The sequence below is a fragment of the Delphinapterus leucas genome, chromosome 9 (genome assembly GCF_059928025.1).
Source record: "Delphinapterus leucas isolate spDelLeu-1000000601 "Yukka" chromosome 9, BTC_Dleu_Yukka2, whole genome shotgun sequence".
Classification (NCBI taxonomy): Eukaryota; Metazoa; Chordata; class Mammalia; order Artiodactyla; family Monodontidae; genus Delphinapterus; species Delphinapterus leucas.
In genome coordinates, this window is record NC_143137.1 from 82,943,534 (window position 1) to 83,087,712 (window position 144,179).

The 144,179-nt window shown below is 38.1% G+C and overlaps 1 protein-coding gene across 2 annotated transcripts; it reads right to left on the reverse strand.

Moving 5' to 3' along the window:
• Positions 1 to 29,878: 29,878 nt before the first annotated feature.
• On the reverse strand, positions 29,879 to 118,752 carry GNAI1 (G protein subunit alpha i1). 2 transcript variants are annotated; one of them, XM_022554340.3, is made up of 9 exons: positions 118,641 to 118,752; positions 118,099 to 118,267; positions 65,247 to 65,289; positions 65,011 to 65,152; positions 55,506 to 55,663; positions 51,900 to 52,028; positions 45,440 to 45,569; positions 44,245 to 44,398; positions 29,879 to 31,967 (listed from the first exon to the last, which is right to left on the reverse strand). In XM_022554340.3, the coding sequence occupies exons 2-9, from the start codon at positions 118,214 to 118,216 to the stop codon at positions 31,777 to 31,779; spliced, it is 1,065 nt and encodes a 354-aa protein (XP_022410048.1). In that variant the 5' UTR covers positions 118,217 to 118,267; positions 118,641 to 118,752; the 3' UTR covers positions 29,879 to 31,776. The 2 variants fall into 2 exon arrangements, with proteins under 2 accessions (XP_022410048.1, XP_022410047.1); XM_022554339.3 differs by lacking the exon at positions 118,641 to 118,752 and adding an exon at positions 118,362 to 118,530.
• Between the last annotated feature and the right edge of the window lie 25,427 nt (positions 118,753 to 144,179).

Consider the following 144,179-nt stretch of genomic DNA (forward strand, 5'->3'; position numbering starts at 1 on the left):
GTCTTCTTCGGAGAAATGTCTATTTAGGTCTTGTGCCCATTTTTCGATTGGGTTGTTTGTTTTTTTAATATTGAGCTGCATGAGCTGCTTGTGAATTTTGGAGATTAATCCTTTGTCAGTTGCTTCATTTGCAAATATTTTCTCCCATTCTGAAGGTTGTCTTTTTGTCTTGTTTTTGGTTTCATTTGCTGTGCAAAAGCTTTGAAGTTTCATTAGGTCCTATTTGTTTACTTTTGTTTTTATTTCCATTACTTTAGGAGGTGGATCAAAAAAGATCTTGCTGTGATTTATGTCAAAGAGTTATTCTTCCTATGTTTTCTCTAAGAGTTTTATAGTGTCTGGTCTTACATTTAGGTCTCTAATCCATTTTGAGTTTGTTTTTGTGTATGGTGTTAGGGAGTGTTCTAATTTCATTCTTTTACATGTAGCTGTACAGTCTTCGCAGCACCACTTATTGAAGAGAGTGTCTTTTCTCCATTGTATATCCTTGCCTCGTTTGTCATTGGTTAGTTGACCATAGGTGCGTGGATTTACCCCTGGGCTTTCTATCTTGTTCCACTGATCTATATTTCTGTTCTTGTGCCAGTACCATATCGTCTTGATTACTGTAGCTTTGTAGCAGAGTCTGAAGTCAGGGAGTCTGATTCCTCCAGCTCCGTTTCATTCCCTCAAGACTGCTTTGGCTATTCGGGGTCTTTTGTGTCTCCATACAAATTTTAATATTTTTTGTTCTAGTTCTGTAAAAAATGCCATTGGTAATTTGAAATGGATTGCATTGAATCTGTAGATTGCTTTGGGTAGTATAGTCATTTTCACAGTGTTGATTCTTCCAATCCAAGAACATGGTGTATCTCTCCATTTGTTGGTATCACCTTTAATTTCTTTCATCAGTGTCTTATAGTATTCTGCATACAGGTCTTTTGTCTCCCTAGGTAGGTTTATTCCTAGGTATTTTATTCTTTTTGTTGCAGTGGTAAATGGGAGTGTTTCCTTTATTTCTCTTTCAGATTTTTCATCATTAGTGTATAGGGATGCAAGAGATTTCTGTGCATTAATTTTGTATCCTGAAACTTTACCGAATTCATTGATTAGCTCTAGTAGTTTTCAGGTGGCATCTTTAGGATTCTCTATGTATAGTATCATGTCATCTGCAAACAGTGACACTTTTACTTCTTCTTTTTCAATTTGTATTCCTTTTATTTCTTTTTCTTCTCTGATTGCCATGGCTAGGTCTTCCAAAACTATGTTTAATAAACGTGGTTTGAGTGGACATCCTTGTCTTGTTCCTGATCATAGAGGAAATGCTTTCAGGTTTTCACCATTGAGAATGATATTTGCTGTGGGTTTGTCATATATGGCCTTTCTTATGTTGAGGTAGGTTCCCTCTATGCCCACTTTCTGGAGAGTTTTTATCATAAATGGATGTTGAATTTTGTCAAAAGCTTTTTCTGCATCTATTGAGATGATTGTGTAGTTTTTCTTCTTCCATTTGTAATATGCTGTATCACATTGACTGATTTGGGTATATTGAAGAATCCTTGCATCCGTGGGATAAATCCCAGTTGATCATGCTGTATCATCCTTTTAATGTGTTGTTGGATTCTGTTTGCTAGTATTTTGTTAAGGATTTTTACATCTATATTCATCAGTGATATTGGTCTTTAATTTTCTTTTTTTGTAGTATCTTTGTCTGGTTTAGGTATCAGGGTGATGGTGGCCTCATAGAGTGAATTTGGGAGTGTTCCTTCCTCTGCAATTTTTTGGAAGAGTTTGAAAATGATGGGTATTAGCTCTTCTCTAAATTTTTGATAGAATTCACCTGCAAAGCCATCTGGTCCTCAACTTTTTTTATTGGAAGATTTTTAATCACAGTTTCAATTTCATTACGTGTGATTGGTCTGTTCATATTTTCTATTTCTTCATGGTTCAGTCTTGGAAGCTTATACGTTTGTAAGAATTTCTCCATTTCTTCCAGGTTGTCCATTTTACTGGCATAGAGTTGCTTGTAGTAATCTTTTCTGATCCTTTGTATTTCTGCAGTGTCTGTTGTAACTTCTCCTTTTTCATTTCTAGTTTTATGGATTTGAGTCCTCTCCCTCTTTTTCGTGATGAGTCTGGCTAATGGTTTATCAATTTTGTTTGTCTTCTCAAAAAACCAGCTTTGAGTTTTATTGATCTTTGCTATTGTTTTCTTTGTTTCTATTTCATTTATTTCTGCTCTGATCTTTATGATTTCTTTCCTTCTGCTAACTTTGGGTTTTGTTTGTTTTTCTTTCTCTAGTGCCTTTAGATGTAAGGTTAGATTGTTTATTTGAGATTTTTCTTGTTTCTTGAGGTAGGCTTGTATAGCTTTAAAGTTCCCTCTTAGAACTGCTTTTGCTGCATCCCATAAGTTTTGGATCATCGTGGTTTCATTGTCATTTGTCTCTAGGTATTCTTTGATTTCCTCTTTGGTTTCTTCAGTGATCTCTAGGTTATTCAGTAACGTATTGTTTAGCCTCCATGTGTTGGTGGTGTTTTCTACATTTTTTTCCCTGTAATTGATTTCTAATCTCATAGCGTTGTGGTCAAAAAAGATGCTTGATATGATTTCAATTTTCTTAAATTTACTGAAGCTTGATTTGTGACCCAAATGTGATCTGTCCTGGAGAATGTTCCATGTGCACTTGAGAAGAAAGTGTAATCTCCTGTTTTTGGATGGGATGTCCTATAAATATCAGTTAAGTCTGTCCGGTCTGTTGTGTCTTTTAAAGCTTGTCTTTCCCTATTAATTTTCTGTCTGGATGATCTGTCCATTGGTGTAAGTGAGGTGTTAAATTTCCTCACTATTATTGTGTTACTGTCAATTTCCTCTTTTATAGCTCTTAGTCGTTGCCTTATGTATTGAGGTGCTCCTATGTTGGGTGCATAAATATTTACTATTGTTATATCTTCTTCTTGGATTGATCCCTTGATCATTATGTAGTGTCCTTCTATGTCTCTTTTAATGGTCTTTATTTTAAAGTCTATTTTGTCTGATATGAGAATTACTGCTCCAACTTTCTTTTGATTTCCATTTGCATGGAATATCTTTTTCCACCCTCTTACTTTCAGTCTTTATGTGTTCCTAGGTCTGAAGTGGGTCTCTTGTAGACAGCATATATACATGTCCTGTTTTTGTATCCATTCAGCCAGTCTATGTCTTTTGTTTGGAGCATTTAATCCATCTACATTTAATGTAATTATCGATATATATGTTCCTATTACCATTTTCTTAATTGTTTTAGGTTTGTTAGGTCTTCTTCTCTTGTGTTTCCTGCCTAGAAAAGTTCCTTTAGCGTTTGTTGTAAGGCTGGTTTTGTGGTGCTGAATTCTCTTAACTTTTGCTTATCTGTTAAGGTTTTAATTTCTCCATCGAATGTGAATGAGATCCTTGCTGGGTAGAGTAATCTTGGTTGTAGGTTTTTCCCTTTCATCTCTTTAAATATGTCTTGACACTCCCTTCTGTCTTGCAGAGTTTCTGCTGAAGGATCAGCCGTTAACCTTATGGGGATTTCCTTGTATATTATTTGTTGCTTTTCCCTTGCTGCTTTCAATATTTTTCCTTTGTATTTAATTTTTGATAGTTTGATTAATATGTGTCTTGATGTGTTTCTCTTTGGATTTATCCTGTATGGGAGTCTGCTTCCTGGACTTGATTGACTGTTTCCTTTCACATGTTAGGGAAATTTTCAACTATAGTCTCTTCAAATATTTTCTCAGACCCTTTCTTTTTCTCTTCTTCTTCTGCTACCTCTATAATTTGAATGTTGGTGCGTTTAATATTGTCCCAGAGGTCTCTGAGACTGTCCTCAATTCTCTTCATTCTGTTTCCTTTATTCTGCTCCCTGGCAGTTATGTCCACCCTTTTATCTTCCAGCTCACTTATCTGTTCTTCTGCCTCAGTTATTCTGTTATTCATTTCTTCTAGAGTATTTTTAATTTCATTTATTGTATTGTTCATCACTGTTGTTTCCTCTTTAGTTCTTTTATATCCTTGTTAAATGTTTCTTGTATTTTCTCCATTCTGTTTCCAAGATTTTGGATCATCTTTACTATCATTACTCTGAATTCTTTTTCAGGTAGATTACCTATTTCATCTTCATTTTTATGGTCTTATAGCTTTTTACCTTGCTCCTTCGTCTGTAAGTAATTTTTTTGTCATTTCATTTTTTTTGTTTTGTTTTGTTTGGTGGGTGGTGCTATATTCTTGTCTCACTGGTTGTTTGGCCTGATACGTCCAGCACTGGAGTTTGCAGGCAGTTGGATAGAGCTGGGTCTTGGTGCTCAGATGAGGACCTCCAGTAGGCCTCATTCCTACTGATATTCCCTCGCATCTGAGGTTCTCTGTTAGTCCAGCAGTTTGGACTCAGAGCTCCCACCACAGGAGCTCGGGCCCAACCTCCAGCCTGGGAACCAAGTTCCCGCAAGCTCCTTGGCATGGAAAAAAAAAAATGAAGAAAGAAAGAAAGAAAAGGAGCAGTACAATATAAAAGAACAGGAAACAAAATAAAATTAGAAAGATAAAAAATATATTAGGGGGCTTCCCTGGTGGCACAGTGGTTGAGAGTCTGCCTGTTAGTGCAGGGTACATGGGTTTGAGCCTTGGTCTGGGAGGATCCCACATGCCGCGGAGCAACTAGGCCCGTGCGCCACAACTACTGAGCCTGCACATCTGGAGCCTGTGCTCTGCAACAAGAGAGGCCACGACGGTGAGAGGCCCGCACACCGCGATGAAGAGTGGCCCCCACTTGCCACAACTAGAGAAAGCCCTCACACAGAAATGAAGACGCAGCACAGCAAAAATAAATTAATTAATTAATAAACTCCTACCCCCAACATCTTCTTTAAAAGAAAAAAAAAAAAATATATATATATATATATATTAGGAAAAATAAAACTATAATTGAAACAACTGAAACAAGGTAAAATAAAACCACAGCAGAAAAAGGGGGAGGGGGGGAGGTGGGGAACAAGCCAAAAGGAGAGATCACTAACAAAGTATAAAATAAAATTAGAAAAATAAAAGTTTTTTCAGGAAAAATAAAAATATAAAAGAATCAACAACAGTGAATCAACAAGGTAAAACAGAGCCCTAATCTATAAGAGGAAAAAAGAAAAAAAAAAAAAAAAAGAAAACCTTGGCTCTGGGGGCCAAGTTTAGGCAGGGGATGGAACTTAGGCAGGGGCAGGTTTTAGGGTAGGGCCGGACCTACGTGGGTTGATGTTTGAGTGTGGGGCAGGGCCTCTGCTTAGGACCTGCGCAGAAGGGGAAAGGAGGGCCTCTGGAGTGTGGGGTTCTGGAGTTTGCAGGTAGGGCCCTGAGTGAGGGTGTGTGGGTGGGGTTTAGGCCCAGCTCGTTAGAGGGGATCTCAGAAGGGGTCTCTGAGTGTAGAGGTAGGGCCCTGGGTGCGGGTGTAGGGGCGGAGCTTGGGCTCTGCCCAGCAGGAGGGTGGCTCCGAGGATAGAGGATTAGGCCTGGGAGCCCAACAGGCTCCCTGGTGCCTAAGTGGACAGGGAAAGCGCTGGCCCCGTTCCCTTCCATTCCTTTGTACCCCTCTCTCTTTGTCTCCTCCAGGGTCTCCCCCATCGCCGCTGGACCTCTAATCATGGGTGTGTCCCACTGGGTGTAGGAACTCCTTCCCTCCCCCAGCCACCCCTCAGTGGTGCTGGTCCCAGAGGTCCGGCCTTTACTTTTGCTCCCCCTTCCCTCCCACTCCCTCAGGACCCGCTGGCTGGAGGGGGCCTAGGTGGGCAGAGTGTCAGGCCTGGGGTCTCAACAGGTTCCTGGGGTCCAAGTGGACAGGGAAAACCTGGCCATACTCCCTTTTGATCCTCTGCCCTCCCAGTGGTTCCCCAGTATCCCCCTTCGGGCATGGGATCCCTTCCCCTCCCCCTGCTGCCCTTCAGGGGTGCCAGTCCCGTCCCACCTCCACTTCTCCCGCTTCACTTCCCCCATGCCCCACATCCTACCCAGTTGCTGGGGGTTCCTCCCGTCCCCTCAGGTGTCCGTGGTCCCCCACCAGTGCCTGGTAGGTGCCCTAGTTGTGAGGAGAGGCGAATTCCACATCCTCCTAGTAGGCCATCTTGACTCCACCCCCTCCCCCTTAATATCTCGTAAGGTTTTGAGAAGACCAAACTGACAAGACAAGGTGAAATTTTGGACAAGGTTGTAAGAAATAAGGCTAGCTAATTACAAAAAGGCTGGGTTAGGGTGCAGCTTGTCAGAGAAGTTTAAATTGGGTTTAGTATGAAATAGGAGGTAAGAGGAGGGGTTTTATATCACTAGTGATATGAATTTACCATCACCTGTTTGACTTGCTTGCAATCTAAGTAAAATCACACTTCTTATTTTCCAGTTAGTTGTTTGAGTTCTCAAGCTTCCTTATATAGAATAAGGTCCTCTGTTTCTTTTTTTAAGATGTCCCCCTACATTCCTGCCCCACCCCTCACTGAATTTTCTAAGAACCAAGGGGCTTACCCAATACAAGTGAGATTAGTTCTGTTTCCAGACACCAGAGAGGAAGAGAGGATGGTACAGTCAGATTAACCCACATCCACCATTGGTTTGCTCATGGGCGTTTCACAGAGTCAGATGATCTTTCTCCCCTCCTGCAGGGGTGCCCTTGTCACTTCTGATAACTGATCAGGATAGAGTTGTGACCATCTTTCAGCTTCAAGGATACATATCTTAGATAAATATTTTCTCAGACATTGTTTCCTAAAACAGGACACCATACCACAGTGGCTGGGTCTGAACTCATGCTGACTCACAAGGGAGCAAGACCGCAGAGATGTTCTTAGAGGGTGAACTCAAAATTCCACAGGCTCTGCCTCCTGGCAGCTGATCATGGAGTAAACTTTGCTGCCCTGCTGCAAATTGGCTTCAAGTTTAACAATACCAAGTGCTCTTGAGGATGTGAGTAATCTGTAAGCTTTAGAGAATGCTGGTAGGAGTACAAATTGCTTACACACTCACCTTGAAAAACAATTTCACATCTAGTAAAGTTCAAGATGTGAATTTGCTTGTACTCACTAATTCCACTTCCTAAATATATGCCCAAGAAGAGCATGTTCATGGCGGTATTGGCAGAAGAAGGGGAAATGGTCGAAATGTCCTGCAATGGAGAATGACTATATAAATTTTGATACAGTCATGCAATGGATTAAAATTCAGCAGTGAAAATAAATGACAAAGAGCTACACATGCCAGCATGGATAAATCTCACAAGCAGTGTTGAACAACAACAAAGGCAAGTCATAGAAGAACACATGGAGTTTGAGGCCATATACATCATTTCAAAAATGTGAAAAACTGAACAATATATGGCTAAAGGATATGTACATGTGTGGTAAATTAATAAACACAAGGGAATAATAAACACAGACTTCAGGGTCCTAGTTAGCACTTGAGAGGATGGAGAGAACTGTGATCAGAGACAGGCATATGGGAGGCTCCAAAGATATTGTTAACTTTATGTAATGTAGAGAAAAAAGTGTTTGTTTTATTCTTCTTTAAACCAAACATAGGCATTTTATGTTTTGCCCACACCCATCTACAAACACATATAATTTCATAATTAAAAAATTTTCAAAAAATCATTTAAGTAGGGAGATGAAGAACTTTTTGCATAAGGATCTCAGGGGCTTTCTGAGAGAGGAAAGACCAAAATATCACCTCCTCCCTAAATGTTCTCTACAAACAACCACAGATATTTGTAACTGTGTCATCAGATGCTCGGAGAACTTCCTCACGTGAAAGGCTTCCTGTGGATGACGGGACCCCCACATCTTCCCACAGTTTTATCTTCAAGTGTCTCCTCTCCAGGCAACCATGCCTCTTGTTTACCTCTTCCAACTTCTTTTTTCCTTCTCTCTTCCTTTCTTCACCTACTTCCCTGATTTTTTTTAACTTTATTCTCTACTTGCGAAATCTTAAAGCTCAAAGTAATAAAGAAAGATTAGGTAGGAAGAAGAGAAAAAGAGAAAGAAGTACTTCCAAAGAAGTTCTAAATATACTCATTGTGTCCCTGTAGGTATTTGAGGGGGGTGGAGCTTCCCTTATTAAGTATAGCAGATATTATAAAAAATGTGTTGTTTTCTTTTTTTTTTTTTAACATCTTTATTGGAGTATAATTGCTTTACAATGGTGTGTTAGTTTCTGCTTCACAACAAAAATGTGTTGTTTTCTAGCAGGACATATCAGAGTCTTTGAAAATCTAAGAGGAAGATTATAGTATGTTTATTTCCAAATTTGTTTGACAAAACATTTCCCTGTTTTTCACATGCCTATCTTGGATAATACTGTGTTCAGTGGGAAAATTATGGGAAATATGGAGTTTGAATTATGACAAAGAATGTTCTCACAGAAAAAGAGGAGTTAAACATACTTTTTCAACATTACCTATTGGTCACAAAATACTTTAATTGGATTCTCCTACTTTCTACAATGGATTCTTTGTTGATATGGATAATACAAATTCTTGATGGTAAATATTACAGTTTAGTGAGTACTTTCTCAACATAATCACCTTTTAAAAAATTTTATATCATGCTTTCTCCCCCACTACTGAATGAGTCCCCACTCTATATTAGAATCTTAGTGCTAGGGACATAATAGTAAACTATAGACATAATTACTGATCTCATGGAATTTACATGTAAGAAAAAAATTGTTAGAAATTAATCACCCCTCTATTAAATGCACTTAATATAATAGTAAAATAAGGAACAAAATTTTTAAAGGCAACTTGAGTGTAATTTTTTGTCCCAAGTATATTTTTTCCAAATTATTACAACTCTATGCAGGTAAAAGCCTGAATTAGTTACCTGGGTGTTCATTACATATTTGAATTCCCCATAGTAAAAAATATTGCATAGGGAAGGAAAAGTCATCATAAGATGAAAATTTCATTTAGAGCTTTTGATTCACTCTGAGCTCAAACACCCCTCTTCTGTTAATAGCACTACATTGATCCCCCATGACAGCAATGTCTTTACCCATCCAAGATTTTAATTTTGTATTTGTGTTTTATGACCTGATGTTCTATGCAAATACCATTCAAGCTATGAAATAAAATTACCAATGTCATTGAGACTCTAAGATTTAATGCGATTGATGAAAATAATGTTGGAAAAATACTATAGAGAAATCCCATAAAGAAAATCTGTCAGAGTAAGAATTGTTAGCAAATAAAGGGAAATATTTATAAGAATAACAAAATAGATTATTCAGGGGTGAATTATTAAGACAGTTGCTGGAGAAATTTGGTATGCTCTCAAATATGTTTTTAGAAAGGATTCTTTAAGATCATTCCACAAAAACCAAATATAAAGGCAGTTATACTCTTACACATTTTTTTGTAAAATTCTATACCGAAAGAGTCAACTCTTTTGCTTTACTCTTTGTTCAACAAATTAGAGCACAATTGAAATGTAATCTAAATTTTGTTAAACATGTGTATTTTTAGAGTTTTCCACTTCATCTGTCAAGAAAACATCCAGTCAACCTTGTTTATCACTATTTATTATGGGTTTCCCCCCTATCTTAAAGGTATTCATTTTAAAAGTCACATTGAAGTTTGGAGCCCTGTTTTCTCAGTAAATGAGTTCCTTATTCTGGTGTTGGAAATTGTAGTTAGCTGACTTAGCCATGTGCCTGAGATTGTTAAAATATTGAATCTTTCATCTTTAATAGGACAATATTTGGTTCCAAGTGCTATGCTTTTGACACCAGAGCAATGAAAACAGCAAGTCTCTATAGGCTGAATATTGGCTCCCCAAAGATGTCTATGTTCTAATCCTTGGAACCTGTGGGTATGTTATTTTACATGATAAAAAGAACTTTGCAGATGTAATTACATTAAGGATCTTAAAATGCAGGAGAGGATCCTGTATTATCCAGGTGGGGCCCCATGTAATCACAAAGGTCCTTAGGAGAGGGAGGCAGGAGGGTCAGAACATTTATAGAAAATGTAAGGGTGGAAGCTGAGTTCAGAGAGAAGAGATTAGGCTTCAGGTGTTGAAGGTGGAGGAAGGGGCCACGGGGCAAGGGATGCAGGCAATCTCTAGAAGCTGGAAAAGGCAAAGAAACAGAGCCGGGAGCCTCCTGATGACGCAGGCCTGTGGACCCATTTTAGACTTCTGACCTCCTGAATTGTAGGAGAGATTATCTGCATTGCTTTAAGGCACTAATTTGGTGGTCATTTGCTACAGCAGCAAGAGGAAACCGATACAGTCTCATCTGAAATTTTCATGCTTTCTGCAAACTTCACCTTCCCCTGCCCGTTTCCCTTTTAGGGGAAGTTTGGCAAGGAACAGAGAAATGGCTTTCCTTTTCTAACCATTCCTTTTATGGGTCAGTTCGAAAGTCTTTTCCTCCTTGAGGCCTTAAATCTATCCCCTGGCCTCTCCTATCAGGTTGCTTTTATTTACAGTGACCATAGGTCAATTCTGAAGGTGCAATGGGATGAAATTAATAATTATGCTACAACAGGGACAAACTGGAACAGTGCTGGGACATATGGTCGCCCTATGTATATTTCCACTGCAGTACTCATTTTGTCTCGTATTTAAATTACCAGTAAATTCTTGGCTTTCTTCACATCTCCTTCCTCCTTCTGCCAGAGGTAAGAGAAGTTTTACTCCTCACCTGTATTCTCCATAACATATCCATCATCATTATTGCCTGCATCATCATCGCCATCATCACCATCACTATCATGGTCGTTATAGTAGTTGAATCTTCCATCATACTTACTATATCTCCTGTACATAGTCACATTACGTGTAATAACTCAGTTAATCCTTGCAACAACTATAGAAGGATGGCACTATGTTATCCTCATTTTAGAAGGAAATTGTTTGAGGCTTGGAGAGGCTCACATGCTCAGGGTCACACAATAGGAGGTGGCAGGACCAGGATTCAGTTGCAGACAGTTTGGTTTCTTTATCACTATTGCCCCCAAATAGGACTTCTCATAGAGAAGGTGTAAATAGTCATTTGAAAAGTAAGGGACACGTAGATTCACATGCTTATACCCCTAATTCTGAATTTTAATAGAAAAAAGCATTTAGGAAATAAACAGTAATTTCAGTATAATAATTTGTGTTCTATCTATTGCAAATATTAAAAAACAAAACAGGTATGCACACAAAATGTTGCCCCTGGTCTTCTAATAAATTATTAGAATTGATTTGGGGAAGTGAGAGTTATTGGAAGGAACATACACACTTTTGTTTATTTTCCAGTTTTGTTGAGTTATATATAATTGACATACAGTACTATGTTTAAGGCATATGGCATAATGATTTGACTTACATATATCGTGAAATGATCACTACAATAAGTTTAGTTAACATCCATCATCTCATACTGAAAGAAAAAGAAAAAGGGTTTTTTGCTTGTGATGAGAACTCTTGGGATCTACTCTCTTAATAACTATCAAATATACCACACAGCAGGGTTTACTATAGTCATCACGTTGTACATTACATCCTCAGTATTCATTCATCTTATAACTGGTAATTTATACCTTTTGATCACCTCTATCCAATTCCCCCACCCTGCTCCCCCCACTTCTGGTTACCACAAATCTCATCTCTTTTTCTGAGTTTGGTTAGGGTTTGGTGGCAGGGGGTGGGGGTAGTGTTGGTTTGTTTTTAGATTCTCCAAATAAGTGAGATAATACAGATTTTGTCTTTCTCTGCTTAACTTATTTCATTTACCACAGTTAACGTCAAAGGTCTCAAGTGGCAGGATTGCCTTCTTTTTATGGCTGAATAATATTCTATTTTGTGTGTTTACATATCACATTTTCTTTATCCATTTATCCATCAATGGACACTTAGGTTGCTTTCTTCCAAACTATTGTAAATAACGCTTGCTATGAACTTGGAAGTGCAGATATCTCTTCCACATAGTGTTTTCATTTCCTTCAAATATATTCCTAGAAGTAGAATTGCTGGATCATATGGTAGTTAAAGTTTTAATTTTTTGAGGAAACTCCATACTGTTTTCCATAGTGGCTGTACCAATTTACAATCCTACCAGCAGTGCACAAGGACTACTTTTTCTCCACATCCCCTCCAGTATTTATCTCTTGTCTTTTGGATGATAGCCATTCTAACAGGCCTTAGGTGTTATCTCATTGTGGTTTTTGATTTTCATTTCCCTGATGGTTAGTGATGTTGAGCACCTTTTCATGTACCTGTTGGTCATTCGTACATCTTCTTTGGAAAAATGTCTATTCAGTTCTTTGTCCATTTTTATATTGCATTGTTTTATTTGCTATTCAGTCATATGAGTTCTTCATATATTTTTGTTGTTAGTCTCTTATCTGTTATATGGTTTACGAATATTTTTCCCATTCTGTACATTGTCTTTTCATTTTGCTCATTGCTTCTTTTGCTGTGCAGAAGCTTTTTAGTTTGTTACAGTCCTCCTTGTTTACTTTTGATTCTGTTGCTATGCTTAGGTGTCGTATCCAAAAATAATCATTGCTAAGACTGATGCCGTCTTGCCTATGTTTTCTTCTAGGGCCTTTATGCTTTCCAGTCTTCATTTAAGTCTTTAATTCATTTTGAGTTGATTTTTGTTAGTGGTGTAAGATAGGTGATCATTTCATTCTTTTACATACAAATATCCAATTTTCCCAGCTCTGTTTATTGAAGAGACTGTCTTTTCTCTGTGGAGTTTTCTTGGCTCCCTTGTCAAATATTAGTTGACTGTATATATATGGGTTTATTCTATTCCATTGATGTGTGTGTCTGTTTTTATGCCAGTACTGTATTTTGATTACTATAGCTTTATAATATAGCTTGAAACCAGGAAGTGTGACGTCCCCCACTCTGTTCTTCTTTCTCAAGATTGCTTTGGCTATTTGGGTTTTGTGGTTCCATATAAATTTTAGGATTGTTTTTTATACTTCTGTTTAAAAAAATGCTACTGGAGTCTTGATAGGAATTACATTGAATCTATAGATGGCTTTGAGTAGTATGAACATTTTACCAATATTAATTCTTCTCTTCAATGAAAACAGAGTAACTTTCTATTTATTTGTGTCTTCAATTTCTTTCATCAATATCTTGTAGTTTTCAGTGTAGAGATCTTTTACCTCCTTGGTTAAATTTACTCCTAAGTATTGATATTTTATTGATTTATGCTACTGTAAATGTGATCATTTTCTTTATTTCTTAGATAATTCATTGTTACTGTGTATAAATACTACTAGTTTTTGTATGTTTATTTTGTATTCTGCAACTTCACTGAATTTGTTGATTAGATCTAACGGGGTTTTTTGGTGCTGACTTTAGGATTTTCCGTATATCAAATCATGTCATCTGCAAATAGAGACAATTTTACTGCCTACTTTGCAATTCTGATGCTTTTTCTTCCTTTCTTCCTTCCTCTTTTTCTTCCTTTCTCCCTCCCTCTCTCTCTCTACCTCTCTTCCTTCCCTTCCCCCCCCCCTTTTTCTTTCTCTTGCTTAATTGCTTCGGCCAGGTCTTTTACTACTACACTGAATAGGAGTGGTAGAAGCACACACCTTTGTCTTGTTCCTGATCTTAGAAGAAAACTTCTCAGACTTTCACCGTTGAGTATGATGTTAGCTGTGGGTGTGTCATATATTCCTTCTATACCTAATTTGTCAAGAGTTTTTGTCATGAATGGATATTGATTTTTTTCAAAGCTTTTTCTTTATTAAGATGATCATATATTATTTTTCTTTGATTCTATTAAGGTGATGTATCACATTTATTGATTTGTGTATGTTGAACTGTCCTTGCATCTCAGGGGTAAATCCCACTTGATCATGGTAAATGATCCTTTAAATGTGCTGCTGCATTCAGTTTGCTAGTATTTTATTGAGGATTTTTGCATATGTATTCATCAGTGATACTAGCTTGTAATTTTCTTTTCTTGAGAGTCCTTTTCTGGCTTTGGTAACATGGTAATGCTTGCCTCCTAAAATGAGTTTAGGAGTACTTCCTCCTGTCTGATTTTTCGGAAGAGTTTGAGAAGAATTGGCATTAATTCTTCTTTAAATGTTTGGTGAAATTCAACAATGAAGTCTTCTAGTCCTGGGCTTTTCTTCACTGAGGGATGTTTGATTACTGATTCAATCTCCTCAATAGTAATTGGCCTGTTTGTATTTTCTGTGTCTTCCTGATTCAGTCTTGCATTTTATATTTTGAAGAAGTGTCCATTTCTTCTAGGTTGTCCAGTTTGTTGGCATTTAGTTGTTCATAGTAGCCTCTTATGATCCTTTGTATTTCTGTGATATCAGTTGTAATGTCTCCTTTTTCTTTATCATTTTGTTGATTTGGGTCCATTTTTTCTTGGTTAGTCTAGCTAAAGGTTTGTTGATTTCATTCATCTTTTCAGAGAACCAACTCTTAGTTATGTTAATCTTTTACATTGTTTTCCTGTTCTTGGTTTCACTTATTTCTGCCCAAATTTATCATTTTCTTCCTTCTGCTAACTTTGGCTCAGTTGTTGTTGTTTTTTTCCCCTAGTTCCTTGAGACATAGAGTTAGGTTATTTGAGATCTTTTTTTTAATGTAAGTGTTTATTGCTATGAGCTTCCATCTTAGAACTGCTTTTTCTGCATCCCATAAGTTTTGGTATGTGTGTTTTCAATTTCATTTGTCTCAAGATACTTTTCAGTTTCCTCTTTAATTTCTTCTTTGATTCATTGGTTGTTCAGGAGAGTGTTATTTAATTTCCATGTATTTGTGAGTTTTCTAGTTTTCCTCCTGTTAATGACCTCTAGTTTCATACCATGGTAGTTAGAGAAGTTACGTTGTATGATTTCAGTCTTCTTGAATTTACTAAGACTTGTTTTGTGGCCTAGCATTATGGTCTGTCATATAGAATGTCTCATGTGTGCTTATGAAGAATGCGTGTTCTGCCATTGTTGAATAGAATGTTTTGTATGTCTGCCAGATCCATTTTGTATAGAGTGCTATTCAAATCTATTTCCTTGTTGATTTTCTGTCTGGATAATCTATTCATTGCTGAGAGTTGGGTATCAAAGTCCCCAACTATTACTGTATTGGTGTTTAGTTCTCTTTTCAACTCTGTTAGTTTTTGCTTTTTATAATTAGGCACTCTGATGTTGGGTACATAAATATTTACAATTGTTAAATCTTCTTGAGGGATTGTCCCCTTTATCATTATGTAATGATCTTCTTTGTTTCTTTTTACCAGTTTCAGTTTAAAGTCTATTTTGTCTGATGTAAGTGTAGCAATGCCTGCTTTGGGGGCTGGGGTTACCATTTGCTTGAAATATCTTTCTTCATCCCTTCACTCTCAGTCTATGTGTGTCTTTAAGGCTAAAGTGACTCTTTTGTAGGCAGCATATCATTGGATCTTGTTTTTTATCCATTCAAACATTCTAAGTCTTTGGAGAATTTAATCTATTTACATTTAAAGTAATTATTAATAGGTAAGGACTTACTATTGCCATTTTGTTAATTTTTTTCTGACTGTTTTATAGATCCATTTTTCTTTTTTCTTATCCTGCTGCCTTTTTTTGTATTTCATGTCTTTTAGTATCAGTATGCTTTGCCTACTTTATCATGTTCTCTTGTGTAATTACTACAGGTTTTCCCTGTGGTTACCATGGAGCTTATATAAATATTTCAAAATTATAACACCCTATTTTAAACGATAACAACCTAACTTTGATAGCATTCCTAAACTTTACATTTTTACTTCTCCTCACACTCACATTTTAGGTTATTGATGTTATAGTTTACATATTTTAATATTGTATATCCAATAACAGATTATTATAGTTATGGTTACTTTGCCACATTTGTTTCTTAACTTTTAGAATTGTAAGTGAATTATCACCACCACTACCATATTACATATTTCTTCTGAGTGGTCAAGTCTGCTTTTGAAGCTCTCTATTCAGTTCTTCAGGTCAGTCATTTTATTTTTCAGCTCTAGGCATTTGTTTAACTTCTTTTGTTCATGTATTATTTTCTGAAATTTGTTTAGTTGTCTGTGTGTTCTTATAGTTCACTAAACTTCTTTAAGAGAATTATTCTGAATTTTTCGTGTGACAGTTCCTAGATCTCCATTTCTTGAGCGTCACTTATTGGAGCTTTGTTAGTTTCCTTTGGTGCTGTCATGTTTACCTGATTTTTTGTGATTCTTGATTTCTTTCATTGGTATCAGCACATCTGAGTAAGTGGTCTCTCCTTTCAGACTTTACAGCTTCACTTTGGCAGATAGTTCTTCACCAGTCAGCTCAGTTTGAGCTTCTAAATGTGTCCACTTGTAACATCCTTGGGCAGATGGAGCTTGCTATCAGGGTCTGTTTTCGGGTGAGGCCACTGCCCAAGCTATGAGGTTGGGGAGGGTGTGTTGTTGGCTGAGAAGAGCTGGTCCCACGACTGTGACTGCTTTCTTGGTTCCCTGCCCAAGCAAGTCTGAAGGATGGGTTCTGCAGTTGCGTGGGTCCTCTGGTCAGGCATACTAGATGGTTGGGACAGAGTCCTATACTCAGTAGTAGGTGGGTCTATGAATTAGCTTCCCTGCCCTGGTAGGAGAGCGGAAGGGGCCCCAGGGCCTGCATGGCTCATTGTTTAGGGACCTAAATCAAGCAAGACTATGCCCTGAGTTCCCTAGCTAGACGAGAACACCAGTTTTGCTCTGCAAAGGGAGAAAGCCCTGGGCTGGACACTCTGTTCAGGTGCCACTGTAAGCAGGGATGTTGGATGGGCTGTGCAGCTTCCCATGTGCTCTAGTTAAGCCTGATCAGATGAGCTGAAAGCTATCTTCAGCAAGGGGTGGAGCCATGAATTAGTTTCCCTTCCCAGGTAGAGTGGGAAAATTGGCTCCAAGATTGGAAAGGCTTTCTGTTTGTGGTCTTGACTCAAGCTCACCCATGCACCAAGTTTTCTGCCTGAAACAGGCCACTGACTTGGCTTTGCAAACAATCAGCTCTGCCTGACAGACTCTCTGCTCACGTGTTGCTGGGCTGTGAAAATTTCCAGTTGCTACAACCAGGCTTTCTAGTCAGGCAGGGTTGGGAACTATACTTAGCAGTGCACTGGGCTACGACTCAGACCCTCACTTCCCCACCCCCAGCCTGGGTAGGGGCAGACCAGGCTCCAGAGCCAGCAAGGTCCTTATCTGAGTACCTGAATCAGGCAGACCTGCATCCCACCAAGTTCCCTGGTCTGACTGCACCACCATCTTGGTTCTGCAGATGAGCAAGGCTGCTGGTTGGGTCAGTCAGTCTGTCAAGATCCGAGTACTGGTTTGTTGCAAACCCCTCCTCCCTTCTCCATCACAGTCACATTCTAAGTGGTCAAGCCCGGAAGATCCACCAGTTAATTTCCAGGGGGCGAGACTGGAGTTGGGGCTCCCAAGAAATAACCCACAGTGCTGGTGGATGTCCACCCACCCTGGGCTCTCTTTTCCCACTGCAGGAACTGTAGGCTCAGGGGTGCTGGGCGGCCTAGGGGAGGGGCAATGCGGTCAGCATGTAGCGGCTCCTCTTACTCTTCGAATGCAGTCTGTCCTGGTCTCTGTGTTGCAAGGGTGTGCTTCAGTCTCACCCCTGTGTTCTAGGGTTTTCTCAGTGGTGTCTTGTCCATGAATAGTTGTCAGTTGTTTTTCTCATGAGAGGGAGCAAAATCAGGAAGGACATATGTTGCCATCTTGGTGACATCATTCCTGCATTTTTAAGTTGCTTTTTGATTAGCAATTAACCATAGTGTCTCTAAGTGGAGCTGGTTTAACAGGTCAAATGCTTTCCAGCTGTCCTTGACAATAACTAAACAGAAAGGACATTTTTGACAAAGGTTCAAGGAAAAGAGGTAACATGTAATTAGAAAATATGGTACTTTTATATGGCTTATTAGATGAACTCTTGCCAAATTTGCGGCAAGTCATGTTGAGAAAGAGCTGTGGCCTGGAACTGCCAGCCAAATGTGTGACGTCTTCTACTGCTTAGTAAACAGAATAACCATTGATTTTGATTATCCACACACTAATGCCAACAAAAATCACAGGCCTAAAAAATAAAGTTGGACTCTTAAGAAATTAGGTAGAGGAATGATGCTGCTTTTTTCCTATGGAAAATAATGGTTCCAATGTGAACAATGATGTATTTAAGTAAAGGTAAATGCAGTCTACTCATTTACTGATACGGAGGGTAGAAACAGACTTACCAGAATGAAGATAGGACTTGTGTATGAGCATGATTTGATTTCCTAAAGATGGATTCTTTCAAACATTAGATTGTTTGATATAAAAAATGAATATAAATTTACTTGAATATTAATGCCTTTAATGGATACATAATCATTTAATTAAATGATAATTAAGTGGCTATAAAACCTATTCTTTTTCTTCCTATAATTGTTAGAGCAACTTAAATCAGCTTTAATCATTTAGGCTATTCCAAACTTTAAAAAACCCCAAACTAAACATTTCTAAAATGTGTCTTGATAATTTCAACTATTTACCAATGAAATTATTCACATATCCCAGTATAGTTTTATTTGGTACATGTTGTACTGAGTAGAAAACATTATATTTCTCATGGAATTATTTATGTATGTATACTCTCATTAGAAGTATGGCTAAAATATGCATATATGTAAAATAATCTTTCTCAGATTGATACTGTTCAATTAATGAACTCAAATCCTGAGGGAAGTTTGAGAATCTAGAAAGCTTCAATTATACAGAGAAACAGATGTGATTTTATGGAAACTTAGAAGAGATGTGATTTTATTGCTGTCTTCTGTCTTGATGAGAAATACAAAGCATGCATCTAAGACCTTGGAATATTTGGTGTCCTATCTTGATTTAAGCCCTGCAGAATATCAGATTCCTGTCCTCCTCCACACCTCCAGGGAGCTACTCTTTCTGAAAAAAGTTCAGAAGCTTTTTTAATGCATGACTGTACTCAGCCCAGTCCTGTGGGAGGTGTGGAGGAAGAAAGGAATTTGGCTGGGGGAGTTGAAAAATATTAAAAAACAAAACACAACACAGTAACAACATTAAAAAGAACACTAATATTGTGATTTGGCTTAAGAATGCTAAAGAGATGGGTTTGTAAACCAGGATTTAGTAATTTTCCAGTGCCCTGATGCATCTACTCCTATTCCACTTATTGGAACTAAAAATAAAGATACAGCTATTTGAAAAACTCAGTTTTAGTTTTAGAGTATGGATTTAAAATGTGTATTGCTCTCTTTTATTACAGCTGACATATTTGAAGTGAGAATGAGATAGCCAACCCCCTTCCCCTGAAGGTAAAAGCCATATTACACCAAACCAAACCATAGCATTTTATAACTGGAGTAGTCTTCAAGTCTTAGCTTTTTATCCATGGTATCTGCTTCTCTTAAACTTGGGAACTGTTCCATGGAATGCAAATAGAGTTGTTGTGGAAGAAAAACATCAGTGTTTCACTTCCAAGTAGAAAGATAATGCAAGATGCTTGAGTATTTTATATATTCCATGAGGCACATTAACCAAGTAAGGAGGAACAGGTGGAATTTTAAAGATATATTTAATTTAACTCGGTATATCCAAAATATTAATTTAACATGTACATTCTTTGTTCGCATAAATCTTGGAATTCCTGTGTGCCTTTGCCCTCATGCCACACCTCAGTTTGGACCAGCTACATTTCAAGTGCCCTGGAGTCACATATGGATGGTGACTGCTGTGTTAGCACAGCTCTAGGTTTGTAAATCAGCGGGTTAGTACACACAGGGGCTTCTTTACTGAAGGACTTTTCATGGCCATTGACACGCTAATGTACACCAGGCACACTTCACATCTGCTTAGGCAACACTATTTGGGACACACTGCACAACACCCTGCGGCACTCTTAGGGAAAAAAACCTCTTGATGCGACTGGATTCTGAAGCCATGGCTAACAAATGACTTTCAGCCCTGGATTTTACTCCCACTCTGCCATTTGCCAGGGATTCAGCCTTACACCAGATACTTAGCCTTTCTTAATTTGTCTCCTTATCTGAAAAATGGAACTTTGACCAATGACATTGCAGGACTTCTCTGATGACTAAATGGGAGCATTCGTAAAGCACCGTGAGAAGTCCTGGGACACAGCAGATACCAAGGAAATGTATTACGTATGCATTTTCTATGTATAGTTATGATATTAGAAGGGACAGGTTATGTGTAATATATTAGAAACTTATGTATAAGCTTATCGTGTTGAAGGAATCCTTATTATATTAGTAAAACTTTTCAAGGGACTCAATTTAGAACTATGTTGGGGTTTTTTCCTATATAAATAAATAAATAAATAAATATATATATTTAAGCTGAAGTACAGTTGATTTACAATGTTGTGTCAGTTTCAGGTGTACAGCAGAGTTATTCAGTTACACACACACACACACACACACACGTATATATGTATATCTATCCATCCATCCAACTATCTATATTCTTTTTCGGATTCTTTTCCATTACAGGTTATTACAAGATATTGAATATAGTTCCTTCTCTACTATACATAAAATAGACAAAGAACTTTGTTGTTTCAAATCTGCACTTAGAAGCCTTAGGTGTAAGAGATCAGAGGTGGGGTCTCAGAGAGAAGAAAGGACACTTTATATTGGTTCCATGCTTTCCCCTCTACCTTTGTCCAGAAGAACTCTTTAATCATTAGATGTTAGATGAGTTTCCTTTTGACAAAAAATATACACAGTTAAAACTAATTGGTAATCTAAAATAATAGGGAATTTAAGAATGGAGTAAAATATATTCCCAAGCCTGCAAAAAAGTTCCATTAATTAGAGGTTAACTGCCTTGTGAAGTAGATTGCTATGAGAAATGGTCACTTATATTAACAGGTTACTTATGTTTGTGAAAAAGGGAAACACGTTATATTCTAGTGGAATGCTGCATGATGAGCACCACAAATTAGATAAAAGAATTTGCTGCTGGGATGGTCCACATTCCACAAGCTACAGAATCAACAATTCAGTACTATCGGGTTGGCCAAAAAGTGCCTTCGGTTTTTAAGTAAAAATAAAAGACAGTTTTCATTTTCATCAAGAACTTTATTGAACAATGTATTCACCCTTTTGTTCCACTACCTTCTGCCATTTTACAGGCAACTTCATAATTCCATCTTCCCAAAACTTTTTATCTTTTTGAGCAAAGAACTGTTCCAGTTGCCTTTTACAGCCTTTTACAGTCTTGCAGGGAATGGAAATTTTTTCCATTAAGAGAATTTTGTAAAGACCGAAATAAATGGAAATCCAAAGGTGCAATGTCTGGTGAATATGGCGGATGAATCAGAACTTAGGGAGGAGCTCATAATAGAGGACTCCCTTCTAATCCCACCATATACACATTACCTTCTTTGGATGGAGACTGGCCTTGGGTGCTGTTGGTGGCGGTTCATTTCACTTGCCCCATGATCTCTTCTGTTCCGCATTATTGTACAGTATCCCCTTTTCATTTCCTGTCACAATTTGTTTTAAAAATGGAATGTTTTCATTACATTTAAGTAGAGAATCGCATATGGAAATATGGTCAAGAAGGTGTTTTTGCTTAACTTATGTGGAACCCAAATATCAAAGCGATGAATATAACCAAGCTGGTGCAAATGATTTTCAACACTTGATTTGGGTACTTTGAGTATGTCGGCTATCTCCCGTGTGGTATCATGCTGATTGTTCTCAGTTAATGTCTCAGTTTGATCACTATCAACTTCAACTGGTCTACCTGACCGTGGAGCATCTTCCAGCAAGAAATCTCCAGCACATAACTTCACAAACCACTTTTGACATGTTCGATCAGTCACAGCACCTTCTCCATACACTGCACAAATCTTTTTTTGCATTTTGGTTGCATTCTTTTACATTTCTTGAAATAATAAAGCATAATATGCCGAAAGTGTTGCTTTTTTTCTTCCATCTTCAGTATTAAAATGGCTACACAAAAATTCACCAATTTTAATGTGTGTTTTTACATGCACGCTGATATGACAGCTGTCGCATACAGTCTAACAAAATTGTTTCGAATGAAGCTAAAGACAACTAAGTGCTACTAGAGCCATCTTACGGAAAAAAACAAATGAACCTTTTTGGCCAACCCAATATTTTTTTTCCTTGAATGAGTACATTTTTATTCACAGACAAATAGAATTTTAAAGGTGGAAGGACATCAGGCGTTTATTCCTTATTCTACTTATTTTTATTTAGATATAATTGACATTGTTTTCCACAGTGGCTGCACTTATTTACATTTCTACCAACAGTGCACAAGGATTCCCTGTTCTCCACGTCCTTACCAATGCTTGTTATTTCTTGTCTTTTTTATAATACCCATTCAACAGGTATGAGGTGATAGCTCATTCTGGTTTTGACTTGAATTTCCCTGATGATTAATGACTTTGAGCACCTTTTCATGGACGTGTTGTCCATCTATATGTTTTCTTTTGAAAAATGTCTACTCAGATCCTCTGCCCATTTTTAAATCAGATTGTGTGTATTTTTTGCTGAATTGTAATGAGTTCTTTATATATTTGGTCTTTATGTATTTGGATATTATCACCTTATCAGATACATGGCTTACAAAATTTTCTCCCATTCTGTAGGTTGCCTTTCCAGTTTGTTTATGGTTTCCTTTGCCATGCAGAATCTTTTTTAGTTTGATGTAGTCCCACTTGTCTATTTTTGTTTTGTTGCCTTTGCTTTTGGTGTCAATTCTAAAATATCACCACCAAGACAGCTGTCACGTAGCTTACTGCATATGTTTTTTTCTAAGAGTTTTATGGTTTCAGTCTTACGTTCAAGTCTTTAATCTATTTGTAGTTAATTCTTTTGTATGGTGTAAGGTAGTGGTCTAGTTTCATTCTTTTGCATGTGGCTGTTCAGTTTTCCCAACACCATTAATTGAACAGTCTGTCCTTTTGTCACTATATATTCTGGGATCCTCTGTCATAAATTAATCGATATGTAGATTTATTTCTGGACTCTCTATTTTTCCTCAGATCTATGTGTCTGCTTTTAATGCCAATATCATACTTTTTGATTACTATAGCTTTGTACTATAGTTTGAAATCAGGGAGTGTGCCTCCAGGTTTGTTCTTGCTCAAGATAGCTTTAGCTGTCTGAGGTCTTTTGTGGTTCCATACAAAATTTAGGATTGTTTGTTCTATTTCTGTGAAAGACGCCATTGGAATTTTGATAGGGATTGTATTGAATCTTTAGATTGTGTTGTATGGATACTTGAACAATATTAAGTCTTCCAATCCATGAGCATGGAATATCTTTCCATTTATTTGTGTCTTCTTCAATTTGTTTTATCAGTGTCTTATAGTTTTTAGTGTACACCTTTTTGGTTAAATTTATTCCTAGGTATTTTATTCTTTTTTGTTAATTTCTCTTTCTGATTGTTTGTTATTAGTGATAGAAAGGCAACAGATTTTTGTTGACATTTATATTGACTTTATATCCTGCAACTTTACTAAATTTGCTTATTCTAATAGGCAGCAGCTTTTAAAATATGAAAATATATATAGTCCTGTGGGACTACAAGCATAAATCCTACTGGCCATCAGAGCCGGGTGATCTGAAGCCATCTTCTGGAAAGCAGTTGCAAAAATTGGGGCATGAGATGAGTGTGCAAGCCCCTTTCCAGGAGACACTGGCAACCTGGAGTGAGGCAGAGGGAAGCACACAGATGGTGTCTGCTTGGCCTCCCTCCCCTACACTTCAGTAGACCTGTAGATATATGCGAAGTCAGAAGCCCGCCCCATAGGTTGCAGCTTCAGGACAAGCAAATAGGCCTCTTTCCCATAAAGACTGGGGGTGTGTTTCAATCTGCTGTCTGCACTGTTCCCTGGTGGTGGTAACCAGCTAAGAACTCTCTCTCCATTTGTTACAGTCCCATGAAACCCATGGATGAAAGCCCCATTTGCTACCAGAGACAGGCAGTCAAGGGGCATCCCCTGGTTGACAGACAGAAAAACTGGGCCACCAGACGTGTGTACAAGCTCCCCTCTGGCAGGTACTGTCACTCAGGAGCTCAGCAGAGGGAGAGTGAAAAGAGAGTGCCAGCCTTCTGAAGTGTCTGGAGAGGATTAGAGTTGGCCCTTAGATGTGTGTTTAATAAGCAGCCTGCCCCTCAGGCTGCAGCTATGAAGATGAGCTAATGTAGCACTTTCACAGAAAGACAGGGCACAGAAGTCTCTGGTCTCTTGCTGGGCCCTGGGGATGGTAGCCCGTTAAGAACTCTTTCTCTGTTTGTGACAGTCTCTTGGGAATGGTGAGTGTAAGCCCCACTGGCCACCAGAGCCAGGCATTCTAGAGGTGTCCCCTGGGCAGCAGCTGCAAAAATTGGGGTACCAGATGAGGGTGAAGTTTCCTTTCCAGGAGATAACATGTGACCTGGAACAAGGCAGACGGAGCCCACTGTCCTCTGTCCCTGGAGAGTATTTCAATAGGTCCCTAGATGTGTGTTACGTTAGATGCCTGTCTCTCAGGTCCATGCTTTAAGATAAGCATAAAAGCCTCTTTCACAGAAAGTTTGGGTGCTTTTCAGTCGGCTGCCCCTGTGGATGGGCCGTGGCATTGGTGCGTCTGTGCTCCATCCCTCTGAGAAGTGTTTCTGTTTGCTATAATCTTGTGGGTCTCATGGACGTGAGCCCACTAGCTTCAAATCTAGATGTTTTGGGTGCTCATCTCTGAGGTGCAGGCCTTAAGCGTTGGGGTGCCCAATGTGGGGTTCAAACCCGTTGCTCGTCAGGGAGAAGCCTGGGGTTTTGAGTTCTGTTCTGATGGTGGGTTGCCATGCCGTGGCTGGGTTTTATGAGAAGATTGTGTCTCAGTTTCCCTTACCTGGTTCGATGTGGTTTTTTTTCTCATTTGCCCAGTGTGTAGGAGTTGCTCAGCTAGTTTTTCGGTTTTTTTCCAGAAGAAATTTTTCCACATGGAGCTGTAAATTCAGTGTGTCCATGTGAGGCGGCAAGTTCAGGATCTTCCTATACTACCCTCTTGAACCAGAACCCAGGATTATTTCATTCAATGAAAATTAAAGACAGAATTGTTTAGAAGCAGCTTTGACTTCACTCAGTTTTGATTTTCAAAAGTAAGGAAAAGGATCAAAGTTGAAATTACTGTGATATTTTCACAGAAAATAAAATTCAAGAGGGCATGACAGAAAATTCCAGGTAATATCCAGTCTTCATAGTGGCTTATTTGTAAGACTAGCTTTACAATGAAATTGTACAAATATGTCAATTTAGTAAAAATTAACTGCAAAATCGTACACCTGTGTTGGAAAAGGAATTTCTTTGGTTTGGATTCTTAGGTTCTCAAGAGTTCTACTCCATGTACTTACTTTCAGGTGAGGCACTATGCAATTCAGAAGGATGTGGTACCTTCTTTTGCTAAAAATGGCACTACCGCCTGCTGAAATAATAGTTAAAATCTGCTTTGACTGATCGTCTATGCATCGTTTGCTAAATACTAGCATCTCATTTTTAATCAGTTACAGTGCATTCTTAATTTGAACAACTAACCCTTGGCAATGTTTCCATTCAGTTCGTTGGTATGGAGACCCAGGAAGATGGCCAGTGAATCAAAGAAGTTGAAAATATTTGACCTTATATATGGTGCTCAAGATTTATAACACGGTAGGCCTGTCCCAGTTCAGGCCTCCTCAGCCCTGGCCTGCTAGATTGCAGCAGATTCCTGCCTGTGCATATTTGGGTGTTTCTGGACTTGATGAAATGTGTTTCATAACTTTTAAAGTAACTAAAAAATCCAAGTAAATAATAGAACACATCACAACAGACACCAAAGCAAGCAGTTATTGGTTAAGGGGAAAATGCCTAGGAAACAGGCCAATGGAGTTGTAAAACATAAAAGTTTTGATATAAATGCCATTTTAATTATTAAGATGGGGGTTTTCAGAAGCAAGAGAAAATTTCCCAAATCAACTTTAAAATAACATAAATCTCGCATATTTTTGGTTACGTTAAATAACATCATAATAAATAACGCAAATAATAAAAAAAAATAAAGATAACAGAAGTGTCCTGAAGTTAAGGAGATGCATTTTTTTTCTTCTCACATTTTTCCGATATCATTACCAATGTGAGACACTCTGAAGTTTTAACTATAAAGATGAATTATGATAGTTATCTTGTTTGGAGACATTTCATTCAAAGCTCATATCAACAGCTGCTGGTTAAGCACTGATTGTGACTTTAAAGGCACCCCCAAATTAAATAGTTTTTATAGTCAAATAGCAATAATACTTCCTGAGTGTTTACCACATGCCAGGCTCACTTCCAAGTACTGAACATGCATGTGAACTTAATTTTAATGGTCTGATTATTTAATCTCTATTTTTTCAGATGATAAAAAGGAAGCCAAGAAAAATTAAATAACTTGCCCAGGTTTACCCAATTAATAAGAGATAGAGCCAGGGTTTGAACTCAGACTGAATGCCAGGGCCTAGGCCACCCCCACTACTTTCAACTTCTCTCTAAAATAACACATTAAGCAATGACAGTGCTAACATCTGTAATATAGATTATTAAACTCCTTTACACAAGGCACCATGGGTGGTTCTGTAGACAATAAGTGATGTAAAAATGCCCATCACTGTTTGTCCCCTTAAGTGCCTTCAAATCTAATGGGTGTTGATAACATAAATAGCTTTGATACAAGATATAATAAGTATCATATATATTGTTTGACGTTTTTATGTATTTTTATTGATTATATAACATTATATTAGTTCATGTGTACAACATAATGATTTGCTATTTGTATATATGGCAGAATGGTCACAATAAGTCTAGTTAACATCCATTACCATATAGTTACATATTATTTTTCTTGTGATGGATGAGAACTTTTAAAATTTACTCTTAGCAACTCCCAAATATGCTACCCAGTGTTATTAACTATAGTCACCATACTGACTATAGTTATTAACTATAGTCACCCATGACTTATTTCATAGCTGGAATTTTGTAGTTTTGACTTTCTTCACCCATTTTGCCCACCCACACACCGCCTCTGGCAACCACCAATCTGTTCTCTGCATCCATGAGCTGAATTTTTTTTTTTTTTATTCATATACAGGTGGTATCACACGATATTTTTCTTCCTCTGTTTCACCTAGCATAATGTCCTCTTCAAGGTCCATCCGTGTTGCCGAAAATGGCAAGATTTCATTTTGTTTTATGGCTGATATTCCTCTGTATATGTGTGTATCATGTTTTCTTTATCCATTCATCCATGGATAGACACTTAGGTTGTCTCTCTGTCTTGGTTATTGTAAATAATGCGGCCATGAACATGAGGGTTCATGTCTTCTTAAGTCAGTGTTTTTACTTTCTTTGGATAAATACCCAGAAGTACAATTTCTGAATCATATGGTAGTTCTATTTTTAATATTTTGGAGAACCTTCATCCTGTTTTCCATAGTGACTGCCCCAATTTACATTCTCACCAATAGGGCACAAGGGTTCCTGTTTCTCCACATCCTTCCCAACACTTGTTACTGGTCTTTTGAGAATAGCCATTCTAACAGGTGTGAGGTGATAGCTCACTCTGGTTTTAGTTTGCAGTTCCCTGATACTTAGTGATGTTGGGCAATTTATTATGAACGTCTTGGCCGTCTTTATGTCTTTTATGGAAAAAATAACTTCATATTCTCAGGCCATTTTGTAATCAGGTTTTTTTGCTATTGAGTTGTATATTTTGGATATTAACTAACCCCACATAAGATACATGATTTGCAGTTTTTTTCTCCCATTCCCCAGGCTGCTTTTTCAGTTTGTTGATGGATTCCTTTGCTGTGCAGAAGCAGCTTCTCAGTTTGATGAGGTCCCACTTATTTTTGCTTTTATTGCCTTTGGTTTTGGTGTCAAATCTAAAAAATTATCACCAAGACCAATGTCAAGGAGCTTACTGCCTATGTTTTCTTCTAGGAGTTTTATGGTTTCAGGTCTTACATTCAAGCCCCTAATCCATTTTGGGTTTTATTTTTGTGTGTGGTGTAAGATAATGATCCAGTTTCATTCTTTTGCATGTGCTGTCCAGTTCTCCCAACACCATTTATTGAAGTGACTGTCCTTTCCCCATTGTGTATTCTTGGCTCCTTTGCCATAAATTAATTGACCACATATGCCCGGGTTTATCTTTGGGCTCTCTATTCTGTTTCTCAGATCTATGTGTATGTTTTTATGCCAGAAGAACACTGCTTTACTCTAGTTTTCTAATATAGTTTCAAATTATGGAGAATGATGTGTACAGCTTTGTTCTATCTTAAGTATTTTTATTCTAAAAATATTATGATTCAGATAAACTCAGAAGGCGAGAGTGGGAATGGTTAAGACTACTTAGCCATTTTCTGGAAATAAGGTAGCATTATTTGGAGTTCTCTGATAGGCATAAAGTCAGAAGTCATAGGTTTGAAACCTTCATCTTGCTCGTTAATTAACCCCTCTGAGCCTTTTTTGATATATCTCACAGTTACTGTTGGCATTCAGTAAGAACATATGCATTTTATAGTATGGATTTTGGGGGGGAAAAGATTGAAACTGAATGAATGAGATGAAGCATGAAAGTATTTTTAAGAAGGGTACTGAAATAGATGGAAGGGGATTTTAGAAACCAGAAGAGCTTTAGGAACTTTGGGAATGGGAACTAGGACTGTGTGATTGGTTCAGCTGGGGTGCTCGCCCAGTGATTCCCCAGTCCAGGGAGGTAAGCACTGTGATTGGCAGCCCTATCAGAACCATGCCCTTCCCAGGAGGGCGGGCTGAAGAACAGATGCCAGTTGATCTAAAAAAGAGACCACAGGGCTTCCCTGGTGGCGCAGTGGTTGAGAGTCCGCCTGCCGATGCAGGGGACACGGGTTCGTGCCCCGGTCCGGGAAGATCCCACATGCCGCGGAGTGGCTGGGCCCGTGAGCCATGGCCGCTGAGCCTGCGCGTCCGGAGCCTGTGCTCCGCAATGGGAGAGGCCACAACAGTGAGAGGCCCGTGTACCTCAAAAAAAATAAAAATAAAAAAATAAAAAAGAGACCACAAACAAAAGTGCTAAGAAGTAAAAATAACAACATTAACAGACCTGAATGAACATTTCCCATGTTCCAGGTATTGTTCTGAGCATATTTCAGGTAGTATGTAGTACAATACTTGAAGGAAAACCCAGGCTATGCACAAAGTATTATTAGAATGTGAGGGAGAGAGAGGGGACGTAGTGAAGTGGGCTCAGATGATGAAGAGCCTGGAATGGAAGGCCAAGTTAGATTTCACTTTATTGACAAGTCAGAGCCAATGCACAGAAAACGCAGCCAGAGTTCTAGATTAGGATAAGTAACCTGGATTGAAGAAGGGAGAAACTGGAAGTGGGGAATGTAATAAGACATTTTAAGTGGAAGTTAAGCAAAGACCTGAATTCAGTAGGTGGTAGTGGGAATGGAAAAGAGAAAACAAACAAAAAACACATGTGAGGCACTGGGAAAGTAGGCTTGTGAGCAAATGGTGACTTATACGGCTGAAAAATTCCCCACTGAGGGATTAAATGAATGACAAAGTGCATGACAAAGTCAGAGGGTGAGAACTTGTTGACAGGGAAAGTGATGAATTTGGTTTGCACATACTGAATTGGAGCAGGCAGTCACTTCTCAGAAGGGGATATCAAGCAGGCAATTCCAAATGTGGCACCACATCTCATGAGGAAACTTGGGGCAGGGAAAACTCAAGCTTCTGGAGTAGATGAAGTTGCAGAAGGACAACACAGAGAAAGAAGAAATGAACACACAACAGGCTGATACTTAAATGGTAATGCAAAACATGTATTAGCCAACAGGTTTGTAAAATTTTAAAAATTCAAATTTATTAGGTTTTATTAGTAACACAATTACACAGACTAAAGTTCAGGAATTCATCAATTATGGTCACCAATATGTGCTTCCTGTGGCGTTTTAAACTTATTTCTCATGATTCAAATTGATTTACAGGATAGTTGAACTTCATACATAGCTTCATAATATGAATACAACAGGTCTTCCATCCATAAAATTAATGAAAACATATCTTTCATCAAAGGCACATAAAGAATCTAAACTAACACATTTGAAGAATTTTGTTAAGAAATTTTTGAATTTCTCTACATTACAAAGAAGAAAAACAAATCCCCAAAATGAAACGGTTATACACACACGCGCGCGCACACACACACACACACACACAAACCACAAAGAGACTTCAACAGAATGACAGCACACAACTAAATTTAGAAACTACTTACCCATGAAGCTTACTGAAAGACTAACTTTTTCAAGATGAGTAAAAAAGAGAAGTAGGGTATGGAATGCTATTCACTTTGCTGAAACAAGGTCATAGAGACACACCATGAATAATTAAAAATGACTATCAAAATTCAGTATCTAGCAGAAATGTAACACTTACTTGAGGATACACACAATCACTGACTTAATTAAATCCTGCTACTCATTTTCTAAGTGTAATTGCCCATTTCATTCTCAGAAATAATAGCACAGTTTAAAAAGAAATAATACAAACTCAGGCAAGTGGAGGCAATTTGAATAATCTAAGGGAAAAAAGTAATTTTAACATAGCGTGATAATTAAATTTGAAACTAGTTACTTACATATATGAATTTAAAGCTTGCATTTTATCATCAGCAGAATATTCAAAGATCTTTCCTGTTATCTTCTAAACAAGGAGCTATCATGTATAGTAGGTACAAGGGATTTCCCAAAGGAAATACGCAAATGAATGTCTCAAAATTCATTATGCTAACTTATTTTTTACCCACAAAAATGCTCTCACACCCACCTAAACTTAGTTATAAATAAAAATGTAGTTATTTAAAGTGTATAAAAATCTGGCATCACCTTTAAGGCAATGCATGAATACCATCCAAATATTAAAATTCAAAGTGAAAACAAACCAACCGAATAAAAATTAAGAATTTATAATAAGTCTGTAAGTATATCCTCAAAAATCTGAAATTTGTTTTCAAACCAAATCTAATGTAGAATCAGATTAGCATGCATTCTTAAAAGAAAAACTGAAATGCATACAATGTTTAACTGATCCAAAGGCAGGTATACTCCTCCACTTCAAGAACGTTTCAATGAAACACATTAAATTTAAAGAACAAATCATGTTATTAAAATAGTCTGTGCAATGTTTGTACAAATAACATTTTTATGATTACAAGTATACATATAATCAAGACAAGGGCTGCAATGTGTCCTAATATTAATGACTGTACTTAAACATTTACAGGATATGAACATAAATAAAGCTGTTTAAAACTGGCAAACATAATGGTCTTTCAGTACAAAGTACTTAATATTTCTGTTATTTCCCAAGCCATCACGCTAAAATCGTAAGTTGCCACTCTTAATACCTAAAAGTAATGTGGAAAACTAAAGTCATAAATACATGTATACATACATTTGCATATTTACACTTACACAGAAGTCATCAGTACACTAGAGTCCAGCTTTAACACTGCCCTTAGTTTCACACTGCAGGACCACCTCTCACATTTAAGAAAGGACCTTCCATTACTTCCAGTTAAAAAAAAAAAACCAACAAAAAACCAATTTTGGTCAGGTCCCAGATGCATTTCCCATATACTACATTCTGTGTTGCTGCAAGACTCTAGTGTAGAGAGATCCACAAATAAGTACTCATTTGGTTTGAAAATGCATTTTACCATTTACTGCAAAACTCAGAAGAGACCACAATCTTTTAGATTATTTTTTATGATGACATCTGTTACAGCATCAAAGACAAACTGCACATTCTTGGTATCTGTGGCACATGTGAAGTGGGTGTATATTTCCTTCGTGTCCTTTCTTTTATTGAGGTCTTCAAACTGACATTGAATATATGCAGCTGCCTCTTCATATGTGTTTGAGCCTGATATGGGAAAAGGAAAGAAACATAAGGCGAAGTTAAAATGAGTATACCACTAAGCAACATGGACCTTAAAATACTGAAATCAGTTTCTTATGTGTAAAATATGTGGACTCTATAATCGTCTTTGCCCTTCGAGACTAAGATAAACTATTTCTTCTAAGTGAAACATACCCAATGTTAATCACCCTGTAATGACTATAAGTTACCCTTAAAAACAAAAAAGCACGGTATTCCACGTTCCCCATGATCTCTGTTCCTGCCTCAATCTCCAACTGTCAGAGTCCCTTTTTTTCTAACCCCTTATACTCTACATCCTAACATGGTGGCAGCACACTATTTCACTTGTAAGCCTAGTGGCTGGATCAAGAAATGTTGGCCGATGCTGATTGGTACTTTTTATTCCCCTTCCTATGTATACATTAATTAGCATTTCTCAATTTGTGTATTCAAAAACTGTACAAGGGTCTACAATGTGGTTTATGCCTATGAGGTTACAAAAAGGTGAATGACACACTTCTGCTTTCAGGTGACTGAAGACTCCCGAGTACAACACTTTGATACTTGGCAGTATCTAAAGATAATCACACATACTCTGTGACCCAAGAGTTCAGTTTTCCAGGTGTGTCCTTGACAGAACTATATAGATATGTTCACTAGAAGACACATAAAGACTGTTAACAGCAGAACTTCTACTTTAGGAAACAACCCAAAAGTTCATTAACTGCAGACGGGCTACTAAATCCTGGTATATATTCACACAATGAGCTGCCATAGAGAAATGAGAATAAAAGAACTACTGCTGCACACAATACTATAGATGAGCTTCATAAACATACTGTTGAACAAATGAAGGCAGACACAAAACAGTATATACTGTAAACAACTAATGTTTAGAAAACAGGTTTGGAAACAATCAAAATTAATCGATGAAGACAGAAGTCATAATAGTGGTTAACTCTTTGTGTGAGTAGGTGGGTGGATGGAAGTTGATCAGTTAAGACTGGGGAGGGGCATGACAGGGTTTCTGGGGACCTGGAAATGTTCTATTTCTTGACCTGAATGGTGCATATTATCAGTGTTTTCACTTTTTAAAATTCAGTAAGTTTCACATTTGTGCTAAGTATGTGAGTATCTATATACTTTATCTATATAGTTCATATATGTATACATATGATACTTCAATAAAATGTTCCTTTGAAAAAAACTGTTAATTCTGTCTCTTGCAGTAACAACACAAAATTATATGCCTGGACTTCAAGGTCCTCTGTTACCCAGCCTGCTTGGTAAAGCCATTCTAAGACCCTCTGTTCCACATCTGAGGCTCTCTCCATGTCAGGAGGAAACCTGTATTCAAAGTACCACCTGTGTTACTGCAGTGCTTTCCCTCCCCTGCACTTCACCAGCTGTTTTCATAGCTTGGCTACTCCAAGTAATGCTGCAATGAACAGAGACGTGCATGTATCTTTTCCAGAAAGTGTTTTCATTTTCTTCAAATAAATACCCAGAAGTGGAATGGCTGAATCATATGGTAGTTCTATTTTTAATTTATTGAGGAATCTCCATATTGTTTTCCATAATGGCTGCACCAATTTACATTCCCAGCAATAGGGTACAAGGGTTCCTGTTTTTCTACGTCTTTACCAACGTCTGGCATTTCTTTTCTTTATGATAACGGCCATTCTAATGGGTGTGAGGTGGTAGCTCATTGTGGTTTTGATTTGCGTTTCCCTGATTGTTAGTGATGTTGAGCACCTTTTCACGGACATGTCGGCCACTGGTATGTCTTCTTTGGAAAAATGTCTATTCAGATCCTCTGCCCATTTTAATAGTGAAATTGTGTTTTTGTTACTGACTTGTATGGGTTCTTTATACAGCTGGCCCTCTGCATCTGTGGGTTTATAACCAGCAAATATGGAGGACCAACTGTCCTATGCCATTTTATGTAAGGGACTTGAGCATCCATAGATTTTGGTATCTATGGCAGGTCCTGAAACCAATCTCCCAAGGATACTGAGGGATGACTGTACATTTTGGATATGAACCCCTTATCAGATAAATGTTTTGCAAATATTTTCTCCCATTCCTTAGGCTGCATTTTTATTTTGTTGATGGTTTCCTTTGCTGTGCAGAAGCTTTTTAGTTTGATGATATCACCCAACTTGTTTATTTTTGCTTTTGTTGCCTTTGCTTTTGGTGTCAAACTTAAAAAAAAAAAATCACGACTGTCAAGCTTACTGCCTGTGTTTTCTTCTAGGAGTTTTATGGTTTCAGGTCTTACGTTCAAGGGTTTGAGGTCTCACGTTCGAGTCTTTAATCTGTTTGGGTTTATTTTTGTGTATGGTGGAGAAAGCAGTCCAGTTTCATTCTTTAGCATGTGGCTGTCCAGTTTTCCTGACACCATTTAATGAAGAGACTTCTTTCCCCGTTGTATATTCTTGGGTCATCTGTCATAAATTACTTGATCATGTATACATGGGTTTACTTCTGGGCTCTCTATTCTGTTCCTCAGATATATGTGTCTGTTTTTTATGCCAGTACCACACTGTTTTCATTACTGTAGCTGTGTAATATAGTTGGAAATTAGGGTGCACAGTGCCTCCAGCTTTGTTCTTCTTTCTCAAGATTGCTTTAGCTTTTGGAGTCTTTTGTGATTCAGAATTTTAGGACTATTCTCTTTCTGTGAAAAATGCCATTAGAATTTTGAAAGGGATTGCACTGACACTGTTAGACAACTTTAGGTAGTACGGACCTTTTTAACAATATTAATATTCCTCCAATCCATGGGCATGGAATATCTTTCCATTTATGTGTATCTTCTTCAATTTCTTTCATCTATGTTTTAGTTTTCAGTGTACAGGCCTCTCCTCTCCTTGGTTAAATTTATTCCTAGAAATTTTCTTCTTTTAATGCAACTGTAAATCTGACTGTTTCAGTTTTTCTTATAGTTCATTACTAGTGTTACAGATTTTTGTATCATGCAACTTTACTAAATTCACTGATTATGCGTTTTAAGTTTTTTTGTGAATCTGAGATTTTCTATGTATAATACCATGTCTTGTGCAAATAGTGGCAGTTTTACTTCTTGCTTTCTGATTTGGATGCCTTTTCTTTTTCTTGCTTAAACTGCAGTGATAGGACTTGTAAATACTATGTTGAATGAAAGTGGTGAGACTGGGAAACCTTGTCTTATTCCCGATCTTAGAGGAAAAGCTTTCAACTTTTTACTGTTGAGTATGATATCAGCTATAGGCCTTTATTATATTGAGGTACATTCCCTCTGTACCCATTTTGTTGAGTTTTTATCCTAAATGGATGTTGAATTTTGTCAAATGCTTTTTTTTTTTGCATCTGTTGAGATGATCTTGTGATTTTTATCCTTCATTTTGTTTTGCAGACAGTGAACTATATGCTTGCATCCTCGGAGTAAATCTCACATAGTTGTGGTGTAATGATCCTTTTAATTTATTGCTGAATTCAGTTTGCTAACATTTTGTTGAAGATTTTTGCATTTATGTTTATCAGGGATATTGGCCTGTAATTTTCTTTTCTTGTGGCATACTTGCCTGGTTTTGGTAACAGGGTAATAATGGTGGCCTGGTAAAATGAGTTATGGAAAAGGAGAGAATGCTTCCAATTTTGGAAGAGTTTAAGAAGGACTGCTAACAATTAATTCTTTTGTGTTTAGCAGAATTCACCAGTAAAGTCATCTGGTCATGAACTTTGTTTATTGGGAGGTTTCTGATTACTGATTCAATCTCCTTACTAACATAGGCTGTTCAGATTTTCTATTTCTTCATGATTCAAACTTGGTAGGTTGTATGTTGGTTTCTATGAATTTTTCCAAGTTGTCAAAATAAGTTTAAATTTTATCTCTTAAGTTGCTAGCAGACAACCATATACTCTACAAATCAAATTTTAACTTATTAAATCATAATAAGGTTGGTACTCTGAAATTCTAAAGCAATAAACAATGTCTTCTTGATTCACAGAAGCTAATACAACCTCTAAATTAAAAACATGTTTTGAGAAAACAGCTTGCCCTGAGTGCATGGCTCAATTTGCTGTATCTATTGTGGGCAGCTGGTTAGATTACTGAATCCCTAGAACTACAAGATACATTCCTCAACTTGATTTTAAGTTTTGGAAAAGAATGACTAGGGGGAAGGTGACAGATATTTTCTAACGTGATAGAACTGTCTTGAATAAAGGTTAAGTACAGATGATAATCTGGTTCAATACTGGAGAATTGGGTGCCTGGTGATATAATTCAAAGGGAGATAAAGGAGATTTGAATAAAAAAAAATAACATGAATTCAGTTGGAGTCTCAGGTGCTAAAAAACATGGACAGATTCAACAAGCAGTTGGAAATGCAAGCCTGAGTCTCAACAGAGAAATTAGAGTTGACAACTGAATTTATCATGCTGAGAATAAATATGACTATGAAAGAATGGAGTGCTAGAAGATTATAAGACTACAGACGGAATCTGGTGAAATGCCAAAATGTAAATAGATAAAAAGAGAAGACAGGAGCAGAGAGAGGTAGGGGATAAATCAAGTGAGTAGCTTGGAGGCTACAATGGGTTCTCCTATAGCAAACATAGCCACAGGGATTAAGAGTTGAGGGTGCAACAAGAGGTGACAGCATCAATACTTAGCGTGTGCAATGAAGTTTTTAATTATAGTCTTAACACTGGGACTATGAAAGAATTATGTAATACTCTCCTTGCTCACAGAGCCTGAGATCAGTGATTCTTATTAACTCGACAACATACGAGAAACATTTTGAACACAATGCATACCTGACAAAAAAAGAGCTAACAACTATCTTCTTGGCTGCTCTAAAAATCCCTGCAAGTATGTAATATGTGAGGATTGATTGGGGTCCTCTGATAATATTAGCACAAAAGGGCTACTTCACAATAGAAAATGACAAACATGAACCGAAAGACAGAGGAAAGTAAAGGCCAAACGGAGCCACCTTGATTCTGGGTAACTTCAATCTTGCAATTAGAACTATAAATAATTTTATTCCTATAAAGCACTAAAAATGTTTCTGAATAAGGTGACTTAGGACACTGACTTTCAAAAAGAAAACAAAACTAAGTTAATTCTGTGCAATTATTTCAAAGTGTAACTTTGCGATACATAGAAAGGGCTGTAGTAATGAGAGGAGGATCATACTGATGGGAGACCCTCCTGCTTTGCCTCCATTGAAAATATATAATTAAATGTATTCTGGTTGTTAATGTCCTGGATGCAGGAGTGCAACAGACTTGGGTCTGGATTTGGACTCTATTGCTTCATTAAATCACAGTGCTCTCACCTACATAAGTGGGATGTGAAAGCACTGATATCATATCGTTGTTTTAACACTGCTTGTGAAAAGGCAGTACAATTTACTGAACACAAAATTGACAAATTTTGTTTATAATGAAACAAATTCCTGACACTTGGGCAGCAGTGGGGGAAGCCAGATTCCGTGACAGCAACAGCAGGGATCATGGCAAGAATCACGGCTTGAAGGCTGCCCCGGGTGGTCTCATCTTCCTGCAGCTTGTAGACCCTCAGGCTTAGTGGAGCTGTTAACAGAGGCAGCGGTCACCCGGAGCAGCAAGAGTAGCACCAGCAAGCTCCTTCCCCTGGAACTACACTCAGCATTGCAGCATCAAGATGCCATTTGTCTCCGTGTGGCTGACAGGGACTTGGTGCCTGGGCCTGGAGGCAGGCCTGGGCCGCTGAGGTGGGAGAGCCGAGTTCAGGACATTGGACCACAGAGACCTCCTGGCCCCATGTAATATATCAATCAGTGAGAGGTCTCCCAAAGATCTCCGTCTCAATGCTAAGACCCACATCCACCCAACAGCCAGCAAGCCAGAGATCTCCATCTCAACTCCACCCAAAGGCCAGCAAGTTCCAGTGCTGGATGACCCATGCCAATCAGCTAGCAAGACAGGAACACCACCCCACCCGTTAGCAGACAGGCTGCCTGAAATCTACTGAGTTCACAGATACCCAAAAACACACCACCGTGCGCCGCCCCTCCCACCAGAACACAGGCACGAGTCCCCTCCACCAGGAAGCCTACACGACCCACTGAACCAACCTCACCCAGTGGGGGCAGACACCAAAAACAACGGGAACTACGAACCTGCAGCCTGCGAAAAGGAGACCCCAAACACGGTCAGTTAAACAAAATGAGAAGACAGAGAAACACACAGCAGATGAAGCAGCAAGGTAAAAACCCACCAGACTAAACAAATGAAGAGGAAACAGGCAGTCTACCTGAAAAAGAATTCAGAGTAATGATAGGAAAGATGATCCAAAATCTTGGAAATAGAATGGAGAAAATACAAGAAACATTTAACAAGGATCTAGAGGAACTAAAGAGCGCACAAACAGTGATGAACAACACAATTACTGAAATTAAAAATACTCCAGAAGGAATCGATAGCAGAATAATTGAGGCAGAAGAACAGATAAGTGACCTGGAAGATAACATAGTGGAAATAACTATTGCAGAGCAGAATGAATGAAGAGAATTGAGGACAATCTCAGAGACGTCTGGGACAACATTAAACACACCAACATTCGAATTACAGGGGTCCCAGAAGAAGAGAAAAAGAAAGGGTCTGAGAAAATATTTGAAGAGATGATAGTTGAAAACTTCCCTAACGTGGGAAAGGAAATAGTCAATCAAGTCCAGGAAGCACACAGAGTCCCATACAGGATAAATCCAAGCAGAAATATGCCGAGACACATGTTAATCAAACTGTCAAAAATTAAATACAAAGAAAACATATTAAAAGCAGCAAGGGAAAAACAACAAGTAACACACAAGGGAATCCCCATAAGGTTAACAGCTGATCTTTCAGCAGAAACTCTGCAAGCCAGAAGGGAGTGGCAAGACATATTGAAAGGGATGAAAGGGAAAAACCTACAACCAAGATTACTCTAGCCAGCAAGGATCTCATTCAGAGAAATTAAAACCTTTACAGACAAGCAAAAGCTAAGAGAATTCAGCACAACCAAACCAGCTTTAAAACAAATGCTAAAGGAACTTCTCTAGGCAGGAAACACGAGGAAAACATCTACGATAACAAACCCAAAACAAATAGGAACATACATGTCAATAATTACCTTAAGTGTAAGCAGATTAAATGCTCCAACCAAAAGGCACAGACTGGCTGAATGGATACAAAAACAAGACCCGTATATATGTTGTCTACAAGAGACCCACTTCAGACCCAGGGATACATACAGACTGAAAAAGATATTCCACGCAAATGGGAATCAAAAGAAAGCTGGAGTAGCAATTCTCATATCAGACAAAATAGACTTTAAAATAAAGACTATTACAAGAGACAAAGAAGGACACTACATAATGATCAAGGGATCAATCCAAGAAGAAGATACAACAATGGTAAATATTTATGCACCCAACACAGAAGAGCACCTTAATACAAAAGGCAAATGCTAACAGCCATAAAAGGGGAAATCGACAGTAACACGTTCATAGTAGGGGACCTTAAGACCCCACTTTCACCAATGGACAGATCATCCAAAATGAAAATGAATAAGGAAACACAAGCTTTAAATGGTCCATTAAACAAGAGGGACTTAATTGATATTTCTAGGACATTCCATCCAGAAACAACAGAATACATTTTCTTCTCAAGTGCTCATGGAACATTCTCCAGGATAGATCATATCCTGGGTCACAAATCAAGCCTTGGTAAATTTAAGAAAATTGAAATCGTATCAAGTATCTTTTCCAACCACAATGCTATGAGACTAGATATCAATTACAGGAAAAAATCGGTAAAAAATACAAATACATGGAGGCTAAACAGTACAATACTAAATAACCAAGAGATCACTGAAATCAAAAAACACCTAGAGGGCTTCCCTGGTGGCGCAGTGGTTGGGAGTCTGCCTGCCAATGCAGGGGACACAGGTTCGTGCCCTGGTCTGGGAGGATCCCACATGCTGCGGAGCGGCTGGGCCCGTGAGCCATGGCCGCTGAGCCTGCACGTCCGGAGCCTGTGCTCCGCAACAGGAGGGGCCGCAGCAGTGAGAGGCCCGCGTACTGCAAAAAAAGAAAAACCTAGAAACAAATGGCAATGAAAACACGATGACCCAAAACCTATGGGATGCAGCAAAAGCAGTTCTAAGAGAGAAGTTTATAGCAATACAATCCTACCTCAAGAAACAATAAACATCTCAAATAAACAACCTAACCTTATACCTAAGGCAATTAGAGAAAGAAGAGCAAAACACCCCCAAAGTTAGCAGAAGGAAAGAAATAATAAAGATCAGATTTAAATGAAAAAGAAATGAAACAGAAAGATCAATAAAACTAAAAGCTGGTTCTTTGAGAAGAAAAACAAAATTGATAGACCATTAGCCAGACTCATCAAGAAAAAAAAGAAGACTCAAATCAACAGAATTAGAAATGAAAAAGGAGAAGTAACAACTGACACTGCAGAAATACAAAGGATCATGAGAGATTACTACAAGCAACTCTATGCCAATAAAAGAGACAACCTAGAAGAAATGGACACATTCTTAGAAGAGCACAACCTTCTGAGACAACCAGAAAGAAACAGAAAATAAAAACAGACCAATCACAAGCACTGAAATTGAAACTGTGATTAAAAATCTTCCAACAAACAAAAGCCCAGGATCAGATGGCTTCACAGGCAAATTCTATCAAACATTTAGAGAAGAGCTAACACCTATCCTCTCAAACTCTTCCAAAATATAGCAAAGGGAGGAACACTCCCAAACTCATTCTATGAGGCCACCATCACCCTGATACCAAAACCAGACAAAGGTGTCATGAAAAAAGAAAACTAGAGGCCAATATCAGTGATGAACATAGATGCAAAAATCCTCAACGAAATACTAGCAAACAGAATCCAGCAGCACATTAAAAGGATCATACACCATGATCAAGTGGGATTTATCCCAGAGATGCAAGGATTCTTCAATATACGCAAGTCAATCAATGTGATACACCATATTAACAAATTGAAGGAGAAAAACCATATGTATCATCTCAATAGATGCAGAAAAAGCTTGTGAAAAAATTCAACACAAATTTATGATAAAAACTCTCCAGAAAGTAGGCATAGTGGGAACCTACCTCAACATAATAAAAGCCATATATGACAAACCCACAGCCAACATCGTTCTCAATGGTGAAAAACTGAAACCATTTCCTCTAAGATCAGGAAAAAGACAAGGTTGTCCACTCTCACCACTATTATTCAACCTAGTTTTGGAAGTTTTAGCTGCAGCAATCAGAAAAGAAAAAGAAATAAAAGGAATCCAGATCAGAAAAGAAGTTAAACTGTCACTGTTTGCAGATGACATGACACTATACATAGAGAATCCTAAAAATGCTACCAGAAAACTACTAGAGCTAATCAATGTATTTCGTAAAGTACCAGGATACAAAATTAATGCACAGAAATCTCTTGCATTCCTATACACTCATGATGAAAAATGTGAAAGAGAAATTAAGGAAACACTCCCATTTACCATTGCAACAAAAAGAATAAAATACCTAGGAATAAACCTACCTAAGGAGACAAAAGACCTGTATGCAGAAAATTGTAAGACACTGATGAAAGAAATTAAAGATGATACGAACAGACGGAGAGCTATGAGAGATATACCACGTTCTTGGATTGCAAGAATCAACACTGTGAAAATGACTACGCTACCCACGGCAATCTACAGATTCAGTACAATCCCTATCAAACTACCAACGGCATTTTTCACAGAAGTAGAACAAAAAATTTCACAATTTGTATGGAAACACAAAAGATCCAGAGAAACCCCTTACCTAAATGTAAGGCTAGACACTATAAAACTCTTAGAGGAAAGCACAGGCAGAACACTCTATTTATGCTATAAATCACAGCAAGATCCTTTTTGACCCACCTCCTAGAGTACTGGAAATAAAAATAAAAATAAACAAATGGGACCTAATGAAACTTAAAAGCTTTTGCACAGCAAAGGAAACCATAAACAAGATGAAAAGACAACCCTCAGAATGGGAGAAAATATTTGCAAATGAAGCAACTCACAAAGGATTAATCTCTAAAATTTACAAGCAGCTCAGTATCAGAAAAACAAACAACCCAATCCAAAAATGGGCAGAAGACCTAAACAGACATTTCTCCAAAGAAGACATACAGATTGCCAACAAACACATGAAAGGGTGCTCAACATCATTAATCATTAGAGAAACGCAAATCGAAACTACAAGGAGGTATCACCTCACACCAGTCAGAATGGCCATCATCAAAAAATCTACAAACAATAAATGCTGGAGAGGGTGTGGAGAAAAGGGAACCCTCTTGCACTGTTGGTGGGAATGTAAGTTGGTGCAGCCACTATGGAGAACAGTATGGAGGTTCCTTAAAGAACTAAAAATAGGACTACCATACGATCCAGCAATCCCACTACCCAGCATATACCCTGAGAAAACCATAATTCAAAAAGAGTCATGTACCACAATGTTCACTGTGGCTCTACTTACAATAGCCAAGACATGGAAGCAACCTAAGTGTCCATCAACAGATGAATGGATAAAGAAGATGTGGCACATATATATATATATATATATATATATGGCACATATATATATATATATATATATATATATATATACACACACAATGGAATATTACTCAGCCATAAAAAGAAATGAAACTGAGTTGTCTGTAATGAGGTGGATGGACCTATAGTCTGTCATACAGAGTGAAGTAAGTCAGAAAGTGAAATACAAATATTGTATGCTAACACATATGTATGGAATCTAAAAAACTAAACAAAAAAAAGTGGTTTTGAAGAACCTGGGAACAGGACAGGAATAAAGATGCAGCTGTAGAAAATGGACTTGAGGACACAGGGAGGGGGAGGGGTAAGTTGGGACGAAGTGAGAGAGTGGCATGGACATATATACACTACCAAATGTAAAATAGCTAGCTAGTGGGAAGCAGCCGCATAGCACAGGGAGATCAGCTCGGTGCTTTGTGACCACCTAGAGGAGTGGGATAGGGAGGGTGGGAGGGAGACGCAAGAGGGAGGGGATATGGGGATAGATGTATACGTATAGCTGATTCACTTTGTTATACAGCAGCAACTAACAGCATTGTAAAGCAATTATACTCCAATAAGGATGTTAAAAAAATAATGCAATAAATGTAATATTTCACTTTCACATTTTTCAACCAAAAAAATTCTTGAGACCTTTTTTTTTTAACAATGAGGATGGAGTGAGGGTAACTTGTATCAATTAGCTAAATTAACCAAGCTTCATAATGTTTAGATTTAGAGATGAGATAAACTATTGGTAGTCAAACATTTTTTTTAGGCATCGAACTTTCTTCATTAAAATAAAATAAAGCCTTATTCAGAAACCCAATATGCAAAACAGATGAAAGCTAAATTACTCTGCCTTAGGGAGGGAGAAGTTGAGTGTGGAGGGGGGCAGGGGGCGGGGGGTATCACTGTTCCTTGCACCCACTTTCAATAGCAGCCAGGGAAATGTTCCAAGGAACTAAACTTAACCAATGTTTTAGCCCAACTTCTGATTTCACAGATGGGGTAGTGAGACCCCATTAACTGCCTTGTTCAAGATCAAAGAGCTAATTATGGAAAAGCCAGGACTGCATCTCAGGTCTCCTTTTCTCACTGCAGACCATTTTACACAGTAGTAAAATTAAAGTACCACTAACAGTCTCATTACCAAAGCCTGGATTTCTTGTGAAACCTTTCCTGACTCCCCTGAGGAGTTAGCTAACTCACAGACTCCTTTCTAATTTTTTCCCCCTTCCAATTACTATCCATGTTCCTTTGTACTCGTGTGCTGCACTGCTACTGGGTATCTGTTTGTTTAGGAGTACCTCTGTCTTTGACATTAAGTCAGTGACCAGAGACACATTTTATTTATTGTGCATCACACAATACCTGACATAAGATCTGTTAACTGGATGAACCAATCAATACCGTAAGTTTATGAAGACTTGGAGTCATCATAGAAAATTATCTAAAAACTTTTCCCTAAAATGAATGTTATTTCCAATCATCTCACCCACAACTCAAGGAACTACTTGTGCTTGAATGCAGTTTGATAAATAATTTCTCTTAAAGGTTAAGAATTACTAAGCCAAAAGATTCAAATCAACAACTGAAATCTTGCCTTAGGGGAACGTTCACTTAGAAATATACGAGCTGACAAGTTATCTACAGAAAGTAAAATACCTGCATATTCTGGATAGCATATAGTGAGAGGGCTCTTTTTGATTTTTTCTTCGAAGAGATCCTTCTTGTTTAGAAAAAGTATAATAGATGTATCTGTAAACCATTTGTTGTTACATATGCTGTCGAACAACTTCATGCTTTCATGCATTCGGTTCTGTAATAGAATACAGCCAGTTTGTCATAATGGCAAGGATTTTAAGAAATATTACTTTTAAAAAATGAGCGTGGAAAAAAAAAAGTATGGTAATACAATAGAACTTAGCTGAAAAATAGGTAACATCCCACAAAAACATATTTTTGCCATTTAAGAACAAGCACACACTTTGATTTTAGGGAAGATGAGTGTCTACATCACTCATCACTTTTTTGTATTCAACCAGTACTTGCTGAGCGCCGGCAGCGTGTCACTGTGCTGCAGGACCCTGCGATCTAGAAATGCAAAGTGCAAACGTTTCAAAGGAGACCTCATTATTACAGAGTGAATTGAAGTTTCCATTAAAAGTAGAGTTTTTTAAAGATTAATAAAGTAAACTGAAAAAGCTGAAACACAATTAGCCCAGTACCCTAAATATAATGGTATATTAGGGAAGGAAACCTCCAATTCCTGTTTCCTGCCCTTCCAGTATCTGTGGTTTCAAAAAGGGCACTAATATATTTTATAGTGCCAGAATGACAGAAATGAACATGTGCACTACACCTACTGCATGATAATTGTATATAACTTATTTTAATAAAAGAAACTGACACATAGCTTTTTTCTAATTAAAAATATTTTCCCCAGATTAATGGTACACTGAAACACATCTGAAAATTACATGACAGTAGCAAAGTATAACAGAGATCAAGGATTACTGAGCTGGCAGAAGTAATAAGTTAAGAAAAATAAGCCTTGGACTATAATGGAACTAACTTTATTTTCATTTAGTATGTGGATACCAGATCTCATAAATGCCTAGTTAAGCAACTAGGGTTGAGGTGAGATTAACTTTTTGTGTCTTCCCTTTTTCCAGGATCCATCTGTTCTTTGTATTCTAAAAGGGAAATATACTAAACAAAAGTTAGAGAAAACAGCCTGAACTTTCAATTAATTTAGGCATTAGTAAGAAATCTTCAAGAATTTTTCACAGAAAAATTCTTGGCAACATCTCCAGCCCTTCATATGCCATGCTCAATCTTTAAAAGTGGTTCTACTTGCCATTTCTTCATCTTCAGCTAGAACCAGGTCATAGTCACTCAGTGCCACACAGAAGATGATGGCGGTCACTCCTTCAAAGCAATGAATCCACTTCTTCCTCTCAGATCTCTGTCCTCCCACATCAAACATTCTGTAAGAGGAAAAATAATGAGTTTGACATCACGCTGAATGTTCAGAGGCTCTGAGGAGTTCTATAAAAATCAACAAAAAAGCTCCAAATCGCATAGGGAATGTGGGATGGAAAGAAAGGAGAAAAGGATTTTATGGGAGGAATATAATGTCACAAATTGATTTTCACAAAGGAAAAAAAGTCTGCTGGTTTTTAAACCATTTTGTTTTTATCTCACAGTAAAACAAAACAAAAAACCCAAAATACCCTAAAAAAAATAACACATTCATTAACATATGAGAACACTTTAGAACAGAAGATGAAAACAAATACAAAAGAAGGGGCAGCACTGTAAGAATGCAGAGATAATAGAATATATTCAATTTGCTAAAGTCACAGAACATTAGAGGCAGAGAACATGGGCCCCTCATCCAACTACAAAATGTTTTCTCTCAGAAGCAATACAGCAGATGTAAAGGAGAAACCATCCCAGGTAAGAAAAGCTGGGCAAGCAAGTCATATTTAAACAGGGGCAAACAAGCTGCCTAAATTAAAAAGTAAAACCATGGTATAGAAAAAAAAAAAAATGAGATGAGATAAATGGATGGCCTACTGAATAGTCTGAAAATTAGGACTGAAAAAAACTCAATTTTTACATGATACACAACAGTAGACCATTGTAGGTTACTGTACAGGGTAGTAACACAAACAGTATAAAAACAATAATCTTCCTCCTTTCCTTGTTAAGAGTTTAAGTTAAGCACAAGTTGGAATTCACATAGATTACGTTATGCAACCTAGAAATAACCACTTACATAATGGAAACACTATGCAAACTGGTACATTTTTAAAGGCTCCATTTATCTAGATACTGCACTAATTAAAATAGTCCCTATTTAATTCTCAGGCAAAAAGAATTTTCCCTGTAGAATAGTTCTGGCCTATAAACCAAATCTGAGTACATAAGATCTGTACTCATTACAAAAGTAACTAGTATTGTTACTTTTATCATCATTTAAGTGACATTCTTTCTATTAGTTTAGCTAGTAAATTGTTCATTAAGTTTAAGTATGCTATATAACAAAATGATTCTACTACACACCAAAATGGGTAAGATATAAAAAGGACAGCTGGTAGTAAAGATCAAACAAGAACAAAAGAAATTAAAATGATTACCCATTTGTTAAATTGCCAAGGAACACAATTTGAAGACAACTTTACCAAAAAGATAATACATTTTAGCTAACTTCTCTGATCAAATGTCACATATTTCCTGACCACTCCATGTAAAATAACAACAAAACCCACCCTGTCCCACATTATCCCTCTGTTGATGGCTGGTTTTATGTGTCAGTTTGGCTAGGCTATCATACGCAGCTATTTAATCAACCACTAATCTGGGTGCTGCGGTGAAGATATTTTCTGGTTATGGTTAACATCTATAGTCAGTCGATTCTCAGTAAAGGAGATTATCCTTGATAATGTGGGCAGCCCTCATGCAATGAGCTGAAAGGCCTTCAGAGCAAAAACTGAAGTTCCCCAGAAGAAAAAAAAATTCCGCCTCAATACTGTAACATCAGTTTCTACCTGAGCCTGCTGTCCTGCACTACAAACTTCCAATTCGCTGGCACCTACAGTCACGTTAAGCCAGTTCCTTGAAATACACAGAACCTACTGGTTCTGCTGCTTGCAAGAACCCTGACTGACACAAATTTTAGTAGCCAGAGTGGGGTAATACTGTAAAACTAATTCCCAAAACTGTGCAAGTGGCTTTGGAAATGGGTAATAGGGAAAGGCTGGAAGAATTTTGAGTTACTTGACAGAAAAAGCCCAGAATGCCTTGAAAGATAGTTGGTTAGAAATAAGGATATTAAAGGTGATTCTGATGAGACTTCGATGGAAGTAAAGAGGATGGTAGAAAAGCTTCTATCTTAGAGAATTAATATATATCATCATGAACACAATGTTGAAAGATATATGAATGTTAAAGATGTTTTTGTTGAGGTCTCAGAAGGAAATGAGAAGTATATTATTGGACACTGCAGAAAAGGTAATCCTTGTTTTAAAGTGGCAAAAACTTGGCTTAACTATTCTAGTGCTGGGTGTAAGGTAGGACTTGTAAGAGATGAACCTGGATATTTAGATTTAGCTGAGAAAATTTTCAAGCAAAGAATGCAAGGTACAACCTTGGTTCTCCTTGCTGCTAAAGTAAAATGCAAGATGAAGGAGAGAAACTGAGGAGTGAACTAGTAAGCAAAGAAGAACCAGACCCAAACAGGGAAGAAGGCCAAGGACTGGAGTGATATGACCATAAGGCAGGGAACACCAAGGACTGCTGACAACCACCAGAAGCTAAGAAGAGGCAAGGGAGGATTCTTTCTTCGAGCCTTCAGAAGGGGCACAGTCCTGCTGACAAACTGATTTTAAACTTCTAGCTTCAACTATCAAAGAATAAATTTCCATTGTTATATGCCACTAGTTTGTGGTAATTTGTTACAGCAGCTTTAGGAAACTAGTATATCCCCGCCATCTTGCTTTATTTCTCTTTGTAGCAATTATCACCCCCCGAATCCTAAATAGTTATTTCATCTCCTCTCCTCCCCCATCCCTAAAACAACATAAAGGCAAAGACTTTGTTTTGGCCATGTTATATCCCATCCACTGGACAAACACACGCACTTCATAAACATTTGTTGAATGAAAGAATGAACAGTGTCTACAGAATATTTTAAAACACTTTCAATCAATAACTTTCAAAACACTTTCAATCAACTATTTTTTACCAATGGCATTTTTCACAGAACTAGACCAAAAAACTTTAAAATTTATCTGGAAACATGAAAGACCCCGAATTGCCAAAAACATCTTGAGAAAGAAAAACAGAGCTGGAGGAATCAGGCTCCCTGACTTCAGACTATACTACAAAGCTACAGTAATCAAAACAGTATGGTACTGGCACAAAAACAGAACTATAGATCAATGGACTAGGATAGAAAGCCCAGAGATAAACCCACACACCTTTGGTCAATTAATCTATGACAAGGGAGGTAAGAATGTACAATGGAGAAAAGACAGTCTCTTCAATAAGTGAGCCTGCGAAAACTGGACAGCTACATGTAAAAGAATGAAATTACAACATTGTCTAACACCATACACAAAAATAAATGGATCAATAATAGGTTAGTTTTACCATGTTGAAGATCTAGACCTTCCAGTTATGCTGTGGGAATGTTAAATATAAAAGCACTTTAACTTGATAATCAAGTAATATGAATACAGAAGAAATCTTCAATTTATTTAATGTAGAAATGAATGAGGGTCATTCATATACTGGTCATAAAGAACGTTTAATCTAAGCCACTGCTTCTCAAACTTTAGTGTGCATTAGAATCACCAGGTGGGTAAGTTGATGCTGCTGATCTGGGGACCACACTTCGAGAATCACTGGCCTGATTCATAAGTCAAGGAGCAAAAATGACTAAGAACTAATATGACAAAGGATCAGACTGTGCACAGAGCATTTTCATTATTTCACAAATACAGGAGAATTATCTTCAAATTCTGAACTTCTATTTCTTTAACCCAAAACAAAGCAAGATTATAGTATGTTCTCCTTCATATGAAAAGATGAGACTTTTGACTAGTATCAAATAGGGAGTGAAATTGCATTTTCTTAGGTTTCTCTTTTTAGAGGGAGCAAGGGGAGGGAGGGAAGATGGAAGGGGATATATTGGCTATCCTGAGCTATGCTGTCTTACCCTCAGACTGTCATCTAATTCCACTGTGACCAAGGCTGAGACAATTCTACTTGACCATATATAAATACCAACCCCATAAATGACATTCCACCCCAAAACCAACTGCACATTACATTACTAAAGAAAAGGAATAGAAACATGTTATGATGGTTTTCTAATAGAAGGGATGCTTTAATTCTATATTCAGCAAAAATATAACAAGATAAAACTGTTAATCCTTTAAAGCAAAATAATCCTCATAGACACTTTCCATAAATGCCTAGTCACAGAGGTGATAATATATATTGTTAAGTTATAATGCCTTATTGCCTCAATTTGAATTTGTTAATTCCCATACCACAAAATAAGTGAAACTGAAATTTTATATCAGCAGTTAAAAATCAGACAATGAATTTATACCACAAAACACACAAAATGATAAGCACACTTGAGTTTCCAGTAGAATTATTCTAAGTATATTTTTGCCCTCATTCTTCTGAGGCTCACTTAATATATAAAAAGCAAAGTTGGAACCATATGTTAGCAATGATAGTAATTTAACAGAATTCAAATCCAAAATAAGACAAAGTTTATTTGAAGTTCCTGACAGACCTATGTTTATCTGTAAGTCAGCAAGTGAAAACAGTAACTAAAAACATCCTGTGAAATTTTACCTCACCCAAGGAGACTAAATAGAGCAAGGTAAGTGGACTTCCTGGAAGGATCACGATGACAGACAACTCCTGATGTTGAAATGGCAACTTTGAGAAACCTAGGCTGGAAGTGAAGTGTATGGTCTGGAAGCGAATGTTTAGGGCGCATCTACTGAAGAACGAAACTGAATTTTGCACAGTTAGATTGCCCAAAGCACCAAATAATTGATGTGACACTTACCTTTGCCGTTTCCCATCATTTACAGAGCTCACACCTCTATGTTTCCTTTTATAGACAGTAACCATTTTATGTATAAACCTCTGACAATGAGCAAGATTGGAACAGTCTGTTAAGAATCTTAAACAAGTTTGCCCTTACCTAACCAGGGGCCTATGTCCAGAATCCTTACTTGCTAACCCTAACCCCATGCATTTTCTCCTGAAACTTCATGGTTAGAATAAAGTCATCATCTGAACGTAACAATTTAAATTTGCTATAGAATATGGTCTTAAAGCAAGGTAAATAAAAACCAAAAAAAATCAGAATTTAAGGTGTACTAGGATTAAAAAAAGACCCAATAAAGCTTAAAATCTAATAGTGAATTTCCTTATAATTAAAATCACTTTATAATTTTTAAATACATCTGGCAACAGTTATCAAGTAAGACTAATCAGATTATTTAAAATAATACTATTTTAATATTCCTCAGTTTGGTTATTTAATATTCTCCAAATAGTAAGCAAACTATAAGATTTCAATAAGAGATCATACCAGCAGGGAAAGGAAAAAAAAAAGCCCACAGCAAAAAAGAAAAAAAAAAAAAAAAAGAAAACAGAAAAAAATTAAAAGCAAATGCAAAACAGTATCATGTTACAGTACCAAAAGTTACATGGTCAGATAAACTAATTATGATCGATCTCTGTTTAAGAAAGCAGGGCAATGTTTGTTTTTTTGGAGGGAAGCTGCCAGGGAAAACTGAAATTAAATTTTAGTTTTCTGGAAAACTTAATTACATTAATCACTGAATGTGGGATAATGTGATAAATGATAGTAACAAATGTATTATATTTAAAATACTTATGGAGAGAATCAGAGGTATAGTTGCATATATTTAGCTGTGCTCCCCACAACTTGTAATATTGAGCTTCTTTACGAGGTGAGCTGATGAATATCTGTTTTCAATCTTTCACTAGGAGCCTTTCTTTAAGATGGTTTCAGAAATTCTGCTTTACTATCATACTGTTTCAGAGCACTGGAGTTAACAAGCAAAATTCAGCAGTTTTTCTCATACTTTGAAAACTGTTACTTATTGGAAAAAGAAAAACATAGTTCTGTAAATCTGAATGCAATGTTTAAATGAACTTCCCTCAGCCCAGTTCATTACACAATGAGCGGACTAGACAAAATGAACTCCAGATTCCCTTTCATTCTAAAGGCTACCACTTAGTGCTTCTCTGTTCAGACTTCAGTTAAGTTATAGTACACTGTAAATTAAATGAACATTTTTCATCATGAAATAGTACAAACATGAGTTTGCATAAATAAAAATCTTCGTGAAAATTTTTAAAAAGGTAACTTTTAAAAATATTTCCATAAATAAGCATATATTCTATCAGTGAAACCTAAAACTGGATGGCAACACTTTCCCAAAATATAAAATATTAGAGCAGTACTTTCTTTTAAAAATAAAAGCCAAAAACTATTTTTATTTAAGTCACTGTGAAAAATATAGGCAAAAGGAATTTGCATGGCTATTTTTTCTTAAATAAAAATATAAATATTCCTCCTGAATGTTTCTTGACCTCTTTCAGCCCAAAATTCTTTTGTCCAATCAGGTGTGAAACATTTTTTGTAATTTCAAACTCTGAACATTTTAAAACTTTTATTAGTATACCTTTTTTTCCTTAAACAATGTGTTCTGTATCTAAATTCATAAATCATATGTTTTGAAGATACTCACTTAAAATGAAGATCTTTGAAAGTAAAATGGGTCTCAACAATTCCTGTAGTTTTCACTCGGGTTCTGAGAACATCTTGTTGAGTTGGGATATAATTTGGTTGTGCAATTCTGTCCAAGTCATTCAAATAGCTGAAAAAATAAACAACAATATGCTAATAGCTAACACTGTCAATAAAGATCATCTAAACCAAAGAGTAAAACATTCTGATGCATGCAATACCCCAGGTTACTGAAGTTTTTATATTTCTGTGGAATGATGTAATTTTAAGTCTATATCTTACACAACTCTCACAGAAATGAAAATTTTTATACTTCTCCAGCCACAAAGTTCCTTAAATATTTCAGTAATTCTCCTTGTTGGAAAAGAAAACAAAGTAATAACTTTATGAATATCCAAACTCATGGCACACCATGAATTTGTCCCTTAAAACTCTTTATTACACTTCTTTGATGTAGCACTGTGTTTATGTTCCAGACATTATTCGTTTGTTGAGAAATTAGAAAGCCTTCCTAAGTAGTGAGGAAACCTCTGGCCAAAGGCTGAATTCAATATTGTTCCTTTTCAACCAACCTTAAGTAACATACAGGAAAACATGACACATGCTCCTTCCTATACTCTACATTTTACTGCCTCTACGAATCAGTATTCATATTTTACTTCTCATTGATTTCGGTCACTCATTCAACACTTTCTGCCAATGATGCAAAATACGTTGTGCTATAAAAATGTAGTGGTGTCGTACCATGCAATTCTTTCATTTTGTGTCCACTTATGTAGTAGAATCAATAATGTTACAGTCCAGGTATGGAGAGATTAAGGTGAACCTGAGTGGTTCAAGAGGGCTTCATGGATAGTGAAGGGCATAAATAGAAATCTGACAGATGCAACGGATAAAAGGGAATGTCATTCACATCAGGAAAAGCAGTAGAACAGTGTGGAGGTAGGAAGAGTCACGTCTTGTATCTCAGAAAGTAAGTCCACTAGTAAGTAGGCTATGCATGGAATTAATCCTAAGGTCAGTTGAATGTGGGGAGCATCACTGGAGTGTTTTCTAATATATTCTAGAGTGGAAGAGTCCAAGATAATTTAGACGATACTCTAGGTTTATTATAGAGAGGCACCAACTTTTGCAACTTTAATTGATGTTATCCTCTGAAACTGTTCCTTAGCCATTTAGAATGGGGTCTTACAAACAAAAGGAGCTCAATAAATATTTTATTTCTGGAGATGGGGTTGGAAGGCTATCCTGTGAATTAGTAATCAAAATGTTTTAGACAGTTAAGTCTATGTATGTGATGCTGATACCAGAATACATGGATATGATAGCTTGAGTTATCTGTATTATATTTACTGAATTTAAAATAATCAATGTATTACTGCATTGGTGATAATCCCCTAGTACTTCATCTGTGTTTTTAGTTCCATATATATAACATTCACCTTATTGTAAGAAAACCTGACTTAAAAAACAAACAAACAGGCCATGGCTAGATTTTACTAATTGTCCCTTTGAAATAGTGAGCTATTCTTATTTAAAATTTACTGATTACTTCTATGTACATTTCTTTGCTTAAAACTGCTATAGTTCTATTAGCCTCTAAAAATAATGCACATTTATATTTCAACAAGACAAAAAAGAAAAACAGGCATTGTGAAAAACTCCAATTGTTTTAAAAGATCACAAATTTAAAATGTAAATTGGTGGTTAGATGGTCATAATGGGCAGCTTGGCAGCATCCCCTATCTCCGGTCAAGAATTCAGAAATCAAGATAGCTTGTAACTACCACAGGGAAAAAAGATTTTTATGATTTCCTTCATTCTTGAAAAATGGCTCCATTATTGCCATCTTAAGATCAGAACGACCAGTAATGAAGTAACGGGGAGCCAAAGTGACACGTTTCTTTCAGAGCGTGTCCAAGCACTGTGCACAGGAAAAAGGGTCTTGGTAAATATACTGAGGGGGGTCCAGAAAGATAGGGGGAAAGGAACTTCAATCTATTGTCCCTAAGAAGCACCCCTTAATTATTCAAATAGTTCCCCTTGCTGGGCTCAGCTCAGAGAAACCTTCTCACCGTGAGTGACTTCCACTTAGATCTTTCTGCAGGTTCTGGTGGTGCCAAAGCAAGTATGGTGCACTAAGAGCTGTGTCCTTGCCCTAAGAATTTTTTTCTAATTTTCTCTTCTAGCTTCTGTAAAGTTTGGTTTACTAATATAAGGGCATATTGCATGATGACCATGTATCAGGCAATGGAGATACAACACTGGGAAAAAACAGACCTTACTGAATTTACAGTGCAGTGGCAAAGATAAAAAAAGAATCAAACAGTCTCAATATAAGTCAAATCACCTCAAAATAAATGTAAATCTGTGAGTAGTATGGAAAAAAATACATCACATCACGAATACCTAACAGGGAGTCAAAGGCCTACGCATTGAGTCGAAGAGTATTTCCTTGTAGAAGTGAGGACACCAGTTGGAGAGATGGGCTACACAGCGATAAGAAGATGTTACATACACATATATAAACTATGTATGTAATAATTTGTATGTTTATACACTAGTAAAACACTAAAAATACATATTGAGAAATATAGCATTATAAAAACTGTGACGGGTTACACAGTAATTTGTATTACTTATTCATTCACACTAAATCATTTACCTAACACTGAGTACTCTGACGTGCAATACATGACATGCTATACGATAATACGGTCCTCAGGAGCCATAACCCGTTGGTTTTCCACTGTGGCAAACTAGGTGTATTTACCTGGACCTTCTAATACCTGTCATCTTCTATTTAATCCTCACTTGTGTTCCTAAGAGCCAACAGCTCTGTCAAGAAAACTGAGTAAGTTTGGAAAGTAAAATGAGTGCAAGGCACATGTTTCTAGTCATATCATCTTTGACATTTCTGAGTGTGTGCGCCAAGTAACGGAAACAAATCCTTGATTTTTTTTTTTTTTTTTAATTCTACGTGGATCATCAAACAGAAAGCTCCCTGATTAGGTTTTATCAAAACTTCCTTTATAGACTTTTCTGGAGCCACCACCTGGAAAATCAGGGCAGGTTTTTCTTCTAAAAAACTAGACTTAGATATCTGTAAACAATGTCCAATGCAACAGGGCACATACAGTTGACAACTTTCAATTAAATCATTTACCTGAGTACTCTGTGTCACTGAGTACTCTGTGTCTGTCACTGGACAAGTAACTTCTCAGGCACTTAGTAAACAAAAAGCACACAAATCAGTTACCCTCCCCTTTGGCTAGCCCCAGGTAAACTAGAGATACACCCAAATTCAGAGTGAATTTTGGCAAGTTCCAATTACTTTCTTGGAAATATACTGGAAACAGCTCCATTCTGCATGTTTCAATTAGTTACATGAGTCCCTTGAGACAACTTTTGAACACAAGGGAAATATGAGCCTTGCTACCTACAAACACACACAAAAAAGACAGAAGTTTTGAAATACTGTCATCCTAAATATCCTGAGTTGTATAAGAATGTGTCAGCCAACTCTGCATTAAAAGTGACCTGGAGGTATACCTGACTTCCAAGTAATTATTCATGATAGTGTAGTTCTGAAGTTATGATTACTTACTATGCTGCAGAATCATTAAGCTGGTACTCTCGGGACCTGTTGAAGCAGGCTTGTACACCACTGTCTTTCCACAATCTCTTTATAACTCCAGCAAGTTCTGCAGTCATAAAACCTTCCTCAGCAGCGCCAGCAAGCACAAAGAGTTGGCGGGCATCGTCCTGAAGATTCAAAGTCCATTTTTATTTAAAAAGTAAAAAGGCAGACACTACAGATAAAGTATATTATAGATGACAAAAAGTGCAATAGTGAATTTCCTTTATGCCTTTTATTGGTGTCATAACTTGGATTTCTCTAAAAGAACCACTTAAAAAATTGGCTTAATCAAAAAAGCATAATCTTAAATCATGAGTCCAATTTTTGTGATATTAGTAACAGCTATCAAGGCACTAAGGAGCTGAAAGAATGACGACACTTGCAGCTCATGAGAGAATATATTAACCAACTACCCCCTGACAGTCTGTTGTAGCCTTCTGAGAAAACAGAAGAATGTATGCTTTGCCTCTCCCTTACCAAAATGTTTCTAATCTAAAAAACACATTAACACCATTAGAGGTTATTTTTAGAATCTAATTAAATGTTAGCTTTGTGATATACTTCACAGATGCAAAATAAGTTCAGAGAAGGGAGAAATCAATGTGGGATAAAGCAAGAACAGTTCCACAGAATGGTGTGAGATTTTTCAGAAGACCTTAAAGTACGTATACCTTAAAATCAATGGGCCAGGAGATGGGGATAGCTGTTTACTAATCCAGGCAAGGAAACAAAATAAACACAGCTTTGGAGTAGAAATACTCATGACACATATAGAAGAGAGCATGCAAAGTTTTTAAATGAAGGAATACTACACATAAATTTAATTAAATTTTGCTTAAGTTTTGAGGCTACAATATTTAGTTATTCTGATCCATAGTTAATCAAGCCCACTAGGTCAGTGTTGTCCAAAAGAGATATGAGCCACTGACGCAATTCTAAATTTTCTAATAGCACATTTTAAAAAGTGTAAAAAAAAAAAAAAGTAAAATTAACTGTAACAATATATTTTATTTAACCTGCATATAAAATATCATTTCAAAATGTAATCAATATAAACTTGAGATATTTCATATTACTATAGGTATTTAGTCTTTGAAATGTGGTGTTTCTTTTATACGGACAATGCATCTCAATTCGACACATTTCAAATACTCAGTAGCCACATATAGGTAGTAGCTACAGTGCTCTATAACACAACTCTGGTCTTCAGGTAACAACACAGTTAATACCAAAGTAAGGGATATGTGAAGTTACCATCTTCACAAAGATTCTTTCTGGCCTGAGATATGCAGCTTTATGTTAACTGGATACAGTCCGTAATTTTTCTCTAGGGGCATTTTTTCCAATGTGGTGTAGTAGCTCTTTATAAAGTGATGGCACACATTATGATAAGGCATACAGAAGGGAAGCATTTGGTGACATAGGCTAGCAGAGGGTACTACCTGACAATATAAATTCATTTACTGCCAGTTTGTGAAACATTTTCTTTTCAGATGGAACCCATCGTGAGAAATAATTAAGTCACTCAGCATGGGAACGTTATTATTCAAGCATATGTTTCCCTTTTTAGTAAATCACAAGAGAAATGCATGCAAGCAAGTAACACTTGTACCATGTCCTTAATAAACCCCAACAAAACACAATTTCAAGTCATTTTTAGCACCATTTACCGAATTCCAGTAAACAGTTATTCAATTTTCCAAATAATGACTTATATGAGAAATTTCTAAATTTGGTTATTTTTATTTTTAAGTGACATCAAACATACTTTTCTCCAACCATTTTAGAAAAGTGCTTTTCACTTAAGAGAGCTTTAAAATGAGCTTTCATTATGATATATTTATTCAATCTCCGTAAAATGTGTTGACAGAAACGACTAATGCCCTCTGATATGTGTCATAAGATCACGTTCTCTTCAAACTTTCCAGGAAAGAAGCCTGAAGAAGAGACCTGGGAAACTGTAGAAGCTCTATTTATAAACTGCGGCATTCAAAAATGTCTCCTCTTCACAAAATGTAAAGAAGTCTCTTTTCCTTAAAAAACGAACTGGAATACTCATCTCCATGTCATTAGCAGGACATTCAGATGTCTGCAGATGAGCTTTAAGTAATAAATTTAAGCAGGAAGGTACTTTAGAAATTATTCTACCTAATTTTTTGTTTTGTTTAAAAAGAACCTAAGACATAGAGAGATTGTGCAATTTATTTAAAGTTCCACAGGTAATTAGTCACCGAATGCCACATATTAGTCAACAATTACTCAGCAGCCACTGCCTAAGACAAATAAATTTGACAACTGCAGAATGATGACAATAATCCTATCTTGTCATGGACTGAAGTCTTTTCAAGATTCATTTAAAATGTTACTTAAGAACATTTAAGAAAGAAAGACAAACTTGAGTGTACTAAAACAGTATGACATAGTGTCGAAAAAGGGTAGGGATTACTAAAGGGCTATAGGTAAGTAAAGCAGTTTACAGGAACTCTTTTTGTAGTGTTAAAAAGAAATTTATTTGCCAGGCAATTATTTGCAAGTAGCAAGGAAAAAAATCCTCGGATGTAGCCGAGTTAGTATGTTTTCAAATGACTAAGAACTAAATGAAAATAAGACGGTTTAAAGAATGTAAATTCTAGTTCATATAACTGCATGTTTGGGGAACTCAGAAAGGAGATACAAAATGCTATCCTGTCAAGAGACACATAATAGCCTCTTCTCACACAGTGATGGTCAGGGAGCACCTGTTAGTTAGTGACAACACATTTTATTTGAAGCCGTCACCTATTTTGTGAGAATTATGGGGAAGAGAGGACTTTGAGGGACCATGATGGCTGTCTTCTGATATATCAGGAATCATCAAAGGTAAGAAAGAACTGACTTTGTGCTTAGGCACAGAACAGAAAAAGAATTCTGAGGGCAAAAGATATCAGATTTCAATTCAATAAGAACACTTTTTCACAACCAAAGCTATCCAAAAACATAAAAAAAGGAGGGAGAGTGAGAGACTGAAATTGTTAAGCAAAGGCTAGATGAGTGTTTCAATAGAAAACATCAGAAAGCCCTTCTACAATAGAGTCTAAGTAATATGATAAAGGAGTGTCAAAAAAAAATAGTGCACCTTTGGATTTTTGACCACAGGGATAATGTATTGACGTCACGATTGATACAGGTACAGAAATCCTTTGTTTCAATGGTTTAGGATAATTATTTCATTAATAACATTAGGCAACAATACCGAACACCACATACAATGAGAATTACTGTCATATTTAATCTACCACATTTCTAGAGCTGTAATACAATCACTCCCATAAATTTTTTTTTTTTTTTTGCGGTACGCGGGCCTCTCACTGTTGTGGCCTCTCCCGTTGTGGAGCACAGGCTCCGGACGCGCAGGCTCAGCGGCCATGGCTCACGGGCCCAGCCGTTCCGTGGCATGTGGGATCTTCCCGGACCGGGGCATGAACCCGTGTCCCCTGCATTGGCAAGTGGACTCTCAACCACTGCGCCACCAGGGAAGCCCCACTCCTATAAATTTAAGCCAGTTATACTGCTTTCACCAAAGTTAGTGTACTGGTAAGGAAATCTTGAGAACTTTAGTGAAGTCACCTCTCCATGGCGGCTGGTGCTAATCCCAGATGTTAAAGAATTGCTTTAAGAAATAAACAAATGTAAAACTTTTTTTCTCTAAAAACACAACTGTAACCAAAGTAAAAATGACTGAGGCAAGGAAAGAGGAAGTTGATTTTCTTTTTTTCCCCCATAACACTGCTTAAGGGGGAAGGGGTGGGGGAAAAAAGTAAAATCATCTAAATTAATTTTAACTAAATTGCAGATGGCAAAATTTTTGACTAAACTGCAGTGAGCATGAGCTTCATTATGTCAAGAAGAGAAATTATAATAAGTATGTTACACAAATATAACTTTTATGTATATATATATGAATCTTATAACTATAGCTTTAATTTTCAAATTAATAAAATAAACATTAAACTGTTCTTTGTATGCACAACAGAACCTATTGTGAAAAGATAGACAAACATGTAATAAATAATACATGAACTGAGCAAAGTAGAAAAATACTGTGCTGGAGGCATATAATACATTTCAAATGAAGGTTAGTATCACTTTGTCACATATATAAATCAGTATTTCTCAGAATCAAAAACAACATAATATTAGAACTTCTTCATCTTAGTTCTCAACGATAAACCAGACTACTAGTATAAATAATTCAAACATTCATCTGGAAAAATGATAAGGAGAAATAACTAGAAACATTTTGAAAAAGAATACTGGGGACAGAGAGCTGAAATGATCAGATATTAAAAGTCTACATACAATATGTAGAACATCTAGTATTAATGCAGATCAACAGGGGGAGAAAATCCCAAATGTGAACTTACATGACAAAGGTGGCAAGATAAATCAGTAGGAAAGAATACAATTATTAAAAAAACACTTGTGAATAATTAGATAGCCATATGAAGAGGAAAAAAATAATGCAGATCCTTATTCCATGCATACAACAGAGTTTCCGAGGGATTAAAAAACTAACATAGAAACGATGTTGAAATTCACTCCCTAAAAAACTTTTAAAATAGCACAAATATTCAGTAAATCTTTGGTTGAGAGAAGGTTTTCTAAATTTAAACACAATGGAAGAAATAATAGGGGAAAATTTTTTAAATGACAACCTAAGATTAAAGGCAATAAGCCAAATGTGAGAGAACATTTGCATTAGTGGACAAAGGGTTAATATACAAGTACATACAAACAAGCAAATACATAATCAAAACACCAAGACTCCAATCCGTAGATGAATAAAGGATAAAATAAGCCACTAACACAGAGAAATAAAAACAGTCAATAAAGAAATGGAAAACTGCATAGTTATATTAAAAAATTGAAAATGCAAGTTAAATTAAAATAAGACTTACTAATAAATTAGCCAATATTTTAAACATGTCAGACTCCAAATGTTGGCTACCCAGAGTGCTAAGAAAAGGCACTGCTGCTAGGAAAGTAAATTGACACAGCCTTTCTCAAAAGCAATCTGGCAAATCTGGCAGAGACATAATCTAACTAAATAATGAAATTAATTTTAAAGTTAGAGGAAGAGAAAAGTGGCCATTATGCAGGAGCACGCTGAGGTCTGGGGGTGAAAGGGAGCTTAAGTCAATTCTAGGCAAGGTTTTCTGTTCCTTACAGCCCAGCTTATTCCAAGGAAGTGCTTCTCAAGCTTTCTGGGATGAAAGATCTGTCTTGTGTTTCATTTGTTTCATTTTCTTTTATTTCCAATCTTTCAAAACTAATACTATTGGAAAAATAACATTTAAACGACGTAAAATATAAATACATTTTTGTAAACTATCAGAGTTAATATATAAATTACTCTGTCAATTGCTGTAAAAGTTGGTCTAATCGCTTCCTTTACTTCTGTACTCACCTGTGCACATGCCTGTGTGCAGGCACTGTCCACGGACCACACTCTGAGCAGCACAACTCTAAGTGATGCAGTGACATGTTGATAGGCCCCTGTTCAACACTTCCCTAACTGTACATTATTAAGAACAAAATAATCTAATTTATCAATAAACTGTCATCCACAGATTGACTACACGCATTATAAGAGTTTTGAAAGGATATTAGGCACAAATTTTGATTGCTCTATGCCAGCCTTGAAAACAGTTTTGTTTCCTCTCATTTTAAATAACTAATGTGTAATCTGCTTTGCATATCTGGTAGCTGCCAAATACGAAGCAAACCACAGCAAATTGTCACTGTCTCTTAAAATTTTACATCTTTTAGTCAGTTCTCACCCAGTTAACCTACATATTAAAATGTAATTCCAATCAAGATACTGACAGGCTTTTTTTGTTTGTTTCAAAAGGGATGTGAGGAATTAAGTTGATTCCCAAGTTTATCTGGAAGAGAAATGCATTATAGCCTTTATATTTTGGTTAAAAAAGAACAATGGGATGGGTGCACTTACCCTACCAGATACCAATATCCTATGAAGCAAGAGAAACTAAAATAATGTGACTCTGACAAAAATAATAGTAGTATAATCATTATAAATAACAACAGCAATAACAAACATTTACTGAGCATCGATTATGACCAAGGCACGTAGTAAAGGCTTGTCATTATTTCTCAGAACCCTGTAAGGTGGATGTTATTATTATTTCCATCTTATTATGAAAATAAGTGACTGAGCTAGGGAAGAAAAGAATATATCAATTTAAAAAAAAATGGAGTTCAGAAAAACACTCAATTTAATGCTAAGGGTAGCATTTTCAAGTCACCCAGGAATGCAGTATTTAATACATGGTTGTAGGCAAGAGATGATCAGATTATAAAATATACTTAGATTCCACTTAGAAAAAGGAAGATAATATTTAAAAAATAATTGTAAGCTGAAGAATGTCTGACAAGGCACAAAACACAGAAGTCACAACTGATTGAAGAAAATTAAAAGTTCTGTAACAAGAAAAATACTGTTTCAAAAAAGTAAAAGAAATATGCTGAATAAAAACATCTGTAAAACATAAAGAAGTAATATCCCCAATATTCAAAGAGATTCAGTGTAAAAAGGACAAGGAATTTAACAGAACTGAGTAAAGAATACTAAGAGGAGTCCACAGAAGAGATACAAAAAGACAAGATTCTCAACCTCACTACAAATCAGGAAAATAAAAACTAAAAAAGAAAGAGATTTTTTCACTAAGATATTAAAAAATTAAAATGTTAATGTATCTAAGTTAATGACACTCTGGGAAAGTTGACACTGATGCACCGTTGCTAGAAAAGATTATTCACTTTGTGTTTTTTCTGAAAACAGAAAAAACTATGGTACCTATCAAACTTAAATATCTGGTTATCCTTCAACTTAAAAGGCTAATACTTCCAGGAATTGATACTGTAGAAAAAGAAATATATTCAGCCTTTCTCTATACTGTTTCTTCTTTCTAGAATGCTTTTTCCTTGTTTTTGTCTAGAAAACTCTTAAGACATGTTCCAATACCAAGCTCAAAGTCCCCTCCTCCTGTCTAAGCCAGGTTTAATTCATCTTTGTATTCCTCAGCACAATTTCAATAGCCTCATAGTGTTTTAAAATTTGCAGACTTCCCTGGTGGCACAGTGGTTAAGAACCCGCCTGCTGATGCAGAGGACACAGGTTCAATCCCTGGTCTGGGAAGATCCCACATGCCGAGGAGCAACTAAGCCCGTGCGCCACAACTACTGAGCCTGCTGTGCTCTAGAGCTCACGTGCCACAACTACTGAGCCCATGTGCCACAACTACTGAAGCCTGCACACCTAGAGCCCGTGCTCCACAAGAGAAGCCACCACAATGAGAAGCCTGCTCACCACAACGAAGAGTAGCCCCCACTTGCCACAACTAGAGAAAGCCCGCAAGCAGCAACAAAGACCCAACGCAGCCACCAATAAATAAATAAATAAATTTATTAAAAAATAAATAGAAAAACAAGATTTGCGTAGAGGCAAGGCAACAAAGACACGGAGTAGACCAATCAGAACCAATGAGAGAGACTGAAGGTGTTTATGTGAAAGAGTTAACAATGGCTAACAGTAACAGAAGTAACAGTCGGAAGGTAGGAAGAAAACAAGGGACCCAAGGACAGCTAGAGAGAGCCTAAAAAGAGTGGGTGAAACTAGAACCAGTGAAACAAAAATGACCAGCTCAGGCCCCCATGTAGATTCCAAAGCATCAGAAAACCAGTTTTAAAAAAAAGCTTGTGGTGAGAAAGCAGTTATTTCCAGTCAGTCCTGAAACAGCCCAAATCTGCCCCAAAAAGGACAGAAAATGACAATATTCCTTGAGAGAAAAATATGAAAATAAAAAGACCTCATAAAAAGCAGCTTGCATCCACCCATCATTACCTCATACAATGGAGGCTACAAAAACCTCTCTCTCTAATAATCACATGTAAGATCTGAACACAGAATACTGTACACATGAATTGGAATTAGAGTACAATTTATTCAATTCTTTATCATAGGGTAGCTCTCTTTTGTGTAAGACTAAGAGCTCAAAAAAAATTTGCTGAACAAATAAAAGATAAATGAATAAGTTACAGCCTGAATGCATAGAACTGACAAGGCAAAAATTGTCTGGATATGATCAAATCTTATTTCAGATAATTTAGAAGAATGCTATGAATTAGTATCAAAAATGATCTTGAAATCTATTTGAAAATTTTAATTCATCACACTAAGCTTTTTAATCTGTTTAAAAGGAAAAGCTTAGTAAATTAATATGGCCTAGCAACTTATAAAGAAATATTAGATTAACTTATAAAAAATAAACCAGATTTGCTTTACAGATTTCTCCAATGTATGTTCTCTACTGTCGCTTTCATTCATTTTTTTCCCTGTTAAGCACAAACTGAGCCTCTATGTAAAAATAAAAACCTAGCAGAGATTAAGAGGACAACAAGTTACGGTCTCTATGCAAAAAATCTTCACAGTATTATCAGGGAGATAGCACACACATATTGAACACATAAAAATAAAAGGGAACTATAAAAAGGGGTAACAGTAGTAGCAGTAATAATAAATCTACTTTGTACAAAAATATTAAAAATTAATCTAGAGATTCAGTTAAAGGTTTCTGGGAAGGTCAAGTTTTACATCAGTTATTAAAAAAAGAATCAGTGAAGAATTAAACCATAATAAAATAATAATAAAACTTGAAATAAACAGATTAAGCAAGCAAACTGGGACTGGGGGAAAAGGAGAAAAAGAAAATACCCTATGGACTGGCTGGGGCTACTTCCAATCAAACTGAAAATAAGTTACACATTGGGCCAAACAAGGAAGCACAGGCACACTGCATTGGTTACCACCGTGTGGTAATCTTTCCTTCATGTAATGTCCTGGGTTCCAGTTTCTTTACTGATAAAATAAAGAGGTGAAACTAGCTTGTCTCCTAAGGTCCTAGCTGTGAAATTCTGAAAGATGTTTTCTAACAGCCAGTATTTTCTGATTCCAAAGATTAGCAAACTTGTATACTGTTTTCATTATCTGAGACTAGACTGCTTTTTAGTCTGGGCATGAACGCAAATAATTAGATCTCAGCACTCCAAATCATAAAAACAAATTCTGAAGAATGCCAGTGTAGGCAGTATACTAAACTCAGCAGTAACTACTAAAAACTGCTATGGAGATACAGAGGTGCCCAATATGCCATGTTATATAGAAAACACTGCAATGGATATTGAGAGGTCCCAATCACCTTATGGATAAGGAAAGTATTCTAGCTCTAAAGGGAAGATCATGCAAACCTGCCTATTCTTAGTTCACTCACTTCTAAAGCTTCTGACCTACTTCACTCACTACCATCCTTCTGGTCCTGAGACAGGTGATACATCTATGTTATACAATATGGTGTTAATCATGCAAGTTGTTTTTTTACTCATCAGGTCTGCTCCAAGGACTTTAGGAACTTACAGCCCGGGCCGAGTCACCGAAGTCTATCTTCAACCTCCCCATGGCCCTAATGATAGCAATAATTGACTGGATGGTGTTACTGTAGACCACTGCTCTGTACTGTTTACATTCCTCTTCTGAATAACCAGCTTCATGGATAATTCTAACAAGACAAAAAGAGAAAAGTTAACACTTACTTCCTTTGATGGAACAGTACACTTAAACATAAAAAAATTTAATGTTTTAAATCTACTTACTTCATCTGCTTCACAATTGTACTTTTCCCAGATTCACCAGCACCTAAAAAAAGGGAAATAAATGAGGGATTTCTAATTTTATCACTTATGTATATCCAACTCCCAACACACACTCTCTCTCTCTGTCTCTTACAGTTAATTTTTAAAAAAATTTTATTGGAGTATAGTTGACTTACACTGTTGTGTTAGTTTCTGCTGTACAGCAAAGTGAATATGTATATGTATACATATACATACATCCACTCTTTTTTAGATTCTTTTCCCATATAGGTCATTACAGAGTATTGAGTAGAGTTCCCTGTGCTATACAGTAGGCCCTTATTTATTTTATATATAGTAGTGTGTATATATCAATCCCAATCTCCCAATCTCCCCCCCACTTCCCCCAAGTTTGTTTTTTACATCTGTGATTGAATTTTTTTATATCAAAACGATCTTTATTGGTTTCCAAACATACAGAAAATTTCTTAAAAATAAGTCCCATCTGTTTATTACATCATAATCCTTAAGCTCAGCTAAAAAAAAAATGCTTTCATCGATGTTTTTATGTATTCCCTGAAGTATTAAAAAAATTCTTTCTTCTATAGCTTACAATGAAGCAGTATAAATAAATTTTACTCAAGATTTTGCTCCCCACTGGAAGATGTTTAACTGTCTGGCCAATTATCATAATTTCAACCTTTGCCTCATGTGAAGTGGACAGACCAGTGGTGCCAAGAAACCACGAAAATTATTTTTAAATATTACGTTATAATAAAATAGCTATCTCACGCATTATATAGTCAACCACCATTACTGAACAAGTGACACACAGCCGGCATGCTTCGCGAACACTGGGGATGCAGTGGTATGGCAGAAATGTCTCCCCCTGTATTTTTCTTTATTCCCTGTCATAAACCCATTCTCAAAACTCTCCTTCACTCTCTACATATTGATGACCTCCTCACAATTTGAGTCTCTAGAATTATGCCATCATAACACGAAAATATCACTAACAAAATGGCCCTTTATAAAATTAGAGCCCTCTAGATACTGTGAACATCTGAGCACAGGACACAAAACAAGGAAGGTATGACAAGTCTACTGTTTGGCTTCATACTGTCTTTGACCAGGGCTGCAGATCATGGAGCTGTTATTTCTGTCTGAGAGACAGGGCTCAGGATTTTCATTATCTAGGCCTCATATTCCCATTTTTCCAGAGCCACTGCTACATGCTCTATGCTCCAGCGTCACTGAACTTACAGTACCGACAACACCTACTGCTGATGACGCCACCAATCTTCAAACATGCTGTTCCTCCTGCCAAAGTGTAATTTGCTCTGCTTCCTAGAGCTCCACTGGTGATGCTGTATCAACCACCAAACCTACCCCCTTCCCTCAGTCTTTCCTGACCCACTCCCGCTATGATCCCTGTTGCCTCTCCCTTTGAACGTTTTCTACTTGAATGCTCAGCAGCTAACTTGTGCTAGACACACAATCAACCAGAAATGTACCTGAATGTATTCAAGCTATCTGTGATGGATCAGTTAGACGGCAAACTTCTGGGCCTCATTCCCTTCTCCCCTTCCCCCTCCAGCTACACACATCCAAATCATCAGAGGCATCTGAGAATAAGTCATAGTTAAATGGCCTATTTGAAAACCTGGGGGGGAAACTGCTTAAATTTTACTTGTGATTTGATATTCAAGAAATTTTCCCAAGATAGCTGCATATTAAGTAGAAAAGCAGGCACTGAATAAACAATGAGGGCATTATTCATCTACAGACAGCCTTTGAATCTTGGCAGGGCATCTGCCAATACAAACAACTCCAAGATAAACAACCCATTATATATTAATCAACAAGCCATATACTTGGCTCTATGAAAAGCACAATTGTAGCCATTATGGCTCACACATTTCTCTAATTCAAGAGAAGCCCACCCAAGTAACACACCCTCGGCAGTTTCCCGCAGGGCTATCTTCAAGGGGGCCTCTGTGCTTCCAGGGCACGGCAAGTTGACTCAGCAGCAGCCGTGTTTTGCCGATAGGACATTTTAGATCCCAGCATCCATTCACGGGGTGGTGATTCCACATGCACAGTGAGCTTCGATGACCAGCCACCCATGGCCCATTCTGTTAGTGAAACAACTCAGAGGTTCAGAGAAAGGCTCACATGATACAAGCTCGTGAGGTCTGAGAGCCGTACAAGGGGAAAATCAGAAATAGTAAAGAATAAGATGGTTACCAGCTGAACTCTATGGATGCAGATGAGAATTTTTAAATCTTAATGAGAAAAAAGCAAGTTTTCCTAATGTTAGACATTATCTTTAAATTCTAACTCACTTCCTGTCTCATAGAATAGTTGGTGACATGGGACATTGAGCTTACTCCACAGTGAGCATCTAGTCAATGGCTTGAGGTTCTAAAAAATCCTGAAATATGTTTAATATTAAAGAGTGGAGATGGCAGTGTTACTGGCTGGATTTCTACCTAATTTCTTTGCTAGTTAGACAAGGTACTCTCTGTGGACCAGATTTCCTAAAGACAGAAATACTGGGGAAAAAACTTTCATAATTTAGCAGTTTATATAATTAGAATTTTCAATTCTTACTTCCATGCAGAGACTCCTAATAGGAAAATTAGAAATGCTGCACGGTTATGGTCCCAGCATTCTAAACACTGGTATTCTTTCCACATAGCGTACAGGAAGAGTTAAAAGTTGTCCTCCAGAAATCTCAGTCAGCACAGTCCTGTTTGAGAGACTGACAGGAAGCAATACTGTAAAAAAACAAAACAAACAAACAAACAAAAAACCCCTCAGGGGTAGTGGAGGCAGGAGAAAGGAGAAAAGGGTAAATTTTCCTAGCAGTATTCGGCTAGGCAGCTACTGCTTTTCAGTTCAATCCACAGGCAAGATTAAAAGAGTGAGAGTACCCTTCTTTCAAGAAGAAACAAGGAATATGTAACACGTATCAGTCAGGAAAGATCACAAAGCTGAGACGGTCAAGGTGACTAGGTGGCCTGTAAAGTAACCGTTGACAAGCTGGTCGCTGTGAAATGAACGAGACATTAGGGTAGTGGGAAGGGAGGATGTAGCTCCCCAGGGCAAGAATGTGTGCAGTGTCGCCACAGTGGGCCAGGAACCATAAAGCCACTGAGGGGGATCCCCCAGACCTCTCTTTAAGGAGGAAGTGGTGGATGGAAAACTGCATATCTGAGAGTAAATACTGAGCCCAGCAGGTGTGTGAAGTGGAGCTGGGCACCTGATAATGCACCACACAGATAATGGGAGGGCAAAGGAGCATCACCACAGTAACACAGACAGGGACCCACCTGCGGCTCTGGGCTACACACGCAGGGCCGCTTATTAACAGGGCTCGGCAAAGCAAAATATATCAAGTGAGGACAAGTAGAAGGATGAGGGAGGGGAAAGACTAAAAACAAATCACGGTCTAAGTAAAGTAACCCCATGGCTAGATTATAAGTCCTTGAACAGAATTATATAAGTTACCATTAAAAAAATGATAATCAAATCGTGCTCACCCCTGATTTCTGTTGAGGGGCAGTCTAGAGAAATTTGGAATTTTAACTGTGGCGAGGTTTCAAAGAAAAAAGAAAACACCTCTGACCCCAGAAAACACATACTCCACCCCCCGCAAGAATATTCTTTATCCAACTTCGCTTGGGTTCACATTTATATCATTTATTTCCTGGTTTCAGCTGCCTAACATCAAGGCTGTTCCGCATTAAAACGGTGATTTTGTTGAAGTCACCTTATGCTGAATTCCTGACGCCACTACTCCACTTTTAAAAACGCCCAACTTTTACGTACAACTGAACCATTTTTACATTCAATAAGACTAAATTACAGTTCAGTTTAAACTGGAATAAAACCAAATTTACAAGTGCATTTAAAGTCGCTTCTGTTTATCATAATGCTACTGTAAGATTAGTAAGATCAAGGTCCTTATTTTTAAGATAGAAGCAAATACAGAGGATGCAAGGGCAAATACTAATTAAAGATAAGAGGCTTAATTATCCCCCTTGAAAGTAAAGGAAAATTTCCCTCCCTTAGGACATTTACTTTAGACAAATTTTAAATGTAAGTGCTTTCTCCTCTCTGTATATAAATGTATATACAGTTGACCCTCACCAACCTCGGTTTGACTGCATGGGTCCACATATACGTGGACTTTTTTTTTTTCCCAATAAATTCACACAGCACTACGTAGCCTGAGGTTAGCTGAATCTGTGGCAGGTCCTGGAACCAATCCCCTGCAGATACCAAGGGACAACTGTATACCCTTTTGAAAACTAAACAGGCCTTTTTTGTCAGCTTCATGATCAAGAATGTCTTTCTCAAGAACCTGAGAACCATCTCTTTGAAAGGTAAACATCACAGGAGATAGCACCCCTATCTTCCAGTTTCTGCAGGTAGGTACGAGTCTACCTCGGGTGGGGGTCTTGCTCCAAGTTGCAAAACTACCTCTTGTCATAAGATAAGTTTGTTTCTCTTCTGGATAAGGTCAATTAGCTAAAAGATGGTTACCTCAATTACCAGGCAAAGTTAGGATGCACTGTGTGTGACATAAGGTGTTGTAAAGCCTCTCATTTAGGGACTAGTTGTCATTTATCTCGAAAACATGTACATAACTGGTTGAATCAGCTTGGCTATGTTAAGCGGATGACATACCTTTCTGTCTTGCAGCCTCTTAATGGACTGCTTGTGATGCAATCCATTCAATAAAAAAATGTTTTCTTTCTCCACTACCTTTGTGAAGATGATTTCTGGGTTGGGAGAAGACTTTGTTTTTAACTATTATTCCCCAACATGGGAACAGTCTAGAAATCTTTATTATTCAGCCGTGAGAAACTGTGGACTTACATTTATATAAATATACATGTATTTATAGGCTATATCTGACATTCTGGGATATAAAAATATTGACTGTAAACAGCAGAATCTAGATTCCCCCAAAAGATCCCCTTTCTCCAAATATTAGCTCCCCATAAAATTACTCCCCGAGCCATTCATGTCTGAGATGGGGATCACACTATTACACTGCACAAGGATGATTACATGCACACGACTACTCTAGCATCCAGGTAGGACAAAAGAAAGGAGAATTGTGGGCAACACAGGAAGCTTTTTCCTGGCAGCCTAGTCAAAGAGACCACAGAAGTAACTAACTGAACTGAGAGATCAATGTTTCTACGAGTCGAGTCTCAAGACTCACATGGTGAGGGTAAGGAAGGATAGAGGACTGGGGGCCACAAGTATACGCTTCGGGGTCTACAAGTTTGCTGCAAGAAATTTTAATTCAGTGTTTTTATTTGTATAACAAGAATAATTTAAGAAATGCTGAGTCATCTGAATGCCTCTATCTAACTGAATTTCAGGATCTATATTTGAGTTTGTGTTTATAGGTCCTGAGATACTCAAGCAAGTGCCAAACACTGTACCTTGCTTGAGAATCTATCCATCCATCACTCTATCTGGTTTGGCTGTCAGTCACTAGACCCCCTATCCAAAGAAAGGGCCATGTGTTTCCAGCAGGCCAATCCGAGCTGTGTTTGAGAGTAAAATTCCCTATGCTTATACATCTTATAAAAACCATCAAACAGAACATTTTACAAATTAATATATGTAAACATATTTATATATAACATACATAAAATATACTAAAAACTTAACAAAATAATCACTTTGGATACACTGATTTTTTTTTTTCCCCCTCCAAGAAAAGAATGAGATCTAGGTGCCAGAGATTTTCCCTGGCCTTTTATGTGAAGATTATCAAGAAAAAAAAATCACAGCACTTCAAAGCATAATGTGAAATCTGGCCCACAGAAGTCATTTTCCATGATCACATCATGGAAAACAACATTAAAGGATGGGGCCAAAACAGAGGGAAGCAACACTGAGAGAAAACTAGGATAAGAGAAGCCAGACAGCAACCCTTGAGCCTTTAGATATAGTCATATTTAGGGAGTCATATTACAATTGACCATCCAGAGTGGAAACACTGTTGAGAGTTAAAGGGGGCACAAGCATAAACTAGGACTGACCTGGGAAAAGGAGAAAATATATCACTCTAGTCAGAACTGAAGACAATTTCAACTTGATTTCCAAGCTATGAGTCAGTTATGAGTTTGCTTTCTGTCACATGGACCCGAAAAGAGTTTTGGACTAACCCTGTGCCAAACAGTATTACTTTAATTATCTTTAGCTAATGAAGGAAAAACAAAGGAGGTTAATGATGCATTTGCAGCAAGTAAAGGTCAAATGATAATTACTGCATGCTTTACAAAAGAAAGTTACAGAAGTTCAGACGGAGAAAAGATGTGGGAAAATCAGTCATTATATAGCCCACTGTAGAAGAGGGATGCCTTAATCCAAGAGTCATACTTGTGAGTACAATTTATTGTGACTTATATTGGGTTGGCCAAAAAGTTCGTTCGGGTTTTCCTGTAATGTTACAAAAACCCGAACGAACTTTTTGGCCAACCCAACCATCATTATTTGTCTTACTAAATTCATGTTAACTTTACTTTTTAAATGTTCATATACATTATGTTATAAAATTGTTTGTTTTTATAGTTCATAGAAGACCTATAAAGCATAAGGAACTTTGTTCCCAATGACAGTTACACACATTTGTGAAAATAATTTAGAATTACACAGGGGGGAAAGGTTTTCCTTTATCAGGGGGCCATACACTGCACTGTCTAAAACTGAAGTCTAACTGTGCTCCTGTTTTTGCTCAGCTGTTTACTATTAAGGACCAGTAAATAATTAACATATACAAGCTCTCAACTTTTCCTATGTTGCCCTACAATTCTCCATGGGTCTCTGTCACATTTCCGAACACATGTGAGCAGAGGCACCGACTGCCTTTATTCTCAACCATCTTTTCAAGGATGTTTATATAGAGAATAGTCTTAGAAGGCAAGAGATAATGCTTCCCTCTGGAACAGAGAGCAGGTCTGTTTGTTGTCTACCATCGTAAAGATAACATGCTCTGGGACAAAGATCAGGTGGGCTTACTGCACATTATGAAAAAAATACTGGGGATCCCCAACTTAAGGGCTCCTCTACTGCAACATAACCCATTGCTTGTGCAGCCACGGCTCTCTTCGTGTTGCCCTTAGGGAACTGGGGCTGGGTAAATCGCCATAAAGGCTGATACTCTGGCAACTGCAATTGCTATCTATAATAAAGTCATTTTTGTCTCTGAACCAGGCCTCTCATGTCTTCTGCCAGCAACCATGAAACTGGGGTGGGAATTCTCCAGCAGTCCAGTGGTTAGGACCCCATGCTCTCGCTGCCATGGGCCCGGGTTCGATCCCTGGTTGGGGAACTAAGATCCTGCGAGCTGCGTGGTGTACGCCCCTTCCCCCCCCCCCAAAAAAAAAGAAAAATGAAACTGGGGTAAGCTAACTTGTTAGTTTGTAAGTAGGGTAAAGTCTCAGGTACTGAATAATTCTTGACATGCTCTTCTGCTTAATTTTTAATTAATTCCCAAATTTCTGACAACTAAGGACGCTTCCAGCCATGATCTCTACACCTGTACTACTTATCTTTCCTCAAATGGCAGCTTAATCAGGTTCGTCCAATAAACCCAAAGAAACAGCTAGAACAGTGGTTCTCAAAGCATAATCTAAGGACCAGTAGTATCAGCAACACTTAAGAAATGTACATTCTCAGGTCCCACCCAGAATTTACTGACTCAAACTCGGGGAGTGGGGCCCAGCAGTCTGTGTCACAACAATCCCTCCAAGGGATTCTGAGAACAAGGGAGGTAGAAGAAAGGTCTCCTCCTTTTTTCTTGATTGAGATCAGAATTATTATAGTGATTAAGTTGCTGACGAGCTATAACAAACTATTATTTTTATGAAATATTTATATTTCCCTCCTCCCCCTGAAAGTGAGACAAGTAATATTGTTTTACATTTCTGCAAATAGCTTATTAAAAGACAGCTTAACTCTCCTATCTATGTCTGCATTTAATATGATACAATGTTTTACTTTGGTTGAATGAAGAAAATCCATTTCCACATATTAATGTAGTTAGAAAATGAAAGAGCATTTTAATAGCATTTGCAGATAATTGTGGATAGTCTTCTTTGATTCTATGCCGAACTTTGAAAAGGGTAGCTTAAAGTTTGGTTATAATGCATTTCTGTGAACTTTGGTAGCTTAAAATCCATTGGTCTATCTTGTACTTGGAATGGATCTCTTACCCATGTCTTATTTGGAAATTAGTTCACTGACTTATGGAGAACTGAATGTTGACATATTTTCAATATAAAAAAAAAGAGCATTTATTTTTAAATTGCCTTTTTAATATTATACATAATTTCACCAGAAAAAGCTTTAGGTCATAAGATGATATCAAGCTCCCAGTGGTAGGGACATGATTTTTAAATTTCTTTTTCCTTTTTTTTGGCTTGAAAGCTCAAATTTTATTATTGGCAACAAATACTGTTTGCTGTTTTCCTTGAAGTGACAACTGACTAACTGCCAAATCCCCAAGTCGGATTAACCATATTTTTCTATCAGTCTTTCTTTCAAGTGAAAATGGAATGGTATTCCAGGAAAAGAGCAACTAGTTCAATTCACAACTCAATCAATCACACAGCTGCTCTTCCTCGCGACAACCAACGTGCTCTGGCATATGCAAAAGTAGTTTGGGAGTACTTCCCATTTGGTCACACAGAATATTAAAGACATATGTACTTAATGGTCAAGATTTGATAAAAAAAATCATCATGCTTATGACTTCAGCATTTTTTAAATCACAAGTGCTTAGTAGTGAAGAATACAATGACTACTGGTACAATCTCATGCTACTGACATGATTCAGCAGTTTGACCACTACTACTTTTGTACCATTAGAGCAAACAACGCAATAGAAAAGGCAAACAACATCTTAGTATTACTATGAAAATGGTCTCAGGGCTCCCAGGGTCCACAGATCCCTCCTAAAACCAGATTTAACGTCTTTCTCACCCACTGGACTATGAGCTATGAGGGAAGAGAGCCCCTGGTTTCTGTCACCACGATATCCCCAAAGCTAACTCCTATGGCAGGAGCACAAGACACTTATTCACCAGCTGGATGACAGGAAGAGAGGGAGGAGAGCGGGAGGGGACTATACAACATGAAGAAAGCATAAGAAAATGTAACTGAATATTTACATGAATTGTGGAAAGGGAGAATTCTGTTAGAAGACCAGAAGAAACAAAGAAGTGGGTGGAAGCTTGTGACTGCCCCTTAAAAACAGGTTCTCACACACACACACAAAACAAACGAACCCAACAACAACAAAAAAAACAGGTTCTCTCCTTCTTCTATTGTAATAAGAGTAGTGGCTTGGAACATGGCAGCTAGAGACTACATTGCTTATCTTTCCTTGCTGCTAGGTGTAGCCACTTCACCCCATTTCTCACCAAATCACGATGTGTGTAAAAGGAAAATGCAGCCTTGGACGCTCTCTCCTGTTCCTACGTACGAGCTAGAAAATGGGTGTCCCTGTAGTCTTGTTCCAACCATGTGAATTAAGACAATGTCCAGAGACAGTAGGGCAATGAGAGGGCAGGAACTCAGGTCCCTGAATGGTCATGTGAGGCAGAGCACCCCAGCTCTAGTTAACCTTGGATCCGTTACACAAGAGAAATAAACACCTATCTTCTTTAGGCCACGGTCAGGTTAGGTTTCTCTGATACAGAGCTAGGCCTTCATGCTGACAATTCTTTAAAAAGTGGTCTAGATTGAAATATACAAGCAAATATAAAACAAACTAAAAAGTCCCCAAACCTACAAATGTTTTAAAAAATTACCATAAGTAAAGTAGAAAGGCAAACTACAGAATAGGGAAAACTATCAGTAATTAATGAGTATCAAAATGTAGATTTTTTTTTCCAGTGCACAGCAAAGTGATTCACTTGTGTGTGTGTGTATGCTTTCTCAGATTCTTTTCCATTATAGGTTATTACAAGATATTGAATATAGTTCCCTGTGCTATACAATAGGCCCTTGTTTATTTTATATATAGTAGTGTGCATATCTTAACCCCAAACTCCTAATTTATCTTCTCCCCTCCCCCACTATCCCCTTTGGTAACCATAAGTGTGTTTTCTATGTCTGTGGGTCTATTTCTGTTTTGTAAATAAGTTCATTTATATTGCTTTTTAGATTACGTATGTGATAACATGATACCTGTCTTTCTCTATCTGACTTACTTCACTTAATATGATAATCTCTAAATCCATCCATGTTGCACTATATATGTATATATATATATACACACACACACACACACACACACACACACACACACACCCCACATTTTCTTTATCCATTCATCCGTCAATGGACACTTAGGTTGCTTCCATGTCTTGGCCATTGTAAACAGTGCTGCTGTGAACACTGGAGTGCATGCATCTTTTAGAATTAGCGTTTTCTCCAGATATATGCCCAGGAGCGGGATTGCTGGATCATATAGAAGCTCTATTCTTAGTTTTTTAAGGCGCCTCCATACTGTTTCCATAGTGGCAGCACCAACTTACATTCCCACCAACAGTGCAGAAGGGTTCCTTTTTCTCCAACCCTCTCCAGCATTTACTGTTTGTAGACTTTTTAATGATGCCTATTCTGACTGGTGTGTAGCTGTCCAGTTTTCCCAGCACAACTTATTCAAGAGACTGCCTTTTCTCCATTGTATACTTGCCTCCTTTATCATAGATTAATTGACCATAAGTGCATGGGTTTATTTCTGGGCTTTCTATCCTGTTCCACTGATCTATGTGTCTGTTTTTATGCCACAACCATACTGTTTTGATTACTGCAGCTTTATAGTATAGTCTGATACAAAAACAGAACCCATATATATGCTTCCTACAAGAGAACCATTTCCATTCTAGAGACACATACAGACTGAAAGGGAGGGGATGGAAAAAGGTATTTCACACAAATGGAAATCAAAGAAAGCTGGAGTAGCAATATTTATATCATACAAAATAAACTTTAAAATAAAGCCTGTCACAAGAGACAAAAAAGTACACTCCATAATGATCAAGGGATCAATTCAAGAAGATGATATAACAATTGTAAATATATATGCACCCAACATAGGTGCACCTCAATATATAAGGCAAATGCTAACAGCCATAAAAGGAGAAATCGACAGTAACACTATAGTGGGAGACTTTTACGCCCCACTTACATCAATTGATAGATCATCCAGACAGAAAATCGATAAGGAAACACAGACCTTAAATGACACATTAGACCAGATGGACTTAATTGATATTTACACAGCATTCCATCCAAAAGCAACAGAATATACATTCTTCTCAAGTGCCCATGGAGCATTCTCCAAGACAGATCACATGCTGGGCCACAAAGTGAGCACCACAAAGTGAACATCAGTAAATTTACGAAAACTGAAATCTTATCAAGCATCTTTTCCAACCACAGTGCTATGATATTAGAAATCAACTACAAGAAAAAAACTGTAAAAAACACAAACACATGGAAGCTAAACAATATGCTACTTAACAACCAATGGATCACTGAAGAAATCAAAGAGGAAACTTAAAAATACCTAGAAACAAATTAAAACAAAAACATGAAAATCCAAAACCTAGGAGATGCAGCAAAAGCCGTTCTAAAAGGGGTGTTTACAGGGATACAAGCTTACCTCAGAAAACAAGAAGAATGTCAAATAAACGATCTAACCTTACACATAAAGCAACTAGAAAAAGAAGAACAAACCGTGAAATTAACAGAAATCATAAAGATCAGAGCAGAAATAAATGAATTGAGATGAAGAAAAAAATAGAAAAGATCAATGAACCTAAAAGCTTGTTCTTTGAAACGATAAACAAAATTGATAAACCTGTAGCCAGACTCACGAAAAACAGAGAGAGAGGGCCGAAATCAATAAAGTTAGAAATGAAAAAGGAGAAGTTACAACGGACATCGCAGAAATACAAAGCATCATAAGAGACTACTAGAGCAATAAAATGGACAACCTGGAAGAAACAGACAAATTCTTAGAAAGGTACAATCTCCTAAGACTGAACCAGGAAGAAATAGAAAATATGAACAGACCAATCACAAGTACTGAAATTGAAAATGTGAATAAAAAACTCCACACAGGGCTTCCCTGGTGGGACAGTGGTTGAGAGTCCGCCTGCCGATGCAGGGGACACGGGTTCGTGCCCAGGTCCGGGAAGATCCCACATGCCGCGGAGCGGCTGGGCCCGTGAGCCATGGCCGCTGAGCCTGCGCGTCCGGAGCCTGTGCTCCACAACAGGAGAGGCCACAACAGTGAGAGGCCCACATACCGCCAAAAAAAAAAAAAAAAAAAAAACCCCACACAAACAAAACTCCAGGACCAGATGGCTTCACAGGCGAATTCTATCAAACATTTAAAGAAGAGTTAACACCCATCTTTCTGAAACTGTTCCAAAAAATTTCAGAGTTAAGAAAACTCCCAAACTCATTCTATGAGGCCACCATCATCCTGATACCAAAACCACACAAAGATACCACAAAAAAAGAAAACGTATATTTTTAAAACTCATAATGAATTAACATTAACTGACAAGAAAAACACCAATACTCTAACAAAAGACATAAACACAATTCATAGAGGGAAAACAGATACAGTAGTTTTAAACTGTATATAGATATATATATCTTCATACTATAAAAAGTACCTTGAAAGAAATACACTGAAAAGTGTATCTGACTAATGCAATTTTTTGCCTCAAACATTTGTGTAATTCCAAATTTTTAAACTGTCAGACCGAATCAAAATTATGCAATTTATTTATAAAAATTTGGTCATCTCTCTCCAATGATTAAAGCTGAATAAGATCATCTTCTTTAATCTCATTTGTTTCAACCCACGTTCCCATCTCATCACTCATGCACATAAATCTCACATTCTGATCACAGCAAATTACTTTTACTTCCAAAGTTTCACAACCATCCCCGCCTCCATTCCTCCCCCATACTTTCTCCCAAGTGGAGCCTTTATCAACATCGGCACTACAAAGGACCACAGCATGTTCAGGCAGGGAGCATCTGGGATTGAATTTTCCCAACCAAGGCACGTCCAATTCTCAGGGACAGTAAAAACTGAGCAGACAGACACCAGGCCTGCTACATGGCCCAGTATGGCAGGCGGGAAAACCACCCAGCCCGCAGCCATACAGAGACTCAGGTGAGAGATTCCGAGGCCTGCACTTTGAGGCAGCTCAAACAGGCAGGCTCTAAGCAGGCCATGAGTTACAACACCGGAGACTTCAACTGTGATACCAGGAGCACCTAGGTGAGAGCCATTACCTCCACGATCAGAGGAGGAAGAGGGCATTACATCTAAGGGACTAGACCCTGTTCCCGCTGCAATGAGCTCAAGAAAGTCACTCTTCCCTCCCGGCCCACTCACAGTGCCCCACACCAATTACGGAGAACAGCAGGAAGGAAGGATGACAAGGGATGAAACATTTTTATCTGAACACTACATAAGTAGACTGTTTAAATAATCAGATTGGACCAAGGCTTAAGCAACACTGAACATTTTGTAATTTTCCCTGCTAATCAGCAGGAAGTAAATTGATTTTAGGCTAAATTAAAATTAAAATAGTGTGAATCAACTCTTGTAACCCTCACTATTAATATACAGGCAATGATCTTTAAGCATATTTTTAAAAAGACAAGGATATTATACTTTCCCCCATCAAACATCCCAAATTTTACACACTATCTCCATAGCCTGTTCAGAGGAATTATTAAACCAGACTTGGATGACCACATGTCTCATATCTGATGTGAGCTGACATCATCCTTTCACCACTTTGAACATTTCCCTTCAGTACGTAATCTGATGAAGATTCCCTTTTCTACTTTAACCAACTCAGAATAAATCAATTCCGTGTGGTGCCAAGCTTTTGCCAAGTTTCCATGTACCTTAAAGTTTTAATCAGGATCCTGGTTCAGGCAGTGGAAGTGGTTTAAACACGAGAGAAAAGAATTCCATCGCTCTTTCACAAAGCAGTCCGGGGCTTGCGGTCAGCTTGATACTGTGAGAGACCCAAGCACCTTCTATCTTATTGCTCTGCCACCTTCATGACATGGCTTCCGACTCAGGTTAGGTATATCTGTTCAGGATGAACAGGATGGCCCATGAACTTGCAGTCAGTGGGAGGGACAAGGAGAGGAAGGGAGGGAATGTGCTTTCTCTTTAAGGGGACAACCCAAAAGTTGTAACTCATTTCTCCTCATATCCCCGTGACCAGAACCTAGCTTCCTAGCTTCACCTGGCCACCAGTATAGCTGGGAAATACAGTCACTAGCTGTGTAACTCTGTGTCTAGAAAATAGATATGGAGGGACCGTGCATACTGGGGAATAACCAGAAATCTCTGCTTAGCTAGCCCATAAGCGTATTCTTTTCTTTCTTGTGCCATCTGTTCCACCTTTAAGTTAAAAAAAAAAAGCAAAAACTTTTTAAATGAAACATTATGCCAGTCAATATATACAAAATGAAAGAGTTGGGTTTGTGTTTTGTTTTTTATTTGTTTTGGTTTCCTCCTGAAAACTAAGTTGGATGCCTTGGAAAAATGTAATAAAGCAAGCTATTTTAAAAGGCCACTGAATTAGATTAAGTGTGAGAAATTGTCCAACAGAGACAAGCAAAAAAATTAAATCTAAAAGGATTCTTCATTCATATTGCTTTGCAAGTATCTTTAATTGAAAAAAAACTGGACACAAGGGGTTCATTTTGGATATGCAAAAAAGACAGCTGTGAACTACAGTCAGTGATTCATACTCCCCCCAAAAAGGCCATGATCGTACATCAAAAGATTGCTGAATGGCATTATACCTATGTTTTCAACTAAAACAAAATATTCAAGTTATATTTGCAGAAGTTTTTTTTTAGGGTTTCCCCTTAAGACAGGTAAATTCTGATCCCATCAGCACAGAGAATTTCTACGAAGGAAACTTCCCCCTGCAAATCAACATATTCAGAATTTAATTACCTTTATCTTCCAATTTCTATACTCTTCCCACAACTATTTTTCTAAAATGTTTAAATTTGTATCAACTGTTTAACCAAAAACTTCTGAGCATGGCATTGCAAGGATGCTAGGATTTGGACCCACATGCCTTTTAGCCTCATGTCTTCTATACTATACACCTCCAATCAGTCTCTAGCCATGTAAGTCTTCAAAATAATCTAACCTATACAGCCAGAATTCTAGCATCTATGCGTCAAGGATTATGTTAGGCAATCAAGTCAAAGTTGAATAAATCATGGGTCCTGACTCTAGAGAGTTGTATCCAGAATCAAAAGAGATAGTCAAGAAAATGAACAATTTCAATATACTTTCTTTCATTCAAAACATATGAAGTACCCACGTGATGGCAAGCACAACTCAGGGCATCGAGGGCAGAGCGAGTGGGAGTAAGAGCTGTGGCCCCCATCTCATGGGGGAGGAAAAGGTGGCAGGAAAACACTTCAGGTCTTGGGGTGAGGAAAGGCTAGTTAGAGGGGGTGACTGACACATGCAGATCATTTACTTAAAATATCAATACCTGCTACTAATATATCTCAACAAATTGATGTATCCAGTAAGTCAGTGGAAGAGCTCAATTAATGAAAGGAAGAAAATGACAGTAAAAGGTTACAGAAAAGTTAGTACAAACAAAACGTGTACAAGTATGTAATTCCAAAGTATAACTACAGCCCTAATATACTTTTCACTGGTCCAATAATGTCTAAATTACCCTCTTTAACCACTCTCCTAGGAAGGACACCAATAGGATTACGTCCAGAGAGGAGGTGTAGAGACTATAAACTCCTTCATTTGAGCAAAGGCTGATGGAGGGAGGAATGTTTAGAAAAAGACCAGGAGACAACAGGATGTCTGATAAACAGCTGAAGAGCCCTCTCATGGGAAGAGAAGTTATACTGTGTGACACTCAAGAAGGCTGAATTAAGATCAATAACAAATTACACAGAAGCAAACCTGTCTCAGTAAAAGGAATAACCTATTAATAAAATGATGCCAGAATCTATAAAAACACATCATCTGTCAATAGGATTATTATTCCCCCCAGTTCTTTATAGGAGGCATATATATATATATATATATATATATATATAATATAAAATTTTGTTAGATGTCATTTTACATCATTAAGATATAAGTTAAAAAGAAATGGTGCAACTCCCCATTTCCCACAGTTAAAAATATTGTACACTTGGGCTTCCCTGGTGGTGCAGTGGTTGAGAGTCTGCCTGCCGATGCAGGGGACACGGGTTCATGCCCCGGTCCGGGAAGATCCCACATGCCGCGGAGTGGCTGGGCCCGTGAGCCATGGCCGCTGAGCCTGCACGTCCGGAGCCTGTGCTCCGCAACAGGAGAGGCCACAACAGTGAGAGGCCCGCGTATCGCAAAAAAACCCAAAAAAACACAAGAGGATACTACTTCACACCAGGGTGCCTGCCATATAGCACAGCGGTCCCCAACCTTTATGGCACCAGGGACGGGTTTCGTGGAAGACAATTTTTCCACGGACGGGGGGAGGCGGCTCAGGAGGTAATGTGATCGATGGGCAGCGGCAGATGAAGCTCTGCTCGCCCACCGCTCACCTCCTGCTGTGCCGCCCAGTTTCTAACAGGCTGCGGACCGGTACCAGTCCATGACTTGGGGGTTGGGGACCCCTGACATAGTGGTTACCAGGATGGCTAGAATCTAAAGGTCAGATAATAATAAGTGTTGGTGAGTATGTGAAGAAATGAGAACCCCCATACACTGGTGCTGGGAATATAAAATGGTGCACTGACTTTTAAAAACATGCTGACAGTTCAAAAAGTTAAACAGAGTTACCATTTGATTTAATATTTCCACTCCTAAGTACGTACCCAAGAGAAATGAAACATAAGTCCATGCAAAAAGCTGTAAATCAATGGTCAAAGCAGCATTATTCATAACAGCCAAAAGATGGAAACAACCCAAATATCCATCAATTGATTAATGGATAAACAAAACGCGGCATATCCATACAATGGAATATTATTGGGCATATAAGGAATGAAGTACTGATAGAGGCTACAAACATTATTATGCTAAGTGATAGAGGTCAAACAAAAGGACCACAGAGTGTATGACTCTATTTATATGAAATGCCCAGAAATGTCAAACAGAAACAGGAGTAGTGGCTGCTTAAGCCTGGGGATGGGGTGGGGGGAGGAAACTGGAGGTGACTGCCCAAGGATACAGGTTTCTTTTGGAGGTTATGAAAATGTTCTAAAATTGACTACAGTAATGGTTGCACTACAATGTGAATATACTAAACAACACTGAATTCTACACTTAAAAAGGGCAAATTGTATGGTTGGGGAATTATATCTCAATAAAGATATTTTAAAAGTTAGTAAAAATTTGATAGTCAATAATTATAATTAAAAATATAATTTTAAGAATACTTTAGTAGAAAACAAACTTATGACTACCGGGGGGAAAGCTGGGGGGCGGGAGGGGGGGATTAACTGGGAGATTGTGGTTGACATATACACACAACTATATATAAAATAGATAACTAATGAGAACCTACTGTATAGCACAGGGAAGTCTTCTCCATACTCTGTAATGACCTATAAGGGAAAAGAATCTAAAAAAGAGTGGATATATGCATAACTGATTCACTTTGCTGTACAGCAAAAACTAACACAACATTGTAAATCAACTATACTCCAATAAAATTTTTTTAAAAATGAATATTTTAAATACCAGATTACAGACATTCCATTTACCTCCTTCCTATGAAACTGTCTTGAAAATTGACTAACACTTGGTTCCCTGCTCATAGAAGACCAAATCTTTTCTAAATGGAAACTTTGTTGTACCTTTCCTTCTATAGTGTAGCATTTCTGACCACAGTTTGCTAAAAGACTAGTGATTTTATCTAAAGCAGAAATCCAAAGATTTTATACCTAGCAGATTAGTGGTGTCTGTTATGAGAGAATGATGTATTTCTACTACTTTAGCCTTAATCTAGTACTAGCAAAATACTCCCTGAGGAGGAAATTTTAGTCTGTAAAGTCTCTAGACTTGCAAAAGTTATATGCTTTTAGACCATTAAACAGTCATTTTAGAGCTTCATTAAGGAGAGCCAGAGGGCTCCTACAGGGGGCAAGTGGATGGAAAAAGCCACCCCAAGTGCCAGATGTAGGACAGGTATGGGATCTTCCTAAAACTGTCATCTTTAAGTCATGATTCTTGCTCCCTCTTTTAAATCCAGGAATATTTAAAAAGATAGAAATAATTATTTTTTCAATTCTGATAGACAAAATAGTTAAAACTACAAGAATCGGGAAAAGAACTACAGAAAGAGGGTAATGAGAAAACTATTATTTAAAATACTTAAACTAGGTAAGATGAAACCAACAAACTAATATAGAGTAAGCAACAATAAAGAAACAAAAAATAAAGCACGAGAATGGCAAGCAGAGGAAATATAGAAGCCCTGTAAACTTAAAAAGATAATGAATCTCCGTAATCACCAAAAAGAAAAGTAATAAAATACTTTTAGCCAAATCAGTATGGTAAATTGTAAGAAATGGTGTGGGAGTGTAAGGAAACTCACATACTATTCCTCAGAGTAGAACTGTTACAACCTTTTGGAGGGCAACAGACTATATATTTCAAAAGCCTCAATAAATACCCTAATCCAAACACTATGATCCTTTTTAGAGATCTGTCCTAAACATATTTATATATTTTAACAATATGAAAAGAATATACTCAACTTAAACATCCAGTAACAGGGAGCTGATTAAACAAATCATGCTATAGCCATATAAATTTATTCTTATAAGAGCATTAAAAACGTGATGGCTCTATATGAGTCAACATAGAAAAATGTTCAGGATACATTATATGAAAAAAAACAGGATGTAAGAGTGTATGGATAGATTAAATATGTGTGTATGAATATACACAATCAGTATCTAGAAGGATATACACAAAATTGTTATTATCCCTTGAGACTAGGATTATGAATGCTTTTCATTTTCTAATTTACATACCATTTTTGGTAATTCTTTTTATAATAATCACATATTACTTTATAATAAAAGTAATATTCGAAAAATAGCATTCAAACCAAGTAAATGATATATCAAGTGGGCGAGTGCAAAAAGAGATAAGACATATCATGGTTAAAAATAAGAAAGACTGAAAAAGAAAACAAAGCTAAAATAATTTCAAAATTTAAAAAGAATGTGCTTATATTTAAGAATAAAAATGACTGCATAACACAAATTACAAAATAAGTAAAATATTTTAAAAATTAAGTAGAAAAATGTATGTGAAAGGAGACTGATATTATAATGGTGAGATAGCTAACAATTCTGAAAGTGAAAAGTTTAAAATCTGGTAAATTAAGGAGTTCCCTGGTGGCCTAGTGGTTAGGATTCCAGGCTTTCACTGCTGTGGCCTGGGTTCAATCCCTGGTAGAGGAACTGAGATCCCGCAGCCTTGCAGTGCGGCCGAAACAAAACAAAGCACACACACACACACACACAAACCAAAAAAACATGTAAAAGAACGAAGTTGGGGGAGTTCCCTGGCAGTCCAGTGGTTACGACTCTGCACTCTCACTGCCAAAGGCCAGGGTTTGATCTCTGGTCAGGGAACTAAGATCCCACAAGCTGCAGGGCGTGGCTAAAAAAAAAAAAAAAAAAAAGAATGAAGTTGGATCCTTACCTTGTACCATATAAAAAAGTTAACTCAAAATGCATAAAAGGTCTAAACATAAGGGATAAAACCATAAAACTCTTAGAAGAAAACAGAGGGGAAAGCTTCATGGCATTGGCTTTGATAATGATTTCTTGGATAAGACACCAAAAGTACAAGTAACAAAAGAAAAAATAGCTAAATGGGACTTCATCATACTTTAAAACTTGTGCATTAATAGACAGTAAAAAGAAAAGACAGCCCACAGAATGGGAGAAAATATTTTCAGATTAAGTATCTGATAAAGGATTAATATATCCAGAATATATAGAGAGAACTCTTACAACTCAACAACAAAAAGACAAATAACCCAATTTAAAAATGGACAAAGGACTTGAATAGACTTTTCTCCAAAGAAGATATACAAATAGCCAATACGCACATGAAGAGATGCTCCACATTACTAATCGTTTGGGAAATGCATATCAAAACAGCCATGGGATACCATCTCACACCCATTAGGCCAGGTACTTATCAAAAACCCATAATTAACAAGTGTTGGGAAGGATGTCATGGGAATATGAAATGGTGCAGCCACTATGGAAAATGTTATGGCAGTTTAAACTTAAAAAATATAATTTTTTGATTCTAAAAAATGAAAATAAAAAATAGAATTACCATATGATCCAGCAATTCCACTTCTGGGTATATACCCAAAAAGAATTAAAAGTAGCGTCTCAAAGAGATATTTATACACCCATGTTCACAGCAGCATTATGCACAATAGACACAAGACTCAACAGCTGAAATGTGTATCAACAGATGAATAAACTGTAGTATATACGAACAATGGAATCTTATTCAGCCTTAAATAAGAAGGAGATTCTGATACGTACAACAAAATGGATAGACCTTGAAGACATTTTGCTAAGTGAAATAAGCCAGACAGAAAAGACAATTATTGCATGATTCCAATTATATAAGGTATACAGAATAGTCAAATTCATAGAGACAGAAAGTAGGATAATGGTTGCCAAGGGCTGGAATGTGGAGTTATTGTTTAATAAGTACAGAGTTTCACTTTGGGATATGTAAAGGTTCCAAAGATGGACAGTGGTGATGGCTGACCAACGTGACTACACTTAATGCTACCGAATTGCACACTTAAACATGGTTAAATAATGAATTTTATGCTCTGTGTATTTTACCATAATTAAAAAAAGAAATTTAAAAAGTAGTATCTGGTGTTCTAGGTGTGTTTTCTTATGCATGGGGGCTTGTTTCTAATATATTTCTAAGTAATTTAAAAATAAAATCTAGTAAATTAGTGAAAAGGGGTTAAATAAAGACTAAAGATTTCTACAGCACATTTTACATGCACAGGTTCATGTAAATTTTTTGACCTAAGGAAGTTCCCAGGGCTTCAAGGTGCTGGTAAAGTTATACTGGAATCAGCACAGGGCACAGATTCTCAAAAGGATGGTGCGGCCTCATGGGCATTGTAAAGGAAATTTATGAGAGCATTTTTGGTTATTGGAGTAGCTGGGTGTATTACTGCAATATACAAAACAATCCTATCAATGACGCATTGTCCTGTGTTCTGCACAATTTTCTAATGAACTTCTGGACATCCCTGTTGCTCAAAAAAAAACAAAAAAAACCCAAAAAAACTCTACTCAATACTGTGTAATGGCCTATATGGGAAAAGAATCTAAAAAAAGAGTGGATCTATGTATATGTATAACTGATTCACTATGCTGTGCACCTGAAACTAACATACCATTGTCAATCAACTATACTCCAATAAAAATTTAAAAAGAAAAGAAAAAAAAAGAAGGCAAACAACACAATATACAAGGGCAGAAGACTGGAAACCTCCAATAAAATGTTAAGAAAATATGTCATCATGGCCAAACAATATTTATCCTGGGGATCAACAAATGACCCAGTATTAGGAAATCCATTAATATAAATTATTATGTTGATAGTTCTGAGGCAAATAATTGTACATGTGTCTCCACTGATATATTTTCAAAATTCAACACAAAAGAGAAGCAAGTGAGCTTATCTGTGTATCAACTGACAACGTATCCACACAGAAAAAATTAACACAAGTAACTGGATCATATTATTTTAAATGTATACCCTTAATAAAACAGGTACTAAGAAAAAAAGAAACACAAAGATCTCGAACTTAAAAAAAAAAGTTCATAATCTGAGTCTAGAACCTAATGCCATTGCTCATATAAACACAAAGGCCTTTTTGCATCGTTTTAATATATACTGGATGTTTCCTGGAAAGCAACTACTGCATAAACGGAGAGAATAAGTCCTTATCATTTAGAAATTTCAGGAAAGTTGAGCTCCATTTCTGACAATCTCATGTATCAGCGGCACACATACTGCACTTTGCAAGTGTAGCAAACTACAAATGATTCTACACGCAGAAACAAGTATCTGACTTTTATAATCACTTGCAGTGTGGCTGAGTCACATACTGAAAAACATAGTATAAATTACTTTGTTTCTCTTAATACATTTATAGTTAAGAGTGTTATACGGATTGTTTTTTTAATAAGTATATAAATATAGGTTATTATTATCTACAAATTTTGTTTCAGAATATTATGAGGCACATTAAAATTATGTGCCACGAAAGGGGGCATTGGGTCTGATAAGGATGGGAACCATTGCTCTAGAGCAAGTAAAATATAGACCTCTTTTCCTTTGTTAGACACTGGACTCCATCTTCACTTCAGAACACTGACCCCTGTCTCAAGTACAGAAAAAAGAAGCTAGACTCCATGTGACTTTCGCTGCACATTAAGGACATTGTAAATGTCTGTTTCCCACAGAACGCCAAGCACTGCAAGGAAGAACTTTCTTTTCTTCCTTCCATCCATCCATGTACAGTGCTCAGAGGCAGAATGCCCACCAATCACAGATGCAGAATGATGAAGGTCATTCCTACAATAGCTGAAGGCAGGACAAGGGTCAACTCCAAGTTTCTTTCTAACTCCAAGAAGTCTGTGAAACTCCCAATGATTCTAAGGTAATTTTAGGTTACCGAACCCAGAACACAGCAAGCCATTAACCTACCCACTCTCAATGTTTTTTGTTTATAAGATGTCAACCACTTCATCAACTCCCATGGTTAGCAGACATCTGTTCCTGTCCGAAACATCCATAAGACATTTGGTTCATAAGACATTTGATCCATGCCAAAACGTCCTTGATATTTGTAGGAACATTTAGTCCTAGTCCAAAAAGTCCATCAAACATTTATTCGGTCCATGCCAAAAGGTCCTTGATATTTGGTCCTGTCCAAAACCATGTGGCATGGACCGAATACACTCATGGATATTTTAAATAGGACCAAATGTCCTACAAAGGCTCTCACAGGCAACATACTGCCCCAGGTGATACATCCCAAAGATTGCAAATAAACCTGTCATGACAACCTTTATAGATCTTGTCAACCTATAAACCGGAAGACTGGAAAGACCATTTGGAACCTGCTTTGGGAACTGTAGCACATCATTTTTAAAAACCACAGGTATATATTTTATAGAGGATAATGTGTAGAAGAAGATCCATTTTTATCCCCAACCAATGACATTAAGAATGGGGGGGGGCTTCCCTGATGGCACAGTGGTTAAGAATCTGCCTGTCAATGCAGGGGACACGGGTTCGAGCCCTGGTCCGGGGAGATCCCACATGCCACGGAGCAGCTAAGCCCGTGTGCCACAACTACTGTGCCTGTGCTCCAGAGCCCGCGATCCACAACTACTGAAGCCCGCGTGCCTAGAGTCCATGTTGTGCATCAAGAGAAGCCACGGCAATGAGAAGCCCGCACACTGCAATGAAGAGTAGCCCCCCGCTCGCCGCAACTAGAGAAAGCCCACGCGCAGCAACAAAGACCCAACTCAGACCTAAATAAGTAAATAATAAATTTATTTAAAAAAAAAAAGAATGGGGGCGGGGGGATGAAACTAAAAATAAATTTATAAATATATATTACTGTCAAACTCCCACATAGTTTGAAAAGACTAAAATTAAATTATAATAGAGTTAAAGCAACAAAATTAGAATGGAGACTCAATCCGAGTAATCATAAAGTCAACCTAGAATACTAAATTAATATCAATATGTAAATATTCACAATGGAATTGTCTGTGACAAGCACTATGCTAAGCATTCTGCATTCATTTTTCATCGATCTTAATAAGCACTGAGCCATTACCATGTTATATTATAAATGGTAAAACTGAAGCTTAACAAAGATTAAACCAATTGCCCAAGGTCACACCACTTGTAAGTAGAGATCCAGAAGTCAAAGGTTTTATATTAATTTACCTTCTCTGTCTTTAATTCTCAATGAAGTACAAAGTAATGAAGGTCAAGTGGAATGACACTTCCTGTCTAAATGGTGCAGTAACTGTTATGGAAATATTTTATGGATTTACTTTGATATTTTGACTATATCTATTATTTATTTTATTTCCAAACCAGAAAAAATTTGGGATATTCTCAAATAGCATTTGTTCTTTTGAGATAGATAATATGACCAGCTTAAGAGTAATCTAGTTTCTAAAAAGTACTATAGTGAAAAATACCTCCAGTTGTAGAATAATTTAGCTAAAAAAAACTACCTACTAATGAAATATTTGAAAGATGAACTAAAAATAAATGTATGGCATATTCAATTTCACAACAGACAGAAAAATGTTCAGCCAAAACTCTTTTTTTTTTTTTTTTTTTTTTTTTTTGCGGTACACGGGCCTCTCCCGTTGCGGAGCACAGGCTCCGGCCCAGCCGCTTCGCGGCATGTGGGATCTTCCCGGACCGGGGCACGAACCCATGTCCCCCTGCATCGGCAGGCGGACTCTCAACCACTGCGCCACCAGGGAAGTCCCCAGCCAGAACTCTTAAGGTGAACTGAAAAATAAAGATTGTCATTAAAAACAATTTTCAAGTATCTCCTGCCATTTAAATTACTGAAATATTATAGGAAGCATTTATATTTTACATAAACATATTGAGTTTTATTTTTATATAGAATAGTACACTAAACTGCAGTTACTTTTCCATTAGCAGATTCATGATGGAATGTTAATAGCACTTTAATTGACAGAAAGAAAAAATAGGAGTGGCTCTAAGGCATCAGATCTCTAGGTGTGAGGAGAGATTTGTCAAAAGACAGAATCACTGGGCCAGAAAGGACTTGTAAACGTCAGCCAGTATCTCTGTTAGCCTTGGGAAGCACTATAAGGCTACACCATTACTGAGAGATGAAAATCTGTTATTTTTAGAGACTTTAGAGGGGAGGGGAAAAAATCCTACTTCCTCTAAAAAGTCACTCCAGAGATGAACAATTTATTTAGAATCATAAAATCTCTATTTATACTCAATGTAAATCTTTGAATAATCCAGCTTAAATCCATTTCCTTTTGTTTGGTCTTCGTGGAATGTGCAAAACAGCTGGCCATCACACTACAAGTAAAGTTTTCAGACTTCTCTTCTGGGGGGACAAATATGCCATCTTTAGCTTTTTCTCATAGGCTTTATTTTCTAACCTGTTGTAAATCCTTTTCTCTTATCCCTCTCCATTCCTCTTAAAAGGCCAAGTGAGGAGGTAGGTGGTTTCTCATGCTCTAAAATGTCAACCCGCTGTTATTAACCCATCATTCTTGCTCCTCCAATTGCTGGTATCTTTGTAAAGTCATCAAATGAGAGCTGAGAAATCATGGAGAATGCTAGAGAAGAGAAGAAATGGGCAAGGAGGAGTGGAGAAATTAAATAAGCCTGGAATCAATTTCTGACGATTTTGAAGACAACTCACTGAAAGGTAAACTGTGAGCACTCAGAACAGAAATCCCTGACGTGAGGAAGTAGCACAGGTTCACTAAAAAAAAGTCGGTCCTGTATTGATGAGATTATTAGACAGAGAAAAAGGCATGACTACATTTGAGCCCAAGAGTAGCTTTAGTTTCAGAAAGGCTTTAACAAATGTCCCATAATATTCTTGTGCTCAATACAAGAATACAATGCTTGACTCTAGTTCATTTAGGTGGGTTTGCATCTGGTATCTATTTAAAGAATGTTGATTAATGAATTATTATTTGTGAATAATGTGTTATAAAATTTATACTTTAATCATGAGGTAGGGGAAAAAAATAGAAGGAAAACCAGTATCTCTTAGTATCTCAAAATTCAGTAATAAAGGACTAGAACAAATTGTCTTCACATATGTTAAAACGGATGTAAAATACAGAACTTAGACTCAAAATGTCCAATTTTTCAAACACGTTTTACGGGTTTGAGCTAAGTAGTTACGTAATGAATTTTAGTGGAATACAATTAACGTGTTAACAGTGAAGTTTGCTAAGCACAAAATACAGCGACGGAGAATCTACCCTAAACAGACCATATTACTAGAGGATGTGTAGAGATCAAGCAGGGTCTAAGTACTTACTAACGTACAAATATATCTGGGGTTTGCAAATAGGTGTGGGCCTGCCTACAGAAGGGCTATTAGGATGCCAGTGTGTCTGGGGGTGATGTGATAATGACGATTACAGAACAAAAATTATTTAACTTAAACAAAATATTGAGAGGTTTCAGGGTAGGGACCATAGTGTCCTTTAAACATCTAAAACCCTTTCAGATGCTATATAAAAGAGAAGTGATACATATACTGCCAGAGGGAAATGAATACAAGGACCACAGACACACATGGAACCTAGATGTGTCAGCCTCCCTTGGGTCATGTCAGCGAGTCAGCGCTGAGTCTCCCATGAAACTGCAGTCAGTACTTGGCCTAAAAATCAAATCCAGGTTCCCACATTATTTTTTTAAAGTTTAATAAAGATTCTGTGGGGAGACAAGGAATAAGATTTGCATCACACAATGCATACCAGAAACCATCCATTCTTCCTTCCCCTGTTTCTCTTCACTGAAAATCACCGCTACCCTCTCCCATTCCCTTCTCATATGCTTTCTCAACATCCAGCCACCATGCTCAGCCACCGCAAATCCAAGTCTGTAGCTGAACAAGGACCATTTATTATTTCTTCCAGTTATCTTAACGTCTCTCCCCCAAACTCGAGGAGCTGTTCAAAGTACTCCTTCAACCAAGAAGGGTTTCTTTTCTAGGTGGAGAGATTTACCACTGCTACTGAAATAATAGCTCCAGGAGCAAAACCTCTTTGAAAACATGAAACTGAAGACAATTCTGCTGATTTTGCTTGTGTATCAACAAAGCCAAGTCCAGAAGAGGTAGCAGAGAGTTCTTTTCCTGCCTTTGGTATTAACATTGGTATTCAGGTATGTAGTCTCAGTCTGAGATGCATGAGAAGAGTATCCGTTTCCTCATCTATAAAATGAGTATAATAATACAAACTTCCTCAGCCAGTTGCTGTAGGATTTAAGAAAATACCTTAAAGATCCAGGCAAACTACCTGGCATATTAGCAGACACTCGATAACTATTAATAAAATAAGCTGATATTTACAGATCCCCTGGGACACTGTCTGGAAAATGCTAAGCAATGTATAAGCATCTGCTAATAAATAAAACAACTGAGCACCTTTCCAGTGACTTTCAATCATGCTATACAATTCCATGATCCAGTAGGAATGCTGCAGGGATAATTTCAGCTTTTCGAAAAGGGAGATGGACTAAGGGACATCGAAAATCTCTTTGAACTCAACTTCCTATCAGTCTATGATTCAGTGTTTTGGATTGTGGGGTTCACACTTTAGAAACAAACACAGCCTGCCTTAGCAAACAGTAACATTATACATTAACATGTATTTTTAAATTTAATAAGAATCCAAGGAGTTTATATAGCAGAGCCATAATGTACTTTTAAAAACATACAACATTTAAAGAAATTCCTTCTTGTTGACACAAACGTAATTAAGGAGTGGAAATTTTCACTTGCGTGCCCAGTGGTAAATAGCTGACATTCTTAAACTCTCATTCTCTAAATCAATGTCTTCTAACAGATTTCTTTTTAATCACCAAAGCTGTACTCAATTAACTGCTAAAATACTTCTCAAAACAACATGCTACTGCTGATTTAAGATCAAATTTCCTTCTCAACATAAATCTCCAGCTAAGTAAATACATGCCTTTATAACACAGCCACAGTTTCTCCAACATTCATGTACCTGACTAGTAAAACGATACCTAACAGGGTTGTGAAAATCAAAGGAGGTAATAATGCAACAGTACTTTTATAAACTGCTAAGAACTACATGACTGAGCTTCTCACAAACTGTAGCCTTGGAACACTAATATTATGAAGAATGCCCGTAGGTGCTCTGTGATAACCAGGCTGCAGAGTACAAGTGCGTACTATACCTACTTTTTGAGGATATACACAATGCACATTAGCATATTAAAGACTCAGAAGTGTCCTACATTTTAAAGTCTGTTAACTCTAACTCAGCACTTCTTAGAGGTAATTAACTGAGAAACCATTTTACTTGATTTATGGAAATTCAGAAAACTGTTCCAAGATATACTATACAATATCAACTATGATGTTAGCTATCAAAACATTTTCTTTTCTGAAAAACAGTATTACTAAATGTAAGGAATATAAAAAATCTACTTCCTGTCTTCCTTAGAAAATACTCAAATTATTTTATCAAAATATCCCCTTTAATAGATTTTCACATTGCTCTCAAGAATATGCTATAACAATTCAAGGTAATATTCTTCTTTAACTGGTAAAATCACTCCAGATAATACATTGGCAAATAACTTGAAATGAAGTCTGATTTGCAAATGGATATCGTAAGTACTATCCATTTTTTAAATTTAATGGAAACCTTCAAAGGCAACAACCAAAAGGGGTCGGATGCTGTCGGATCAATTTCCAAACTCTTGACTGTATTAGGTTTCTCCTGGATACTTCCTTATTCCAGGATGGGAACACCAGAATACATCTTACTTACGTGCAAGCCACCTGCCTAAAATACAAAGTTGAGCAAAGTAGATCTTGTCTTACAGAATAACAAATTTTTATTTTTATTTTTTTAGCATGGAAAAGTTCTTCAAAGATCACCTGGTTCATTCCTCCTATTTTTTAAAATAACGAAACTGAGGTCTAGAGAACTACAGAGAAGCTGGGCTCTGTGAGCTGCTGCGCTTTAATCTAGACTCTGCTGAGTGTCGCATGCTCACATCATATGCAAACAGTTCTAATGTTTCCCACCACATTTGAAAGGAAAATTGTCTGCAGTGAGCTACCATTACATTATATGTAGAAGTCACTTCTAGGGTGGTTGGTGGGATCATTTAAACAAGGAGCAGTCATTTTCCAGAGAAGCTGCAGGGAACTGATTTGCAGTAGAGCCGCCTCTAAGCTCAGATCTATGAAGCAAAGTAACAGGAGGAACTCATTTATTTTCTGATGATTAATGAGCAATCCAACCAACTCAGGAAGGTCAACATTAGCTATCACGTAATAAGCATCCAGCATGTGCAGAGCACTTGACGCATACCTAATCCTCACAACAAACCCTATGAGGCAGATATTTTCTTACAATTTCACAGATGAGGAGATTAAGTTCCCCAGAAATGTAGAAATGTGTCATGCTCATCCCACCAGTGAAAGTCTTGAAGTCGAGATTCAAGCTGAATTCTGCTTGCTTGAAAACTAGGATCTTTTAGCACAGAAAAGTGAAATGGAGAAAATCGACCTGGAGACAATCACAGTTAAAGATCCTCAGCCACCCAAACAGGAAACAAAGCATAATTCAAAATGTTAAAACAGTTTGCTGGGGCTTCCCTGGTGGCTCAGTGGTTGAGAGTCCACCTGCCGATGCGGGGGACGCGGGTTCGTGCCCCAGTCCGGGAAGATCCCACATGCCACGGAGCGGCTGGGCCCGTGAGCCATGGCCGCTGAGCCTGTGCGTCCGGAGCCTGTGCTCCGCAACGGGAGGGGCCACAAACAGTGAGAGGCCTGCGTACCGCAAAGAAAACAAACAAACAAACAAACAAACAAAAAAACAGTTTGCTGAAAAGCAAAGAACTATGGAGCCTCAGAGCTATGGTTCTTAGCATGATGTCACACAGCCAAGCCCATCTGAACTTGGGCCTGAATAGGGCACAAGGGCACTGCAGTAAACAAGCAAGTAAAACTTAAACAGAACTCCTTCACAGAAGTCTCTGTGAGCATGTGAGAGCACAAGGCTCCAGAACCTGTGCCAGCAGCTGTGGCCCAGGACAATACTCTCAACTTGACACGGGAAGCATCACAAGAGACTTGGAGAGATCTTGAGACAGACAAAGCAAACTCAAGCCTGGGCACCGACAGTACCAGCACGTCGGGTGGGCAGTAAGCAGTGCCAAAAGCTAGGCTGCCTCTGACCTCAACAGATATTTAGACGACATCACCACTGTGAGCCACAGCAAAAGGGCTGGGCAACAACAGAGTTCACCTGGAAGCCAAGAGCAAAGACACAGCAGATTTGATTCTCCCTAACAAATCTCAGGACGGACCTGGAGGAATTTAAAAAGGATGGATTTCCTGAGGCTGGCAAGAGTAGCTTGGTGCATACTGAGAATACAGTGTTTTGCCACCTGCACTGTGACTTTTTATTTAATGTCACTCTTAGGAAAAGAAAAGTTTAATTACATATCTAGAAACCATTAGTATACTGATTAAGCATGCCTCATTAAGAGTCCTGGAATTTGAAGGAAATGATGTCATTTCAGTACTCAAAAGCCCTTCTTTAGAATAACTATACTTATACCTGGGGGTCTGTTTCACCTAGAAGGATATCTAAATCTCTTACCACTAGATACAGGGTACAAGAGCCTTCTCTTCCCTTGTTTTCTTTCACTTCTGCCAACAGTATGCATGGCACATGATAAGCCCACAGTAAGTACTTACCGATGCAGCATATTTATTTAAGACAGAGGGAAAGTGTTTGGGAGAATTATGCAAAGGAGCATGGAATCCTCGACAACTAAAGACTGCTCCAACAGCTCTGATTTTAATGTCACCGGGAAAAGAGGCAAACGTGCCTGCTCATATGTACATTCGCTTTCCAATAGTCTGCTCAGTGACACACTGGATTGTTCTCTTAAACATCTAGCTGAATAACTCTGTTATCATTCTTTCTGGAATGCCATTGCTACTTAAAATTTCAAAACCTCAATTATAATCACTGATCTTTAATAATAAAGACACCAGCCTACTCGCTGTCTTTGACACCTTAATGACTAAGAGTACAAAGTCTTGAAAACTAGACTACATAAAATATATTTAAGGAAGGTAAGTAAGCACATACGAGTTTTTGTTTAACCTTGATGAAATCATATGATTCAGAACAAAAACAACACCCCACAAACCAAATTCTGAAATCACTAAAATCTTTAACTACTATAGACCTGGCACACACACACACACCCCCCAAACAATCATTTTTATGCTTTATACATGTATTGTCTGATAGAAATACAGAATTAGAAATTATTTGAAATTTACAGTACTAGCAAAGAAAATTTTGTTTCTTTTTTATGCAGTAAAAGGCAATTCAATTATGATTAAGATATTCAAGAACAAAACAATTCATGTGCTTGATTAATATCAACTCTCAGAATGCTTTATCCTTATTCATGTTAAGGAAATTCTATTAAAAACATTAAACTTGGGCTTCCCTGGTGGCGCAGTGTTTGAGTGTCTGCCTGCCGATGCAGGGGACACGGGTTCGTGCCCCGGTCCGGGAGGATCCCACATGCCGCGGAGCAGCTGGGCCCGTGAGCCATGGCCACTGAGCCTGCGCGTCCGGAGCCTGTGCTCCGCAACGCGAGAGCCCACAACACTGAGAGGCCCGCGTACCGGAAAAACAAACAAACAAACAAACAAACATTAAAATTTTCCTTTTACCAAGAAAAGCTCAATAATTCAAAAGTTGGATAATCCCACTTATTGAATCAATAATTTTGGAAAATCTCTGCGCTTTAGTTACAAATACAACATTCAGAGGCAATCCACTTAAAAATGAATTCAAAAACTGGCTAAAACTGAATAAAGAATAACCAGCACATTATTTTATTTTCCCCATAACATGTAATAGGTATTTCTTCTGTAGCAGTACATCTCATTAAAGATGAAACAATATTTTATAAAAAATAATCTACTTTAAAAAATATTGTATCTGTAACCTAATAAGTCCAAGTCTTTCACAATTAGACTCCACGTATAATTCTGGAACACAGGCCAGAAAGCCATTGCTGAGGCCAAAGCTGTAGTTACAATAATCAAAATCTTTCTAAGTTCTTGAAACTTGGAAAAAGCACCATTTTCAAGAGATATTTTATAGTTTTCTCTTAAATGTAAAATGTACCCATCATTTGCTTTATTATAACAAAGAAAACAACCTTAATGATACAACTGAAATGTATTATTTGTCAACCATGAACCTATATAAAGTTACTCTGGTAAAGAATATAAATTATGGTACAAGATTATTTATCTAAGAAGTACCCAAATAAAAAATGAAAGCTCAGATAACTTCAGTCTGAAAATTAATGTATACAAGAGTTCACAGAATCAGGTTCTGTCACCCCACCCCTTCTTTCCAGGGCAAACTCCCCAGAATTTGGGGAAGATTAGGGCTTTATTTCTCAAACCCCTGTGCACAGAATGCAATCCTAGTTTACCATAACTGCACCAAATACAAAATTCACCGTATTTGCATAGAGGCTTTAAAGTATAACCTTAACAAAACATCTACAACCCAGAACTCAAACACAAGCCATTATAACCATAAAAATAACAATCAAAATAAAGGTATACCTCACCATTTTTCCTTAAAAAATCAAATCAGTTGAGTATATAAACCTGATTTCCACAGAGACTTTGTAAGTTGGCTCCTTGAAATATTTCTAGGAATTATACTAAAGGAAACAAAATAGAAGTCACAAAAGATTGAGAGTAAGAGAACTAGACAATCTACTAAATGCGAGGGGAAAAAAACATATTACTTTCAGCTCATTAAATATTTTTTCCTCTCCTCGACCATGGAACAAAGGATGTATCTCTTTTTTTGATGGTTTCTGGAGTAAAGTATCTAGGGCCATATTTCAGAATGTTAAGGCCATTAACTAATAGGACCCCTCAAAATAAGCTCACCAGAAACACTCCTTTATATATTTACAGGATTTTAGCATTCTGGAGGGAATAAGCATCCTAGCCCTAGAACCTCTGACTTACTAATCATCTCACTGTTTTTCTTGTACAGAATCAGAGCAAAAATAACCAGGTTATTCCTGGTTAACCTGCAGAAATGGAAATGGTTTTAATTCCCATTTGACAATTAAACATGCCAGTGTTCAAATATACTTACAAAGTTAGAAAAATACAAGCATGAACTATGCTTACCAATTTTTAAGATATATATTTTATAACCAAAACCTTAAACTAAAAATGTAAAACTGTGTATTATGCCTATATCAAAGAAAAAAGGAACTCAAAGTTAAAATGAATACTTTGATTCTTCTTGAGGTGTACATTAGACACGACAGGCTTGATTATTCAATCTGCCCTCTTAGAGTCTCCATCATTATCAAGCAGGGGCCACTGTGTCAATGAGACGGGTATTTTTACATTGTGGCATATTCTTAAAAATTAAGTATTTTAGTTACCTTGGTTAATGGGAAAGTCACTGATGTAGAAAAAAGTCGTTCTAAAATAAAATAGCCCATAGTTTTTCTATGGTATAGTAAAATAAGTAAATATGGTATAGTAAGTATAATTAACTCTTTCTTCAAAGATTCAGGATATTTAGTTTAATTTTTTAATATTTAGTTTTAATTTTTCATTTGAAATACTTCGGCTCTAGATTTGGAGATGGAAAAGATGAGACTGAATCTACATTAACCCGAGATTAGATCCAGAGGTTGGTTTCTCATACTCAACATTGACACTATTTTAATGAACATGTATGATTTAGTCTCCCCTTAACAAATATCTAGCTAAAACATCTCATTTTGCATATCAGTTAATATTGATGTTTTAAATTATAGTTATTAATTCTTTCAACGTAAGACATAATTGTTAATTTATTCAACCAACATTTACTAAATGTCTGCTCTTTACCAAGCCCTGTCCCTCTAATGTACCCTTTAATTTCACAAATGCAAAAACCCACATGAAATAACAGAACAGTAGTTTACTTTAGATCTAAGCTAAGAAAGTACTGACAGGCAGTATACGAAGAGTGTTAAGAACCTGGAATGTGATCAAGAGATATCCAAGACCCAGCCTGGTTACTTACTAGCTGTATATCCTTGGGCAGATTACATACGAGTATAAGCCTCAATTTCCTACTTTGTAACATGAGGTTAAAATTACCTTCCTTAGTTCTAGAAAACTGAAGGAAATAGGTCCATGAAAAAGAAATGAAGAGAGGCAATGGAAGGAGAATGAAGAACATAAATATGAAAGTAGAGAAATCAACTCAAAATAAACACATTGACCTAATATTTTTGCTTGTATCCTTCAACAGCTTAAGGGGTATTAAATGAACAGCTCTGAATTTGAAATCCAGGTGTCTCCATATATATGTTCAAATACCCAGCATTTATTCCTCCTATAAATAATGCCTCCTTTTGCTTCATGTTACCACTAAACTCCTTGAGGGCAGGATCCATGTCTGATGTGTGTATGGATCCATACACTTGACAGAGCCCATAGCAGACAGTAGCTAATATTTATTGGTGATACCTGGATTTAAGTCTAGATATACTTTTTTTCACATACAAAATTAGGCCACTTAGTGGGAACACTATGGAGCCTTATGATTCATGATATCACAGATGATGCCTCAACGAAGCATTTATACCAATGAAGGTGGGAGCACTACAGAAATGAGGGTTTTCCAATAATTCAATTACAGAAGGGGGAGGAGAGAATTGGGACATTTTGTGGCATCCGGTAGCATAGGCATGCCAAATGCAAAGGCAATATACACCTGACTCATACCACAACCAGCACAGAACAAACACTGTTAATGACAATTGTATACGCAGTTTTGTTTGTAATTCTTTTGGCTTTGTGGTTGCTTAAGAGTAAGAAACATGATTTTTTACACCTAATTACATGTTTGCACAATTGTATATATTTAAGTGATACTGCAATACATTTAAATCAGGAATCTATAAGAATTGTTAGGAATCTATAGGAATACAGAATTAGGAATATTATTACGAATATTAGAAATCTATAAGAATTGTTTCCTCTTTGTTAAGGATCCAGATATTATTCAATTTTGATGAAAGTTGTCCCAAACTCTACTCATGAACATACATGGGCAGGACTGGAAATAGGTAAGGATGGAAGGGTATTCCTAGAAAGAAAAACAGCATGAGGAAGGGTATCAACATGGGAAAGTATATGAAGTGCTCAGAGACTGGCAAGGGATCATCGTGGGAAATATGGAAAGGCAGGGTGGAAGCCAAACCGCAGAGGCTCTTGATTACCAAAGTAATAAACAGGGGGATATTCTGTCAGTAATCACAACTCCTGAAGACTTCTGAGCAGTTACTGATAAGATGAAAGCTGTCATTCACGAGGATTAATTTAGAATGAAGGGCAGAAAGTGTGTGAGTAGGAAGTCCAGGTAGGAAGGAATCACAACAGATTAATTTATATGAAAATGGAAAAAAGAAGATGACGGACAAGGCAATGGAAATGAGAGTAAACAAGGCTTGGGAAATAACAGATGTGAAAGCACAAAGAAAGAGGATGCCAAAATTGGCATGAATTAGCCTAAAGTAACAAAACTTCTGTGTACTTATGAAATATTTCAGTCATACAGAAATACCTAGAAAATAAGAGAATCAACACCTGTGTAGTGCATCCAGCATGAGACATAAAGCACTACATACCTCTCTTACATCCACTTCCCTCTCCCTTCTCAGAAATCACCAGCACTCTGAATTTGATATTTATCCTCCCCATGCATTTCTTCATACTTTGCTATATACGTGTGTACCTATAAACATCTGGTATAGTTCTGAAGATTTTTTTTAACTTTACATGGATGTGCCATACAGCATATCATTTTACAAACTGCATGTGTAACTTAACATTATCACTGAGATTCATCATACGTTCACTTTCTCTGGATAGTATTTCATTTGTATAGTTGTATATATTTCATTTTTAATATATACTCGTATTTATTCATTCCTGATCATTTATTTATTCACTCCTGAAGATGAGTAAATTCTGGTATTTCCAAATTTTGCTTTTACTACTAACAATATTGCAGAAAATATTTTTCTTGGTATAAGTATACTTATACTAAGTATAGTATAAGAAAAAGTTCTTAGGTTGTATATCCTGAAGGCATATATAGCTAAGTGAATATAAAAATATCAAGGCATAGTTATATGGTCTAACAATTTAAACAATTCTCAATCTTTTTATTTAACTTGAAGACAAGCAATGTATGTCAAAAAGCAAAATCGAGAAAGAAGCACACAAGTGAGGAAAAATATATGCAAAAGTATGCAGAGTATTACAGGACAGGTTCTGATGAATCTCAAAATGGACCAGATTAACTTCTTTAGAACAGAAAGCCCTTCTACTGCCCTTTAGTGAATCCAAGATTGCAGATTAAAGTAACAATGTGAAGCCATCTTATTCAACTTAGTGCTTTAGTATTTATGAGAATACTCAATGCTAATGAGTGTGAGGTGAAACAGCAGCCTCACATACCACCTGTAGGGGTACAAACCTGAACAACTGGGGAAAGCAATTTACCTGTATACATAAAGCCTTTAAGCTGTTCAAACCTTTTAAGCCAGTAATTTAAGGAAATAATCAGGAATACAGGCAATGATATATGCATAAAATATGATCATCTCAGCATAATACCTGATCATAAAACTCAAAGATCTCAATTTTCAAGATTAGTGTGATTAAATAAATCATAGCAGATCTATAAAATGGATTATTATGTAGCCAGTGAACTTGAAATTTACAGAAAACATTTAATGACAGGTAAACAATTAAGACAAAACAGTTTTTTACACACACACACACACACACAATTATGTCAGCTGTTTAAAATGCATCAAGAGGACTTCCCTGGTGGCACAGCGGTTAAGAATCCACCTGCCATTGCAGGGATCACAGGTTCGAGCCCTGGTCTGGGAAGATCCCACATGCCACGGAGCAATTAAGCCCGTGCACCACAACTACTGAGCCTGCGCTCTAGAGCTCGTGAGCCACAACTACTGAGCCCACACTCCACAATTACTGAAGCCCGCAAGCCCTAGAGCCTGTGCTCTGCATCACAAGAAGCCACCGCAATGAGAAGCCCGCACACTGCAACAGAGAGCAGCCCCTGCTCGCCGCAACTAGACAAAGCCTGCACACAGCAACGAAGACCCAATGCAGCCAATTAATTAATTAAATTAAAAAGTGCACCAGGAGAAGAAACTTACTCAAAGGTTTATTTTCCCAAATGTCCAAAGAAACTTACTCAAAGGTTTATTTTCCCAAATGTCCAAAGTGCACATATAAAGGATTTGGAAGCACACACCATGCTTTTTTTTTTTTTTTTTTAAACAGAGTCTGACAGCCCTTTCCTTGGCTTTACTGAGAAACAGGCTCAATGACCCTGCACTACTCTCACACCACAGCTGCCTAGCCCAGAGAAGAGTGAGCACTTGACCAAAAGGTAGCCCAATATTCACCTACCAAAGACCTATGAATCCACAGCTTGGGGAAAAAGCTGAGATGGGCAGGTGATTTGTCTGATTTTGGAAAATTAAGGGTTTGAGGCAGAGAGGGGTTTGAGCTGAACTTAAAAGCTCTAGGAATGAGGAAACCTAAGGCTGGATGGAAGTCACTGAGGCAATGTCATGCAGCTCCAGAACCAAAGGCACCAGTCTTGGTTCCTGACACACCAGCTTTAAAGAGTTTGAGCCTTGGGCTTCCTCTGAGTCTTCTGCGATAATGATGCCTTCTTTACAAGAGCTGGTTTGAGGAGTATCACTTCCTAGCCCATAAAGAGCCCCACCTAAAAACAGAAGTATTCTTCACACACTTATCATGTCAGATATTTACTATACCTATCAGCACAGATGCCAATTTATTTTTAAGAGAATGATATATAAACATTAAATATCACATTAGAGAAACAGCTAGGAAGAAAACACACTTTATGGATGTTTTACGCCCAAGAAAGTTGAAGAATGTATCTTTTATAAAATCTCAATACTGAAACTGTAAAAGTAGACTGCATTAAAGTATGAAACAATCTTGGATCTATATTATATAATCCAATATTAGCAGAAGAAATGCATTCAAAGAGTACTTTTAATAACTCAAGTGCTCTGGCTGACTGTTTCAATTTAAGACATATACATCAAGTTTTAGAAACTTTATAGTAAACTAAACTGTGAAAATGCAACAAATGTAAATGCTATATACATTACTAAAAACCAACTTTTCTTCAATCACAGACTACTTATATGGGAAACACATGACAAGTAATTATACCTCTATATTTGTACTCAAAACGTTCTATCAAATAAGGTGACTTTCTTGGTTGCAAACTTACCCACATAATATTTAACGATTAAAACTGTCATAAAATCTAAATACCTAATCTTAACTTTCAGAATCCAGATGAAACCATTATACCAAATTATTTTTTAGAATACCATATGATTCTTAAAATACTAAAGTCCAACTCTCAACTTATTCCCCCATGTACATGGATCCATTCTAGAAATTCCTCATGGCATTTGCTATCTTTATTCAGAAAAAATAAGTTGCATATCTGACAGACTCATTCTCTTTGAATTTTCTAATGTTTCTGTTTTTTAAAATAACATTTGTCCACAACGAACAAAAACATCCACACACACCCCCCCAAACAAATTCAAAATCTACGCAAGTCTGTGAATTATAAAGCCTAAGTTCAGCTGACTCTCAAAAGGTAGCCACTAGGAAGCGTCTGTTTAGAGTTTCATATTTTTCAGAATCACTCTTCGTATACTTCTTAGATTAGAGCTTAAGCTATTTCAGATGTGACTGCTAAAACTACAATGGGCTACAGTTGTTGACTGCTAACTTTTCAGGAAGTTTGTTCTGAAATTATACTAAGCATCACTATGTGCACAGTATAAGTTACTGTGGAGCTCATTACTTATTCTCTGCTCTGAAAGTTTTTTAATAGCTTTTGGCAAAAAGCAATAAAATTCAACTTGACGTATAAAATGCAATCATCCAAAGCAAAGTTAAAATGATCTACCATAAAGGCTTACTAAGACAAACAGCAGAGTGGAAGAAACCCAGAACCCATTGTTTTATACTTAAACTTATAACTAAACAAGCCAAAATAACCATATTGTTTTTATCTAATAGTAAAATGCTTAAAGAATACTTTCTCTAATTAATTTCCTCTTCCCAAAGATTTTTCCATTCCCAGATACCTAAATGCAGGCCATAGGGCTGGCATTCCATAAATATTTGTTGAATGAATTTACACATTTCATAAGAACCAGATGTCATAACTAACTTAAAGTAAGCCCAACCAACTAATGATACTATGATGAAAGCAGAAGTTACAGAACATTTATGCTATATTTAATCACATTTTGTAGGTCCCTGTCAGTAAATATTAATGTGACGGATAGTTTTCTAAGATCAGAATTCCCTTTTAAGGGCAGTGGAAAATGTGTTGTATGTGCATATAGATTAGGAGAGCTGAGATTGTATACAAATACCAATGGCTATAAACTTGCTCAGAATTTGCAACCATCTTTTACTTACTTCTAACAAAGGAATTTCATCATGAACTTTACCAGATGAAAATGTCCATAAAAACATTATTATAAGGTCACATTCAACCTGACCTGAATAATCATATCATCACAAGAAGCAATCCACTGTAAAAATTCTTACTAAATACACAGAAGATTCATTATCACTAATTACAGTTTTTGATCACTTTCCAGGAAGCGCATGTTCCAGGAAGCGCATGTTTCCGTGCAAGAAAACAGCAAATAGTTTTTTCTCAAAATGCACCTACAAAAACAAGGTTCCAGATTAACGTCGGAAGTTAACTATATAATACTAAGTGGGTAGGCATTATATATGTGTGTACATACATGTGAATGTATAAAACATAATGAGTGCTTACTTCGTGCAAGGCACTGTTTTAAATACTTTATTAATAAGGTTATGGGAGGCTTCATGAATGTGGCAAAGACCGGGTAAGTCTTGAAAAATGCTTACGAAATGGATAAATGGAAAAGATCCAGGAGGATCACCTCTAGGTCTTTGCTTCTCGAAGTATGGACTGGACTGTGGGTCTGCAGCCAAGGCATCCCCTCTGAGCTTGTGAGGAATGCAGAAACTCAGGCCCCATCCCAGACCTACTGAATGAGAACCCATTTAAAAGATGCCAACTTATTTCTATGTGTATTAAAAAGTTTAAGAAGAGCTGCTTTAGGAAAATGTGGTGAGCACATATGGAGCAGCAAGAACATACAACTGTGGAAAAAACCAACTTCGGAGCAGGAATGTAAAGGATAAGAGAGAATGTAATGCGAGAGATACTTTGAAAATCACTGTGGTTTTTTTTTATCTTTTGCATGTACGTGAATAAGGGGAAAGAGGCAGACAGAGTACCTTAGTGTCATCTAGATACAAATGGATGAATACAAGTGGTGTATTCTCCAGACGTCACATGGCAAGACTGTAACCCTGGCAGCCACAAGGGACCCAGTGGCCTAGGAGCAAACTGCAGAAGGCAGATGGGGATAAAGGAGGCAGGGAGCCACCTCTATCCTGATCTCCTCTTTGGGCCAAAGTTTCAGGGGTGAATGGTACGTGAGAAAGGATGAGGAGATGGCTAAAGACAAAGGGGCCTATTTGGGATCCTGGGAGAAGAAAGTCGCCTAGGCAGCAACACATCCACGCAGCCTGGCAGAGACGTGCAGTTCTGCCGAGAGAACACCTGAGCTCATCTCCCCCAGCACCGTGGCACCGCCCCAGAATCGATGCAACTCAGAACCTGCAACGTGCTTGAGGGGCTGCAGAAAGCAGAGCACTCAGGGGGCTAAGAGCCTCCCTTCTCAACCTAAGCAGAGACCACGTGAGCAAAGGGTGGAGGGAGGCAAAAAAACAGCACAGGAATAAATAAGTTCAGTGCTGCTGGATGATAAGAAGTAAGGCAGGGAAATAACTAAAATATTTAGAAAATAAAGTCAATGGAGATTTTGACTAATGCGGTGTGAAGACAAATAAGAAGTCAAGGACTGGTGGTGCCGGGAGCTTAAGAAGAAGAAAACAGGAAGAAGGAGAAAGTGCAAATAAGTGGGTGAGAGATGATGCCTTCAATTTTGGAACACCATGTTAGGTAAATGAGAAATAAACCTGCCCTCCACCCTCCACCCACAGGACTGAAAGGAAAACTGCAGCCAGTCCAGGGTGCCCAGGATTCACACAGGCCACGTGTTGGTTAATATATGCTCACAAAAAAAAATTACAAGAGGATACAATTTACTTACCATGAGATACAGTCAAGACCCTACAAGTAGCTGAACAGCAAGATTTTTTTTTTCCAAAAAATCAATTTTTTGCAAAGAGACTATGAAGTAAGTGTAGTATTGATCAAAGTTACTTTTTTAAAAAGACAGAAAATACAATAAACTTTTTAAAAGATTAGAAATAGTTTCTAGAAATAAAAATGTCAGCATTAAAAATAAAGACTCAATTATGTTAAAAGGCACATTAGTTGATTACTGAAGAGAGAAAGTAAATTAGGACATATCTAAGTAGCACACAAAAAATAGGGAGATAAAAAGCAGGGGAGAGAAGAGAGGTTGAGAGAGAGAAGTTAGAACGAGAAGCCCAAACTAATTATAAAAGAAACTCCAGTGGAGAGAGAAAGGTCACAAGATACTATCTCTTTAAAAAAATATATTGATGTGTGTTCCATGAGTGTCTGTGATATTTCCCAATACTTCTGTACCACTGGGAAAGTCCACAACTTTAAAATAAAAAGCAGTTTAAAGACTGAATGGAAGGTGAAAAAGATGGGAATGCAGCCTAATATTTTGAAAAGGTTAGATGACAAAATGTGGGATGAAAAATTATTTAAGGAGGGTACGAACAGTTTTGTCTGGATTTTATTACTTTTAATGCTGGGCATGTCTTGAGAATGCTTACGGAGCAGGACACAGGAGTCTTTAAAGAAGCGTGAAGATGGTAGAGAGAATCATGGAGGATGGGAAGGTCCTGAGGGTAAGAAGGGATGAAGGAGTGGGGGTGAGTACAGAGCGCTGGCCTAGAGTTGGGGGGGGCACCTTCTCATCAGTTCCAGCAACTCAACTGACCGGCATCACCGCTTTGTACTGTCACAACACATCTCTTGCAGGCATGTCTTGACCTGGTTGCTGACGACACTGATGTGCTCAGTTTGTGAACACTCAGTGGATCAATTTTCAAACTGCACAGAAATATGTTATGCTTCAAAAGATTAGCTTCAGAACTACCGATCAGAAGGCAGTTTTCTTCTAACTCCTATCATATTAATCTTAAATGTGGTTTCCTTACAGGTTGCATGCTTCTTAAATACATGAAACGCTATCAAATAAAAGGCACAGGCCCAAACAAGAAAAAATATAATGTACATTAGATAAGTATATTACCAGGAAAAAAAAAAAAAGAATCTGGAGGGTACCTTAGAAAGGCAAGGTAAACAGAGGAATTCCAGGTAATTCAAGGCTAAGTCTTAAGTGACTCTTTTGAAAAATTATTAAAAGGCATAAATACTCTCACAGATTCAATGCTTGTTTCTATTTCAAGGTTACGACCACTTTTCAAGAGATGTTGCTTCTCTTTTAAAAGTAAATTCATTGTAATTCTGGAGTTTTATTAGTAATCTCTTTGAGTTATCAGTACAAGGAGTTTCAGAAAAGTTTTAAAATTTGTAGGAAATAATCATAAACTCCCCTGATAAATGGCACATTCATTTGAGTCAACTCAATGTTTCGTAACTTATATCAACAGCTGTGTTTTATTTTCAAGAAAGATAAAAGGAAAGTTTGCAGGAAATTACTGCATTTATTCTAAAAATGGGTAATAAAATGGAGAGAAATTACTTTTAAATCATTTGTAAAGTTTTCTAATTACTCAAAATTCATGCTCTATAGAATTCTTAACCTAGCACAGATATTTACCTGGTCTATTCCCAGTGGGGAGTCTGTTAACAGAAATCCAAGCCCCAGAAGGAAGCTGTGGTGGGGTTAGAAACTAGTAATTACAATTGATTTTATACTTCTTGAAATCTTCGCTATGTGCACACCCTCTGCTAAGAAGAGCCAACTAAAGGATTTAATGTCTATGACCATAAGTGGATCTATCCACAAGGAGGCGGGGGGGGGGGGCTGATCGCAAAGAGTCTCTAAAGTATTTATATTAACAGCTTATATTTAATAAAAACTTGTGCCAGGTACAACTGCTCTAAGTACTGTAGATACATTAGCTTACCTTGTCCCCAGCCCTATAGGGTAGGTACATTTATTATCTGGAATTTATAGAAAACTGAGGCTTAAAGAACTGGATAACTTGCCCAAGGTCTTAAGGAAAACATTTTACAGCCCAAGTTCCTTATACGTGGAAAAAGTAAGAAAACTAAACTATAGATGGCAAAGTCTCCTCTAGATTGCAGGTTTCTGTATAATACAGAGCTTACAACCAATCACGATCCAAAAGTCTGCTCAGAAATACATGAAGGGGTTTCCCTGGCGGTCCAGTGGTTAAGACTCCGCGCTCCCACTGCAGGAGGTGCGGGTTGGATCCCTGGTCGGGGAGCTAAGATCCCGCATGCCGCGAGGCACGGCCAAAAAAAAAAAGAGAGAGAGAAATACATGATGGCAATGGACAGATCCTTAACTGCTTAATTTCTGAGAGGCATGCTACCTACACCCTCATCCCACAACATCAACAATGCACACTCCGATATTACAGCTCATGTCCCCGGGTATCTGTTTATACCACTTCTTCCCCATTTTCCCTTATAAGGAGTTATCTTTATGCACACATTTTCTTTCCCTAAGTAGACTGTAAATTCTCCTAAGGATTTAGTAAACTTAAGACATAACTGGATACCAAAAAAATGAAAGACACTTTAAAAATGCCACCAATGACAATTCTCACCACACAAGGACAGGCAAGGACCTCCCTGGTGGGGCAGTGGTTAAGAATCCGCCTGCCAATGCAGGGGACACGGGTTCGAGCCCTGTTCCGGGAAGATCCCACATGCCGCGGAGCAACTAGGCCCATGCACCACAACTACTGAGCCTGCGCACCAGAACTACTTAGCCTGCACGCCGCAACTACTGAAGCCCACGTGCTACAACTACTGAAGCCGGCACACCTAGAGCCCATGCTCCGCAACAAGAGAAGCCACCACGATGAGAAGCCCACATACCACAACGAACAGTAGCCCCGGCTTGCTGCAACTCGAAAAGCCCACGCGCAGCAACAAAGACCCAACATAGCCAAAAATATAAATAAATAAATTTATTTAAAAAAAAAAGGACAGGCAAGACATAAACAGACCATGGTGAGCTTTTGAGTGCCCTGCTGACTCCAGAAAGCCAGAGTTACACATAATCGCATCATCCTGTAGGACAGATATGGTTGTGAGAATATATTTAATGCCTTGTTATTAAGAAAGCATTCAAAACAACAAAGCATTCAAATAACATGTGGAGTAGCAATGTAACAATACTGTTAAAAACAATGTATTCAGAATATACAAATATAAAAATCACGTTTCACTCCACCACTTAATTTACCAAGAGTCAAAATATTTTTCTGATCATGCAACAAGAATTTGTTCCTCCAAATTAATTTTATTTTTCAGAACTCTGTTAGGAATAATGTAGTAGGCTTTAGTTACTCTAAGTAGCAAGCTAAGAAACGTATAAATGGGGATACAATGGGCCTAAATTTACTAAAATTACCCAAAACCCAAGGAAAATGTAGCAACTTTTTCCCTTTAAAAGACTATTACTCAAGGGGCTTCCCTGGTGGCACAGTGGTTAAGAGTCTGCCTGCCAATGCAGGGGACACGGGTTAGAGCCCTGGTCCGGGAAGATCCCACATGCCGCGGAGCACCTAAGCCCTTGCGCCACAGCTACTGAGCCTGTGCTCTAGAGCCTGCGAGCCACAACTACTGAGCCTGCGAGCCACAACTACTGAGGCCCGTGTGCCTGGAGCCTGTGCTCTGCAACAAGAGAAGCCACCGCCATGAGAAGCCCGCACACTGCAATGAAGAGCAGCCCCCGCTCGCTGCAACTAAAGAAAGCCTGCGCACAGCAGCGAAGACCCAACGCAGCCAAAAATAAAAAATTAAATAAATTTAAAAAACAAAAATAAAAAAAGACTATTACTCAAAATTAATCATTTAATTAGTCACTCATTTAATTACCATTTATGAAAAGACTAGTACGTGCCACCTCATTAGGTGATAAACAAGTTGGACAGGATTCGTGCTCTGACGAGCCAATCCCCAGGGAGAGATGCAACAGACAATCAAAAAGTAAACGCACAAGATGATTTCAAAACGGTCTAATTTGGAAGGGAGAGCAAAGAAGACTAATTTAGACTGGATGGTCAGGAAAAACTTCACTGAAGAGGAGGCAAACAAAGGAAAGTCTTACTCGTTCACACTAATCCTCAAGTGAAATACCATGAGTTCAATAAGAAACACCAGAAACTGGTGGTTTTGCTATTACCATAACAGTCACATAAATTATAAGGGACCAAAGAATATAAAATTACCATCGTTATGCATTCCTTAAATTTATACATGAGGTATCAATGAGGGTATCTGGAAATAGGGTGTTGCCACAACAAACACTAAAAATGTGGAAATGGCTTTAGAATTAAGCAATGGGTAGAAAATGAAAGAATTTTGAGGACCATGATAGAAAAAGCCTAGATTGCCTTGACACGCTGTTAAAAACACAGATGTTAACGGCTCCCCTGGTGAGAGCTCAAAAGAAAGTGAGGAACATGGCAGAGAAAACTAAATACGGTCATGAACAGACTGTTGATAGATATGTGGACTTTACATGTGCTGCTGGTGAGGACTTGGGATGGAAAGGAGGAATATATTATTAGAAACTAGAGGAAAGAGGATCCTTGTTATTTTGTGGCAAAGCATAAGTGAATTATGTCCTGCAGTTATGTGGAAAGCAGAACTTGTAAACTATAAATCTGAATATTTAGACAAGGAGATTTCCAAGCAAATTGTTGAAGTCGTGGCCTGATTTTTTCTTACCGGTTGTAGTAAAATGGGAGAGGAAAAGATAAATTAAAAGAGTACCTAATGCGGGGGTGGTGGTGTGATGAATTGGGAGATTGGGATAGACATATATACACTAATATGTATAAAATAGATAACTAATAAGAACCTGCTGTATAAAAAATAAAACTCAAAAAAAAAAAAAGGGTACAAAATGAAAGAATGTTGTCAGATCACCATCATACAGGCAAGAGACAGGCTGATAACATGACTCTGCCGCAAACATGTGCTACCTTTGATTGAAAAGGAAGGATGACTTGAAGGGCAGAGTCCAGAGGCCAGAAAGTCAAGCAGAGTCACCAAGATTACTTGTAGGCCTTGAAACCTAAAGTAGTTTGGAAAGTGCACAGGACTGAATACTCACTCCTTTTTCTTTCCACTTTCTCCCTTTCTGAACGAGAGTGACTATAACTGGTATCCTATGCCTGCTCTATCACTGTGCCCTCCTACTGTATTCTAGGAGCAGGTAATGTGTTTTCTAGCTTCACAGGTTCACAGAGAGAAAGAAATTTGGTCCCAGTATGGATTATATGGAGAATCTCACCCATACCAGAGTTAGATTCTGAGATCTGGATGAGATTTTGGATGTTGAGTTGATGCTGTAAGGGGATGAGACTTTGGGAGATGTTGGGACAGGATAAGTGCATTTTCCATGAGGGCAGACTAAAGTAGACAGAATAATAGCCCCCAAAGATGCCCATGCCCCCAGTCCCTGGAACCTGTGAGCATGTTATCCTACATGGCAAAGGAACTTTGCGGATGTGATTAAGATAAGGATCCTGAGATGAGTCTGTTATCCTGGATTATCTGGGTGTGCCCAACTTAACGACAAAGGCCCTTAGAAGTGAAGGAGGGAGACAGGAGAGTAATGCTACATGAGAAAGACGCCACTAGCCATTGCTAGCTTTGAAGATGAAGAGGCCAGGAGACAATGAAAGCAGGTAGCCTCCAGACCAGGGGTCCCCAACCCCCAGGCCGCAGACCGAGAGCGGTCTGAGGCCTGTCAGGAACCCGGCCACAGCAGGAGGTGAACGGCAGGCAAGCCAGTGAAGCTCCACCTGCCGCTCCCCACTGCTCACATTACCGCCTGAATCACCTCCCTGCCGCCTGGCAACGCCCATGGAAAAACTGTCTTCCACAAAACCGGTCCCTGGTTCCAAATAGGTTGGGGACCGCTGCTCTAGACAGAGGTTGGAAAAAGCAAATATACGGATTCTCTTCTACAACCTGCAAAAGAAAAGCGGCCCGGCTGACACCTTGATTTTAGCTTTATGTAACCTTCTGACCTACAGAAATGTAAAGTTAATAAATTGTGCATCGTTTTAAGCCACTAAGTTACGGTAACGAACATTTCGTTTTAAAATTGTTTTTGCCCCATTTCTGTTAAGATTTTTAACCCTATTTCTGTTAAAGTTTTTAATTAGTATTTAACAAATTACGACAGAAAGCAGCCTAAGCGCTACAAGATTAGGTGCAGTTGACCTTAGCTCATTCAACTCAAATGCCATCCGGGATCTGAGCTTCACCAATGTCACACTCCGGGAAGTCAGACATTGGGTAACTGCGTGCCAGAACATGTGACCAAGAAATTTATGCGTCCTAGAAATGTGACAGTACGTCAGGTCCTCCCATGTGAATCTGTGGTATCTTGAATTTTCCAAGGCAGAGAGAATGCATAAGAAAATACAAATTAAGATCGTGGTTGGATACTCAATTTTTGTCTTAAAAATTACAGTGATCTTTTTCAGGTTTGAATAACATCTTCGACTAAATCCTATAATGTAGGTATTGTATTCCCATTGATAAGTTAACAATATTCATGCTGTTTATAGCTAAGAGGCCAAAAATAAAGAGTAAAAAAACCTGAGATCTATCCTTACCAAAAGAAATTATTTTAAGGACTGACACTACACTATAACAACATAGAAGACCCTCCTCCAATGAATATCCATTGTCATTTTCTTGAATTTATCTAACCTGTCAAATAAATATAACGACTGTGAAAAGTTCTTATAAATACGAAAATAATCTTAAACCAAACAACTTACTTTTAGATACCGCGCGCTTACTTTGGTTGTCATTTACTTTTACTGTTCCCCTTTTGTTTACATTCCCATCAATACTGAAAATGGCAAAGTATAAGGTTTATATTCTAGGTAAATCCTAACCCTACACAAGATGTTAACATAACTAAGAACTAAATATGTTCATGACAAAAGGAAAGGGTTGTTATGATGACCTACAAAGATCCTGCCCCTGAAGTCTCACACTAGTGCGGGAAGCAGGCAGGGCATAAAGCTAATTCACACTAGAAACCAGAGTGCAAATGTGCTCTGCCATATGCCAACTATTCCTGTTTGGAGAAGAACGGTGCCCTGAGGAAAAGAGTATGAGGCTAGAGGGAAGCCAGGTCTAGGAGAAAGTTTTTATTCTGCAGTCAATGGAGAAGTCAAGCATGGTTTTCCGAGTAAGGCATTAGCATGATACCTACTGCAGGCTAAAGGCGAAGACCAGAAGCAGGAAAGTCTACTGGAACTAGGCTGCCAGAGGCAGAGGAGAACTTGAACTATAAAACTGAGAAGGAAAAACAAAAGATACAGAAAAACCAGCACTTTCAAAACATATGTTAACACCACCTGTGGCTTCTAGTAAAGTAATTGCTAATACAAAGTAGGTGAGGGAGAGAGAAGCACATAACCCCTGTAGAAATACCATATCCATTCACTCACTTAAGGAAAGGGGCTTTCTGACATCTAAGATCCTGAGCCAACTCTAAGGAAACGGCTAAAGCAATGCAAAATCAAAAGTTCTGCAATGCCAGAATTTCTCAACTAGGGAAGTCACAGGGCAAGTTTAAAGAAAGCCAAAAACATGAACGGTTTAGTTTCTCAAATAGCTGGTGGGTGGTAGCAATGTAAAAAACATTCACCAAGCAGAAGAGATCCAGTCCCTCACCTCATTTTAAGAAGTTAAAGGGTATGGGTTTGTATTTGTTTGTTTGTGGGGATGAGTTCAGTGGAGGGAAGGATAATGGGTGGAGGGAAGGATAATGGGAGGAGTGAAGGAGAATACAAGCACAAAACTTCAAAGTGAAGGGACTTCCCTGGTGGCGCAGTGGTTAAGAATCCGCCTGCCAATGCAGGGGACATGGGTTCGAGCTCTGGTCCGGGAAGATCCCACATGCCGCAGAGCACCTAAACCCCTGCACCACAACTACTGAGCCTGTGGTCTAGAGCCCGTGAGCCATAACTACCGAGCCCGCATGCCACAACTACTGAGCCCACTTGCCACAACTACTGAAGCCCGCACACCTAGAGCCCGAGCTCCGCAATGAGAAGCCACTGCAGTGAGAAGCCTGTGCACCACGACAAAGAGTAGCCCCCGTTTGCCGCAACTAGAGAAAGCCCACGCATAGCAACGAAGACCCAATGCAACCATAAATAAATTAATTAAATTTCTAAAACTAGAAAAAACTCGAGTGAAATAATTTAAGAACAATTAATTCATAAAAATTTTACTTGTATGTACCCTACCCTCATATATCTTTGAAAATTACCGTAAGATATTTAATAAGTACCCATATGTACAATGTAGTTTCACTGAAACAACAACCTAGGCCTAATGCTACACCCTTAAAAGGATAAGTTGTAACATCCTCAAAGATATAACAATAAATGTTTTCTCTTGAGACAATCAGCCATATACAATGGAAAGAAAACTTTAATTATTAAAATAAGTTTCATTATTTAGGATTATTATTCTAATACTAAAGCCTGAAAGCTAAATCTTTAGAACCACTCAAACCCTGACCTGATTTCCTTTAGGTCAAGGATTAGACTAGGTCCTCTTTTTTTTTTTAAGGCCTAATTCACTGCTCCTAATAAGGATAGTGAAATATCTCTGAGTTTAAAAAAAAAAAAAAATATATATATATATATACACACACACACACACACAATATATATATACACATATATATACATATACAGTATATATACACATATATGTATAAAATAGACATCCAGTGCCCAAATCTTTGTATGTGTCTTATACCCGAATCTCTCAACCCAATGTCTGAAATGACAACACATGCCTTAAGAAAATGAAATACAATGAACTATTTACTATACCATCTTAAATGTGCTGTATACCTTAAATGAAAAAAAAATCATTTGATTAGAAAAAAAAATAAGAGGAGGAAAATCTGATGTAAACAGAATTGACATTGGTTATAGGTTACCTAGAGACCATTTTACATTTCACATTTCAACTGATTCAGCTGCCGTGTTTTACATGGACTGATTTCACTGAGCTCCTTACACATATAACTTTAAACCTCCAAAAAGGAACCAAAGGTCAACCCTCCACTGCTAAAGTCAAACTAGGAAAAAGAAAAATGTTTTCAAACATTCCAAGAATAAGCCAACATTCTGTTTATAGGAACTAGAATGCTGGAACTCTGGGCAAAAGGGTAGAGCAGAATGGGAGTAAGACAGACAAAGAGGATGACTGCTGGGCCAACAAGACAGGGATGCTGTGACGGGAATTTCTACAGAGAAAAGGTGTAGAGAACAGCAAGAGACTAAAGCTAGAAAAGAGAGCTGAAGAAGTTCAGTTACCTGAAGATTTTTAAATCACTGTGAAAGCTTTCTAATGTTATTGGTATGGAGAAACAAAAATTCCCTAACTTCTGAAAATCCCAAGTCGGCTACACCTTTCTCACGGCTCTCACTATAGTTCGTGGTAGAGATGCAACTTTGGGTTCTATGTTACACATTGAAGTATATTTAATTGTTAGTCTAGAACAGTGATTCTCAGTCAAGATTAAATTTTGCCCCCAGGGGACGTTTGGGGGATATCTGGAGACTTTTCTGGGTCACGAGTGGATGGGGGGTGCTCCTGGCATCTAAAAGGTGGGTGCCAAAGATTCTGCTTAACATCCTACAATGCACAAGACAGCCTGCACAACAAAGAATTATTCCACCCAAAACATCAACAGTGTTGAAGTTGAGAAACACTGATCTCTTCTGAATATAAGCAAAAGCCAACTTGTCGGACCTTGATCCTAGGCCATCTCTCTCTAACAGACATCTATTTAAAGCATAAAACAACACCAGAGGACTCATTTTCCAATGCTTTAAACATGGTGGATGGCTGACTCAAACTCAGAGTCACACAACACACTGAAATAATATAACAGAGCAGGAGTGCAGAAACTGCAGGAAAAGAACTTCTCAACCCTTTTTTCCATTTTTGTCGCAAGCACATTGAATTCGGAAGAGGACCTACATGTTTCCATACAAAGGTGTGTCTCTTCTGTGCTCAATACGCTAAAATACACTGACTTCCTCAAAAGACAATATTTCTCATTAATGTAAAAACCTAAGTAAACAGTATTAACTGAGAAAGATTTACGTTGGGGCGCGGGGGTGCAGAAAACCACCAGGTCTTTAAAATGCAAAGTTATTTCACAGTTACTTGCAGAATGACTCAGATCATTATTACTTTTAGTCATGCCAAGTTTGCTGCTTCTAAGCCTACTAGTAATGGAGAAAAAACCCACCATTTTTCCTGCAGTCATTAAACCAATGAAACAGAAGCTTACCGAAAACAGGTTTGTGCGATAGTATTTGTTTTATTGTAACTGTTACAAAAATAAAAGCAGTCTCTGCCAGTGCAAATAAAGATTCTGAGAAATCTTTCACCTACTTCACTGCCTACAGGGTGTGTGTTTGGGGGGTATGGGGATGCAAACAAAAGAAAACCCTAACTCACACATCAACAAATCTTAAGCTGCGGGTATTTTCCTAATGCATCCCTTAATCAAAATCCTGGCTTACTCTTTTTACGTTCCCTCCCTTCAAACAACTGCAAAAGACCTCCACAGAGCGTTTCACCAGGAGTACAATACTAAGAACAAATAAGAGCCTTGCGTGTACCTGGCAAATCTCATTCATCTGAAGCCGTGGCAGCAGAGAAGAGAATCCTGTTGTCCAATGTGACACACTCACACCTTTCACAACGGTTTTCACCGCTCGAGTATCATTTTGAAGCCAGTGTGACCTAACTTTGATGGTTTCCATGTCCCCACCGTAATAAAAATCCAGCGTCCAGCATAGCCTACTTCCTTACGCAAGATAAATATAATCAGTGCTCCCCTAACACTTACTGAGTCGCCACAGGAAGTTCAACAGAAAAACACAATTCAACCCTACGGAGACCCCACAAAAGGTGCACTGATTTCACAAAACGTGGCACTCGTGACATGAGGAAACCACAACCGCGATACGACACCTTGTAGAAAGGGTTTTCGCGCGGGGGAGGGGTGGAGGGTGGGATGTGCTTTTACTTCCTTGTAGCCAGTGCCCTTTCATCTTCACAAAGCTGAGCTAACTTCAGAGAAAAGGGGTTCCTCGCGCTCCACTCCTCGGCTCCTGGCGGAATCCACACCGAGGAACGCGAGTGAAGCCTCTGCTCCGCCGCAGGCGAGTTTCCCCCAGCCAAGGGAACAGAGAGGAAGGGGACCGGGGAGAGGGGCACCCGCCTCGGCTCTGCGCCGCGCCGCACAAGCTCACGCTCCGAAAGCATCCTCGGGCGCTACAAGACGAGCCCTCCGCCGCTTTGGCACGTCCCCTCCGGGCTTCCCAGTGCCGAGGAGCCCGCGCCCAGCACACCCGCCAGACTCCCTGGCCCCAGGCCGGCTGGGGGCCCCCGCCCGCCAACCCGGCCCGGCCGCCCTTACCGAGCAGCAGCAGCTTGACCTCGCGCGCCGCCTTCTCGCCATCCTCGCGGAGGTTCCGGTCGATCATCTTACTCCGCTCCACCGCCGCCTTGTCCTCGGCGCTCAGCGTACAGCCCATTGTGCCAGGAGCGAGAGCTGGCCGCCGCTCCCTTCAAGTCCGGCGCGCTGCCTTGAAACACAGGTGAATTCTTTCTTCCTGGATGCCGGCGTTCGAATTCCTCCCGACGCCGGCCACACCACCCCCACCCACTTCCGAAACGGACCTAGGGAAGCGCTGTCTGCAAAGGAGCTAGCAGCGCCGCGCAGCTCTTGCCTACGGCCGGGCTCCGCGCCTCGCCTCCCTCCGCGGCCCCGAAGTCTTGCGTTTCCAGGCTCTGGGTACAGCCACCGGTGGCCTCCTGCTGGTGGCCGCGCCGCAACCTCTAGAAGCCCGGCGCTGCTCGGCGTCCGCGCGCCGCCGCGGCCCCGCCCCTGCTCGCCCCTCCCGCCGCCCCGCGACCACTCCCAGAGCGCGCGCCCGAACACGAGCCCTCGGACATTACCCCCTCGGACGGGTGCGCGCGCCCACGCTGCCGCGGACGCCGGCGCTCCACAGACCCAGAGGGCCGGCGACCGCGCGCGCCCTTGGGGAGCGCCCCCGGAAGGCCGAACGTCGCGGCGAGGTCCCCTACCTTAATTCCTCCGCGGGAGTGTGATAATTTCTTCCCGTTTACTCACACCCAGGGATGTGTTCGGACCTGCCCTTTAGGGGTGCGGGTGGGAGAGCTGCCAAAGTTGGAAACCGAAAAAAGCCAGTCCTGGGCGTTTGAGCATGCCCAGCTCGGGCAGGCGCGCGAGGGTTTTCCAAATGTAAACGCGTGTCAGCTGGCCTTCAGGGGTGAGGGAAATAGAGGGAGCTGGGACCGGGAATGGAACCGTGGAGAAAGCAGAGAGGGTAAAGTGGGGAACAGAAAAGTCTGGGGACGATAGGAGGTCAACTTTCTTCCGCTTTTTTCTTTTTTCCTTCTCTCCTCCCTCCTTCCATCCACTCTCACGTCCCTGTCCACAAGCAAAGAACATTTTGAAGGATTTCCTCAAACCTGAGAAAATGTAAGATAAAGAATCAAAGAGCATATTTTTTTTCTCCTATCCATGCAATTTTATGTGCCATAAATTTTATTCAGAAAGTCTTTTCCATACTGTGTCCATTCATCCCACTTTCAAAATTATCCACAAAGTGTCCAAGGATTGCCAAAATGATGGGATACTCTACAGCATTAAAAGGTATAGAATAATATTTAGTGATATAGGAGAGATATTTATATTTTAAATGAAATAGAATTTTTAAAGCAGTGTGAAAAGTACGATAACTTTTTTCTTAAATAACAGATACATGTTGATAAAGTTATTTGAAAGAACGCCATTTAACATTAGAAGAGACCATAATCGTCACTTAGCCCGACCTCTCCATACTACGCAGATTTCACAGCTGCTACCTATTCCCTCCTGCCACAGATTCAGACATATTCCTGGCTTACATGTTTTCATTGGCTGAGAATTCAGAAACGCAGGGGCATCAAAGTCTGCTGCTAGATTGCTCTCGGATATTTCTTACTTGCATTAAACAAAATCAACCCTTAAAGGATTGAAACAATAGAAACGTTTTATTTTCTCTACAGTACCAGGGTAATTATATTTTCGAATGGATAAGCTTTAAAAAGGAGCATATTTTTAAATAAGACCAAACAACACACCCACACAAACAAATCTCCACACCTTAACTGACCTCCTCTGGGGTGACATGGAAGCTTCCAGGCCAAGTTCTGAACCAATATTTATGACCATGTTAGTAAATCATAAGCCACTGGGCATGTCATTCCTTATTGCAGGCCTTGGCTTCCTCACCCATGAAATGAGATGGAGTTGATCCAGACCATCCTCCATCCTTCCAGCTCTACCTGGTCTGGGGGAAATAGCTTCTGTGGCCCTTGGAGGCATTTCACCCAGCATGGTATGAATGAGCATAGGTTTAAGGTCTGGTCTCTCCCGGTCACTTGTAGGACTACACTTTTCCCTTATAGACATCGCAGGAAATGTTAACTGATTATAAGATGGGGTTGGTAGCAAAGAAAGTCATCTTTGATGTGTTCAAAAATTAGGAAATTGCTCTGATGGAAACCAAAGAGCAACCATCTGGAAGTCTTATTTTCTAAAAAACATTCGTAAAAACTGGGCTTGAGTTTTCCAAGAAGGTAAGGCTGAGCTGATGCTACAGGAAGAACAGCCTTAGAGTGGGTCTCCTAAGCAAGGCCTGTGGGCTAGCAGAGGTTGACAGTTTCCTCCTTATTGGACATGCCCTCTCCTGTTCTCCTGCAATAGTCAACCCTGCTGGGCTCAAGAGCTGCAATTTCAAGAACTGCCTCAACTTTTCCTATGGCCTTTTGTAATATACCAACAAAAAGGAACAAGCTTTAAATTGTATTTAATCACCTCCTACCCTCTTTGTATTTCTTGGCAGTCTAAATGCTGATGTTCATCAGAGAGTCTGGAATTAAACTTGACAGAGTGAGCTTTCAACATAGTGTTTACATATTACTACTTGGGATTATCTGTGAGTCTTTCCTATAAGCTTTCACGCCATATGGAGTATGGGACCACCAACTGCAAGAAAAGAGGAAGCAATCATGACTGAGTACTAGTGGAAATGACTACAAAACTTGTGTTTTGGAGAAAAGAAAGCTGAACAGAATGATACACGTTACCCCTCTGATTTGTCAAGTAGGTGAGGAGTTAAAATACAATATATGGATGAATAAGAACTGAAAATTAGCTTTATTATGAAGCTAAACTTCTGAGAGGATGCAGAATAATGGAGTGAGCAGTATGAGGGGAAATTCCAAGAGGAGAAAGTTTTGAAAAAACTTTAGAAGGAAGACATGACTGGGAATTGATGGGGAGTTTCCAGGGCTTTGTGTTGGTCAACTCAGGCTGCCATAACAAAATACCATAGGCTGGGTGACTTAAACAAGAGGAATTTATTTCTCACAGTTCTGGATGCTGAGAAGTCCAAGATCAAAGTACGAGCCAATTTAGTTTCCCGGTGAGGACTCTCCTGGCTTTCAGATGGCTACCTTCTCGCTGGGCTCTCACTGTGTGGAGAGAAAGAGCTCTATTCTCTCTCACTCTTCTTATAAGGACACTAATCCCATCATGGGGGCCCCACCGTCATAACCTCATCCAAACCTAATTACCTACCAAAGGCCCCACCTCCAAATTCCATCATACTGGAGTGAGGGCTTCAACAAATGAATGGGGTTGGGAGGGGGGCACAAACATTCACTTCATAACAGGGTATATTTTAAGAGGAATAATCAGCTAAAAGGGTTAAGTGCAAAGTACATGATGGAAATAACAGTTGTTTTATAATCAAAATGTAGTTTGGTTGTGAAGAATGATAGGAAGTATGGCACAAACTTGAAAGAGAGCTTTAAATGTTAAGGTGAAGAGGTGGACTTTTTTACAACGGGCACTAAGTGTTCCCTACATTCTCCTGAGCTGGGTAATAGGTGTAAAAAAAAAAAAAAAAAAAGCTTTTACCCAACAAAACAAGTGGTGTTACCAGCAAGTGGACTGTGTTAATAGTCCAGATATGAGGTGGTGAGAATCATTCAAATTAACAATTTACATAATTATGATGTTGAAAGATATGATTCAACAACCTTGTCAAGCAGGTGGAAAAAATAGTATTAACTCATCTATTTTATAGAGAGTGAAATTGATATACAGATGTTGAAGCAATCTACCTCAGAGTACTGTTTTCCCTTATGGACATCATATGTTTTAAGCAACTATATTGAAATATAATTCACATACCATATTATTCATCCACTGAAAGTATAACATTCAATGGTTTCTAGTATATTCACAGAGTTGTGTGACCATCACAACAATCATTTCTCAAACATTTTCATTACCTGCAAAAGAAACCCCATACCCTATAGCCATTATTCCCCCAATCTTTCCACCTTCCCTGCTATGCCCAGTCCTAGGCAACCAATAATCTACTTTCTGTCTCTATAGATTTACGCATTCTGGACATTTTATATAAAAGGAACCATGTATGTGGTCTTTTGTCTATGCCTTCTTGCACTTAGCGTAAAATTTTCAAGGTTCATCCATGTTGTGGCATGTATAGTACTTCATTTCTTTTTGTTGCTGAATAATACTGAGCATCATATGTTAAGAAAGAGACATATGTTAAAAGACAAATTGAGACACATTCAGCTGAGAGCATCTAGGTCTTAAAGTAACTCCAAACCGTGTCATAAGGAATAATTAAAGAAACTAGGGATATTTAATGCAGGAATGAGAAGATACAAAGTGACATGATAGCTATTTATAAATGGTTGAAGAGATATCATAAATCAGAGGGAACAGACATCTTCTGTCTGGGTTCAAGGTGGTGGATTTAAGACCTATTGGAAGAAAGCTATAGGCAACAAATTTTACCTTGAAGTGGAAAAAAAAAAGTGTACAATTGCCGCTGAAGGAAATAGGGAACCTCAGAAAGTTGTTTATTCTTGACTAAGATGTAAAACTCTAGACTGGATGATCATATATTGGGAAAGATCTAGAGATTGATGAACTTTTGGGATCCCTTACAACCTTGAGATTCTGTATCAGTCAGAAGCCAAATGGGATTAGTGTGAGAAATGATATTAAAATCCAGAAACTCCTTCTGTTCTTCAACCCTTTTCTTACTCATCCTGCCATGAGATATACAAGCAGAAGGGGGAAAGGAGAGTTTACGTGAGACATGTTGGCTTGGTGTATTGATGGATTAATGTGGGGATGAGGATGAACCAGAGAAGAGAGAGACAGGACAACCAGATGTGTACACACACACACACATACACACACACACACACAGACAACCGAAGGGCAGTGTGTGTCTTTGGCTAAGTTGGGAGCAGACGTAATATGCGGACACCTTTCCATTGTCTACATTGAGGGTTTTGCTCTCTAAGTAAGGAGAGAGTCTGGTTTGGGGAGAGGCTATAAATAACTGGAGAATAGCGGGGCTAGCATGGCATCCATACCTGTCTATAGTTAGAAAGGCCCCAAACCAAAACCATTTTTGTTAGAGATGTTGTGAGATTCTGGGCAAAGGTTGAAATACAAAAGCTCATTGAATTATTACTGAAAGACTTTAAAAGACAAGCAGCACCCTTCGGTTTGCAAGTTACAACACTGTGGAGCACAGATAACATAAAGGCCATCGTCTCTGCATGGAGCATATCACCACCCAGGCACCAGCACGTTGGTGGACTGAAAGCACACAGAGACAGCCCTTGAGTATGGACATTTACATGCTCCTGATGGGCACTGCACCACTGGCAATGCTCAGTCTCCCTCATTTAGCCTCACAGACAGCAGCCATGACAGAAGAGAACTGGAAAAGAAGAGGAAAAACATGTAAGGTATTAGGCAGTGACTTCAACCATCAGACTGGTTTGCGAGCACATGTGAATATGATGCCAATTTCCTGCTGAAGCAGGTAGATCTTGAAGTCACTGCCCATGAGGCCAGGGGGCACTGAGGAATATAACAGTACATAAGTAAAGGAGGGAGATGTTTAAGAAAAAAAAAAAAGGTAATATATTATTTCAAACACATCAAAAATACTCCCAGGGACAAGTATAAACAAAAGAGAATTGGAAATAGTATTATGGTAGAAGAAGCTCTAAGCAGGTAATCAAATAACCTTGGAGCAATTCAAAGCTCTATTTTCAACTGCATATCTATCTTTGAAAGTCCCTTAACTTATATAAACTGCAATATCCCTACCTATAAAAGTGTGTTGAATTAGATCATCGGCAAGATCCCAATAATTCTGAATTCCTTTGAGTCTGTCATTTCAACAGTAGATGGTTGGTACAGATGAACCGGTTTGCAGGGCAGAAATTGAGACACAGATGTAGAGAACAAACGTATGGACACCAAAGGGGGAAAGCCGCGGGGGGGGGGGGGGGGCGTGGTGTGATGAATTGGGCGATTGGGATTGACATGTGTACACTGATGTGTATAAAATTGATGACTAATAAGAACCTGCTGTATAAAAAAAATGTGCCTTCTTGATAAAATGTTTAAAATAAAAAAATTTTTTAAAAACCACTTTGTGGGCTTCCCTGGTGGCGCAGTGGTTGAGAGTCCGCCTGCCGATGCAGGGGACACGGGTTCGTGCCCCAGTCTGGGAAGATCCCACATGCCGCGGAGCGGCTGGGCCCGTGAGCCATGGCTGCTGAGCCTGCGCGTCCGGAGCCTGTGCTCCGCAACGGGAGAGGCCACAACAGTGAGAGGCCCGCGTACCGCAAAAACAAAAACAAAAACAACAACAAAAAAAAACCCCAACTTTGCTCTATGTATTTATTAAGAACTTTGGGAAAAAAAAAAAGAAAAAAAAAAAACAGTAGATGGTTGGCAAATATACCAAAGTCCTTTGATGTACTGCTGTGAATGGAAGCCATACCATGTAAAATTAAGGAGTAAGTGCTGAGAATGCAGAGATTAATGAGGAAATTTTCCAGAATTTTTAACCATGGAAAGTGGTAGACACATGGGATGGTAGAAGGAGAAGTGGGTTTGGGATTTGTTGTTGTTTCATTTAAGCCATGACTCTTCTTCCCAAGTATTAGGCAGGGGTAGAAAAGGAAATTGTTACTATGCTAAGGAAAGAACATGGCTGCCCCACTCTCTGACCTCTACCTCTGATTTTTCCATCTCACGCCCTCTGAAACCTCATCACCATCAATTCTTCAATCCACAGAGACCTTCCATCCATTGACCATATGCCTTTTCCCTGTCCCTCATGCCCTGTCATGTGATAATTTCTCTCCTTAAGCAACTTATGCATCTTGTGCCAGGATAATCATTCTTTTGCAGATACCCTCAAAACATCCCCACCGTTGTATTCAACAGAAAAACCTCAAATTTGGTTAAATCAACTCTTGGCCTATCTGTGTCTGTACCTGTACAACTGAGCTTGACTGGAAGAAAACACAGTGCTCAGCAGTTCTATCCTTCCATTTGCTCAGGCCAAAAAGCTGGCATCATCTTTGATTCCTCCCTTTCCCTCAACCCCCGGAGGAAATCCTGTTTACTCTGCCTTCAGATATATTCAGAATTTGGCCAAACATCACCATCCATTGATATATCCTAGTTTGAGATATTGATGGAATATCACAATTGCCTGCTTTCTTGGCCCTCTGTCTCCACCATTATCCCCTCCTATTTACTATCTAGCAACCAGAGTCATCCTTTTAGAATTGTCACTCCTTTACTAAGAACTACACATCCATTTACTTTCCATCTTACTTAGAGAAAAATCCCACCTAAAGTTCTTATGATGACATACAAGGATTTACCTGGTTTATCAAGTTCACTTCTTTCACCCTAAATATTACTTCCTACCATTCTCCTTGCTCTCAGTGGTTCAGCCTCACTGACCTGCACGCTATTCTTTGAACTTGCCAAACATGCTTGTCACGGGACCTTTGTACTTATGTTCTCCCTGCCTGGAACACTCTTCCTCCAGATAGCTGCTTGGATGACTCTCTTACAACATCTCAGTTAAATGCCACCTTATCAGGGAGATATATTGCTTAACCACCCACATGTCACTCTTCATTCCCTTACTATGCACTGCCATTTCTTTATAACTCTTATCATATCACAACTTATTTTTGTGATTTGTTTACTGCCTGTCTTTGCTCACTTGAACATAAATTCAAAAGACAAAAAAAATTTGTCTCTTTTGTTTACTGTTTTATCTCCAATCGCTAGCACAGTAAATACCCATATTAAATAAATAAAGGGAAGGAGCTGGATTTAGAATATAAATCTAGTCTTCTATACCATTAATTAATTCATTCAACAATATTAATTAAAGACCTGACATGAGTCAGGCAATTTTCTTAGCAATGGAAATGAGGGGGTGAATAAGACTTATTTTGTTGGGATGGAGCAATGGTAGAAGAGAGATGTTAAATAGGTAGGTAAGTGGATCAATTAAACAGGATACAATTAAAAATAGTTGTAAGTGCTATGAAGATAAAGAGTTTTACAAAAAGAGTATACCAGTTCACGTCTTCTGAGAAGCAAACTCCAAGACAGAATTAGACGTGCAAGAGGTTTATTGGGGGAAATGCCTGTGAAGGATAAATGAGAGCAGGGAGAGATGGGGAGGACCTTCAAATGGGATGCAGCTCTGACATCTGGGGAAGGAGAGAAGGAAAGAAGAATTGGGTAGGAAGAGTCTCAGACTATGGTACGACTCTGAGAAAGTCTTGGCCAGGCCAATCGGGCTCCCTTCCCTGACTCCTGAGGAAATACTGCTCATTAGAGGGGTCCTGCCTTGGGCAGAAACGGCCTGGGTCTAGTATCCCTGTGATGCTCAGTGATGGACTCTGGGCAGCCTCAGATGTGAACACTGCAGTGGATCTAAAGACAGGGCAGCTGGAGGTGGTCAGCCAACTACACTCCCCTAAAGTGGGATCTTAGTGAGACGCTTTCATGGCTACAACAGGGAGTTACTCTGAGAGAAGAATTGCTTTCAACTGAGGGTTCAGGGAGATCAGTCTGAGGAGGTGACACTTTTGAACTGAGAATTGGAGGAGAAGAAGGAACCAGATGAGGGGGAAGAGGATTCCAATCTCTCTCATTGCAAAGTACCAGTGCCAAGTCCCCAGGATAGAACTGAGGTTGACCTAATCAAGGAACCCACAGGTCGGTTTGGCTGAAGCGTAATAGTGAAGAAGAGAGTGGTGGGAATGAGAACGGAGAGGGCTGCAAGGGAGGTGGGGCAGATCCTGTAGAGCTGGGCAGGCCATTCTCAGGTGCTCAGAATTTATTCTAACTTTATTCTAAATTGGAAGCTGTAAGCCTCAGTTTCTTCCACAAAACTGGATATATCAGAAGATGTGTTTTCATGATTAAATAACATCAAGTGTAACACAGTTCCTGGCACATCATGTGCTCCTAATTATAGTACTTTTCCTTTCTGCTTTGTCAGATCCAAGAGTTTAAGTATTTTACTTTTACACAAAATAGGAGAGAGAAGAGATTAAGGTGAAGAGGACAACTAAGGGCATTGAGGGCCAAGATGAAGGGTTTGGGTAAGATCCAGAGAGGAGAAATTATATAATAGTCAAATTCATGATATACTATCTATTTGTATCGTGATGGACAATGCTAAAAATTTTGAATGTTTTTGGGACTCCTATTTGTCTTCTCTATTCCTGATACTGCTTCTCTTTGTGAGAGAATAAGCCTAAGAATAAGGTCAAGTCTTTTTTTTTTTTTTCTCTCCCATTTATTTGTTTGATCTTGCCAAAATTTCAAAACGCTGTTCTAAAAAAGGATCAAGCAAACCTTGGGCCGAGCTTGAAGCATAAGCTAACTTCTCAAGGAAAGAGCTACCTGGCTTTATTAAAGTCTATGTGTTTATTTACTACACTGGATTTAAAAAAAAATAGGTATGTTGACACCTTCCCCGCGGTTTATGCTTCCCGCTGGCTCAGCTGTTCTTCTGTAGCTCTCTCTTTAAACTGTGAAACTGGCATGTGTGTCTCTTGTTCAGCTCAGCAGGAACTGCAACAGAAGGGTTTATAAGGACTGGAATTAGGAGCCAGGCCAAGGGAATTCAGGGAAGCACTTACTGCTTTTCTGTCCTAATTACCAGTATTGGCAATATTATTCCAAATCACGGTAGTAAGGAGTTTAGCATTCGCTGACTATCAACACCTTATTAGGCTATGTATGGATTAGGGGCTAAAAGGGACAAAATTATGTTTTATATTAAGTTATTAAGAAATGAGTTCTTTGTAAGAGTTCAGGGTCACTGAATGGGGAAAAAAAAAACGTATGAGGAACTTCAAGGCATGAAATTTTCAAGGTTTTCCTTGAAAAAGAACCACAGTACTCAACCACTAATTGACTATTTTACTCAACCACAGGAAAACAGAGAGTCAATCAGTCAAATGCTGAAGATCAGACCTTAAATCTTCTATGAGAATAGCGACTGGGGGTAAAATCTATGTGTTGGCAGAAAATCTCTGGTCACCCCGCCCTGGGCCTGGCCTATCCTTGCGCCCTCTATTCCCAGCTCACTGTTACTCTACACTTAACACCCAGGAAGAGAAATTCAGTAACTCAGGAACATGGCATGGGTGCTGGTACGTACATTGGTTTCCACCTGGGATCCATGCTCTCCTTGCATATCCTGCTTCTAATTCCCATGGGCTGGGCAGATGGAGGCCTGGCCTCGGCAGAGCTTCTCTCTGCCCTTTGATGTGCTCTGGGTAGGTGCGTGGGCTCAAGGCCTGCCTGGGGTACACTGTTTTTCACAAGCATGCTGAGTGCGTTGGCCCACAAATGTTTAATATGTGTTGACTGGGAAGTGCTGCTTAGCCCTCAGGCTTCAGCCACAAGTTCACCCTCATCGTTTTACCAAAGCTCTGCTTCAGACACCTGGTGCTGCACAGCTGCCGACAGAGGTGCTCTGATTCACAATGCGCTCCTGTTCCTTTCCTGAACAGCTCCTTTCGAAGACCTGGGTGAGCGAGAGTGTCTACGTTGGTGGAGCACCTTCCAAGCCCTTCTTGGTCCTAGAAAGTAAAAATTTAAATAATTATCAAAGCTTTACCCTTAGCTTCTAAAATTGTCAAAGCAGAGAGACAACTGATCTATCCTATGTTGAGTCACTAGCAATGGCTTTTTCAACAAGAAGAAGTTTATGCTGAGAAAAGTATCTAAAAATCACAAAACAGAGCCAGAATATTGAGAAAGGTAAGGTAAAAAAGGGCATTGGCTCTTTTTTAGAAGTTCATCAGATTATTCAGACTCCTTTTTTTTTTTTTTTTTTTTGCGGTACGAGGGCCTCTCACTGTTGTTGGCCTCTCCCGTTGTGGAGCACAGGCTCCGGACTGCGCGCAGGCTCAGCGGCCATGGCTCACACGCCAGCCGCTCCGTGGCATGTGGGATCTTCCCGGACCGGTGCACGAACCCATGTCCCCTGCATAGGCAGGCAGACTCTCAACCACTGCGCCACCAGGGAAGCCCCAGACTCCTTTTTAACGTATAGTGGTTGAGGGAATTTCGGTGAGCATAGGAAAACAATGAAAAGGAAAATGTAGCAATGGAAGTAGCGATTGCAGTGGAGTTAGTATTCATTTTCAGAATGATTTTATTATCCTGAATTTATACACAATTAGAAATGTGATGTTGTTAGTTTTTTTTAATTGGGATATAATCCATGTATAAAATTCACCATTTTAAAGTGTACAATTCAATGATTTTTAAGAAATTTATAAGATTGTGCAACCATTACCACTAAATCCAAGATACTTTTAGCACTCCAAAAAAGAGATCTCATACCCTTTAGCAATCATTCCCAATTCCCTACCCACCCCAGCCCTTGGCAACTACTAATCTACTTTTTGACTCTATGTATTTGCCTATTCTAGACATTTCATGTAAATGGAATCATACTATATATGGCCCTTTGTGTCTGGCTTCTTTTATTTAGCATATTGTTTTTAAGTTTCATCCATGGTGTAGCCTGTATGAGTCTTCATTTCTTTTTATTGCTGATAATATTATTCCACTGTATGGATATGCCACATTTTGTTTTTCCATTCATCAGTTGGTAGACATTTGGGTTGTTTCCACTTTGGGGTTATTGTGAATAGTGCTGATATGAACATTTGTGCATAAGTATTTGTTTGAATACATGTTTTCATTTATCTTGGGCATATACTAGGAGGGGAATTGCTGGGTCATATGGTAACTCTATGTTTAATTTTTTGAAGATGTGCCAAGTTGTTTTCCAAAGTGTCTGCACCATTACATTCCCACCAGCAATGTATGAGGGTTGATGAGGTTAGTTTCAGAATCTTAACTGTTCAGTTCTGCTGCTGAAACCGGATCAGGCTTTGTGTGACACTGCGATTTCAAAGAGTACTTAAAAAAATCAAAAACACTGTGAACTGCATGGTCCTCCATTACTATTTAGTCTTTTTTATTTTACAATTGTAGGATTCACTTTGGTCAAACTATTCTTGCTCAGAAGCAAGGGGTTGTCACCTACTACAGCGCTGGTCACAGAATAGGAATTCAACAAATATATATTAAATGAGTAGATGAATGAATAAGAGGTAATCTTAGTGGTTTCATTAAAAGCGTTTAAAAAACATTAAAAGCATTTTGTGAAAAGCAATGTCTTCTTGATTCTTGCCACTAAGGTATGCTACCCCTGTTCTGTTAGTGTCATAACATTTGAAGGAAATAAAGAAAATTCAGTGCAGTAACATGAGCCCAGGAGTCAGGAAACATATAGGCTTCGGTCCTGCTCTGAGACTAATTGCCCATAAGACACTGGGTAAATGATTTTTAGTTTCCTCATCTGTCAAACACTAATGATGTGTTTTAATTACTTGACAAGTTGTTGGGCAGATCATAGGGAATAATACATGTATAGCCCTGACTCAGCTGCTGCCTCGCTGCCCTTGAGATCCTGGGTGGTATATGCTCTGCCTCTTATAAGCAAGGGACTTTTTCGTTTCTGCATACATTTCTTCTCTTCCTTACTGATCTGGTCCAGGCGAACTTAAGTTACACACACACACACACACACGTACCTCATTTACATAATGTCTACAGAGCAGACATATAACCCAAACTACACAGAATCAATTAAAAACCACATTGAGTTATTTTCCTCCTTAAAGGACTTTTTTGGGTTAGATGGAAGCTGAGGCTTATTCTACCACCAGGGAGATTTTTACAACTTCTATACTCCATGCTGCTTTGATGCACAGCATTTCTTGGACTCTTGGCCTCCCTGTCTCCTTTCTTCTTTTTCCTCCCCAGTTGTCTTAAGAGCTGAATCCAATGCCTTTCATTTCCTGGAACAGAGAACCCTCAAGCACTCTTTTGTTCTTGGGGCTCAGGTGGTACCCACACCCTCAAGATCTCACATTTCTTTCGAATAGCTTGCCAAAGTATTTTTTTCTCCTCAATAAAAATAATTTCATCCCTCAGAGAATTCTATATGTTGTGTATTAAAACATTTTTTCACCTCACTCACATGCGAAAATGCTTTCGAAAGTAAAGGGGAATAGTAGATACCTAAGGGATTTGATGTCTGACAGCCCCTTTTCTAGGGAAGGAGAAAGGGTCTATCTTTCCAGTCTATTGGAGAAGAGCAGTATTCACTGAACAGCCGTTTCGTTTGTCTTGTCCTTGATCATTGCTCACAATATAGGGCATGGGTGGGCACGTGATCCAAGCATAACCAGATTCCCGGTGAATTTGTAGTTGGAAATGAAAGAGATCAGTGTGTTTAGGTGGCTGGATCTGTAAAATATATGCTCTGGATCTGTGGGTAGCCACATTTTCATTCATGGAAAAGCAGAAGAAATCTATCTTTAGATTAAAAAAAAAAAGCTTCAGGCAAATAGAAGAGAAGAGAGAAGTAACTGGTTTCAGTTTTTTTCCTAAGATCTTGATGTGCTCCTGGTTTCATATACCAAGAGATGATTTTGCATCCTTATATTACAAACCTCTCTCCATGTTTTGCCCCCCTGAAGCTTCTTTGAGTTGATTTCTTTTGCTTGCAATCAGAAGATTCCTAATAAAAGAAATACTTACAGGGCTTCCCTGGTGGCACAGTTGTTGAGAGTCGCCTGCCAATGCAGGGGACATGGGTTCGTGCTCTGGTCCGGGAAGATCCCACATGCCGCGGAGCGGCTGGGCCCGTGACCCATGGCCGCTGAGCCTGCACGTCCGGAGTCTGTGCTCCGCAACGGGAGAGGCCACGACAGTGAGAGGCCTGCGTACCGAAAAAAAAAAAAAAGAAATACTTACAAAATGAGGACTTGTCATTGTTATTACTAATGAAATTTTTCTAAGCTTCCAAGAATAATCTCTCTTTTTGTTTACAAAATGTATTTATATGTTTTACCTCCTTTGATTCTCATGACAACCCTGTGAAGTAGGTAGCACAAGATGTACTGTCCCCATATTATATATGAGGAAATTAACTTTCAGAGATTAACCGACATACCCTTGCTAAAAATCAGTAACTGGCAGAGCCAGAAATAGAGGACAGACCTTCTTTCTGGTGCTTCTATGACACTGTAGGAATGATGCGGAGACGAGTGGCTTCTAACTGAATTACAATGTGTTTATATAAAAGGTGTAACTGTTAGAAATTTAACAATGCCTAGGTCCTACTTATTATCTATTTAACTTGAGTGAAATGTGGGACATAGGAGGCAAAACCCTTACTGCTGAAATAAATGGATGAAAAAGATTCAACTGTACTGCTCTTAACCAAGAAAGTCATATGATTTTATTTATGGGGTAAGTACCATAACTGGTTCAAATTTTAAGAGACTTTTTCTAGCAATGCTAAATATGGTATTATATTTTATTTCCATATAATACCATAAAATATTTTTTCTTCTGTATCTGTAATTTTCTCTATATTAAATTTCAATCTTTTCTGTCTAGGAACCTACCAGTGGCCTGACAACACTGGAATTTGTAATTCACACAATACTGAAACACTGAGCATATACTGGACTCAAACCTCTTGGAAAATCAAGACAGTCCTACTCTGTTTATCTCCCCTAATGTGGACAGTATTAGAAGTTCTCTGGAGACAATATTGTTACCTATTCTGGACACCTGGAGCAGATCTGACATTTTGGAGCACAAAGTTAAAGGCCTCCCTGAATTGGTCTGAGAACCATTCCATTCCACATCCCTTGGCAAACCCCTGAGGTTGGCCTAGATGGGTAAATTCTGATCTGTTCTCAGTGGGGCTGGACCAGAGTACCTGTCCACACAGGCTCTTTGTCTTCTGACGTTGTACTCACAGCATCTTCTAGAGTCAGGCAAAAATGACAGATATCGGCCAGAGCATTCAGCCTCTTATATCCATGAGCTTATATTCTGTTTTTAAAAATAGCAGTATTTCATTTATCTAAAATTATTTTTAAAGTGTTCTCAGAGAGATGAAATCATCATATAACATATTTTTCCAGAAAATTAGAACTGTCTTAAATAGAATTTTAAAAAAGAATTTAACTGTTGTTGATAGAAATCTTCATAATATGTTATTTACTTTCTGTCTTAATAAGCAGAAGGTATGAAACATATAAAATCTCTTATTTTTTATTCGTAGGGACATGAGTCTATTAGAACAATATGTGTAGGAGTTGGGTAAGGTCATTTGGACCAAATGTCTTCAGATAACCTTGATGCCCTTGATTTTGGCCACTTCGGTCTTCTGCTTGTTACTGCTCCCATTGTCAATGAAAACTCTTCTTGCCACCACTTGTGTTCCTCCTGGAACCCACTATGACTGATTCTCCATCCATTCTTTCACCATTATGCATAGTAATCCACTACTTTTGCTTTCCATTACTTTCATTACTTCAATGATTATTGAAAAATTTCTCCTTGCCTTCTTTAATTGCTTTAAAATTTAGCATTGAAGGTGTTTGGCCTTTATAACCATCGCTTATGCATAAACATCCCTTAAATTATGTCCCTAGCATTGTATTTAAAGTGAAAATTTAGAAATCATCTAAATGTTCAGTAATAAAGAATATATCTAATATTCCACACAGTGAAATAGTAAACATTCAAATAAGCTAAATATAGATCTGTATTTATTGACTTCAAAGGATGTTTGTACAATATCATTAAGTCAAGGAAGTAGTTTATAAAAGAATATATTTTATAAAAACCTGTATATGTGTAAGTATATGTATATATAAATATAGATGTATATGTATAAAGTGATATTCAATAGAAGTATAACGTAAGCCACATATGTAATTGAAATTTTGTGGTAGCCACTTCAGAAAAAATAAAAATAGATTAGATTAAAAATATTCTACTTAGGGGCTTCCCTGGTGGCGCAGTGGTTGAGAGTCCGCCTGCCGATGCAGGAGACACGGGTTCGTGCCCCGGTACAGGAAGATCCCACATGCCGCGGAGCGGCTGGGCCCGTGAGCCATGGCCGCTGAGCCTGTGCGTCCGGAGCCTGTGCTCCGCAACGGGAGAGGCCATAACAGTGAGAGGCCCGCATACCGCAATAAAAAAAAAAAAAAAAATTCTGCTTAATCTATTATATCCAAAATATTAACATTTGAACATGTAATCCATAAAAGAGTTATTACTAAGATTTTTTGGAGTTTTTATATTGTCTTTAAAATGCAATGTATATTTCACATTTACAGCACATCTCAATTCAGACATTGTATTTTCAATAAAGCAAAATGTAGTCATGCCAAATAATAAAGTGGTGTTTGGAAAAAAAATATTTTATACTGCCTCAATTTGAATTTCAGTTTTATTAAAAATAAATAAGTAAATAAGTAAACTAAAAATTCAGTTCCTCATTTGCACTAGCCATGTTTCAAGTGCTCAATGACCATATGTAGATCTCCATGGGAAAAATCTGGAAATTATGTAGTAAAACGTTAATTGAGGTTTTGACCAGTTGATAGGATAGCAGGTATTCCTAGATTATTTTTCCTTATAATATTTTCTAAGATTTCTGCAATTATATATACATTTCTTTGTAACTTTTCAAAAAGGAAAAATGTGTCCCTTTAAACTTAGTATGTTTATTTTTTGTTCTCTCAGCTGTACTGTTGCTCCATATGTTCTTGGATTATTTACATTTTCTGAATTTTCTAGACAATTGAGGGTATTGACCACTTAGTTTGGGTTAGATTGTGATGTCATCCAATTTCACACTCCTTGACCTTTTTCATATAATAAACATACTTTATAAATAATCTATTCATTTAGTCATATATTATTCAACAATTACCTATCAAGCGCTATACAGGGCAGACATTGGCCTGGGCTTAAAAAGAAAAACAAAAACTGATCCAGAGAGATAATGTCCCTGTTCTCCAGAAGCTTCCATTCAAGTGAACATTCAAATGGATAAAGAGTGAACAAGAAACCAAATCAGGGGACTTCCCTGGTTGGTCCAGTGGTTAAGACTCCGCACACCCAATGCAGGGGCACAGATCTGATTCCTAGTCAGGGAACTAAGATCTCGCATGCTGTACAGGGTGGCCAAAAAGTCGGATGTTTTCAGGTGGTGTGAGATAGGTGTAGGGCAAAGTAAACAGAGTGAGAAGATAAAGAGTAGTAGGCAGAAGCTACTTTAAATGGTTTGGGTAGAGAGGAGGACTCTGCAAAAAGGAGACATTTGAGCTGAAATATAAAGGATGAGAATGAGCCAGATGAAGGTTAGGACTGGGAGGAAGATCATTTCAAGCAGAGAAAGGCAACATGGATACTGGAAGGGCAGTATGAAGGCCAGGTGGCTGAAGAATGGAATGTAAGCAAGGGGTGACACAGAGGACCTGTATTTGCAGAGGTAAATAGGAGCTTGATCATGGAAAGACTCCATGGGGAACAATTAGAGGAGAATAAACAGATAAGTGATATGATCTTATTTATTTTAGAACATCACTCTTAATACAGTTTGGAGAATGGAAGAATTGTTCATGAGAGCAGGGATTATAATTAAGAAGTTTTTGTAATATTTTAGGCAACACAGGGAAGATAACCTAGAACAGGGCTGGTGCAGTTCAGAATCACAATTGACATCTTTTAGATAAATTCAAGCCATATTTTAGAATTAATTAGACCAGGAGGACTTGATGATCAATTGGATTTAGGGATGATGGTGTAGAACAGAAAGGAATCAATTATGATTTTTAGATTTGTTTGTTTGTTTTTGTCTTGAGTAACTGGCAGAGCCATTGCGTAACATGGGAAAATAGAGAAAGAAATAGGTTAGTGGAGAGAATCGTCAGCTACGTTTGAACACTTCTTACCAATTAGGTATCTAAGAGATGATGTCAGATAGGCAGGTGAATACATGAGTCTCAACTTCGTGAGCCAGGATTCAGACCTAGAGGATAGGTCTGACATCGAAAAATAGACATGGAATGTGGGAGAACAGGAATAGTATCTAAAGCTATGAGAAAGAAAAGGCAACCTAGGAAGAAGATGTGGCTAATAAAGAGAAGGAGGCATACTAGGAAGGCATTTAGGAAGATCTAAATCAGAAACAGACTTTGAGGAGACTGTGAGGTAGGAGGAAAAGCCTGAAACTATTAGGTCAAGGAATCCAGGAGGGAAGGTTTCCAGAGGAACAGCATTTCCAACATGTTGAATACTGTCAAGAGGCCAAGTAGGTTAAACACAGAGAAATTCCTCTTGGAATTGGCAGCTCAGAAGTAGTTGGTGACCTTGAAAAGAATAGAGTCAGTTGAAAGGAGAATGAAGTCATATATGTGTAGTTTGATGTATGAGTTGCAGAAATGAAGTCGGGGAGAGTAAGTAAAGCCGCTAAATAAAGAATGTTTTCTGGGAAGAGGAGTAGAAAAATAGAACAGTAACAGGAGGAAATGAGGGGTTATGGAAGGGATTTAAAAATAGAACTAGTGGAGAATATCTGTATGCTGATAGAATTATGCCAATACATAGGAAGAGACTGATGATGGAGAGATGAACAGATTGAGGAGGTAGGGGAGAGGAGGCATGGCTGAGGAGTGAAGTTCTTGATAAGGCAAGAGGGCATGGAGGCCAGTGCATGCAAGAATAGACTTGATAGGACACTCGTTCCTACTCTAAGTAGGAGTGCAGAGAAAATGAATAGATTTGCTGCTGGGAATGTGAGGGAGTTCCCCTGCAGTAACTTTTCTCAGTGAATGATGGGGTGGGGTGTGCATCAGCTGAGAGTTAAAGACTGTGGGAGAGGGAAGGCAAGTACCAAGGAAATGGACAACGCGGGGAACAGTGAACTGGGAGTGGGGTGGGGAGGCAGCATTCTCACTAAGAAGGAGGGGATGTTTCTGTTGCGTTTTAATGTCATAATGAATGGGTTACTTTTCAAGACATGAAGGACGAGTGCATCAAGTAATATGACTGACATATTTTTAAAGGTTCAGGAAAATAAGGTCCCATGTAAATTTTAGCATTAGCTTTCTAATATTTGTTAGAATCAATTAATTCTGTTTCCATTTAGGTCACTTATTTTCTGTTCCATTTTTAGTGATCTGGGAAGCACTTGATTATCTGTATTTACTAACACCTGACCAGACTAAACGTCTGTCTTCAATAGAGTGATGTTTAAATAGAGTCCCTGACGTGTAATGACAAGTCTTAGAACTACTATTTAGTGTAGTATTATTGAAGGATTTACATCATATTTTATATTATTGAAGAATTCTATATCCTATTTTCCACAAGGATTTTCTAAAATATGTACATATGCACACACATGAAAATTCCTTTAAAAATATTCAAATAAATGAATAAGATAAACTATAAAATAATCTGAGATCCTAAAGGACAGAAATCACAAAAACATGGATTTTAGTAACCATAATAAGATTACATAAATAAAAAATCTAATACAAACTAAAGCAATATCTAGTGTCTTAATAATCAGACAAATTGACCAGATTAAAATTTAAAATAGTCTTTTTAAAAACACTTTAAAACACCAAATTGCCCCATCTTTTTATGTATCTGTACATTTTCAACTGGGGTAGTATATGAGCTGTGATTCAGTATATGTATGTGCATGTACATTTGTACATAGCAAAACTATTTTTTTCATGAGTAGTAAAATAAATCAATAGAGAATGTAAATATGTTAATTTTTAATCTCCTTAGTGCACGGAACTCCAATAGATTTATTTTTTGTTGAATTATGCATTATGTTTACTGGGTAAGTGAAAATATAAAATTACCTTTCTCTATATTATCTTACTGGGCTCAATTGATTTGACTAGGTCTCACACAAAATTAATATGTAACAACAGTATTTTTTTCTTTCATGTTTATTAACTTGTTAGTAGTCTGTCATACCAACATAAATACAGAAAATGTATTTTTTTATCCTAATACTGTTTTAAAACACCTAAAATAACTACATTCAGAGGCTTCAAATGAACAAAACTCAGTACATTTGGTAGGAGACATGCCTTTGATATGGTCATTAGCAAAGATGTTGCCCTTCAGTTTGTATCAAAACCTCATCTCCGAGGCTTCAGCCCACCATCAAGAGACCCAATGTCTCTTGATCCTCCCCACTTGAAAACAGTCTCCTACCAAACTGTATCTTTATCTTTTCTTTTTTTTTAATCCCATGAAGGTCAATACCATCTATTAACAGATGACTTCCACTAACCAACTAACTATACTAACTAGTTCCACTAATCACAATATACAATCTAGAGATGTCTACTTCAGCTCCTATTAATTTTAATTAAATATAATTAAACCCTATCAACATTTCTCTCTGACAACTACCATCTACATAGTTCAGACAACTATCATATCATGCCTATACTACTGACATATAGTTTTGACTATTTACTTTAAATTTCAGTCTGGGATAATTTTGAGAATGAAAGGGTAAAAATTACATTGCATAGTTTTAAAATGAGAAGACAACCAACAGAATGGGAGAAAATATTTGCAAATGAAGTGACTGACAAGGGATTAATCTCCAAAATATACAAAGAGCTCATGCAGCTATGTCAGAAAAACAAACAACTCAATCAAAAAACAGGCAGAAGGTCTAAATAGACATTTCTCCAAAGAAGACGTACAGATGGCCAAAAAGCACGTGAAAAGATGCTCAACATCACTAATTACCAGAGAAATGCAAATCAAGACTACAATGAGGTATCACCTTACAAGGGTCAGAATGGCCACCATCAAAAAGTCTACAAACAATAAATACTGGAGCGGGTGTGGAGAAAAGGGAACCCTCTTACATTCTTGTTGGTGGGAATGTAAATTGGTAACAGCCACTATGGAGAAGAGTAGGGAAGTCCCTTAAAAAACTAAGAAGAGAGCTACCATATGATCCAGCAATCCTACTCCTAGGCATATATCCGGAGAAAACCATAATTTGAAAAGATACATGGACCCCAATGTTCCTTGCAGCACTATTTACAGTAGCCAAGACGTGGAAGCAACCTAAATGTTTATCAACCCCGAATGGATAAAAAAGATGTGGTACATATATACAATGGAATATTACTCAGCCATAAAAAAGAATGAAGTAATGCCATTTGTAGCAACATGGATGGGCCTGGAGATGATCATACTAAGTGAAGTAAGTCAAAGACAAATATCATACAATATCACTCATATGTGGAATCTAATTTTAAAAAATGATAAAAATAAACTTATTTACAAAACAGAAACAGACTCACAGATATCAAAAACAAACTTATGGTTAACAAAGGGGAAACACGGCAGGGAGGGATAAATCAGGAGTTCGGGATTAACACACACACACTACAATATATAAAATAGATAACAAACAAGGACCTACTGTATAGCACAGGGAACACTATTCAATACTCCATAATAACTTATATGAGAAAAAAAATCTGAAAGAGAATGAATATATGTAGATGTATAACTGAATCACTTTGCTATAAAAACCTGAAACTAATGTAACATTGTAAATCAACTATATGCCAATAAAATTTAAAAAAAAGAATTTAACTAAAGATATGAAAAAAAAATTACCTTGTTTTTTGAAATGTTTATCTCCTTACTCCCCCAATTATTTTACTATAATGCTGACACTATGCAAAGATTTCTAAAAATAAAAAAAGCATATATCTGGGCTTCCCTGGTGGTGCAGTGGTTGAGAGTCTGCCTGCCGATGCAGGGGACGCGGGTTCGTGCCCCGGTCCGGGAAGATCCCACAAGCCACAGAGCGGCTGGGCCCGTGAGCCATGGCCGCTGAGCCTGCGCGTCCGGAGCCTGTGCTCCGCAACGGGAGAGGCCACGACGGTGAGAGGCCTGCGTATAGCAAAAAAAAAAAAAAAAAAAAAAATAGCATACATCCATGTTCATCAAAGCAAAAATTTTAACAATTATTTATATTGATTATATAAACGTTAAAAAATATAAGCAGAATAATTAAATTTGGCACATATTCATGTTCTTTAATCGGTTTTTTACATAATGTCACTGGTGGTTTTCTTAAGAATGTATTTTTTCAACATTTTTTCTTAAAAATGTCTTAATTATTTTGTTTTCATACAATTACCTGCAATATTCTTTGAGGTTGTATTTTATGTTTACTAAATTTGAAATTGTTGACAATTTATATAAACATTTCTCTGTGGACCATTGTATTTTTAATTAAATAAACAGTCTCTCTATAGATGTTAAGATGCCTGGTAAGATCTGAGCAAATTTTGCTAAATGGAGGATATTGTCAGTTCTTCTTTTTGCCATTCAGCTGTGCAAATATTTCACCTAAATATTTTGACAGGCTTTCTTTTTGCCTCCGTTCAGGAAACCTTTTTTTGATGTATATTTTATAAGAAAAAAACTTGTCAGTTATCTCTTTCTATTATTTTTTGATGTTTTACCATATTTATAATTGTAGGTCTTTTATTCAATTTTTGTGGAAATTATAAATTTATCCATTAAAAATAAGGCCTCTGTCAAAAGATTCATCCCACAACTTGCGATATTCCAAAGCGCAATTTTAGAATTCAAAAATTAGATTGTGTACCCCGTTGGAGCTCTCATCCTTTATTCAATTTCTCCTTTGCTTTTAAACAGATATATTTTAATGCCTTCCTGATTTTAGCATTGTTTTAAATAATTTTACTTTTCTAAAAGTAAGTTTTTTATTGTTTCATTTGCAGAAAATTTTGGTTAAATATTTTCAACTTTAATTTTGAACAAGCGTTTCCCTGGTGGCGCAGTGGTTAAGAATCTGCCTGCTAATGCTGAAGACACGGGTTCGATCCCTGGTCTGGGAAGATCCCACATGCCGCGGAGCAACTAACCCCATGTGTCACAACTACTGAACCTGCGTTCTAGAGCCCGTGAGCCACAACTACTGAGCCCGCGTACCGCAACTACTGAAGTCCGCGCTCCTAGAGCCTGTGCTCCACAACAAGAGAAGCCACCACAATGAGAAGCCCACGCACTGTAATGAAGAATAACCCCCGCTCACCGCAACTAGAGAAAGCCGGCGCGCAGCAACAAAGACCCAACACAGCCTAAAATACGTAAATTAAAAAAAATTTTTTTGGTTTCAACAAAACGCAACCACAATTTAGAAGCCTTTTATTTTTTTTTAAGAAATTCAATTCTACTGTAGGCCTTTTAGGTTGTTTTACAAAATTGTGTCTTCCAAGTCTCAGATACTTTTAAAAATCAAATTGATGATGAGCAGCAAAAAGAAAGCACATACTTCAAAGCCGAAGTGTGTTTATGTTTATTTAACATCAGCTTTATTCCTCCAAATTTTGTAGTTTACTCTGTGAACATATTAAAAAGTGTAAATTTAGGGCTTCCCTGGTGGCGCAGTGGTTGGGAGTCCGCCTGCTGATGCAGGGGACGCGGGTTCGTGCCCAGGTCCGGGAGGATCCCACGTGCCGCAGAGCGGCTGGGCCCGTGAGCCATGGCCGCTGAGCCTACGCGTCCGGAGCCTGTTGCTCCGCGACGGGAGAGGCCGCGGCAGTGAGAGGCCCGCGTACCGCAAGAAAAAAAATTAAAAAATAAAACAATAAATTTAAAAAATTTAAAAAGTGTAAATTTTGACATCTACATCCTCGGTTTTGACTATAGAGCGCAGTACTTTATGGGATGCAGTCAATTATGTATGAGCACAGCCAACTCCAAGCTTATCTGTTTAAGAGCTTATTGCTTCCAAAAGGGTTTGTAGATTGAGTGACTGGCCCAAATCTTTGCATCCTTTTTTGCATCCACACCCTTGTCATCCTGAGCAGAATCTACTTCCCACCCCTTGGCTTATTTTGGCCAGCGGCATGTGGATAGATTTGATAGTGTGCTAGTTCTGACCTCTGGCTTTAAGAAGTGCTAGTTCTGACCTCTGGCTTTAAGAAGTCTGCAGCATTTCTGCTTGCTCTCCAGAGCCTTGGCCATAACCATGGGAAGAACAGGTCCTTGTCTATTCCATTGGGTCCACAGGAAGGATGAAACAGACATAGAATAAAGTGGCAGTTGAATATAGCCCAGATCAGTTGATGCAAAGCTGACCCATGTATTTAAATTCAGCCACTTCTTATCACTCCCCAAGTCCTAGCCTGAGTCACCATCATCTCACTCTTTTTTTTTTTTGCGGTACACGGGCCTCTCACTGCTGCGGCCTCTCCCGTTGCGGAGCACAGGCTCTGGACGCGCAGGCTCAGCGGCCATGGCTCACGGGCCCAGCCGCTCTGCGGCATGTGGGATCTTCCCGGACCGGGGCACGAACCCGTGTCCCCTGTATCAGCAGGCGGACTCTCAACCACTGCGCCACCAGGGAAGCCCATCATCTCACTCTTGATTACTGAATTCATCTATTGGCTGGTCTTCTTACAGTCAGCTAATCATATATCCATGCAAATAATTTTTGTTTTAAGCCACTGAATTTTGGGATGATTTATTAAGCAGCATTAATGTGGCAATAGTCAATTGATAAAATAGGTTTCTTAAATTAGCCACAACATTGTTTCTATCACAATGCTTGCTCCACCAAAATCCGTATTCATTTTATCATTGTACAAATAAATAATTGTACCTTAAATGTTGAACTTTTTAATTGAATTTACAGCTTTTATGTAATGTTGTAAATGTCAGATGTTTCACCTCCAAAATTGTTCCTTTGCTTGCGTGAGCTGGTGGAAAAATCTGAAGCATTACTGGAATCAACTTAAATGAATTCTTATTTGAAGCATATAATGACACATATAAAACTGACATCAGAACTACTGCTTCACTTTACACATGTGTCCAAGAAGAATTGGGATTGAAAATAAATTCAGCTATTTAGAAGGACACTCATTTGATCCAAATGAAAACTCATGCTTCTCAAGAACGAAATGTATCAGCTATATATATTAAATTGTTGTCTTTGGGAACATTCTTCTTAAAATAAGTATTAACTTTTCAAATAGATGATGTTTCTTCAGAGATTGTGTTTTCTTGCTTTGTAGTGAGTATTAGATTTACTCTGGCTCCTGGGATGAATGGTACCCATTGATAAGCTTTCTGTGCAAGTTCACATTATATCTACTTGTTTGAAAAGTAGATGTTTAGTACTAAACTTTTCATTAAACATGCTTTTCATATTTTGAGTTCATTGTTGCCCAGAGTCTATTGCAAAATTTAAAAAGCTTTACCAAACAATATAATAAATATTTGTAATTTACAGCATTTAATAAATGACCAAACTACTACATCAAGAGATTTTAAAGTACACTATACTGCAGAAGTACCGTATGCATCTAACCTTTAATATTCCATATTTCCCATTGACCCTATTGACTGGTGGCTTCATGCATCTGCCAGACTGTGACACGTGCCACCAAACAGTTGACTAGTTTACCAAATGTCTGGCAGAGGCTGCAACTTCAAAACCATCTCCTGTCAGCACCTGAAACTGCAAAGTTAACTATCCCTAGCCTTTCATGTCCAAGTGTACTTGGTTTTATCAGTGTGCATACTGTATGCTCTTCTTGAAAGGGAGGGGCTTGTTATACTGAATCTGAACAGACTCAGGAAAAGGTAGGTGGTTATTAAAGGTTATTTTAAAGGTATAACCGTGTTCCTGACAGACAATGACAGACCTGGAAACACGAAGAGTAGATCTAACAAACTCATCCCTGATTATTTTAATATAAATAGTAATACTTTAAGAAAAATAAAAAGTTCTGAACAAATGCTAAGTAGGTGTAAGTGAGGCCTGTTCCAGCTAAACTGGGACAGAGATACACACACACACACGTAAACACACATACAGTGGGTCAATGGGTTCCTAAGAGGATTGGGTTCCCTCAATCCACTCTTCCTGCCATTCAAAGCATTTCTCCAAAAGAAAGAAAAGAAGAAAAGGAAGAATAGGTAGGGCAAATAGTAATAAAATGTCTATTGTGCTCATCAGATGGTGATTTAACCTGAACCCAGACAATCACATATCCATTCTGTGGGTTTAGTATATT

Bases quoted from the DNA above. Each gene is read 5' to 3' on its own strand.
- GNAI1 (XM_022554340.3), bottom strand. From the start codon at position 118,216: ATGGGCTGTACGCTGAGCGCCGAGGACAAGGCGGCGGTGGAGCGGAGT. The intron at 44,399-45,439 runs GCAAGTAGAACC...ATTCTATTACAG, and splicing joins TAGCTGAAGATGAAGAAATG to AACCGAATGCATGAAAGCAT. The intron at 31,968-44,244 runs GTATTTTACTTT...TTCCCATATCAG, and splicing joins ATGCTATCCAGAATATGCAG to GCTCAAACACATATGAAGAG.